The sequence below is a fragment of the Polypterus senegalus genome, chromosome 9, assembly GCF_016835505.1.
Source record: "Polypterus senegalus isolate Bchr_013 chromosome 9, ASM1683550v1, whole genome shotgun sequence".
NCBI lineage: Eukaryota > Metazoa > Chordata > Cladistia > Polypteriformes > Polypteridae > Polypterus > Polypterus senegalus.
This window is the reverse complement of record NC_053162.1, coordinates 68,829,710-68,973,888: the sequence shown is the minus strand read 5'-3', so window position 1 is coordinate 68,973,888 and position 144,179 is coordinate 68,829,710. Positions and strand designations below refer to the sequence as shown.

At 39.4% G+C, this 144,179-nt stretch overlaps 2 protein-coding genes across 6 annotated transcripts; both read right to left on the bottom strand.

Moving 5' to 3' along the window:
- Positions 1-3,142: 3,142 nt before the first annotated feature.
- On the bottom strand, positions 3,143-4,322 carry LOC120534864. Its single transcript, XM_039762378.1, has 2 exons — positions 3,786-4,322; positions 3,143-3,536 (listed from the first exon to the last, which is right to left on the bottom strand). The coding sequence occupies exons 1-2, from the start codon at positions 4,274-4,276 to the stop codon at positions 3,143-3,145; spliced, it is 885 nt and encodes a 294-aa protein (XP_039618312.1). The 5' UTR covers positions 4,277-4,322.
- A 19,665-nt stretch (positions 4,323-23,987) lies between these two features.
- On the bottom strand, positions 23,988-143,969 carry LOC120535385 (adhesion G-protein coupled receptor G5-like). 5 transcript variants are annotated; one of them, XM_039763192.1, is made up of 15 exons: positions 143,841-143,969; positions 110,854-110,976; positions 74,705-74,798; positions 62,818-63,252; positions 58,593-58,659; positions 51,624-51,765; positions 48,849-48,974; positions 47,693-47,812; positions 45,313-45,355; positions 44,681-44,781; positions 37,279-37,394; positions 35,518-35,777; positions 32,032-32,122; positions 27,553-27,812; positions 23,988-24,513 (listed from the first exon to the last, which is right to left on the bottom strand). In XM_039763192.1, the coding sequence occupies exons 3-15, from the start codon at positions 74,760-74,762 to the stop codon at positions 24,407-24,409; spliced, it is 1,926 nt and encodes a 641-aa protein (XP_039619126.1). In that variant the 5' UTR covers positions 74,763-74,798; positions 110,854-110,976; positions 143,841-143,969; the 3' UTR covers positions 23,988-24,406. The 5 variants fall into 5 exon arrangements, with proteins under 5 accessions (XP_039619126.1, XP_039619127.1, XP_039619131.1 ...); XM_039763193.1 differs by lacking the exon at positions 143,841-143,969 and adding an exon at positions 115,415-115,557; XM_039763197.1 differs by lacking the exons at positions 110,854-110,976; positions 143,841-143,969 and adding an exon at positions 101,126-101,172.
- Positions 143,970-144,179: the final 210 nt, after the last annotated feature.

Sequence of the window (144,179 nt, the reverse complement as noted above, 5' to 3'; positions counted from 1 at the left end):
CAGCCACTTAAAAGCTCATGAAAAGTCTAGAAACAGAAGACTGGAATGAGCCTTGATACCAGTCCATGAGGTTATACAATAACGGGTTGGATAATGGATGGATGGATGGAGGATGAAGTTATAACGGTGTCCTTTGTCCTTCTTTTAACCTGGTAGGCAAACTCAAATGGATTTAATAAACCATAAGGCTTCTCTGTCAGTCTCCTCTTTATATGTTATTCGTAACCAGCTATGTCAGAGCCACTGCTCTGGAATCATTTAAGGTTTTAGGGTTCTTGGTTTTAGCTGCTGGAATTACTGTAGATGTTTCCAGACCTTTGGAATCTTTTGCTGTTCCATTGACAGCCTAAAAATAAAGTAGAGAAATGGAACTGAACTGTTCTGCACAAGATGTCAAGAATCTTCCACTAAGATGTTCTGTTCTAAGACTTTTTATTTTACTTATGTTCTCTGTATTGTTTTTAACAAAAATATCTCTCCCTTATTTGAAACTGTTTGCTTCCTCAAGCATTGCACTTGCTCATTGCTGTGGGATACAAAATGTTTAAATTTTGGACTATATTTATATTTTGTTCAAGACAAAAGAACAGATGAACTTACAGGACATATCAAAGCATATCCTCTTCCCGATTGTACCTCACTTTTAAAACAGCTGTTCCAACAAAGAAAGGAAGACATGCTGGTGCCTAAGGCTATCTATTAGTTTATAACCTAGGCATCTGGGACAACAAGTTGCTAAATTGGTTTACAGCCTGGGAAAGGAAGACATGCCGGTAATAATACTAAGCAACATCAAAAGTTTTATTGTTTGGGAAAACCGACAAATGAATTGATTAATCATATTGATAGCCAGCCATTTAGAATATCTAATCATCACATCTGGCAAAACCCCCTGGTAGATTTTTATAATAAATATGCCTCGTCTGAAGAGCAACATCAGAAGCAGTCGAAGATGTCAGGAGAAGAGATCAGAGCGACCTCAGAAAAGGGTGCCGGCAATGTGTGGCCATTTCCAGCTGATCGTCTAAAGAGCATCTAATGAACAACTACGAGTGCTAGATCACAAGCCACCTGCGACATTCATCTTTATCATCTTTTAACTTTTCGTAAGATTTTTCTAATAACTATATATATCCAAACTTTCCTATCCACATTTTCTTTTTTGCTTTTATCTACTGGTATTATTATTCATGTAATAAATACCACACTGCTTATAACCTTCTATACTCTGTCTTCATATTCAGAGTGACTGAAGTAATATTACTATTTAATTTAATATTGTTTTTTGTATCAGTATACTGCTGCTGGATTATGTGAATTTCCCCTTGGGATTAATAAAGTATCTATCTATCTATCTATCTATCTATCTATCTATCTATCTATCTATCTATCTATCTATCTATCTATCTATCTATCTATCTATCTATCTATCTATCTATCTATCTATCTATCTATCTATCTATCTATCTATCTATCTATCTATCTAATAAGGTAAATTTCTGTGAGCACCTGGAGTAGTGCGGATGTGCCATATGATCCTAGCTGCAAGGTTTATCGAGCTGCAGACAAAGAGATCTGTCCAGTAACAGTGCATTACAGTTTTTCTCGATTGGTTTGGCTCATTTCTTGAAACCGAGATGACATTCTCAAAACCATAAGGTCATTTGGCCAAACAGTCTTACAGTGCTGCCCAACATTATAGCTCACTAGCAAAACAAATATCTTACCCCAAACTCTTCGTCCATGCTTCAAAAGCAGATTCCTTTCCCATATAAAAGGTCAGTACAGTCAGAATAGCACAGATCCTTCTCAATTGCCTTGGCACATGTGCATTCATTTAGTGCTTTTGTCAGAATACCCCGGATGGTTTAGCACAACACCATGGATCCCCTGCAAAAGCTCATATCTCTCCCAAAAGAGTTTATCCATGTGTCAAAACTAAATATCCTTCCCAAATAAATAGTCAATGCCCCCAAAATGCATTATACCTTTGGCATTGTTTAAGCACTGCAAGTCAAAATGCTTAGACGTTTTGTCACTGAGGCACAGGTCTAGCAACAGAATACCACTATGAATAAAACCAAAAGATTTTACAGTAAAATCAGCCTCCAATAAACCACTCATACTCAAGGAAACTGTAAACATTTTTATTCGTACAAAGAAATGTTAACATTAGAGAACATACTGTGAAAAGAAAACATATACAGGATTCTGTAAATGTGAACAGTTATAAACACAAACAAAAAAACCAAAAAAACTCTAGCCCACCATACTGTAAATAAAGTCTCAGAACTATAGTACAGTAATATTTTCAGTGGTCGCCATTGTCACTCTCTCTTCCTGGCCACCATCCTCATCCTCCTGGCCATCGACGCTGCTCTCTGTCAGGCCATAAATTCTCATCCACATCGCAACGGATATTTTCTCGTGCGATGCAGCGAGGGAAGAAACGGCGTGAATGTCTCAACCATCCCCTACATTGATCCCCTGTGATGTCCTCACATGCAGCATCCATTGCATGCAGCAGGGCCCTCTGGTCTTGAGCCTGATGCTCATACACCCTCCACCTCCAAGCTGAAAAACTCCTCAATTGGATTCAGGAAAGGAGAGTAAGGTGGAAGAAACTCCATTAGCATCCGGGGATGGGTGGTGAACCAGGTTCTGATGCGTGGGCCGCGGTGGAAGTTCACATTATCCCACACAATGACATAATGTGGTAGCTGAGGTCCTTCTACACCTCTCTCATTTTCTGGGATCAGATCAGTATAAAGGTGGTCCAAAAAATTGAGGAGCTTTTGTGTATTGTAGGGCCCTAAACTGGGAATGTGTGTGGCCACACCTCTTTCTGATATAGCGGCACACATTGTTATATTTGCTCCTCGCTGGCCTGGGACATCCACAGTGGCTCGGTGGCCAATGATGTTACGGCCACGCCTTCGACCTTTGGCCAGGTTGAAGCCAGCTTCATCAACAAACACTAGGATGTGAGGGGTTTCGTTGCCTTCTAATGCCATAATTCTCTACAATAGAATAGAAATAAATCTAATCAGTCAAGTAGAGACAGATACTGCAGGGAGGATCTAAAGTACTGTACAAACAGGGAGTGGGAAACTGAAGACAATTTCTAGGAAAAATGCTCTAGTCACACAAAGCTGGATTCTGAAGGTGAAAAGGATAACGCAAAACAAAAACAGTGGTAACCATGTCTTACTGTAATAGTGTTACAATGATAGACAACCAGTAGTTGACTTACATGCACATACTGGTACCGCAGCCCTTTCACTCTGTCAGAGTTTCTCTCAAATGGTACCCTGTAAATCTGTTTCATGGTCATCTGATGTTTCTTCAATACCCGGTCTATTGTGGAGATGCTGATAGAGTTTATATTTTGGAACATTACATTGTCTAGCAGGATTGCATTACGAATCTGTCTCAGTGTGATGGCATTATTTGCAATGACCATGTTGCATATTTCTTGTTCTTGTTGTTCATTTAGAAGTTTTCTTCTGCCACCCACTTGAGGCTGTCGTCCAATCCTAGACATACAAGTCAAAGGTCAACACTGTAAATTTGTTACAAAATGAGTTACCAATGTAATTGTACTGCTGTCTTATGGTACTAGAAGTGTGATGCACTGCACAGTGACTGGAATACTATTCACAGTATTTTCTCCATTTTTGTCTTTGTCATTTTTATAGTATCATATAACATCACATGACGATATTACAGTACTCTAGGCCTACACACACACCAACACTGAATAGTTCAATAGCATAGTTCTGTACCTGTTTTCCCTGCGAAAGGTTTGGATGATGGAGGAGACTGTAGACCGAGGCACATTAGGCTGCACTCGGCGACCTGCCTCTGCCATTGTGAGGCGATGGTTTATGACGTGGTCAATAAGGGTGGCCCGGATTTCATCTGGGACATCATGGTGCCTCCGTGCTCCTCGGCCTCTTCCCCCTATTCCTCCACGCATTCTCACTCCTCCTCTTCCTCTTCTTCTTCCTCCTCTTCCTCGAGCAGGAAGTTGCTGTTGTACTGGGCGAGGTGCTTCCATGTTCACACTGCAAATGAAACTGGCCCCGCGCCAAGCTCTGTCTATATACTTTTGGCAGCAGTCATAATCATAGACAACACCTGTCAGGTATCTGAACAACCTGTTTGATTGGTCATCTGAGATGTGGGAAACTGCTCCTTCGTTAGTTCTAATTTCACCTGATTGATTGTCAAGTACTGTCATAACTTTATCAAATGTTCCAAGATATTCTTTCATGGTATTATATCTTTGACTAATTTTGACAGTTGAACAGACAATTGTGCATATGATGACTTACACAATGAAACCATGCTGATATGTTTTGGAGTGAGTGACCATTTCACTGAAAAATCAACTAATCAGTTTAGATCGGCAAGATCTATTTATTTGGAAAATGTGCTAAATGTGGGCTCATTGTGCTAACTGTAGCTACTTGTACATAATCATTTGAAAAGAAGCACAGAGTCACTTGAGACATGTACTAAAGCATTTGCAATTTGATTAAACCAATGAAAAATGACATTCTGTTGTGAACAATTGCAAGGTGGTTTGGAGATTTGTCCATGTTATTTTGAGAATGTCATCTCGGTTTCAGGAAATGAGCCAAACCAATCGAGAAAAACTGTAAAGTAAAACATTCACTGGTTGACAAATGGCCTATAGCCAGGGATGTTGAGTCTTTGTATGTTTTAATATATTCTTGGAAACCAAAGGTAACATATAGGTCTTAGATTTATGTAAGACATTGCACGTTGTTCAAGCCTATGAGAAGTAAGTCTCTTGGAGTAATAGGGAAAGTGGACTGTGCATGTGTTATTCATACAGTACTCGTATGTGTTAAAGTGCTAGGGAATAACGTACATGTGTCTTTCATATGATACTTTTGTGGTAAGGATCTGTGTGTAAGCGTATATCTATGTATATGTGTGTTAATCTTAAAGTGCAACAGTAGACCAACCCGGTAACAAACTTGACGAGTACACTTACTCTTAAGTAAAACAGGTAAATGGTAAGTTGAGGGAAATACCACAATAATACACTCAGTTAAACCAAACTGCTCAAATCTCAAATAGTATTCATTAAACCCATTAACTAAATCAGTGTTGGAGTTAAAGCCTCCTATAAAACCTATTTTTGACTGATGCTGGTCAGCTAAGGTTTTAATGCCTGACCACACCAAGCTCAACTTTTGTGTGGACAATTTCCACATCGTTTTATCCTCAAAATTAAGTTCAAGTTTAAGTTTCAAACCCCACTGAGCTGATTGTGCCTTTTGGTCCTTCCCTTCTCTCTCATTTACAGTATTTTAAAACATTGTACTAACAAAGAAACTTCATGATGCATATACACAGTGTCATTGACCGAGGGAACACACACGTCCAAAAAAGAAATATTGGGGTCTCAACCAGGCCCCTTTTAATATTGGTGCCAGCAAGTCAAAATAAACAGGCAAACAATGGCGGAAACAAGAGCAAAAAGCAATAGGTATGCTGTACAGCTCTAGAAACAAAACTAATGTTGCTTTGCAGAGTGCTCAAGTTAGGTAGGAGCTCCATCCAGCTGTCTGCTCTTTTCCAAATACAACTCCACCTTCCGGGAGCATCTTGGTCTAACTTGGACCGGAACGGGTGGAATCAGTTGCCCTCATTGGGCATCATCTCAGAGCTGTGGATGAAAAAAAAGATGATACTGTCAGAGACAGCACCCTCTCATGTCCTAGGGTGGTAGTGCTTACCTCTGATGAGCCCAGAAGTTGACCCTCTGATGCACATGCCTGACATCGGGTTTAAATGGAAGCACATTAGCTGGAGATCTGATGGTTCCTTTGTCAGTTGCACCTTATTATTAACTGGTTAATGCCAAAACAGGCAACAATTAAACCTTAATACAGCTGTTTAAAGCTAAAAATAGGCAATTGAGGGTTTTGAATTGTAACAAACGAGTTAACTAAAACTCAACCCCCAAATATGCATATTGCTTTATTAGTAAATAAATGGGTTCTAATTAAAATTTTTGTTAAAACAAAAACCTGCAGCCACAGTGCCATGATCCAGGACTGGTGTTGAATATCCCTGGTCAAACTACTCTGCTTGTGGACAGCCTGTTTCAGAAGCTTTGATCAAAACAGTAAACGTAAAACACTTTTATCTTGTCAACAGTGCTTCTCCAGTTTATTTGGGAAAAGTCTGGTGTTTGAGTTAGAGACTGTCTGGTCATTCTATCCTAAGACTATAGTGTAATGCTGTCCCTTCCCCCAGCAGGAACGAGAAAAAGGCCTTTGGGATTGCAGACTGTCAGAGGCTGGACAAAATAAGCAGTAAAGGAAAGGAAGTGGAGCTCTGGGGACAAGCTGAGCAGTATGGGAGATTCAGGAGGATAGTGGAGGTAAAATAGTGAGACAGAGAGAAGAAAACAGTGCAAGCTAGAGCAGTGAATGAGGCTGTAGGAGCTTGGGAGTTTCTTGTTTTTATGGTGTACCCAGAATCTTAACACCAGGCTGCCTTGATTTAATAAAGAAAGGTGCCCCAGCACCCACCAAAAGCTTGCCTGGTGTCCTGTGTGGTCCTTTGAGGATCTGTACAGTAGTATGAGTTAGACACTTAGATAGCATAAACAGGAATATACAGCTCTGAGTGAAGTCCCAGAGAGTTCATTTACAGGTCATGAAAGTTCATCTCCGCAGAAGTTTTAAATAAAACAGATTGCAGCTTGCTTTTAATATGGTTCCTGTGCCCACTACATAACAGTGTGTATATATATATATATATATATATATATATATATATATATATATATATATATATATATAGAGTGGAGATCAGCCCGACTACAGACAGACACCAGGACACACAAGTGCAAAAGTGCACACTTTTTATTTTCTTCACAGCACACACAGTGTACAAACCACCAAAAATGCTCAAATACTGCTCAGTCCTTTTCTTCTTCTCTTTCCTTTGCCACCTCCACTCCTCTCCCGCAAACTCTGTCCTCTGCCTCCCGACTCCTCTGCCTCCGGGATCCTTGAGTGTGCCCTGTTCAAGGTTGGTTTCTGTTTACTGTAGCATCATTAATAGGCTTCAGCTCCCCTGGAGCATGAATAAGAAAACCATATTTGGAAATGTTATGTTCAGTGAAAGTAAAAGAAGTCTATTTGTACAGTGTGGAACGAGCCCTGGACACAGACAGGCAGACATGTTTAAATGTACCACCAAACATTTATTTACACTACTATTTACAGTTAATAAAGTGCACACAATACCCCCAAGACTCCCCAAAGTCCAGGCCTCACACTCAATGCCTTAAGTCTTCAGGCCTCCTCCACTCCTCTCCACCAAGCTCTGTCCTTCTCCTCACCCAAGTCCAGCCATTGTATGAAGGGAGGAGGCCCCTTTTATAATCACCCGGACATGCTCCAGGTGTTTCCCTGCAATCTTCCACCGACACACCCCAGTGTGGCAGAAGTGTCAGCTGCATCCCCGGAAGCACTCCGGGTGTCCCTGCTCCTCTTCCCCCCAGCATTTCTGGGTGTGGCAAAGGTGCTGAGGTCCAGGGCTCTCCAGGCATTGGGGCAGCCTCTGGTGGTGAACACAGGCCCCTACAGGGCTGAGCTTCAAAGCTTTCTACCCGTGGTCCCCAAAGCAGCCAGGGTGGTTGCCCCCTCATGCTCTGGAGGAGGCGCAAGCCCTCCTCCGTTCCTCCTGGGTGTCCCGGCTGGGTACCACCCCCTGCCGCGTGCCACAACAAATAAGAGGAGAACACTGTTCATGGAGTAAAGTCATCAGTGCAGTCCCTCATGAGTTTGTCCTTGAACCAGTTCTTTTTCTGATTTATATCAATGACATTGATATACCTGGTTTAGTTATTAAAAAAGAAATTCACAGATGACACTAAAATTGGAGGGATGGCGGACATTGAAGAGGTAGCAAAAAATTCAAAAAAGACCTGGACAGCCTTCAGATCTGGGAGGGCACCTGAAAAATGCTGTTTATTGTAGAAAAGTGCAAAAGGAACCTGAAGGAGACCAAAATGGACATGAGGGAAAACATGCAGACTTCACACAGGGAGGGCCAGGGGCATGAACTTCAGTCTCCTTACTGTGAGACAGCAGCACTACCACTGTACAACCCCTTACTATTCCATACCTTGGAATTTTTTATGCAGTGTTTAGTTGTTTTTATCAATTTAATTATTACATCTATACATATACACATATATGCATACATATATATATCTACATATATACACATACATATACACACACACATAAATACATACACACATACATACATACACACACATATATACACACAAATACATATATATATATACATACATACACACACATATATAAACATATATATACATATACATACATATCTACATATATACACACACAGCTATTTCGTATCAGTGCAATTATTATGAAGATTTCTAATTTATTAACTTTCTAGCAAAATACCCACGCTTCGCAGCGGAGAAGTAGTGTGTTAAAGAAGTTATGAAAAAGAAAAGGAAACATTTAAAAAAAAAACGTAACATGATTGTCAATGTAATTGTTTTGTCACTGTCATCAAGGATTTGATTATCATTATTTCTTTCAATCAGGTTCGTATTTGGAGGATGTGTTGTGTTCAAGTTACATTCCGTGTTTGTCAACCATTGTAACGATAACAGGTTTCATTCATCAAAGTGTTCACTACCCAAATCGATACTCGTGAATCTAAGATGTTTAACAGGCATTCCTGGTATTAAGTTGTGGATTTGCCTGCCACCCACGAATATTTAGCGCAGCGTGTCTATGAACGTAATTTAAACTTAAGCTTTACACCTTGCTTTCCTATTGATATGTCTACAAAGGCTTGAACGTAATTTAAACTTAAGCTTTACACCTTGCTTTCCTATTGATTGTCTACAGATTCAGAGGGTTGTTCGTTTCCTACTGCATCAATAAACAGCTCGTCTTCCTCTTTATCTGAGACATCACACACTGCATGCACGGGTTTACCGCTCGGAGTACATGCATCGAAGGTTCTCAGCTGTGCTTGTGCTATGTCGTGTGATCTTGCAATGTCCACGGCTTTATTTAATGTTAGCTAAGACCCGGCACTTAAAAGTTTCTCTCGCACTTTCGCTGAGTTTGTGCCAAACACTAGTCTATCCCTGACCATCTCATCTTCGTTTGCATAAGCACAATCCTTCACCCGCGAATATTTTGCGGCATCGTGTCTATTGGACAGGTGCTGACGGACGGCCTTATATGAGCAGGCACTCATTTACGTGGGAGGCGTGATGATGAGAGATGCAACTCCGCCTCACACGGCGACCGAGCTGCAGGCTATGGCCGTATATATGTACGTAAGTAGGCTCCAGTTATGACCGTTATGCGTAGAATTTCGAAATGAAACCTGCTTAAGTTTTGTAAGTAAGCTGTAAGGAATGAGCCTGCCAGATTTCAGCCTTCTACCTATACGGGAAGTTGGAGAATTAGTGATGAGTGAGTCAGTCAGACAGTTAGTGAGGGCTTTGCCTTTTATTAGTATAGATAAGAGGAGGAGGTTGACAGCATGCACTGATACAACACGTTGCTGCACCCACCACTCGATGAACCTCAGGATCCCAAATCAGGACCCGAATACAGTCATGTACTGTTTGTATAAGAAAAAGACAGCCCTGAACATAAAAACAATACCAATAAAATGTAAATAATTGTGCAGTTTTAGCCAATGTAAAAGCAAAACTCTTATTTATACTTCTACATCCAAAACCTAAAATCCACCAAAAATACTAATTCACTGCACTGCTTACCCTGTTACACCATTAAAAAGTAGAAAACTATGGGGTAAATGATGGTACTGGCCAACATTACAAAACCATCATGGGGCCAATGAGGGACGTGCCAAACTTGTACTGCCAATGTTGGGCTATGTTGGATCACTAAGGGTACTTTGCTTTGGGGCCCCTTGTAGCAGCCCCCATACTGGCCCAGTGCAGTGTTTAATCGGGTTTTCCCCAGCCCACACTGCCCGTGGTTTGCCCACACTTACCACTGGGTGCATGTTTGCTGTGGTCTTTTGTAGCAGCCCTCATATTGGCCCAGTGCAGTGTTTAATCGGGTTTTCCCCAGCTCACCCTGCCCATGGTCAGCCCACAGTGGACCACTTTGTGCACATTTGCTGGGTAGGGTTAGAAGCCAGCTATGTTATGGCGTGTTATGTTACCTTTATAAATGGAGCCTACAGCAAAAAAATGGTTTGTTGTTTTTTTAACGTTCATTTCACTGGGACCAAGTGATCTAAGTAAACATTTGAGTTTGATATTCCAGTATCACGTTTTTGTCTTTGTTATTCTAAAAACAGCAAATACATACTTTTAGTTCTTACTCACTAGGTTTATATTGTCAAATATGAAGAAACAGCACAAATGTTTTGTGTCTTTAAGAGAGTTTCTTGAAAGCTTATATTTCCCTAATTGTGCACCCTATTAGTGAAACACTTTAGAAATTGTGGAATGTGTCTTTCTTTGTTTGGTTAATAACATATCACATTGATATGGCACAGACCATACATGGCTGCTGCATGGATTAAAATAATATATATATATATTATATTTTCTATCATTTAGCTTATAATATCATATATTTTTTTGCAGTACATGGCCCTTAGCCAAAGGTGCTTGTAACTTTCTACTTTTGTATGTGAAATGAATGTTTTTCCAAAAAGTCTGAAGACAGGTTGAATCCTTTTTTTGTGATTTTACTCCTCAGAGCATGCCTTACTATTTAACCTTATCGCTGAGCTAACTCATAGCTAATATGTTGCTTTTAAGTACAGAGGATATGATACTACATGGAAACTAAAAATGACTAAATAAAATAGTGAGTATGTGCCCCGTCAGTGGAAAGCAGTTTTAAAAATGTGGTTAAATGTTGGGCAATCTTTAGGACTTGGGTGCTTGTGACTCAAGCCATTTTGAAATCAAACATGATGATCTGGTAAACCAAATCTTTTAGAATTATTATAAACTGAAACTGGCTTTAAGAAACATTACGCCACATGCTCTTTTACATTCAGGCGTGGTGTTATTAGTTGGATTAAGTGAATTTAGTAAATGAGCAGATGAATGGATTTACTTCTCATTTTTTGTGGCACTTTGACTTATTTCTGACAGCCTCATAAATGCTTAGTTGAATCAACTGTGTAATAAGATGCTACTGTCTGTGTGCATCCGGTTTATGTCTGAGTAATCTGACTGGTCAGTTTTCCTTTTGGTTGACCCCTCTGAGCAATCTGTTTGCCCCCCTTCATTTTGGCCTGATTGATCAGTTTGGTTTTGGCTGTTCCCACTGAGCAATCTAATTGGTCAGTTTCTTTTCTCAGTGATAGGGGTGATGACGTGATACTTTAGGGGTGCAGAGTTTAATTTCTGATTGTGACCATTTTTTCATCTGTACAAAAAGCAGTCAAAATAGAGCATTTCAATAAGAATAAAACAAGTAACATACCACGTGATGTTAATTTGCCAAATACTAAGGAGGCCTACCTTGTGTCACCTTCAAAGTTGGGAAGTATTTGCAAGAATTCAAATGACGTTTTCACAATGGGTAATGGTGGCCCTTCTACCATTGATGGTAGTCAAAAAGTGGATAAGAGTTGAGCATCGCACCTTACAATGGACAGAGTCTGAGAAACTGGCTTTATTGGAACGTGATGGAGATTGGAACCACTGAGCCAGAGAGGTTGAGACATGCAAGGATACGGAGGAAAAGCATAGGAGAGATGCTGATGGCACACACACAGCAGGACAGGATACCAAACAGAGGTGTTGAACAAATGTGGCAGGTACACACAGGGCACGAGAGGATGAGGCATGTGATGATACCGAGGAGAGAACACAGAGAAACTCTATTTTTAAATTTATTCTATTACCTGTCTTTGAAATGTAAGTGGAGCTAATTATTAATAAGGCTTTAGAAATGATCCATCCATCCATCCATTACCTGAGTCTCAATTCAAGGTTGAAAGGTGTCGGAGTTACAGTTAGGTCCATAAATATTTGGACGGAGACAACTTTTTTCTAATTTTGGTTCTGTACATTACCTCAATGAATTTTAAATGAAACAACTCAGATGCAGTTGAAGTGCAGACTTTCAGCTTTAATTCAGTGGGTTGAACAAAACAATTGCATAAAAATATGAGGCAACTAAAGCATTTTTTTAACACAATCCCTTCATTTCAGGGGCTCAAAAGTAATTGGACAATCGACTCAAAGGCTAATTCAACATGCAGTCAAAGGAGCTCTCCATGCAGGTGAAAGAAGCCATCCTTAAGCTGCGTAAACAGAAAAAACCCATCAGAGAAAATTGCTGCAATATTACGAGTGGCAAAATCTACAGTTTGGTACATCCTGAGAAAGCAAGCAAGTACTGGTGAACTCGGCAACGCATAAAGAACTGGACGTCCACGGAAGACAACAGTGGTGGATGATCGCAGAATCATTTCCATGGTGAAGAGAAACCCCTTCACAATAACATGATTGTCAATGTAATTGTTTTGTCACTGTCATCAAGGTTTGATTATCATTATTTCTTTCAATCAGGTTCGTATTTGGAGGATGTGTTGTGTTCAAGTTACATTCCGTGTTTGTCAACCATTGTACGATAACAGGTTTCATTCATCGAGTGATCACTACCCAAATCGATACTCGTGAATCTAAGATGTTAACAGGCATTCCTGGTATTAAGTTGTGGATTTGCCTGCGAATTTTTAAAGCGGCAGCGTGTCTATGAACGTAATTTAAACTTAAGCTTTACACCTTGCTTTCCTATTGATATGTCTACAAAGGCTTTTTCAGATTCAGGGGGTTGTTCGTTTCCTACTTCATCAATAAACAGCTCGTCTTCCTCTTTATGTGAGACATCACACACTCATGCAGGTTTACGCTCGGATACATGCATCGAAGGTTCTCAGCTGTGTTTGTGCTATGTCGTGTGATCTTACGATGTCCATGGCTTTATTTAATGTTAGCTAAGACCCGGCACTTAAAGTTTCTCTCGCACTTCTGAGTTTGTGCCAAACACTAGTCTATCCCTGACCATCTCATCTTAGTTTGCATAAGCACAATCCTTCACCCGCAATATTTTGCGGCCGGCGTCTATTGGGCAGGTGCTGACGGACGGGCCTTATGAGCAGGCACTCATTTACGTGGGAGGCGTGATGATGAGAGTGCAACTCCGCCTCACACGCTGACCGAGCTGCAGGCTATAGGCGTATATATGCGTAAGTAGGCTCCAGTTATGACCGTTATGTGTAGAATTTGAAATGAAACCTGCCCAACTTTTGTAAGTAAGCTGTAAGGAATGAGCCTGCCAAATTTCAGCCTTCTACCTCCCGGAAGTTGTAGAATTAGTGATGAGTGAGTCAGTCAGACAGTTGGTGAGGGCTTTGCCTTTTATTAGTATAGATAAGAGGAGGAGGTTGACAGCATGCACTGATACAACACGTTGTTGCACTCACCACTCGATGAACCTCAGGATCCCAAATCAGGACCGAATACAGTCATATACTGTTTGTATAAGAAAAAGACAGCCCTGAACATAAAACAATACCAATAAAATGTAAATAATTGTACAGTTTTAGCCAATGTAAAAGCAAAACTCTTATTTATACTTCTACATCCAAAACCTAAAATCCACAAAATACTAATTCACTGCACTGCTTACCCTGTTACACCATTAAAAAGTAGAAAACTAGGGGGTAAATGATGGCACTGAACATTACAAAACCATCATGGGGCCAATGAGGGGCGTGCCAAACTTGTACTGCCAATGTTGGGCTATGTTGAATCACTAAGGGTACTTTGCTTTGGGGCCCTTGTAGCAGCCCCCATACTGGGCCAGTGCAGTGTTTAATCTGGTTTTCCCCAGCCCACACTGCCCGTGGTTTTGACACTACCACTGGATGCATTTTGCTGTGGTCTTTGTAGCACCCCTCATATTGGCCCAGTGCAGTGTTTAATGGGTTTTCCCAGCTCACCATGCCCAGGTCAGCCCACAGTGGACCACTTTGTGCGCATTTGCTGGGTAGGGTTAGAAGCCAGCTATGTTATGGCGTGTTATGTTACCTTTATAAATGGAGCCTACAGCAAAAAAATGGTTTGTTGTTTTTTTAACGTTCATTTCACTGGGACCAAGTGATCTAAGTAAACATTTGAGTTTGGTATTCCAGTATCACGTTTTTGTCTTTGTTATTCTAAAAACAGCAAATACATACTTTTAGTTTGTACTCACTAGGTTTATATTGTCAAATATGAAGAAACAGCAGAAATGTTTTGTGTCTTTAAGAGTTTCTTGAAAGCTTATATTTCCCTAATTGTACCCTATTGGTGAAACACTTTAGAATTGTGGAATGTGTCTTTCTTTGTTTGGTTAATAACATATCACATTGATATGGCACAGACCATACATGGCTGCTGCATGGATTAAAATAATGTATATATATATTATATTTTCTATCATTTAGCTTATAATATCATATATTTTTTGCAGTACATGGCCCATTAGTCAAAGGTGCTTGTAACTTTCTACTTTTGTATGTGAAATGAATGTTTTCCAAAAGTCTAGAGACAGGTTGAATCCTTTTTTGTGATTTTACTCCTCAGAGCATGCCTTACTATTTAACCTTAATGCTGAGCTAACTCATAGCTAATATGTTGCTTTTAAGTACAGAGGATATGATACTACATGGAAACTAAAATGACTAAATAAAATAGTGAGTATGCCCGTCAGTGGAAAGCAGTTTTAAAAAAGTGGTTAAATGTTGGGCAATCTTTGGGGCTTGGGTCTTGTGACTCAAGCCATTTTGAAATCAAACATGATGATCTGGTAAACCAAATCTTTTAGAATTATTATAAACTGAAACTGGTTTTGAAAATATCACCTACACGTATGAATTTGTCTAAGCTTCATTTTGCCCTTCCAATGACAGCAGATAGCAATAAGGTATTAAATGGATCAGTAATTAATGTTAGCTGCCAATGCAGTTCATTAAGAGTTGAAGTTAATCTGTGCTAATTGCTATTCTAGCATGTCAAAGTTGTGTGATGCTTGTTTTATAATTCATCCAATAAATATCTAGTATGTAAGAGAGCTGCGTGTATGCAAGTAAAATGTACAAACACACCCTCAATGTAGCAACACTCGGAGCACTTCACATGCTGACTGACGTTAGCAGCCTTTACCAATGTGTAGTGGTCCTGGGGTTTATGGTGGTAATAAATAATCCTCAGCCATGTGTGTCAAGTAGGTACTGTGACAAATTTTGATTTCTAGACACAAGTGCAAGTGCTTTTACATGCTTTTTGGGTTTTTTTTTGCTTTGCGCCCTCCCACACCATAAGCTATCATCTAGGGGTGAGAAGCGAAAGGTTTATATTCGTCAAAAATTTCAATCTCCGGTTTCAACAGATCTCGACATTTTAGGCTCCCTTGATGCCGAGAATATCTATCTCGATGATGAATGTGTGTCAGTGTGTCACAGTTTCTTGAAGACGGTCTAGAGCTAAAAGATGGAAAAATGCCCAACTCGAACCTTAAGCCTGTTGTGAGATGACAATGTGCTGATTCATTTTTGAGCCAAATCGTGCAAGAAAAAGACACACTGTAGAGGAACCCTCAAATACCGTAATTCTGCGATTAATTACAAATTGTTCTCTTCAATTGATATCGTAATGATCTATTTTATAATCAGGGAGATCAGCATCAGAGCCGTAAATATTTCCTGAAATGTTATAGAATAGATAGTTTGGGTAACTTGGTTCATAGGGCACAAAGCCCACTGATGCTCATGTCCATATTTTTTCTCTTCTGCATCCCTGTCTGGTGTTTACTTGAAACTATCTCTCTACTTGTTAATGGAAAACGTTCACAACAAGTGACTGTCAACGACATTCACAAAAATAGTGATAACCCCAACAGAGTCAAGCCGTGGACCTCCATAGGTCCACTCCGTTGAGAAGGTTGTTGCTGTACATTATACATCAGTGATGTTATGTGATATTCCCGGTTACACTATGATTAAGATTAGGGTTGTGGGACGAGTTATCTGACTCAAATCAAGTAAACCAAGCAACAAAAGTGTGCATTCCAATTGGCTGTCCAGCGGAGCTTCTGAACCGTAGAGTTCTGTGAACTGTGTGTGGGAAGGGGGTGGGACCTTCCATAGACAGTTATGTGCCTGTCCTAATCATGTCCAAAGAATTGAACTGACCACATGTGGACTCCAAACGAGGTGCGGAAACATCTCACTGGTGATCAGTAGAATGAGATGCCAAATTTCAAGTGTCATAACATAAGGTCTGAAAACTTGTGCCAGTTTGAGATTTCAGTTTTTTTATTCTTAATAAATTTGTGGAAATTCTCACAAGCAATGCTACTTAAACAAGTAGAGATGCTAAACAAGATGGATCTGTAAGACATGCAGGCCAAGGAAAGGACAAGTTACCCTAAACAAGCTATCTTCAGTCACATACACTAACATTATTATTAGGGCGGAGTAGTGGCTCTGAGGCTAAGGATCTGTGCTGGTATCCAGAAGGTTGTCGGTTCGAATGCCTGTCACTGCCAAAAGAGATCCTGCTCTGCTGGGCCCTTGAGCAAGACCCTTAACCTGTAATTGCCCCAGGGATGCTGTACAATGGCTGACCCTGTGCTGTGACCCCAAGGGGTATGTGAAAAACTAACAAATTCCTAATACAAGAAATTGTATAAGGTGAAATAAAGAAGAAAAAAAAAATGATGACAACATATTATGAGTTCATTGTTAGTTCCCACATTCTCTTAATGGCATAACGGTATGAGGATGCATGAGAAAAGCTAAGTCTGTCCCAAACTGAGGTTCTTTCTTGAAGGTCAAATTTGTATTGCTAAAGACTTAGGCCTGTAGAATCCCACAGATTTGACTCTATTGTGCAAATCCAGCCCAAGCTCCATTCATTTGTTACTGTTGTGGACTGGGACCCGGACACAGGCAGATGGACAACATATTTCCACCACACACCGTTTATTTACAAGAACTATTTACACGTTTTTGTGCACTCACACACCCCAGTGCCTCCAGCAACGATTCCCCCAATGTCCAGGCCACACTCTTCCAGTGCCTTTCTCTTGGCCGCCTCCCGTCCTCTCTCCAGCTCTGTCCTCTTCCACCCGACATCCACTGCTGACTGGAGGCGGCTATATATGGGAACCCAGATGGGCTCCAGCTGCTTCCCGGCAATTAGTCATGGCCACACCCCAGTGTGGCGGAAGTGCCGGCTGCGCACCCGGAAGCCATCCGGGTGTCCCCTGTTCTCTTCCCCCCAGCACTTCCTGGTGTGGCGGAAGTGCTGGGCTCCAGGGTTCCTCAGGCACCTGGGCGCCTGGCGGTGGCCATGGGCCCCTATAAGGTTGGGCTTCCAAGCCCTCTACCCTACCCCCAATACAACCAGGGCGATCGCCCTCTTGCGGTCTGGAGGAGGCACAAACCCTCCTCTGGTCCTCCTGGGCGTCCCGGCCGGGCTCCAGCCCCGACCGGGTCCCACACAGGGTAACTCCGGCATCGGGGCGCCGCCTGGCGGTGGCCACGGGTCCCTACAGGGCTGGGCTTCCAAGCCCTGTACCCGAGGCCCCCAACATAACCAGGACGGGCGCCTCGCGGTCTGGAGGAGGCACAAGCCCTCCTCTGGTCCTCCTGGGCGTCCCGGCCGGGGACCACACTGTGTAGGTCTAAACCGTTTTTATCTTCTTCAGTGCAGTATGTTTTTTGTAAGACTGTTTTGTATTATAACATCGTATCGTATTTATATACTTACTATAAGTAATCATTTATTATTCATAAAACCATTTTGTTCCTGATTTTATTTATGTATTTAGATGGATAGATACTTTATTAATCCCAAGGGGAAATTCACAAAATAAAAAAATTTAAATACATCTTCTTTGAAAACTGAACACTGACAGGAGTTATACAATTAAGTTTCATTGAAAAGCATAATTCAAAAGTGAAACTGATTTAATGTAGGTCTTATGCAATGGCCCAGAAACAAATGGGGAAAAATAATTATGTTTTTCGGCTCGGTGTTTCCTGAAATTCGGCTTCGGCGCATCACTTCTGCGAGGGTTTGGTGAGGAGTCCTGTAAGGAATGTCAGATCTGTTTGAAGAGGTCAAGTCCTGAAGGGTTACTTTTCACACTCTGTTATATTCGGTTTTTCTTTAAATGTATTATGGCATTCTGATAAAGTCTGCTTAAATGAACAACTCTTTTGTAATGATGTCTGTATGGATTACAGCTAAAGGGATCATTGTTCTATAAAGATGAAGTAGCCCTCCAACCTGACGAAATAATCCCTTTCAGGCTGGAAGAGCACGATGTGAAACACTTCAGAAGAAGACAGTTTACACAGATGATCTCACTTCCTCCTTTTGGAAGGGAATTTTTTAATGGTTGCATATCCAGTTACTAAAAAAGGAAATCTACCAAATCTACCAAGTTGATTTTAATAGAACAACTTTTTCCACAAGCTAGTAGCTTTGTCCCGATTAAAAAAAATTAAAAATTAAGAAAACCATTTTTTTTGGTTACCACAGACATCAAAATGCACGCCTGGCATATCATTCAGGTGTTTTTGAGGGCTGTGTAGGCACTGTAGCACTCACTCACTCACGCGCCTGCCTTGGGGTGTACATAACATTCGCTTAGCTAGCGAACGAGAGAACAATTGAATTCAACTTTGTTTGATATTTAAAATAAATTGTTACTTACTGTAGGTCTTAGTAGGTCTTACTGTAGGTCATGAGTTTGAGTCCGGATATTCTCTTAAGTGTATGCCACATTTAAAAGTTTGATTGCAATTCAGATTGTGGATCATGTTATGATTTTTTGGAAAGATTGCCCACCTCTAATTTGACTAATCAAGTTTTCAAATTTATGTAGGATTCATTAACCCTTTGACGAGCTACTTGGAAAGGGGTGGCGCGCGAGCGACGTGTTGAAGACTCCTGTTCTAGAACCTTCCCAGTCCATTTTAGGGTTTCGGGTGTTAATACGGCCATGGTTTCTCCTCTTGCTTGGGTTTGATTCATTGTTTTAGGTCCTTTTTGTTCATTTTTGTATCATTTATTTGGTTAACATTACTTACTTTTTAAAGTATTTGCTTTGTGTTCTATGCCAGCGTTTTGTGGGCTGTCCCCCAAAGGGTTGGACCACCTGCCCATCACCACCAGGAACTGCCCTCAGCCCTTAAGATAAGGGTTTCCCACAATTCCTCATAGTTCATTTACCTTAAGACTGGTAACCGAGGCTATGGGGAGACAAATGGAGTAGTCGGGAAGGCTGTTAAAGGAGAGCTGGTGTGCTGATTGTTTGGCCGATTTAAGGTCAGCAGCTACTGTGTTCTTATTTAAAACTGAACTGCGTTAGCAAAGATTGAATCCCATGTTAGGAAAGTGCATGCCTTTATTTTGGAACCAAAGACTGTGTGAAAAGTATAAAAACTCCGGCAACTGCACTGAAAATTTAAGCTCACCTAGAGATGGATGGAAGACATTGCTCCTGCCTGTGCCTAGGACTGTGGCCCCCCGCACCTTCAAAATGAATAAAGCCAGCTGCCAGGAACCCCACCACTGTAGCGTGCTTTGCCAGGAGCTTTCTTTGACTTCATTTTGTTTTACACTCTAGTAAATAATTAAAGAGGCTACATGTATCCTTTCTTCAGTGTTATTTATTCTTCTTCATCTTAGAATTACCACTGTAGCACTATGGAGGGATATAACTGTTTATTTCATTAAATATATTGTAGAGGGCAGCACGCTAGGATTAGCTCAACCCTTTTATCCATCCAGGAGGCCAATGCAATGGAGAGATCGGTTGTGCTCCATAACAAGGCGGTATTGTTCCCCCAACCCACTAGATGGCAGCCATTCGGGCACCTGCAGGGAATACTGGGAACTGTAGTCCAGTGGAGCCATGAGGGTGAGCTGCAGGGGGTTACACTCCCTACTTTACTTTTACTGTATGACCTGGAAGTGATTCTAGCGGGCATTTATTCCCCTTGCACTGGAGGTACTCCCAGGTCTTCAATAAAAAGAAGCGCACTGCCTTGTCCAAGTAAGTCAGAGTCACAACAACACCCACCTGGGAGGAGTGGAGGAATAAAAGAGAGTGAAGAGGAGAGGAGAAGAGATAATTTGTAGCTTCTCAACATATATGAAACCTTTTTGTAAGGTATTGCTGTTAGTAAATCTTTTTATTTATACTGAGACTTGTGTCATTGTGAGGGTTTGAGGTGTTGTAGTGCCACGTCTAGGTCAAGCTTTATATATATGGAATATCTAGACAGTGTAATGTCACACATGCGTGTCAGAGGGACACCTTCATGACTCATCCAAGGTATGCAATACTCTACTGGGTCAAGAGGGGGCACTACTGCTAACAGTTTTGCCTTTTTTCTCATCCGTAACAGCAAGAAGATGTCCATTGAGAGCAACTAACTCCGCCCCTTCGAGCATGAGACCTATAAGAATTCAATACCCCCAAATGTTGGCATCTCATTTGGACCTGCACAACTTCGAGGATGGAACTCTGACACTTTGACCCACACATAACAGCTACTTTAGATAATGCCGGAAAGGTTATGTGGGTTCTATTTTGTGCCTGTGAGTGCCTATTTAGTTTGAAATTCAAACTGGGCAACCCGTATTTCTTCCATTCATTCAAATATCGTATGAAGTTGATGAGTTTACTCGTGTTTGTTTCTGCTGTGATTTTGTGATTTTTGACTTGTTTTGATTTCTGGATTTGATTTTTGGACTTTGTTCTTCTTGGACTGCCTTCGTCTCTTCATGCAACTCCTTTTGCCTTATGTGCTCCACGGAGCTTTAAGAAGATAGCCTTTAATTTTATAAAGATCTTGTGTTTGCCCTTATATCTAGCCAAGCTTCGACAGTAAATCCACAACCCCAGTGAGCATTTTGGAGAACTGAGGGACTCGTTTTGTGTAATGGTGGGAGTCAACGGTTATCTCACCAGGACTGGGTGAAAGGCCGAAAACAGACCTGGATGGGACTCTGGTCCTTCAGAGGAGCCACCCTCACTAACACACGTACATAAACACACACACACACACATACACACAATACAAAAAGATTTGTAATTAATTCTCTGTCTGCTTGAGCATGTCAGGCCATTGTAATTTCCATGAAATGAGACTTGTTCGCCTTTCACTTCAGTTATTCCCTAACATTTGCTGTAACTGAATAGGTTTACATTATTAGAGCGAGTGACCATAATGGATACCTCCGTGAATGTGGCACTCTAATGGTAAATTACAGGGTGACCAGGTTTTCAAAATCCCAAACTTAGACATTTGTGTAGCATGTATGGCCTCACATGAAGCCCATGCGCATAATGCTTGCTTGATCTCATTGTTATCAGAGAAGGATCAGGACGGGAAAAAAAAATCAAAACACTTTCACAAATGAACTTTGTTATTTGGATAGCCTGTTATGTGTTCTTAAGTTATTTATCAGGATACAAAGCCTGAAATTGGGACTATCACCGGGACGTCTGGTCACCTTAGCAAATTAGAGTGAAATATTTCAGTGAAAGAGTGAATCGTTATAATCTGTAGGTAATGGAACCATGAAATTGTCTTGCAGTTAATACAGAGTAAGTATTTATTTTATGATTAATGGCGTACACACCAAAAGGTACTTAATTCATATCTGTTTTATTTTCCTTGCTTGCATTTTATACTTTTATGGTAAGGAACGTCATTTAATTTACATATAATGAATTAAAGCATCAGGAGAGGTGAAACGCAGATGTACTACTTCTCTTCTGTTTGTGCTCAAGCAAGTAGGAACTATGAAGACTTTATAAAGCAGAAACAACTTACTGATGGGGAGGTTTCCACGCATGCCTGGCTCAACTTTCAGATACAGAATTGCCCACCCAAAAGCACAAGCAGCTCGCAGCATGGAGTAACTTTCCAACCGCTCATGCAGTCTGCCGGTGTTTCATTAGCTTTTACTGGACATCTGTAATGGCTATCGGAGGTGAAAAAGAGGAAAATATGCAAGTTGGTGTAACTACTGTCAAGGTAAAATTGAAACAGTAAAGTAATACGTAGTCAAAGTCGCACAGAATGTTTCTTTTAAGATGCACAAGTTTGTGGATTTGGCAGTGTTTTTCACAGGGAGATTTTGAAAATTATAGAACACAATCTGTTGGAGATATCCCATTGAAAATTAAACTGCCTTGACAAATTTTCGTGAAGAATAAGTGTGCCACATTTCATCAAAATCGCTCCACTGAGTTGTTTTGTGCTGCCAGATAGACAGACATAGCGAACGCAATAGATGCTTCGTGCATTTTATGCAAACACATCTAATAAAAAGGCAGCTATTCAGTTTTTTAACAATCAAGTAATCAAATGCACAGTATGAGCCCTTGGCCTTCCATCATGGGGGACCAGAGAAGAGTTAAAGATTCTTAAGATGTAAAGTCGTTTCATTACATCAGCAAAAAATGTTAAAAATATTCATATAAACAAGGGGTGGGCAGCATTGGTCCACAGTGGCTGCAGAATTTTGTTCCAATCCAGTTTCTTAATGAGAAGTCAATCATTGCTGATTATTGCTCAAGTTACATTTGTTCTGCTTCATTTTAGTGATCTCGCTTGTTAAGGTTCCCTACCCTTAATTCGACTGCATTCTCTGTTTTTAATGGCTCCTTATTAGCAATACGCTGCAAATGACAAAGGAGCCATCAGTTTTCCATCTAACTTGTTTCCATTTACATCTGTGTGGATCCATCATACACTGTTTGGTTTGATAAAACAGTTAAGAGAAAAAAGTGACAGACTGAAAATTTTCAGTTTTAGGCTTCAAATCATTTAGATGATAGCCTTGGAAAGGAGCAAAATCTACGATATAAGAACCTAACATTGCAGACTAACAAGTGTCACGCACATGCGAGTAGGAGGACGTTGTATGGACCAAGTGAGGATAATTCCTCGCCAGGCCAGTGAGTCGTGGGGTGCACTAAACCTTCTTCTGTTGTCTCTGCAGACCAGCCGTGGGAAAATCTCTCTGGCTCATCACTGAAGATGTCACTTCTGGTTTCCGGTGCTTAGGAGAACGTCACTTCCCTGCTGTGACATCAAAAGAAGGTCACTTCCGGTTCCCCTACGTCACTTATGGTCTTTACATTCAAAACCACCATCTTTACAAACTCAGTTCAGTTCACGTTTGGACTCCTTCAAAGACACTTCTGTCTCATTTCAAAACCCATTGCAGCCAGAGATAATACATGGGTGGCTGCCCCAAACCTTTTTAAGTGTGTCGAGTCTGATCTTTTCACACAAGCCGTAAAATTAAATAAGGTCTGAGACTGGCAAGGATTGGTTTCGAATTAAGCAATTGGGCTGTAATAAAAAATCTGCAGCCACTGCGGCCCCTTCAGGACCGACGTTGCCCACCCCTGATATAAACTTTTCTTTCAATAGACACAGAGGTATTATATTATGTCACAGTGTTCACAGTTAGTGTACATAGTCCTCATTATTTAGAAGATGATTTTTTGATTGCTGTGTTCATTCCTTTCTTTTACAGACGATGTTTGTGCCTGACTGTCACAGCACTGGTAAACTAAATCTAGTTATTTGGAACATAAAAGTGTGAACTGAAATGAATTAATTTTTTTGTCAATCACGTACAACATTTATGCATAGTTCTCAGTCCATTTCTTGTGATGGAGGAATCCTACCATCACCTTAGTATAGAAAAGCTGAAAATAAACCTGCAATTTTAAGGGTTTTAAAATCGTTCTACACTTAAAGCCTGATGTCATTTTGTGACACTGCTGTCCCAAGGTTTTTATCGTATTAAAAGAAAGACAGTTCATATACAGAGCTTTTCATTATAAAACTTTAAATCTTTATTAATTACACACATTTAATCCAACTTTACAGAGCACAAATGTACAAAAAAACATAAAAATGCAATTTACTCAACAGCCAGAAGTACAGGAAAAGAAAATAATTGCACGTTTTAAATACACATGTAGTTTACAAAACAGCTGATGAATTACAATAAATATAAAAACTTTTCATTTTACAGATGGAATGGGAACATGTCAAACAAAACCAGCAACTCTGAGATCTGTCAAAAGTGCTTGAGCATCTCCATCTACTGGCTGAAATATGAAATTTACTTTTTATAGTAAATTCGGTTGAACACAATAACACATGTGATTTATGTATCTGTATGTATCCAATTCCAAGAAGAAAGTGCAATGCTACAGCAGACGTACACCTCGCTGTCTTCAAATGATTATGAGCTTAAAGGCTTTCCCTCTGTTGTTGAAGATGTAGAAGTCCCATACCTGGATGTCCTTGTCGTCTTTACCACAAAGCAATAGCGTAAGAAAAGGAAGAAACCTGTTAAAGAATTGGGAAATAAAAAGAGAAGTGAACCCCTAGTTTAAAATGTCATATGTAGGACTTGTTTGTTTACTAAGATCCCATGAAGGATTCATGGTGGTGAGTGACCATTGCCTCTTTTCCATCCTACATCTTATTATTTGTTGGGTATACCTTAAGGCATTTATTTATTAAACAGGTAACGTGATAGTGAGTGCCTACAATTCAGTGAGCACCGCTCTTACCTCATTGAGCCTTTCCTGTATGAGTGTCATTATTCTAATAGCCAGCTTACAAAGACTCGTGTGGTAAGTGCACAGGCATGCAAAACGCTATTTAGTTTTGGCCATTTGTCATCCAGACTTGAACTCTAGAAATGCCACTACCTTTCAACCGTAGAAAAGATAATTGACTTACTTCACTGGACAGAATAACAGGATTCAACGTGGCTAACACAATTACAAAGGTTTCTCTAATAACCTTAGGGCACTGGACTAATGGTGGCTGGAAATGGGGCTTTGCTTCTTCTTCCTTTTTGTCTACTCCCGTTAGGGGTTGCCACAACAGGTCATCTTCTTCCATGTCTTTCTGTCCTCTGCATCTTGTTCTGTTACATCCACTACCTGCATGTCCTCTCTCACCACATCCATAAACCTTCTCTTAGGCCTTCCTCTTTTCCTCTTGCCTGGCAGCTCTATCTTTAACATCCTTCTCTCAATATACCCAGCATCTCTCCTCTGCACATGTCCAAACCAACGCAATCTCGCCTGTCTCAACAACCGTCCAACTTGAGCTGACCCTCTAATGCACTCATTTCTAATCCTGTCCATCCTCGTCACACCCAGTGCAAATGGCCACTGTCCTATGTAAATAGTAAATTGCAAATCAACCACTTGCCACATCAGCAATGTCTTGGCTATACTTTTACAACCAAACATTTGAATGGTAGAATCCCCTAAATACCAATAGGGACTCTTCTATGTTGGGCCCTTGAGCAAGGCCCTTAACCTGCAATTGCTAAGCACTTTGAATAGTGAGAAAAGCGCTATATAAATGCAAAGAATTATTATTAATATTACTGTATAAGCAATTATCCTTATTTTATATCATGTTTAATGATAAATGCATATTATTCAAATTCTTGACCAGAAGGTTTTGCAGCTCAGGACTAAGTTGTGAATGGACGCAGGTTGGTTGGGAGTGGGTGGTCAAAGGGCAGACAAACCTGTGAGGAAATTGCTTCTTGTAAAGTAAAATAAATAAACTTTAACCAATATTCTAATCAATGAAGTGCATGCAGTCAGACTATCAGAGCAGGGTAGCAGATGCATGTCTTGCTGTTCTGTGAATATCTGTCAAATATGCTATGTGGATAGCTGTCATATTGTTTATTATTTTTTTTTGTTATGCTGGGTTTATAACTCTTAATTTGTGACAATCAACGTTTATAGCATGACACCAAGCCGCTGCAGATGATTCAAAATGCAGCGGCATGTCTGGTGTTCAATCAGCCATAGCAGCGTCATGTCACTCCTGTTTTCAGATCACTACACTGGCTTCCTGTAGCAGCAGGTATTAAGTTCAAGTCCTTGATGCTCACCTACAGAGTGGTCACCAATATATATGGAGGCACTTCTGAGGCTTCTATGCTCCTTCTGTGCCAAATGGTGTATGGTGATGCCATCATCAGTCCCGACTCTTTTCACGCGTAGCTCCTAACTGGTGGAATGGGCTGCCTGCCATTACCGCCGCCAGGATTTAATTCAGGGGGGTGCACATGGGCGCCGGCAGGGGGGTGCAAGTAGGTGCACGTGCAATTCCTGCAACAACCTGCAGTATTGAAAGATCTTTTAGCACATTACGGCGCGTCAAAACTTGGAACCGATCTACAATGAGTGACGATAGATTAAGTGGATTATGTATGCTTAGTGTACACAAAAAAAGAATAAATAATTGTCCAAAATTTATCGACAAAGTTGTAGACAAGTTTGGACAACAAAAAAGAAGGCTTGAAATGCTCTTTTAGAAACAAAGTGAATGATTGTTTATGTATAGTTGTAAAATGTAAATGTCTAATTGTAATTTAAAAATTTAAAATAAAAACTATTTTTTCGCGTTTTTTCTTATTATTGAAAGATTTATTTTTTTTCTCCATTTCCTTTTTTTTCAAAAGCTAGGGGGGTGCACGTGCACCTACTTGCACCCCCCTGCCGGCGCCCATGCTGCCTGCCTCCATTTGAAATCCGGACTCCCTTTAAAAAGCGTGTGAAGACTTTTGTTTGGTGAATTTCTGTCTTATCCAATACTAACTGCACATTTTTTTAACATAGGAATTATAACTAGCTTGTATTTTGTTTTGAACACTGAAGCAAATAAGTCTAGCAGCTTCATCCACAGAGGAAGGAAGGCGAAGTGGGAGCCTCAACAAAGTGTCATTCATTATTGAATTTGTTAATTAAATAACCTCATATCTTCATATATTACAGAACTGTACCTTCTTCTTAAGACTCTAGGGGTATTATATCCAAAATGATTTTTTTTTATTTAAAAAGCCCAGGCTCACAGGCCTGCTTCTAAAGGTCCTTCCTTTAGTAATATTTATGTTTTATTGTTTATTGTTTTTGGTTTTTCTTTTTATTCTATATTATATTTATTTATAATATATTTAATATATTATAATATATTTAATATATTATAATATATTTATTATTATTATTATTTAATATATTTATATTTATTCTATATTATTATAATATATTCTATATTATTTATAAAGCACTTTGGCTGCAGCATTACTATGTTGTTTTAAATGTGCTATATAAATAAATTGACATTGACATTAATATGTAAGAATTATGCGACAGTAATTTCTATCATGTTCTTGCTCAGTACACTCCAACAATGTGCCGTGACTCTATTGTCAGCCTTATCCTATGTGGTACACGTGTACTGCATTTTACATGTTCAGTGCCTGACTATTTATAAGTTAAACCAGTAGCAAAAATTCCAATTCTTATGGCAGTACTACAGACCCAGCTGTAATATCTCCCTGCTTACCTTGTAGAGAATTCAAGATAGTGAAGACATACTGCGCAATTTTTGTCAATCCTCCAAAACTGAAGAAGGCAATGCCCCATGAAGTTCCCAACAATACAGTAAGTCCCAAAACTGACCAAATCTTTGCAGCTTTTCTAAATGGACTTCCGGTTCCCAGGTGATAAATTGTGGTACACAGCATAATTAGGTTTAGAGTGAAAATCAAGCTGAAATACCCCACGTTTGTAATGTAATGGGCCAACTGAATTTTCATCCAGCACCTGTAAAACCATAAAGCACAAACACAAAAATCAGTTTAAGTATAAACCAAATATCATTCGTGGAAAACATACTTACTGGAGCTGAAACTGAATAACAAAAGAAGGGTTCAAAATATATATCACATTTAACATGAATAAATTCAGTGCGGCACTTTCATAATGGAAAGTTAAAATTAGTAATAGTAGTAATTAGTAATTCTGCCCAGTATCAAGTAATCTGCTCATTCTGGCCAGTCTGCCTGTTAGAAGCTACACAGTACTCATGAATATCCCTTCAACACAGATTCTAAATCTCCATCAAGCACTTCTTGATAAAAAAGGAAGAAATGCGAGCTGTAGTTGGCCACAGACCCTCCACAACCTACAACTAACAAGAGGACATCAATTAAAGCAATTTCTTCATCCCTAAATTGGAATCGGCTATCATTGCTGGGCTTTGTTTTTAACCACATTATATTGTAAAATGGCATTAAAAACTTATTTTATATACTCTACTAATACATGTAATTCTATTCTATTTACTATAGCTCAATGTTACAGAGATATTTAATACATAAAAAACTGTTAACTCTTTGATGAAATGACTACAAAAATAAAACAACTTTTAAAAGCCTCTGAACACACCTGAATTTTATGCCAAATGAAGATTTATTATAAAGAGCTCTTGTTTTGAGTTATTAAGACTGTGATTCTGAAGATAAAAATGTAGTTAATAGTTGAATGGTAAACTTGGCACCATTAGGAGTCTGTTTAAATGCTTAACATACAGGTGTATCTCAATAAATTAGAATATCAAAAAGTGAAAGTCATATATAGATTTATTATACACAGAGTGATTTATTTCTTTTCATTTTGATGATTAGGGTCTATAGGGGGTGGCATGGTGGTGCAGTGGTAGCGCTGCTGCCTCGCAGTTAGGAGACCCGGGTTCGCTTCCCGGGTCCTCCCTGTGTGGAGTTTGCATGCTCTCTCCGTGTCTGTGTGGGTTTCCTCTGGGTACTCCGGTTTCCTCCCACAGTCCAAACACATGCGATTCAAAATTGTCCCTAGTGTGTGCTTGGTGTGTGTGTACTCTGCGGTGGGCTGGCGCCCTTCCCAGGGTTTGTTTCCTGCCTTGCGCCCTGTGTTGGCTGGGATTGGCTCTAGCAGATCCCCGTGACCCTGTAGTTAGGATTTAACGGGTTGGATAATGGATGGATGGTCTACAGGTAATGAAAACTCAAAATTCAGTATCTCAGAAAATTTGAATATTGTGAAAAAGTTCAAAATTGTAGACTCATGGTGTCCCACTCCATTCAGTTAATTAGCTCAAAACACATCCAAAGGTGACCTGAGCCTTTAAATGGTCTTTCAATCCGGTTCAGTAGGCCACACAATCATGGGGAAGATTTCCGACTTGACAGTTGTCCAGAAGACAGTCTTTGACACCCTCTACAAGGAGGGGAAGCCACAAAAGGTCATTGCTAAAGAAGCTGGCTGTTCACAGAGTGCTGTATCCAAGCATATGAATGGAAAGTTGAATGGAAGGGAAAAATGAGCAAAAAAGGTGCACAAGCAACAGGGATAACCACAGCCTTGAGAGGATTGTGAAACACAGCCCATTCAGGAACTTGGGGAAGATTCACAAAAAGTGGACTGCGGCCAGAGTCAGTGCTTCAAGAGCCACCACTCACAGACATGTGTATCCGGGACATGGGCTACAACTGTCACATTCATTGTGTCAAGCCACTCTTGAACCAGAAACAACCTCAGAAGCATCTTACCTGGGCTATGGAGAAAATGAACTGGACTGTAGCTCAGAGGTCCAACTCCTAAATTTGGCATTTCATTTGGAAATAAAAGTCCCAGAGTCTGGAGGAAGAGCGGAGAGGCACAGAATCCAAGTTGCTTGAGGTCCAGTGTGAAGTTTCCACAGTCAGTGATGATTTGGGGAGCCATGTCAACTGCTGGTCCTCTGTGTTTTATCAAGTCCAAAGTCAGTGTAGCCATCTAACAGGAAATTTTAGAGCACTTCATGCGTCCCTCAGCTGACAAGCTTTATGGAGATGCTGATTTCATTTTCCAGCAGGACTTGGTACCTGCCAACACCGCCAAAAGTACCAATACCTGGTTTAATGACCATGATATCACTGTGCTTGATTGGCCAGTAAACTCACCTGACCTAAACCCCATAGAGAATCTATGGAGTATTGTCAAGAGGAAGATGAGAGACACCAGACCCAACAATGCAGACGAGTTGAAGGCCGCTATCAAAGCACCCTGGGCTTCCATAACACGTCAACAGTGCCAAAGGCTGATCAACTCCATGCCACGCTGCATTGATGCAGTAACTCATGCAAAAGGAGCCCCAACCAAGTATTGAATGCGTATGTGGACATACTTTTCTGTAGGCCAACATTTCTGTATTAAAAATCATTTATTGTTCTTATGTAATATTCTAATTTTCTGAGATACTGAATTTTGAATTTTCATTAGCTATAAGCCATAATCAGCAAAATGAAAAGAAATAAACACTTGAAATATATCACTCTGTGTGTAATGAATCTATATAATATATGAGTTTCACTTTTTGAACTGAATTACAGAAATAAATGATCTTTTCGATCTTTATTTAGATGCACCTCTATTTGGACTACTAACCCATTTGTTGATTTCTCAGAATAGTAAAATGTAAATTTTCAGTTATACAAAATAAAGACAGGTACATGAAGGTTTTACATTAACAGTAAAAAGTTAATTGTTTTGCACTATAGACTTACTGGGTGACTGTGTAAATGTTTACATACACGTGCTATTCAAAGCCTGTCTGGAACTTATTTTTCTTACCTGAAAAATCTTTTTTTTTTTTGTTTTGTTTTTCATTTTTGCGGCTATTCCTTGCTATTCAAAAATACTCAAGACAACCTTCTGGGGCTTTTGGAGACCAAAGAGGCTAATGGTTAGTTTTTTGTTTTTGTGTGTTTTTAACATTATTAGAAAGAAATGATGTTCTGCCAGAGTGTCATTTTGTTTTTCTTGTGGGTGCTGCTATTTTGGGGCATTTGTTAACCGGCTTTCTGCGACTGCTAGACAGAACAACCAGGAGTGTGTGATGCCATTATGGCTATGGTATAAATGCCAGTGTTGTGCATTTCCAATATTATGTATATTGTATAAAAATACTTTGTAGTGGTTCAAATGCTGAATCAGGATTAACAAATACCGTATTTACATGTTTCTTTTAACTTTGATTTTTGAATGACATTTTTGGTACTTGATTTATTGTCTTTTTGGTATTAAACCTCTGCCTGCCCTTTGTTAGTCCTTGTTTCTTTTCAACTTCAATTTTTCACCATTCAATTACTATTGTCATTGTTGCTGATCAGAACACAGTCCCGTACTCACAGTTCTTACTGCATATGTAAGACTGATGTGTTGATCCTCACATTCACATTAAATCTAACTACAGTTGCAAGCCTGTTCTTGAAACCTCAAAAACAAAATTAAACTAAATGATTGCTTGCAAATTTATCACAGTAACTGAATAATTTCAATGTCTTCTGTGTATAATGACTCCTGTCTTGTTGCTTCTCTGCCATTTTGACTAAACATGGAGGCATTTCTTCAAAAACAAGGTACTTTAATAATAACTGAACAAAGTAAATACCTGGGGTTTCACCCACAGAACTGTTGTGCAGAGTTTTAAAATTAAACTTCATATTCTAAATTAGTAGCTTATTCTGCTCTGTTCCCTGAGCAACATTTTCCATCTCGGCTCTTATGTAAAATCCAAGTAAGGAAGTACATTCAGAAGTAAACAGCAGATAAACAGAGTGGGCTTTTCTTTCTTAGGCACACACAGGCAGTTCTGAACAAGTGCAAATCCATGATTGTAGACGGCAGCAGCAGAACAGCACTGATCCACTGCATTTAATTACTCATTTACAGCTTACTGGATAGTCATGCATAGCTGAAATGGGAGCTATGGAGGAAATGCAAAGTATACTCGAATTTGTGAAAAAAAAATAGTAATGCTTTAAGCATTTTGATTCATTTAGGATTTCTTATTTTCATCCCATGTTTCCAGCTCTATTTTGTGATTTGTTTGAGGATCATATAGTGACAAGCTTTCTCTGTGCACAATATGTAGACTGCATGCTATGTTTAACATATTCTATGTTTCTTCAAGGGAATTTATTCTCCAACTTCTATCTTTAATTAATAACATTAGTATACTTACATTGTTACTTTTGTATTCTGTCCAGTTTGGATCTCATACCAGCCATAAACATTAGTGGACACACTTATGACCACTGCAATCAATGGAAGCACTAAAAAAACAAAAAGGTATACAGTTGTACAGTACAGTTTAATCACATTTACAGAAATAAATGGAGTGGAATGCACATGTTTGAGAATACTTTTGTCTTTGTAGTCGCCCTAATCAAAGTCGATACTGGCTTACGCTATGTGCCAGGATCAGGCAATGGAGCTGTTACATAGCCTTGTTGAACAAGTAAAATGAGAAAGTGACATGTTTTTTGGAATACTGCAGCGTTAGTTTTCATTTTATGCACACACTTAACCGGGGTGAATGAATGCAGTGGCGTAGTGTAGTGGGGGCGGCACTTTTAGGGGGCGGCAAAGAATTACTGTATATTTTAGTCTTTTAAACTGAAATACCTAAATAAGGGGACGGCAAAATTTTCCTCCGCCCCGGGCGGCTGACACGTACGCTACGCCACTGGATGGATGTCTTTAATTACACTCCTTACTCAACTGTGCCTGTTGTTCTGTATTTCCTCAATGTCGAGACCTATTTCAGTTTTTTTCCTTCCACAAAATTTGATAAAGATGTGCAACGTGGCCTTGATTATCTGGGAAAAGATTGGTGTTCAGTATATTTGAGCTACTTAATCTGATATTCTGCAGCTATGTCACTTTTTATAAGCAGCACTAGAAGGGAGATGTTTTAGTAAGGGCAAAATTGCACATGACACCATTATGAAGTGCGGCACAGTGGGATGAATTGTGATTTACAACAATGTCTGTAATTATAATTGGTTAAATAGGAATAAGAGACTGGTATTTATGCAGTGAAAAGGCATAACATAAATATGTGCTAAACCAGAATGCAAATGGCACAGTGGCTGGCACAAATGACTCCCTGATATGGTGTCCTGGGTTTGAACTCCAAATTCTTCCACTGTCTGTGTTGGGTTTTCCTCCCTTCAAGCACTCCAGTTTTCCACCAGATTCTCTCTCTGTGGCTCTGTGTGTGCTAGAAAATTTGAAATTCCAATTTGGATGTGTGGTGAGTGTACATGGATTAACCAGGTTTGGGAATGTTAGGTTATGTTAGCAGGGAATAGGCCTAAAGACATAACAGAGAAGTGTCTGGAGGCTTTTTAAATTCACAAATCATGATATACTCAAAAGATATTCTTATATATGTAATTACTTTAGTTCAAAAATTTTAAGTTTCCTTCAAATAAAAGCCAGGAGACGCTGTTACCCTTAAGAAAGTTTGAACTGTAAAATGACAGCAATTGAATGAAATGACTGTTTACTATTAGACTTCTTAACTAATTATTTCTCTCTGATATTTCTTTTTCATGTTTATCTAAGATAGTGAAAAATCACACATAACTATAGCTACAGGTGGCTGCAAAATAAAAACTGTAAATCTACTGTAGATCAAAGGAGTAAAGAATACTTAAAATATGGTCAATTAAGGAAGTTACTACACAATATTCACCAAAACGATGGACTACAGTACAGTACATCACTCATTTGTTGTAATTAAACATGCAAAGCTGCTTGACACAGACATCCATTTTTTATTCTATTGTTTCTGTATTGTTTTTGATTAGGTATTTCTCTTAAAGAATATTTACAATTGATTTGGTTAGGAGAGTTTCCTAAATGGTTCAAAAGTACCTTAATAAATTGCTCAGCATTCACCCTTCTCTGTGATGGACTGGCACCCTGGCCAGGGATTGTCTCTGTTTTGCACCCTATGCTTATTGGGATAGACTCCAGCCCCCTATGACCCTGCTCAGAATTAAGCCGTCTTAGCAAATGGTATGGTAGTTTGATGCTCTAGATTAGCTACACTATCTATGTCAAAAAACTTGAAGATGAGGCTGATTATTTGTTTGTTTCAATTCTTTTACAAGCTGTGTCTAAAAATGGACTTTTTATAGTCTTAAAAGACTATTTACATTGGGTTTTACAACATGATTCTCTTCCAAATGCCTTTTCTGTTATCATTAGATGCTGAATGTTAAATGAGCTGAATATTTCTGATATTGTTGCATGTATTATTATTATTATTATAATAATAATAATAATAATAATAGACTATTCATATAAAATGTGATTTGTGATTGATTCAATCAATCAATCAATCAACATTTATTTATATAGCACATATTCATACAAAAAAAATGTAGCTCAAAGTGCTTTACAAAATGAATAGAGAAACAGAAGACACAATAAAAAATAAACATAAGTCAACATTAATTAACATAGAATAAGAGTAAGGTCTGATGGCCAGGGTGGACAGAAAAACAAAAAAAACTCCAAAGGCTGGAGAAAAAAATAAAATCTGTAGGGGTTCCAGACCAAGAGACCGCCCAGTCCCCTCTGGGCAAACAGAGCATTGATTGGAGCAAACAATACCTGTTTCCTAGGTTAACATTTGACAGGGTTCATTAGCATCACAGCAGTGGTCTGTCACAACCTTTTCCTTTGGTCATATGATGGTCACTGACACTGGCTGACTACATTTATAGAAATGACTTGATAACCTCATTGGTCACACTGGTGGAGATGAGATCTCTCTTTTGATGAAAAGCACAGTCAAATGTTTGTCCAAATTTGGAGTCTCCATGTGAAAAGGGACCAGAATTTTAAAGCTGACAACAGTGATTGAGTAGAAGTATCCTTCACACTTTGCACCCTTCTTTTGATATTCAATGACAAACTTAAGCAGAGCTTTCAAATTGTTGGAATTAAGAGGTTATGGCATTTTACTCACTGAAAAATATGAGATTTGTACGTTCGATCTCTACTACAAATGCATCACGTGGCCCTGATAAATTCAGTTCAACTGATGCCTAGCAGGATGTGATTTTGTTTTGTAAAATGCATACTATAGTGCCTTTGTGATATGATGTGGGACCGTGACAATCATATTTCTGCTAGCACTGAATCAGCTGCAGACATAAACAGCCACCTAAACTGAAACAGTTTCTAATTAGTCTTCTTGATTAATTATAGATTTGTTCAAATAACAGACCTCCTTGCCAGCAAAACTTTGATTAATTTGTGTCAGGATTCAGGATGAAGAAGTTTGGCAAATTTTAAAATTGTTTCATCTATCTATCTATCTATCTATCTATCTATCTATCTATCTATCTATCTATCTATCTATCTATCTAACATAACAAAATGACAGAATAAAAACTTGATAATAAATGACTACATTTTAGAGAGGTGCAATATTTTTAGGCTGAGCCTTTTCAGTTACTATTACAATTAATGTATAAAAATACCACTTTATTTTTTTGTAAAAATCCCACAGTGTATGCATGAGATTAAACGATTAACTTAGAACTTAACTGGATTTAGCTGAGCATGTATGAGCAAGTATGGACTGAACTAGGAAGCAAAAATCCAAATTACACATTTTTCTTGCTGTACTTTTTTTAAAAATACATACCCCAGCCAGAGGCCCAGAGATATCTCAAGTAATATGGGCCTTCATTCCTGAACACAACACACAATTTCTTGTAAAGGTGAAATCCTTCAATTCCCATCCACGTGAAAGTGCAGAGCAGGCAATAGTGTAAAAGGGCAGCCAAAAATATACATAGTTGCTCACTGTCAGAGTTGACAAGGACATTGATGATGAAACTGGTATTGAGCATAAACAGGGCGCAGGTCAAGTTCTTGTTGATGAATCTTTCTGTACTTCTGCCCCTAAAGCATTTAGAAAACAGGAAATTTTAGAAAACGTTGCCTTTGTAAAACAAAATTCAGTTTCTGGCAACTTGTTAACTTCTTAGCATATTTTTACGTTCAATTTAAACCCAAATTCTTCTCTGGATGTTGTTTTTGTCAAGTTTAAAGCTAACCTGTTGGATACCTTTTTTAATGTATATTGTAAACTTATTGCTAAAAATACCTTTATTGTCAAAAAATACATGTCAATAGCATTCAATAAATGTTATCTGAAAACATCTGGCATTTTGCACTGACCCAACAGCAAAAGTGGCATCTCGCTCTTAATACATATGGTGTGATTGACAGTGAAGAGCAGACAAAGTTTCAGAATGGCATGGAAGGTGTTGTCAGTAGGAGAGTATATCGGTACTACTGGGAACTGTAAGAGCAGTCAACGCCCCAGGTTTCCACTGCTAACAGGTGCAACGGGCATGACATTAGAAGGATCAATGATGGTCATTGCAATTAGAAGAAGCAAATGTGTCCAGAGTGTGATGGACGGCTGCGGCCTTTTCCCAGTCAGGAGGCCAATATATTGGCAGAAGCCAGGGAGCAGACATGCACAGGACACTGCCTTCTCTGGAGTGCTAGATGGCAGCTCTCCTGGGTTGCAGCGGCACCTTGGATTCCCGCAGTGCTCCAAGGGAGTTGTAGTTTGGCACAGCCCTGTTGGGTTCCGTGGGGGCTTCCAGGGGGAGCTACAGAACCCTACTTGGAAATTCCGTCACACCTGGGACTGATTCCAGACCTTCCTAAGGAGCCACCTGGAATACTCCTGGGTGCGGCTTAAAAGGAGGGGCTCACTTCACTCGGAGAGCCAGAGACGGGTGGAAGGGGGCAAAGCTAGCCAGAGGAGGAGTGGAGGAGGAACACGGAAGAGAAAGGGAAAAAAGAAGAACTGTGCATTGGTGCTTAGACTGTTATTGAACTGTGCTGTTGTAGGGAGTGAGGGAAAAGTGCTTCTCCACTATAATAAACGTGTGCTGTGTAGCAAAACGTTTGCCTACGTCTGCCCAAGTCAGGGTTTGGATGGCTGGAATGCCCTCTGGTGGCCACAAGAGATAGTTACTACCAAGGTCTTATTTCATTTGCAGAGGCATTGGCAGTCTAGGGGGCAGTTCTAGTTATGTGGGCCTTTCAGTAGAAATGGGATGATAAAGGTGTAGTAAAACCAGTGGTACAGGTGTGGTCTGGTAAGTCTTAGAATCTGGAGAGGCCCCTTTAGTTGATGCCTGAAGAAATGAAAAAGGCCGCTCTACCCTAGGTCTTCATACTTTGAACGGGATGTATGAAATTGAAAACTACATATACTGTAACTTTGGGGAAGAAAAGAGGTCACAACTGAGGCAGTGAAGGTATGGGGGAAGAAGGCAAGATAGTACAAGCAGAAATTGGAATGTCATTCAGTCAGAAGTGACCAATAGTTAATACTTCTCTGACTGGTCTGCTGATGTGAAAGTCAAAAAAATGTACTTACCTTTGCCAACAGATGAGGAAAAAAGTAAGTAAGCAGCAAAATGCTGAAATGAAGCAGCCACATAAAGTGATGTACGTGAGGATCTTTAAATCTGCCACAGGCTTGTTGGATATTTGCTAAAATAAATGAAAAAGACAGTTCTGATTACATAGGATAAAAGAATATTCTTTTGCTAAATAAAAATAAAACACATAATAATACATTCATCTTATATCATTTCCGTGAATATTGCTGGTTTCAATATTTAACTGCTGTTTTACAATCAATAAGACACCAGCTCACCATTACATAGCAGAAAACTCACCATCCCACTAAAATTGATGGAGAAAGTTGACATTTTAAAACCATCTACAATAAACTGGAAATATAGTCAGTCTAGTGGATTGAAAATTCCTGATCTCTGTCATTTGGTAGTGCCCAAACATCTCCCCACCAAACCCCCATCTACCTATACCTATTCTCCCCTCCTTATTTGCTATATACATTGCATTGAGTTCCTGTAAGGCTAATCATTTTCCTCTGATGATGATTCCTTGTAGGAATAAAGCCTTTTTTAAGATAAGTGATTCATTTGTTCCCTCTGTAGATTTCCAACTGCAAATATGAAAACCGTATCACAGTCCTTTACCTTCATAATCTTCATATATAGAAATATCTTTACCATTGTACCCGTCAATTCTTTATCACTACATCCTCAGACCCTTAGGAAAAAGACACCTATCACTAGGCTGACCAGACTTTCATAGTCCCAAAATGGGACGCAATTTAAAAATCAAGCAATGAAGTATCAGGTGAATAAATACTTTAGACGTGTATTAAATCAAAAAGTGGTATTCTCCCTTAAAGAGACGTATGCGAATTGTTAGACGTATATTAAATCAAAGGTGGGTTTTTTTGTGAATTTAGTTTTGCGCACGTCTATTGAAATGACCATCCTGTTAAAAACAGGATATTTTGTCATATTCCAGTTATTACACTGGAACACAAAGCATAAAAACGGGACTGTCCCAGAAGAAATGAGATGTCTGGTCACTCTACCCATTACTGACATAACTATTTTGTTACTTCCTACCAGAATTCCATGCCTATCCATTATCCACACACCCACACATACACCCCTGTTAAAAATAGGGTGTCAGAAATCCCTGGGACTTTTGGGCTTCTGCTCTATGGTCTCCAGGACCCACCCCAAGGTGACCCTGCCTTTCCATACTGACTGTCCTGTTGCCTGTGTGGGTCTACATACATTATGGAGGATGTGAGTATAGGACTTTCAATGCCATGTACCAGCTTGGTGAAGTCCTTGCTATTAGCAACCTATCAAGAACCTCCTCAAAATATATAGAAAGAACAGTTGTGTTAGAAGGAGCAGAGACACACATGTATGCACTATCCACAATGGAAGTCAACATTTTTAATTATTTCAAATGTAAAATGGGAAAATTACATTCTGAGCCGTTCTGTTGCATATTATCCACTAGGAAAGATATTATGCTGATGCACTTTATTTGGAAGCTTTTCTGTGCCAGTTACTGATGGTCTGAAAAATCTGTTTTTTTTGATGACAGTCTTTCTCAAAGCATATTCACAAAAATATTATACTTTAACCAACATTGAGTTTGCTCTGTCACTATTGTTATACACAAGTGGCCTAACCCAGTCAGTGGAATCTGAACCTTTTACTTAATGCAGCTCCTGACAGCGTGAGCTGGTGTGTGTCAGATAATCAGAAATTCACTGTGACGATGCCGGTTTCGCTTCATGCTCCCATCTGCCTCTTGAACCCCACACTGTCGCTCGGGGTCAGTTGTCCTCCCATCTTCCTTCTCGCATTCAAAGCCATCCCTCGGATCCCTAGGGCAGACTTTACCCCGATCATACCCACTCTTCTAAAAACCTCAGTGGAAGCAATCCTGTCCCATCTGTGCCGATCACTTGCTTTCTCTTTCACGGCTGACTGGCTTGTCCACTCTCACAAATACTGCTCTCTCACTCTGTTTTTTTTTCTGTCTTCCCCCCTCCGCACTCGCGCTTCTCCTATTTATCATGGGGACGCGGCTCAGGTATGGCGATTAGCTGTCCCCAGCATCAGTTACAGATGTGGACGATTCCTAACCTGTACACATAAGCAAGGAAACACCTGCAGCATGTCATGTCTGAGAACCGCTCCGGCCACACTACCGTGCCCCCTCTTTAAACTGCGAGTGCTGAGATTATTTATTTAAAAACTGGGGAACCTATTCTGTTGGGTACTACAGGTACTAATCATAAAATTAGAATATCATGACAAAGTTGATTTATTTCAGTAATTCCATTCAAAAAGTGAAACTTGTATACTAGATTCATTCATTACACACAGACTGATGTATTTCAAATGTTTATTTCTTTTAATTTTGATGATTATAACTGACAACTAATGAAAGTCCCAAATTCAGTATCTCAGAAAATTAGAATATCGACCAATGCAAAAAAAGGATTTTTAGAAATGTTGGCCAACTGAAAGGTATGAACATGAAAAGTATGAGCATGTACAGCACTCAATATTTAGTTCGGGCTCCTTTGGCCTGGATTACTGCAGCAATGCAGCGTGGCATGGAGTCGATCAGTCTGTGGCACTGCCCAGGTGTTATGAGAGCCCATGTTGCTCTGATAGTGGCCTTCAGCTCTTCTGAATTGTTGGGTTTGGCATATTGCATCTTCTTCTTCACAATACCCCATAGATTTTCTATGGGGTTAAGGTCAGGCGAGTTTGCTGGCCAATCAAAAACAGGGATACCATGGTCCTTAAACCAGGTACTGGTAGCTTTGGCACTTTGTGCAGGTGCCAGGTCCTGTTGGAAAATGAAATCTGCATCTCCATAAAGTTCGTCAGCAGCAGGAAGCATGAAGTGCTCTAAAACTTCCTGGTAGATGGCTGCGTTGACCTTGGACCTCAGAAAACACAATGGACCAACACCAGCAGATGACATGGCAGCCCAAACCATCACTGACTGTGGAAACTTTACACTGGACCTCAAGCGACGTGGATTCTGTGCCTCTCCTCTCTTCCTCCAGACTCTGGGACCTTGATTTCCAAAGGAAATGCAAAATTTACTTTCATCAGAGAACATAACTCGGCAGCAGTCCAGTCCTTTTTATCTTTAGCCCAGGCAAGACGCTTCTGACGCTGTCTCTTGTCCAAGAGTGGCTTGACACAAGGAATGCGACAGCTGAAACCCATGTCTTGCATACGTCTGTGCGTGTGGTTCTTGAAGCACTGACTCCAGCTGCAGTCCACTCTTTGTGAATCTCCCCCACAGTTTTGAATGGGTTTTGTTTCACAATCCTCTCCAGGGTGCGGTTATCCCTACTGCTTGCACACTTTTTTCTACCACATCTTGTCCTTCCTTCGCCTCTCTATTAATGTGCTTGGACACAGAGCTCTGTGAACAGCCAGCCTCTTTAGCAATGACCTTTTGTGTCTTGCCCTACTTGTGCAAGGTGTCAATGGTCGTCTTTTGGACAACTGTCAAGTCAGCAGTCTTCCCCATGATTGTGTAGCCTACAGAACTAGACTGAGAGACCATTTAAAGGCTTTTGCAGGTGTTTTGAGTTAATTAGCTGATTAGAGTGTGGCACCAGGTGTCTTCAATATTGAACCTTTTCACAATATTCAAATTTTCCGAGATACTGAATTTGGGACTTTCATTAGTTGTCAGTTATAATCATCAAACTTAAAAGAAATAAACATTTGAAATACATCAGTCTGTGTGTAATGAATGAATCTAATATACAAGTTTCACTTTTTGAATGGAATTACTGAAATAAATCAACTAATTTTATGATCAGCACCTGTATGTGCCAGATAAAAAAAATCTGCTCTCAATTAGCATTAATCTCCATTTGATTCCCGTCTACTCTCTGGTTGCAGATTTAGGGGCCATTATTGACTGCGCAAATTCTTTTGAAAGCCATATTGCCACAATTTGTAGAACTTCTGTTTCTAAGTTAAGAAACATAACTTAGACTATATTGATCCATGCAGGGTGCTGAAAAATGAGTTATTTAACCCTGTCTTAACTACTGCAATTCTCTTTTTGCTGGCCTTCCCTAAAACCATCCAGAGACTGCAATATGTTTGAAGACAGTGCTGTATGCGTACCAAGAAATACATTAACATATCCTGGTACTCAGAGTTGGCACCAAAACAAATATAGCCAGGTGGCACTAGATTTTTCCAAGGGTGGGGCGGAGATTGCAGCTGTGTAAATACAATACAAATAAAATGTACAGTAATATTGATTTACAACAAATATGCCAGATGCTGCAAAGACAACATAGATGAAAGCAAACAGAACCTCAGCACAGTTCATACAGGTTCACACTGTGCAGCGTTTGTGTTGATCAAACAAACAAGGCATGCATACAGAAAACTAACACAAAGTACTGCGCAACTAGAGATCTTGAAATAAAATAAAAAATAAAATTTAAAAAGCACCATAAATCAGTATTAACTTGTGAGCTGCGATTAAACTTGACATATGAAGGTTTGTGGCATATAATGGCAGGCATTCTATATGATGAGTGGTGCAGCTTTAAGAGCTCCAGCACAAACTGTTTTACCTGTGCAACACCTTGTACTGTGGGTGACTTTGAATATCAGGAGAATGCACTTGTGGCGGAGCTGTTACAATATATTGCAGGATGATTTGCTATTAAAATTAGTTTTGCGTTAAAAGAGTGAATCGTGTTTTAAAATCTTTTACAGTTTGGATGCAGGGACATGTCTTTCACAAATGGCAAAACTTAAAGCTAATCACATTTTAACATACAGGTAAACCAGTTCTTTCTTTTTGTTATGTGCCCAGCACTAAATTGAATTCCTACATTTTTTTCCCCACAGTGACTGTACAAAATGGAAAAACTCACAATTTGTACTGCTGCAGTGACAATTTTGTAGGCATCTGGAAAACGTGAATTGGGAACACCTGACAGAAAACTAAGATGATGCCAAATCTTAGACAATTGGTTTCAAGGAAACATATCACATTTTCAATAAATACAAATTTTTATTCATTTTGATTTTATTAAGTACAGTAAAACCTCTTGTCTAAAATTTGTATTCATTTTCATTTTATTAAGTACAGTAAAACCTCTTATGCGTCACTCAATTAACGTCAATCTCTGTTAACCGTCAGGGAAAGAAAAAATGTGGATGCCAGCACCTACAGTACTACTACTGCCGTGTGGTACACTGCAAGCTCTGCATACTTGAACAGCTCTCCCTTCTGCTAGCATGTAGTGTTCTTCCCCAGCACCACGTGTCAGACTGCATTTCGAAACCACAGTGCTAGTAACGTACCTTTAGTTTTAGTATCATTTTGTAACTTTTCTCTTTTATTATAAGTAATCCTAATCTCTTTTATTATAATTAATACATTGTTATGGCTGATAAATGTAAGCATGTAGTGTTGTAATTGTCACAAAAAATGAAATTATTAAATGTTTACAAAACGGCAAAAGTGCTTCAAGTATTACTTCAGTTTACGGAGTAGGAAGAACAACGGTGAACGATATAAAGTGTGATACCGACAAAGTTGAAAAACGTGATGAAAATGGAAACCACTGATGGTAATGTTTATGTATTAATGTTAATGTTCTCCTGTATTGTAATTTTCTTTTTAAATTCTGTTATATTATATTTTGTTAATATATTGCGACGTGTAGGAAGCTTGTGATGTGCCATTTGGGGAGCAGAAAGGCTGGAATGAATTCTGTAAGTAATGGACTGGATGAAGTGTTCTGTTTAGGGCAGATGCACCTTTTGAGATGAGTGACTTGAGAAGCTAGGAGTAAAAAGAAGGTGTGGCGGAAGGGAGTTTTGATTAGGGAGTCCAGAGACAATAAGCAGGAGTGTTTGCAGTATAGAGAAAAAAGGAACGCGAATGGCGGGAGATAAACAAATATGGTTGGAAAAGCTTTCTTTTATTGTTTTGGAAGCGTAAAACTGCAGAGCCTCTGAGTTGTGATTCCTTATTACACTGGTTGTTACAATATTATACAGTATGAATTAATTATTTTTTTTAATACTATATTACATTTTGTTTTGTAAATAAATATGACTATTTACTAATCTACAATATATAATTTTTAAAGTAGCTGTTCTGTTATTCATCTTTTTACTTATTCGTCACAGCTTCGGTCCCAACCCCGATGTATAATTGAGGTTTTACTGTAGTTTTTTTTATCATGTTAAACACAAGCATTAACAACGTCTATACATATCTAATCAATTATTTGAAAAATTTGTTGGGGGGCAGATTTGTCTAGATGGGGAGGCCTGGCCCACCGGTAACATCAACCCTGCCAGCACTCATAAAACCCCCATTTTGTCACCCCTTCACTGATTGGCTTTAAAGGGGAGGATCCAATTCAAGATCTTCCTCCTCTTCCTTGTCTACAAATGTGTTGTTTCTCCTGCTTATCTCCAGGATCTGCTCAATGTACTGTACGTATACCCACTGACTTTCTTAGGTCAAGGTCTTCTAATCTTTCTGTTGTGGCACAGACAATGCTGCACATTATGGGTGACTGTGCTTTTTTTGTGCTGGTCCACCATTATGGAACAGTCTTCCACAATCTGTTTGGTCTTCAGCATCATTGGCTGTTTTTAAAAAGAAACTTAAAGGACTCAACTTTTTCAGTGTGCATTTGGTAATCCTTAATGACTCATTTTTATCCATGCTGTTTGTTTCTATTTGTTTTTTATGTTTGTTTTTTGTTTATATTTTTTACTTTTATGTTTTCTTTTATAATAGCTTTTAATTATTTTGTGAGACAGCTAGAGATGACTGTTATTTAATGTGCTTTATTATTAACAATATTTACTTTTATTATTATAGATCCAAAATTCAAAAAGGACAAAAATACAAAAATCAAGAGTCCAAAATTTAGGCTGTCAAAATTCCTAAATCCAAATCCTATATAGCAAAGCCATAAATATATAAAAAAACCCCAAGTAAAAACAATCTTGAGGATTAAACCTTAGACAAACCTATACAGTACATTTATACAGAAAACAAAAGAGAAATACCGAATGCTTGTCATTTTTGGGAAAATCTGTCAAAGGGGCCAGCAGAAAAATACTACAAGGCATAGCTAGAAAGCCTGCTTTTTGAATAACCAGTTTTCAGTTACTTTATCAGCCAGCCACTCATTCTAAACAAATATCAAATCTGAAGTCCACTATAGTGTGATTCCATGACTGCAAATTGAATAAAACAGTCAAATAATTTACAGAATCAATATGTTGCCCTTCACTTATATCATATGGATCTCTAATTGCGTGTAATTATTTCTAGAGTACACTATTAACCCTAGACGTCTTTTTGTAAATGTAGCATTTTAAAAAAGGAACACTCACCAAAAGTACAGCAAAATAGGTTAGGTGATTGCAGTGACACTCGGTCGAGCTCTCTTTCTGAAAAGTTACGCAGCCTTTGTTATTCCAAAACATTTCATTATCTGAAACAGTAAGACAAATCGGTTATTGTCACCAGAACATTATGCATTCTAGCATGATCAGAGACTCAGCCTAACTGTACTGTATTCTACGATGTCTACCTTGCTTACGCTTTCTGTGCACAAAGGATCTCATGATATATGCGTTCACACATCTGGCTTTTATCAATACTTTATTTTAGACTGATGTGTAAAGGAATGAATCACTTCTAAGAAATGTTTACAGAGTTGCCTGAAATAGATTTACTGCCATACATTTTCTGGGACCTGACTTTGACCTCTAGTCACTGTAAGTATGGAGTTTGCATGTTTTCCCTAGAAATAAATTGAAAACCACAGGTCCTATGTAAATCTGGGTACCCTTTAATAGACTGGCTTCTGAAACACACTTTTTTGACAATATAATGACCTTTGTTGAATATTAATCTTTCGATTAGTAAACAAACTGAGAAGTCAAATGGAAATACTGTGCTCATTTTAAAACTTTTTCATATTGTGCACTTTTGGTGCTTTACTGTATATTGTATAACCAACCTTTGCTCTTTATATCCCAGAATACACATTGGGTTGTCTTATTCTGCAAGGTAAGAAAAAATAAAGTCATATTTTTAGGTGATGATTCGCTTTCTTTCTCCCAGATATACTCTCTTGTAAATACAGTATGGCCAAAGTAGTTTAAAGGATGCAAGAACCACAAATATCCCTAATAAAGTACAAACATGTAAGTGCAATTTCAAATTTTAGTAGATGCTTACCCCAATATCATAAAAAAATTAGTATACTTTCACATTTTTAATAAATGTTAAAAGGAAGCCAAGAGTATAGAAGCTTTAGAGTAAAGGGTATCTGAAGGCTTGCTATAATTTAGTTAACTCTTTTAGGGTTGATGTCAACTTTTGTCAAAATTCAGGAGTAGAGGACAGTAATTGGCTATAAACTGCAACAAAACTCACCCTTACACTTTAGTTTGACTCTCTTTGCTAGAAGGAAAGTTACATAGCTCTGTTGATTTCAACCTCGATTCCCTAAGCGTGCATGAGTAGCGAAGAGCAAGCAACCTCTAAAATGGCACCAACATCAGGCGAGAGACCAAAGTGAATGTGCAAAGCAAAATACTCCGTGGACGTTTTATGTCATTTTTGTTGAATAGGACTCTGACTTGTCAAACTCCGAGTTTGATGCAAGTGATCTGGAGATGGAGATCAAAAACAAAGGTGAGGTACCAGCATCATCTGATCGGTCCCTAGGTGATTGTGGTGCTGAACACTTTAATGTAGCTGATGTGCCTACAGCAGTGTTTGCCTGGGAGGACCACCACTTATGATGACAAGAGGTACAAACCAGATTGCGTCAGACTGTGACCGCCACCATCACCCACCTGCTGGGTGAAAATAGGAAGGCAGCTGCCCACCATGCATTCCTTCTGACCATCGAGGTGCCCCCAATGCAGCCACTGCCACCAGAGGTGCCCAACATGTGCCAACAGCAGCCACAGCACATAGCAACTGACATTTTATGTTGACTTATGTGTGAAACCACTGCTTTGTGTGCTTTTCAGAAAACTGAGTTCTTTGGAAAAAATATTCAGCCCTCAAAGAGCTAAACCCACATTCCCACAGTTTAGGGACTCAGTTAACTGATTTGAAAGTTGGAGCACTTCATATTTTTTAGTTACTTCATTAAAGAGTCCATTATCACATTTTTGTTTAATGACTGTTTGTTTAACAATGAATCATATTAAAAAATAGCAACACAAGAACGCAATTACATGTGTTAGGAGAGCACAGTATATTAAAAATATGCTTTTTAACAGTACCTTTTATTATCATGTAGTTAGAAACATAGCCAAAATAGGCTTGTGGTGGCTCAGTAGCTTACATAGACATACTGTAGATATAATGTCCTATTGTTAGTTGTTGTTTATGAATGGTTTGTAACTAACAGTAGGAACGATACATACATTTCTTAAAACATAACTTTCTTAAAAGAAGTGACCAATGGAGAGTTAACATCTCTGCTGATGTTTTGAAGCTCAAATTGTTAGTTGCTTCAGGACTTGATGGACAGAAGGTCTGGAGCTTTGCAAATCAAATGAAATGATTATAATGTGCAGATAAAGCACCTGTGAGGTTGTTTTTCATATAACATAATTAATAAGTGTGAATAGTTTTTCACGGGCGGCACGGTGGCGCAGTGGTAGCTGGGTTCGCTTCCCGGGTCCTCCCTGCGTGGAGTTTGCATGTTCTCCCCGTGGGTTTCCTCCAGGCGCTCCGGTTTCCTCCCACAATCCAAAGACATGCAGGTTAGGTAGATTGCCGATTCTAAATTGGCCCTAGTGTGTGTTTGTGTGTGTCCTGCGGTGGGTTGGCACCCTGCCTGGGATTGGTTCCTGCCTTGTGCCCTGTGTTGGCTGGGATTGGCTCCAGCAGACCCCCGTGACCCTGTATTTGGATTCAGCGGGTTTGAAAATGGATGGATGGATAGTTTTTCACTTTATGTTTCCCTCTTAAATTCTTGTCTTTTCTAATTGAATGGCTAACATACTGTATGTCAAGCGGCAGGAGAAGGGAGTTGCTGTACGAGTGGCCAGTGCACGTGAACCTCCTCCAGTGTTTTAACTATCTTGTGTTAGAGATCAGTTTTGCTGTCAGGAGTGGCTGTCAGATGAGTAAAAATTGAAAATATACCAAAGTTGGAGTAACATCTCATATTTTAAATTTGAAAGAGTAAAGTAACTCGTAATTAAACTTACACAGAATGTTTCTCTGTTTTAACATACGTTCAAAAATGCACTAATACTTTTCAAAGGCAGATTCTGAAATTTCAAACACTGATGACCTTTCTAATATCCTTGAAGAAAATGTGTGATAAATTATTACAGCTTTTGTGCAATAAATAAGTGCCAAGTACTTACTGTAAAAGGGGTTTTGTGTTGGAAAGTAATAATTACTGGATCTTTCAGATTAGAAATAACTTCATTTTCAACACTGATTCCAACAACATCCTCATTTAATATATCACTTCTTTTCTTGTCCTGCAAAAAAGAATAGGATTATTGTAGGTTTGCAAGTTTCACTGTTCATATTCAAAGTTTAAGGAAACAGGTACAGCATATGATGCAGTGTTTCAAAGAGGACAAGCTCCGAACCTGATGCTAGACTACTCAAAACGAAGGTTACAGTACTGTTTGTCTTCTTCTTTCTGATTAAGCCTAGAGATCACTTTGTCCATTTGTCCAATTTGCCTTTTTTTGGTTTAAGTAATATGACATTTTAACAAATTATGCATTAAGATCAACTCCCAAACCTCAAATAATCTAATACAGGCTAGCACAATTATGATACTAACTTTGGGAGTTGCATGTTTTACTTAAATAAGAAAGCTGTAAGATGTCTGTCAATAACAAATGTCCATTCACAAAAACTATACACTCTTTGTATGGCGCAATTTACAAACTGGGGCGGCACGGTGGAGCAGTGGTAGCGCTGCTGCCTCGCAGTTAGGAGGCCCGGGTTCACTTCCCAGATCCTCCCTGCGTGAAGTTTGCATGTTGTCTGCGTGGGTTTCGCTCCAGTTTCCTCCCACAGTCCAAAGACATACAGGTTAGGTGCATTGGCCTGTTGTGTGGGTGTGCGTGCCTTGCACCTGGGATTGGCTCCAGCAGACCCCATGACCCTGTAGTTAGGATATGGTATGATGGATGGATGGAGTTTACAGACTGAAGGGTAAAAATACTGTAAATAAATCATTTTTCACTTAGACCCCATGCCTGGGCTTGTTATCTGTAACTGATTTCACTTTTGCTTCTTGCTTGAAAACAGCTGTTGTATGTTATATTAGGTACCTTTAAACAAAGGACAGTGTTTATCATAGCTTTTATTTATTTACTATTTACATAGTATTCATTTTATTAAGTCTCTTTTGATAAAGTATCCCAAATCAGAATGAAGGAATTTTAAAATCGTATGACAATCACAAAATTAAACTGCTCCTTAAATTCCTACTCTGATACATTTTATGCACAAAATAAAATCTGAAAGTGTAAATAATATAAAAATCCAACTCATTACCTTAAAAAGTTCAGATGATTTGAAGAAGGTGCATACTACTTTGGCTGTGGTCCGTTTTTTAGGATTCAATTTTTCCACAATTGAAGGAGGAATGTGCACAGAAGGCCACTGGTCCGTGCTCGGACTCTAATGGATTAAAGTATAATAATTAGCAGAGTTTATCACCGTTTACATTACTGCACCAGTTTTTACTTTAGTTACCTATATTTTGCTGTGAAACAAGTTTTTTTTAGGGTCAGAAATGATTCTTTCAAAAATGTACAAGCTACTCAGCTAATCATTGATGTGTATGATCTCTCACACCAGTTCAGTGTTTTGTTTAAAAAAATAAAATAAAATTGACACTTGTGGCAGATTTAGACATTCACAATAAATCCTAGGAGGAAAAAAATGTATACAAAAAATGATTTGTTACTTACACAAATAAAAAGCAAGGGGTAAAATAAACTTGCTGTACTACTGGGACTCAATATAATGATGCAGCCCTTGTTTGTTTGTTTTTTTTTGGTACCCTTTATTAATCTTCAAGGGTTTCTCTTTATTTTTGTAGCTTTTCCAAACTCATCTCTATTTAAATATATAAAATCCAACGTGCCTGTCTGTCTGTCTGTCCACTTTTCACAAGAGAACTACTTAAAGGATTTAGATCGGGTTGTTTTCTATAGTTTGCTTGAACAGTCCGGTTGATTTTGCATCTTCTCTCATTGTACAAAGTATTATAGTTTGGTTGCGGCACAGATTTATTTGCTCCATTCAAATCGCTCTACCACTCGCCACGTGTTGGAGCGTACCTTGCCTCTGCTTAGCTAGCGATGGTTGTTGTTCAGCAGACATTATCACCTACAGATTGTTCAAAGAGTAACATTTGACGTTTTCGAGAGAGAGAGATCACACCTACGTGTGTTTTAAAGGATAGCTGCTCATTGGTAGAGATATCACGGGCACGTGCTCTTCTCCCCACGCGGCGGACGCTCTCCCGTCAGAGCTGAACACGATCAGATACAGTGCCAACATTTGACGTTGGAGCGTACCTACCTTCTGCTTGGCCAGAGATACCTTGCCAACATTTTACATTTTTGGCAAAGAGATCACAGCTACATTCTCACCCCTGATAGCAAAACCTAAAATATTGTACGTCAAGAGGCCCTCAGATATGAAATCTATCAATATAAATTCTTCTTGATACAAATTATTACTTTTTTTGTTTATTGATTTTTAAAGTTTGTCCTGTTTAACTACTATGCGGATTTGCGGGGGACAGCTAGTTTGTAGTATTTTTATATAATATATATGTAGTTTTACCCCAGTCTCTTACATTGTGTCTACAGGGGCAAAAACAAGTTTGCAATGAAGATTCTCTGGTGCTGCAAAGTTACCTGTGAGGAACATAAAGCCTTTACTTGTATCAGTTATTTCAGTGCGCCATTTAATTTTGATCCTGGCTCAAGTATGGTCTTAGCTTATTTATTCTTTGTGTTGTTTATCAAGTATTATTTTGTAGATGTTGTTATTAGTCTGGGGCAGCACGCTGGTGCAGTGGTAGTGCTGCCGCCTCGCAGTTAGGAGACCCGGGTTCATTTCCCGAGTCCTCCCTGTGTGGAGTTTGCATGGGTTTCCTCCTACAGTCCGAAGACGTGCAGGTTAGGTGCACTGGCGATTCTAAGTTGTCCCGTGTGTGTGGGCTGGCACCCTGCCCAGGGTTTGTTTCCTGCCTTGCACCTTGGGATTGGCTCCAGGAGACCCCAGTAGTTGGGAATTAGCGGGATGGATGTTATTAGTCTGTTGTTGGTTTTGTTCTGCTTGTATTTAATCCAAAAAGGTCTTCACTTTTACAAAAAAAATATCTTCAGTTGAAATGAATATTTTATAATTACAAGACATTTTATAAAATGAAGCTAGAATACGACTAACAGTTTTGACAAACTTTTCAGTAAACATTTGCTAATAATTATATAAAATATTAGGTCGAGGACTGATTCAGTAGAAAGCACCTCAGTCCCACAGGTCAGCACAGCAAAAAATGAAATCTAAGCAAGTCAAAAGCTTTTATATCACACCATTAAATCTTGTTTTCCTTACTGTAAGAATTATTGACTTATCAAAAAATGTGTATGATTTTGTGTTTTGATTTTTTTTAAATGTATATTTTATTTTTTTCTCCAGCCGTCTGGAGTTTTTTTTGTTTTTTTTCTGTCCCCCCTGGTGATTGGACGTTACTCTTATTCGATGTTAATTAATGTCGATTTATTTTGTTTTCTTATTGTGTCTTTTATTTTTCTATTCTTTATTATGTAAAGCACTTTGAGCTACTGTTTGTATGAAAATGTGCTATATAAATAAATGTTGTTATTATTTACCTTACTTAGAGAAACTTAGCCAACTAAATTTTGCTTATTGCTTTGACAGACTTTTATGCTAACTAAAAGCAAAGCAAATCCCATTCCAAGTTTTTTTGTCTAGTTTTTGCATATTCATTTTTTGCAGTGAGGGGATCTGCACCCCATATTTGTCTGGGTGGAGTTTTCATTTTCTTCTTGTGTTGGCATGAGTTTTCTCTAGCTACTCCAACAACACATGTACAGTATTTGCAGTTAAAAACCAGCCCATTATAAGCGAGTGTGAGTAGGTGCACTCATCCAGAGTTTGGTTCCTGCATTGGATTCAATATATGATGGACAGGCCTTGGATCATGTTCCCTGCCACCCTGTACTAGAAAAAAGTGGGTTCAAACTTGGATGGAGGGATAAATCAGTTAAAGAAAAGGATGATGCTCACCCTGGGTGTCACGTTTTTATTTGATATTTCTTCTAAGTCTTTCACTTTGAAGACTGTTGTGTAAGCACATGGCAGATCAAACCGATTCACCTTTGCTGAAAGGTTGGCCTTCATCAATTTGTCATCTAGTCCATAGGAAATTCTAAAAAGATAAAATAACAACCCCAATTAATGAATCTGTTTTACTCCCATTAACATATAATTCTACTGAAATTATCAAGAAAACTGAGCTTTTTATTTTGTTAGATAATACATTGTAAAAACAATGCACTGAGACACTAAATGAGTAAACCACGCAACAAAAAGTTAGAAATGGGACTGTGTTATAAAACATACTTTGAGATAGCACCATATATATGCTATTAAAAATATCCAAAAATGTAAATAATTGTGCTTTTGTCATTTTATTCTTGCATTTTCAACAAGCTCCCAGAATGCAAGTTGCTGATTAAGGGTAATATAATTTACGATTATATAATAATTACAATACTGTATTGCTAATTAGCTACTTGACAGACAGATATACTGCATTTTACATTTTTCTATCCTCTACCAAGTCCTCAAATCTTCTGGGCCTGAAACCACCTTCAGTGCAGTCAATGCTGGTCAAAGCATGTATCAGCCAACCTCAACCTACAAGTTACATTCGCACATTACATGTTTTACTTTTTTGTACTGTTGTGGGAATTAACAAAATGTAGCTGTTTGCTCTTGTATTCATTCTTTAAAAGCTTAGTTCACTGCCACCTACTGGCTGACTGGTGATATTGTATTGAATGAGGGCTACCCAATGGAAATTACAAAAATAAAACAGACTTAGCAGTAGTTTAGTATGGAGGAATATTTCGGACAAAATGAAATAAATAAATAAATGCGTAAATAAATAAAAGTACTGTGAAATGAGAGCATAAATAAATAAATGTGTCACGAAATGACAGCCTTAATAAATAAATATGTCATGAAATGAGAGCATAAATAAATAAATGTGTCACGAAATATGTTTTTCGTTGCTTATTTATTTATTTCATTTTGTCCGTAACATTCCTGCAAACCGTCATGAAATACGGCTTGAAATAAAACTGTCACTTTCACTCGTCAAAGTTGAGAGGGTGGGCTCTAACACGCCCTCTAGTTACTGATTGGTGAATCGATAGCACAAGAATTAATTAGAAAAATGCTTACTACTGCCGATGAAATGGATTCTGCCGAAGATATTACGTATTTCAGAGAAAAACTGAAGATTTATCGGAAGAAATTACAATGTTGGCGCCCTTTTAGAACTGAGTATTTGACCCTTGTTTTACGAGTAGAAAGTCAGTTGCATATTCGCAGCTACTTTTTCAAACAACTGTACAGCTCTGATCAGTGGTAAAGTTGTTCAGTTCAAAATATTAGGTGGAGCTGCTTTGGGCATTCCATGTCAAAGTACCCAAACTAATACAGCCGTTGCAGCTTACCGTATATCAAACTGGCTCATTCGCCTTGTGATCGTCTTCTCCGATACACCATACAGATCTGCAATCTGTTGTACTTTTAAACCGCATAACAGAAGGTGTCCTATTGACTCAGCTGGAATGTCAAAGGATGGACGTCCAGAGCAGGGTACTGCATCACCTGAACTGGAGTGTAGTAGAGTCTGTTCCACCTGTTCTTCGATAATTTCAAAAACAGTTTCATCTATATCGGAGTCTAAAAGGGCTGCCAACATTGTAATTTCTTCCGATAAATCTTCAATTCTCTCTCTGAAATACGTAATATCTTCGGCAGAATCCATTTCATCGGCAGTAGTAAGCATTTTTCTAATTAATTCTTGTGCTATCGATTCACCAATCAGTAACTAGAGGGCGTGTTAGAGCCCACCCTCTCAACTTTGACGAGTGAAAGTGACAGTTTTATTTCAAGCCGTATTTCATGACGGTTTGCAGGAATGTTACGGACAAAATGAAATAAATAAATAAGCAACGAAAAACATATTTCGTGACACATTTATTTATTTATGCTCTCATTTCATGACATATTTATTTATTAAGGCTGTCATTTCATGACACATTTATTTATTTATGCTCACATTTCACAGTACTTTTATTTATTTACGCATTTATTTATTTATTTATTTAATTTTGTCCGAAATATTCCTCCATAGTTTAGGGCTGTTCAAGATTTTGGTTTTACATCCATGTACTGAAAATGTATTTTGTAGCACAACATCTGGAGTATTGCAAAAATGTGCAGAACTAAAGAGGAGCAAGTACAAAATTGTGTTCCGAGATCTATTCCATTTCAAACTGCATTAATTAGGATGACATTTTATTTAGAGTTTTGTCATGAATATGACACATGGTGTCACATGCATCATAGCACAAAACAGTTTTTTTTGAAGCCGCTGACTCATATAGAATAGAATCGTCTAAGACTACCAGGTTTGATTAAAGTGGCAGACACTGATGTTGTGTCCTCAGGCACAGTTTTGCTTTTTCTTAGATCACTGGAATCACTGCTCAGCACATATTTTTAGAGTAGCACATTCCTTGTTGTTCTACTCTGTAACGTGCATGCCAATAGTGCTTAAGTTAATTTATATTAACAGTTAATTTCTTCTGTATCTGGTTATGCCTTTCATTCCCTGGTTGACATACAAGGGCCTTAAACAAAGCCAATCCACATTTAAATTGTATTGCTTTTACTACCCTTTAACAATATCACTTCTGCTCAGCATTACAACCGGTTTCAGAGAAATACTTTTACTTCATGCAAGGTATGACACATTTCCCTGCTTAACTGACTGAAGACTAATTGAAGACTGACATCTCACGGTTCTCTAACCACAAACCTCAAATTACATATTATGCTGCTTTTAAGATATTTCCATTACATTTGTAGCATAAATGGTTACAATTACTAAAGAAAAAGTTTCAGTGCTTAATGTGGCATATCAGTATGTGTGCTTCTTTTATAAATGTAAAAAAGATTGATTTACTATGTAACTTAATATTAAAGAAATAAATGTGAAATGCAGCTGTACACTGTAATTTAAAATAATAGTCGATTTTCCTCAAAGTCCACAATCCCTAGATAGAGTAGTGATTTTCAATCGTATATCTTTTTTAATGTCTCTTCCTTTGTCATGATGCTCTTAAAAGTATACATTTTAACTACTGATATTCTGTTTCATAAATAACCTGTTTTGCACACATATACAGTATGTGTATACAAGTGAGGTAAGGTAGATTAGACTACCACTTAGTGGACAGGTCAGGTCAGGTTGGGGAGCATGCACTGATACTGTGCCTTGCCACATCCACCACACGGCGAAACAGCTCAGGATCCAGATTGGCAACCTCCAAGGCAGACACGTGGCCCAGTCTCACACTCTGGAAATAACCATCTACTTGCCGCAGCCAGTTGTTACATGGGCATCTCCTTGGCCTGGTCCAGTCAATAATGAGGACTCATGCCACGTGGCTGTAATGCCGTAACTGATGCTTCCTCACAATGCAGGTAATGTGCCTCATTCAGGACTCCGTGAGGAACTGCTCATTTGACACAAATTCAAACCAGCGGTACCCAAGGATTCTCCATAGAGACACAGTACTAAAGGAGTTGAGATTTCGTCTCCGGTCACTGGATAGCATCCATGTCTTGCAACCGTATAGCAAGACAGGACACTACGTGGACACTTTAACCCAATTGTAAATATGGTGATCAATGTACATACAACACAAAGAGCGCTTCTCTAATTTACAAACCCTTGTCTTTCTCTCTCTCTCTCTGTAGTCCTGCACAACTAATAATTTTCAGGAAAAGCTTTGCAGTAGCAGACATTGTAAAATTTTGCTTTATATACCATATAGGATGTTACATATTTTTGTTTCATCAATAATATACATTTAATCTGTGGCACATTCCTTATGATACTTGGCAAGGTGATTGCTCACTTAAAATATCAGAAGCCTAAATTAAATTTAACACACTAAGAAAACATAGTTGTTACAATATCATCAACATCTGCAGAAAATAAAAATTCCTGTGCATACTAAACAGAAAGCCAAGTGATTGCACTGGCTTCAACCACTAGAGAAAGTAAGAGGTGACCAAGAACATTATTCAGCAGAAGCGTGCCAAGGAAACGTTACGGCGGCTCCTTTATACCAACAGCAATACGTCTGCATAATTCCTCCCTATGACTGTGAATAACAAAGGCAGACATTTTCTTTCTTTTTAATTTTCTTCCTTTGTCGTCATTCTGTTGTGTGTTCAGATCACATTGTGTGTGTATATCCATCTATCTATCTTCTGTAAAAGGCAAAATCTCTCCCTGGGGACAAATAAAGTTCTATGTATCAAATGAACAATATATTACGTAAGATTACGTGTTTTATAAACAGAACTTGTTGGAAGACTATAATATTAAATAATGTAACAGATATTGTATCATCATGTAGTATTGCCAAGTATACACACACTGACTGCAATGAAATGACACCCTGTTCAGGGGATGTTTCCTGCCTTGCACCCAAGGATAGACTTCAGCCATCTACTGCCCTGAATTGGATTATGCAGATTTGTAAATGAAGATGATGTTCGTAATGAACTGGAACTCTAGTGCAGTAGGTCTTTTAAAATCACATTTTATCTTGAGTTGTTTTATTACTTTTTATTGCTTTGTGGCCCCCTCCCCACCATAACCTATCATCTATGGTGGAGGTGTGAAAGTTTTAGATTTGTCAAAAAAGTTTGATCTCCTGTTTTCGACAGATCTCTACATTTTAGGGTCCCCTGATACCAAAAACATCGATATCTCGATGATGGGTGAGTGTCTGTATTTAGAGGTCCCCTGATACCAAAAACATCGATATCTCGATGATGGGTGAGTGTCTGTATTTAGAGGTCCCCTGATACCAAAAACATCGATATCTCGATGATGGGTGAGTGTCTGTATTTAGAGCTACTGTATAGTATAGAGCTAAAATGAGTGGATGGAAAAATACCTTGAAACTTAAGCCTGTTATGAGATGACGATATGCTGATTAGTTTTTGAGCAAAATCGTGCACTGTAGAGGAAACCCCAAATACCATAATTCTGCAATTAATTATGAATTCTTCTTGTCGATTGCTATCGTAGTGACCTATTTTATGATCAGAAATATAGCATCAGAGCAGTAAATAATTACTGAAATGTTATAGAATAATTCGTGTAACTTGGTTCCTTGGTTCATGTCATTGTTTAGAAATATAAATGCACCAGAAAGCTGTTCATCTCTTTGATGTAAACACCAACAATAAAGTGTGCAAGCAAAGAATAATTTTGAAAATTACAAAGATGCAAAATGTTATTCAATGTTGGTTCAAACTCCAGACTCCTCTCAGCAGGGTCTGCCTTATGTATTGTTGATGACAGTTCAGAATTGACTTAAATCTTGCAGTACAAACTTATCTACAAGCTTAATCAAGCTGAGTTTGCCATATGGCAGTATTAACCAGTCTACACATGCATTGTTACTTGATATACACCAATTATAATGTGCTACTTTCAAATTATAAAATGCGCATCCTTATCTAGATCAGACAACACATTTGATTAAAATGGACCAAGAGGATGCTTGGCAGACAGCTCAGTTTCACTTGCGTTTGTTCTAATTTTACACACAGCCATCCATACGTACAATATACACTGCTCAGCTGAAGACATGCTGGTCTGTGGTATTGCATTCGCTCAGCTAAACAACACAAAGTCACTATCAGCACAAACACTATAAAATATGTAGCATAAGTAAAGGGAAGCCATGTGGTTTAGCTGAGTATTGCTTTTCATATAAAGGTACTAAGAATTAAATAATATGAGTAACAAAATTATAATTATAAAATAGGAAGATGAATTTGGGATAAACAATTACATGTCATACTAAACCACTATGAAGAGTTGCCCAGTCTGAAAGAAGCGGTAAAGGTGTGCAAGCGGCACTAGTGTTGTATAAAATAGGAGAACCTTCTAACATACGACAAAATCAAGGAAAACTCTGCATGGCAGTGTGGAAAGGTGGGCCACGCCAAGGAGGTGAAAAGCCCAACAGAAGGGTTTCCTTGTTTGAGGGCACCACTGCAGACGATATGCAGGAAAACTGGGAACATGGGTGAAAAGCAAGACCACCAGGAGCTGTTCAATTTTATGACATCTGATATGTGATTGAACTTCATCCTTGAATAGAAGGCGTGTGACTGGGAGTTCCTTAACTATACTGAAGTGTTGCATGAGGTCACTAAACAAATTATAAAGGTTAGGAGCACGCGCTGAAACAGCGCATTGCAGCACCCACCACATGACAAATCAACTCAGGATACCAGATTAGGACCTGAGTTCAGCCATGCAATGGGTGACACCTCAGCACCACACTAGTTCAGATGGAGTTGAACCAGTGGGAGGTTTTATATGGCGGTGGAGTGTCAATTCTGCCACCAACCCCCAGGTTTTTCCCTGCAGGTTGAAGGGCCTACATGCAGGGCTGGATACAGATTAATGTCATACGCAGGACGGAGCAATTGCAGGTTAAGGGCCCAACGCATTTACAGGATTCGAACCGGCAACCTTCCGATTGTCAGTGCAAATCCCTAGCCCCAGAGCCACCACTCCAACTAAGCAAATTATAAAAAAACAAGACAAAATAAAAGGTGAAAACAGTGTTTAGTTGCTGGCAATCTAAGTTAATGTTTGGAAATTTTAATGACATTAGATAAGATTACTAGTTCAGTCACCATATTGTGTGACCTTATAAAGTATCTTAAACTTCCTGTGTATTACCTATAAAAATTAGTTGTGCGTGGACAGTTTATTTGGACAAAAGTGACTGGATGCCAAATACTATACATAAATTATACATGTAAAAATTGCCTGAACATACTGCATTTCATTACTTTACATGTGAATGTTTTTTGTGTCAAAATCAAAGCTTTTTAAAAGAGAACAGTACTTACTGGTATCCTTTTTCCAGATCTGACTTTGGTTTTTCCTGACTATACGGATTTTCACACATTGTTTTGGCTACAATGAAATAATACAAAATTAGATACAACTCTAGAACTTTAAGTTGAGTTCCAGCTCTTCTGCTAATGTGCAATTACACGTAAGCTACTTCACATAGTAGTCAAATAAACACATCATAGTATTTTATACAATAGGTATGTATCACATTTCCGTTGGCTTATATTAAAAATGATTTCTACACTCACTTTGAATTATTACAACTTTTCAATGTTGGGTATTTGCATAGGAAAGTATTTTTTGTATTAATACACCAAACAATTGGCAAGCATACAGCATAGTGAAACTACATTGTTCACAAATGCAAGGTACTTTGATTAACACGGTGTTTTATTCTGAAGCTTATTCAGGTTTCTCAAATTTTCTTGTTACGAACACAGAATTTGGGCTTACTGATGGGCCAAACACAAGACAGATATGAGTAAAAATCAAGCAAGTTCTCCTAAAGGGGTAGGGGGCTGTTACCAATAGGTGTTCTTCAGGTACTTCTGCTTCAAGTAATGAATGGAGATCACCGTCTCTTGTCTCTTGCAGTGTGTAGTGGTCACTCCATTCTGTAAAGCACTTTCACCAGAAGAGCTGCATCAGTAGGACTGGACATTACAGGGTTGAATGGGGATTTTACCTGATATAGATATTTGCAACTCCCCCTACCATTTTGGCAGGTCACCAAAACACAAGATTGTACAGTGGGGCTACAAAGTTTGCAAGCCCTTTAGAATTTTCTTTATTTCTTCATAACTATGGTCTAAAATGTGATCAAATTTTTACCTCAGTCCTAAAATTAGAAAAAGAGATCACAACTGAAAAAAATACACAAAAGCATTATACTTGTTAATTTATTTATTCAGCAAAATGATCCAATGTTAAATATTTGTGTGAGGAAAACGTATGTGGATGTTTAGGATTATTAGTTCTTTTGAAGAAGAAATTGGAGTCAGTTGTTCCAATCAATGGGATGACATCCGTTTTGAGAGTGGGAGGGTCTATTTAAAGACCATAAATCTGTGTCTTCACTGTCAAAGTCTCATCTTCACCGAACAGGTTTGTAGAGCATTGTGTCGTGCCTCAATCTGAGGAGATTTCTGGGGACCTCAGGAAAAAAGGTTCTTTATGCACACCAGATTGGAAAAGGTTGCAAAGCTATTTGTCATTAGTCCTCTGTAAGGCAAATTGTGTGCAAAGGGAGGAAATTTAAAGCTATTTTTACTCTTCCCCAGGAGTAGCTGACCAACAAGGACCACTGCAAGTGCAAGGTATGTAATATTCAAGGAGGTCAAAAATAACACCACGGTAAAGTCTAAGGGTCTCGTCTTGCATTGGCTAATGTCAATGTCCATGAGTCCAGCATCAGAAGAACATTGATCAACAATGCCAAGCATGGCAGAGTTGAAAGGAGAAAGCCAATATTTTCCATAAACAGCACTGCTGCCTGTCTAAAGTTTGTTAAAAACCACATGTATATGCCAGAAGAATACTGGAAATATATTCTGTGGAGAGAGAGGAGTCCAAAACGTCAGCAAATCTTTCAGGTTATGTGATAGCTCCCTCCCCAGACCAAACCCCCAGCTGTCAGACTCCTCAACACAATGCAGTCCCCATAATCTTCCACCCTACCCTAACATCTTAGATCACAACCTCTCACTCCATATTACGTACAAATCACTTGATCATGTCAAAAGATCAGTCACTGCACTGATCTGTTCAACTTGCATTTAAATGGGTGTCTGTGTAATTTTATTGACATATTGCTATTTAACAGTATGCTGCATGGTGGTTGTCTGTTTGTGCAAGTTGTCTTGTCTCATTTGCTCTATATGTACACTGTGAGCCCTGAGCTTCATCATTTTGTATCTCTGTATGCTTATATTTGGTTGAGATGACAATAAAGTTGACATTGAAGTAAAACTTTTGGCATAAATGCAAAGCTTTATGTTTGGGGAAACCACAAAAAATACATTTTAGCATAAGAACTTGAAACATGGTAGCAGCAGTATCATGGTTTGAGCCTGTCGTACTGCCTCTAAACCAGGACAGCTTGCTAATACTAATGAAACTATGAATTCTGAATTGTACTAACAAATTCTACAGGAAGAAGTCAAGGTATTCATATGTGAACTAAAGTTCAAGAGAAACTGAGTGATGCAGCAAGACCACAACCCTAAACACACAAGTCATTCTATCAAAGAATGGTTAAAGCAGAAGACATTTCATATCTTGGAGTCCTGATCTTAATCTTATGCAAATGTCATGGAAGCAACTAGTTCATGCAAGGAATCCCACTAACATCTCTGGGCTAAAACTGAAGCAGTTCTGTAAGGAGTAAGGGCTGAAATTCGTCAAGCTGATGTTCAATCACTGATCAACAGCTTCTGTAAATGTTTTTGCTGCACAAGGTGGGTCATGCCAGTACTGAAAGCAAAGATTCACATGCAAATATTAACATTTGATAATTTTCCTCAATAAATAAATTAACAAGTGTAATTAATGTTAATTGTTTAATTGGGTTATGCATATCTAGGTTTAGAACTTGAGTAAAAATCTGATCCCATATTAGATCATATTTATGCAGAAGTATAGAAAATTCTAATGGGTTCATAAACATTTTAGCACCAGTATAATAGTTGTCAGAAGGTCCAAGAGAGGCTGCTTGGTGTTTATTGTTTAGTACTGTATGTTTACTTCCTTATTTTTCCATCTTCCCCTTGTTTTTCCAAGACTATTTACAGCATTTATATATTTTTTATGATGCCGACCTTGTTTTTTGGTCAAGGTAGCACATTTTATAATAGAACTTTATTTGCCCAGGTTTGATCAAATTTTATTATACATTTAAATTAACTGAGTTTAGGTTTATCACAAGAGCCAGTTTCTGTAGCCGAGGCTGGGATGAGAATCAGCACCTCCAAGTCCGAGACCATGGTCCTCAGCCGGAAAAGGGTGGAGTGCCCTCTAAGGGTTGGGGGCGAGATCCTGCCCCAAGTGGAGGAGTTCAAGTATCTCGGCGTCTTGTTCACGAGTGAGGGAAGAATGGATCATGAGTTTGACAGGCGGATCGGTACGGCGTCCACAGTGATGCAGGCTCATGTTATGGAGAAAAAAGAGCTGAGCCATAAGGTGAAGCTCTCAATTTACCAGTCGATCTACATTCCTATCCTCACCTATGGTCATGAGCTATGGGTAGTGACCGAAAGAACGAGATCGCTAATACAAGCGGCTGAAATGAGTTTCCTCCAGGGTGTCTGGGCTTTCCCTCAAAGATAGGGTGAGGAGCTCGGTCATCCGGGAGGGGCTCAGAGTAGAGCCGCTGCTCCTCCGCATGGAGAGGAGTCAGATGAGGTGGCTCGGGCATCTGATCAGGATGCCTCCTGGATGCCTCCCTGGTGAGGTGTTCCAGGCACGTCCAACCGGGAGGAGGCCCCGGGGAAGACCCAGGACACGCTGGAGGGACTATGTCTCCCGCCTAACCTGGGAACGCCTTGGGGTTCTCACAGAAGTGCTGGAAGAAGTGGCCGGGGAGAGGGAAGTCTGAGCCTCTCTGCTTAAGCTGCTACCCCCGCGACCCGACCTCGGATAAGCGGAAGAGGATGGAGGTTTATCACATGTACACATTCGCCTTAATCATATGTTATTTGTAAAGGAATAATTAACCCAAAAATAATATTTTTAATGCAAGTTACCCCAAGTGCTTTTGGAGTCATGGTTAAGAAAAAATTCTATAGTTTTCATGCAGAACAGTGATAAAAAGTTTCTTCAATTCAAACGTTTCAGCACATCTGCGTGCGTTCCATTTTATGTTATGAGAGCATTTTCTTGAAGTGACTTGGTTGACAACATTTTATAGGAAATACACGTTCTTAGGACTTTGTAAATAAGCCACTGGGTGACTTTACAAGTAGATTATGTGGCATGAGTAATTTGATATTTTTTTAATAGTTTTGATGTTGTGTTTTGTTGTCCAGCATTTGTCACCATAGACTTACATTACATCTACATGCAAATATAACATTTTTTAAGCCACCACTACAAACTACTTGGGGTAAATAGCATATAAAAATATTATTTTCTGATAAAAGTATTCCTTTAAAGTGATTTTTTTCTTAATTTAGTATTTTAACATTTACTGGTAATATGTTTAGAATTTTTAGTGTTCCTTACCACAATCATCAGTTTCTCCAGAGAATTTGTGATATCCTTGTGGTTTGGTTGTTATTAAATCTCCTTGAATGCTGGCATTTTTAATTCCATTAGCACTTTCAATTCCTCCTTCACTGTGTGATAAACCTGTGCAGCAGGTTTGTTGTGGTGATGAAGGTTCACAGATATGATAAATATGGCTGTCGTAATCAATCCAGAGATAATCCAGAAATCCATCCCAGTGGATGCAGAACATGATTTTCCGACTGGTGTCATTTGGCAGTTTAATGTGGGAAGAATTTTGACAGCTGACAGTTATTTTACCAGTTATAGAAAGGGTGCTCTCATTGCTAGAGAAGGTAATGTATTCACATCCTGGACTCACATCAAAATTCATACTCTGTTCTCCAGTGTGGTTCCGAAAACCACAAAATTTGAAGGCAGTTTCTGATTCACCTAAAAATAAACAAAATACACGTTTCAAATAAAGAGTCATAAGCAGATGAACACCTGATTATCATGCCTGATGGGAAATCATTTCAAATCAAGTTTACTGTAATGTATACATAGTAAAATAAAATTTACACTTGCATGTCTCCTCAGAATAGCTGACAAAAATACAAAACAAAATAAATAAATCAAAAATATACTTGACGAGCAATATATATTGTGATGGATGGCCGGGGTTCTTGCCTGGACGGGACGCCCTTTAAAGGAGAAGACCGGGAGAATTGGCATACTACCAGGAATACCTCCCCTGGGACACAATAGGGCAGCCCCCTTGGTTTACATTGGGGCCACGGAATTGGAGCTTAGAAGTTCAACCTGGTGCGGGTCCGTGGCCACCGCCAGGGGGCACCTGGACAGCCCCAGAGTCTGGACATGCAGCACTTCCACCACAACCGGAAGTACCGCCAGAAGAGGAGCGGGGTTCTGGTGCAGCACTTCTGCCACACCCGGAAATGCTGCTGGATGTTAATCAAGGGGCACCTGGAGCACTTCCGGGTACACTATAAAGGAGGCCGACTCACTCCATTCCTGAGCCAGAGTCGGGAGGCAGAAGACAAGGTGGCGAGTGAGGAGTGGAGGTGGCAGAAGAAAGAATTAAGCGAAGTTGGATATTGGAGCATGGTATTGTGTGCAGGACAGTTTAATTAAATAAAAGTGCGTGTTCTGGACATTCTGCGTCTGTGTGTCTGTCTGTAGCCAGGCTTTTACAATATATATAACCGTTCGTAAGTATTGTTATGTACACTGTTAGGATACAATATTTGAATTCTTATGAATGACGTGGCCAGCAACCTTATGACATTTGGGTAGAAGCTATCCCTGAAATTACTGGTGTGAATGCCAATGGTCTTGTGCCATTTGCCAGAAGAGAAGAGTGAAAAAAGATGTTGTGCAAGATGACCGAGTTCTTTAATCATACCACATGCCTTTCTCATTTTCACACAAACAGATCAGACCACAATCTCTAAGACAAATGTGCAACAATTTAGAACATCCGATAAGAGACACACTTTATATGTAATCAGTGCAGGGCTGCATCAGCATGCTCCAGCAATGAAAAAAAATGTAAAGGTTATATCCATGCTGAAAATTAGGGGTTCAAGACACAATGCACAACTGAAAAGGAAAGAATAAGTAACATGCATTGGAGAGGAAGGAGGGTAGAAAGCCAGGGCAGATGAAAGAGTTGACAGTACAGTAGGTATGAAAATGCTGCCATTAGAGAAGATGACGGGAGAGATTAAAAAGCATCCGTATATATGAAGATGTATTTTTTCAGTTCTTAATGACCAACTAACTTTTTCATTTCTCCCTTTATCTTTTCTAATGGCAGCTACTTTCACCTCTTCTCCCTTCATCTGCCCTGGCATTGTTTCCTCCTTCACCTCAAATATGTTACTATTCTTGTTCTTACATTTACTGTACATCTGCACACCTGATGAAGGCCATACAGCCAAAAAGTTATGTCTTTAACCTTCTTTCATTTTCAGCACAGGAATAACTTTAAATCTTTTTGTACTTTATATGCATCTTGTATTGCAAGACCTGTATTATGGGAAGGGTTGAATTGGAAAGAATCTCAATTTACATAATTACGATGGAATTAAAAGTAAAGTAGAAGACATTTAATTAACTGTGCCGGTCACAGGCAAAGGAGAAACCCCTCCAAAAGCTAAGCCATAAACTCATCTTCTTTACAATCATTTTAGATGAAGCATTGGAGATTTCTTTGCGACATAAATGTCAAGAAGTTAATTGACTAAGTGTCTAAAACTCTTGATTTTGCATACTCACATTTCATAATGTCACAATGAACGAGTCAAAAAGGCATTGTTAAATGTAATTAGGAGCCCACTGAAACATATTCAGAATTCCCAGGCCAAACAAACGAGAGAGTTTACTGTTTAACACAGTTGTGTGAGGAATGAGAACACTGCATACCTCATTGTACTGTACATGATGTCGATATTTGTAACTCTGCCTCTTAAAACCTGCAGATATAATAACCAGTTTGAGCAGAGTTTGCATAAACCATGCAGACCTGAATGTGGCTGATAAATTCATGCACAGTGATTAGACAGGCTGAGAGAGTTTACATGAGAGTTTATCATCAGAATAGATACTATACCAATAACAGACTATACCAGTTAGCTGGGGTGAGGGCATCGACAGAGATGTACTGACTCACCCCTTCAAGTGATCTTGTCTTGGGACTACTCGTAAAATGGAACTCCAAAACCAGTTCACTTCAGAGCAACACTAAATAAATAAATATGCCTGGCTAGGGGTGTTTGTTTTGTGTGAGGAAGTACCTCCAACAGCACAACTGATTGGATTTGAGCTTACAATGGCCTCACAGAACAGACAGCTTTCCGCCATGAAACAAAGTGGCAGATTTTGAAAAAATTAAGAGACTTCAAGATGAGATGTAAACAAAGAAACCTAGCCAAGTTTGAAACAAAAATATAAGAGTGATCTGCAGTAAAACCCAAAATCCGAAACCAAGACATGTAGTATGAAATTCAAAGCAATGAAGTTGTTTCCCAAAAGATCACTAAATAAATACACATAATAAAAATTTTGAGGTTCCATCCATTATCTCGGATAACCAGGAAGTGCATCCATGAATACATTTATCATGGAAATGTGAACATCTGTTGTAAATAACAATGGTGTTGTCAAGAGACATAAATTATTTAATAATAAGTCTTTACATTTACATAGTGCTTTTCTCACTACTCAAAGCACTTTTCATAGTGACTGGGGAGCCACTTCATCCACCTGTATAATGTGACAGCAGTCATTTTTGAACCAATACGCTCACCACACATTAGCTATTAGGTGGTGAAGTGGTGAGAAAGTGAAAGGCAATTAGAGACGGGATTATTAGGAGGACAAATTTAGCTTGGACATCAGAATACACCCTGCTTTTTATGAAGGACACCTAGGGATCTTTTATGACCACGGAGAATCAGGATCTCAGCTTAAGTCTCATCTGAAGGATGGCTCTGTGTTTACAGCACAGTGTCCCCATCACACCACTGGAATCCATGTTCAGACCACAGGGTAAGCGACCCCTGTTGGCCTCACCAACACCTCTTCCAGCAGTAATCCAAGCTTTTCCTAGATGATCACTCATCCAGTTATTGGCCTACCCTGAACATTCTTAGCTTCAAGTGGATAACCTCTTCTGAAGTGCAGGTAGCATGGTGGCTATTTCCAGTTTTATTCAATACCTTTAAAAGTGAAAGCAAATGGCACTATTGTTTTTACACAACTTAAATGTACTCTAAAAAAGAAAATACAGACCGGATAATAAAATACTGCTTTGGTACATAGGCAGGAATTAGGATGGATAGATAGATAGATAGATAGATAGATAGATAGATAGATAGATAGATAGATAGATAGATAGATAGATAGATAGATATGAAAGGCACTATATAATAGATAGATAGATAGATAGATAGATAGATAGATAGATAGATAGATAGATAGATAGATAGATAGATACTTTATTAATCCGAAGGGGAAATTCACATGCTCCAGCAGTAGCATACTGATAAAAAAACAAAACAATATTAAGTCAAAGAGTGATAAAAATGCTCGTATAACAGACAATAACTTTGTATAACGTTAACGTTTAGGTGGAATTGAAGAGTCGCATAGTGTTAGGAAGGAACGATCTCCTCAGTCTGTCAGTGGAGCAAATTAAAGAGTGATAACAATGAAAGTATAAGAGACAGACAATAATTTTGTGTAATGTTAACGTTTACTCCCCGGGTGGAATTGAAGAGTCGCATAGTGTGGGGGAGGAGCGATCTCCTCAGTCTGTCGCTGAAGCTGCTCCTCTGTCTGGAGATGATCCTGTTCAATGGATGCAGTGGACTCTCCATGATTGACAAGAGCCTGCTCAGCGCCCGTCGCTCTGCCACGGATGTCAAACTGTCCAGCTCCATACCTACAATACAGCCTGCCTTCCTCACCAGTTTGTCCAGGTGTGAGGCGTCCCTCTTCTTTATGCTGCCTCCCCAGCACACCACCGCGTAGAAGAGGGCACTCGCCACAACCGTCTGGTAGAACATCTGCAGCATCTTATTGACTATTATTATAATTGAATTGACAAGCAGCCTGAGAAACTGGGGAAACCTGATAGTGTTTTTAACTGGGTAATGTGGTATTTAGGACTTTAATGTTCCCTTCTGAAATAAAAAAAAAAGTTTTGTACTAGAATGTATAATTGTGATCTTTCACTCGCTGGTTAATTAAGCATCCTGCAGCAGACATACTAATTAAAACAAACGTATTAGGCAGTCAGTGGTCAATAAAATAATTTAATCAATGCAATCTATTACACTATATATTGTGTCACACACGTGCGCATCGGAGGCAGCTAAAGGGCTTGAGTGAAGGCAGTTCGGAGGCATGCCGGGGTGTGGCAGAGTGCACTGACTCTTTTCTCCTTGCCTGTAGACCATCCCCGGGGGATTTCACCTGGATCTCCTGACATCACTTCCGGGACTGAGCCAATGGAACTCGGCCACACCAGCTCCAGTCCCTCTGATGTCACCTCCGGCTACTGAGCCAATGGTGGAAGACCACGTGCCAGATCCATCGACCTCACTTCCTGTCTCCCCTTTAAAACCTGCCCCTTTCCTTTGTTTCCTCAGTCTTGTTTTGGACTCGGTTGTATGCACTTCAGTGCTCTGTATTTTTACAAGAAAAACGACTTTGCAGCCAGGATACCACAATATACGGGTGGCTGCCCCAACTCTTTATCTGTCCATGTCTCGTTCTTGTGACAGTGGCGTAGCCGGCAGGATGGAGAAGTCCCAGAGGAGAAGGGGACAGGACCTGCAATATACCCAGGTGGGAGCGTACCGGGGCCGAGTCTTCAGGCGGGAGGGTGCCCCGCGGTCCGGCGTGACCCGGTGCGGGCTCCGCTCCCAGCACTCATAACTAGGCCATCTGGAGAGGCCAGGGAGTGTGCGGGTGGGGCTCACAGAATGGGCTGCCCTGGAGGGAGGCAAAGGGACTCAGTATGCTCTCTGGGGAGAGTGCCTGCCTCCCTCGAAACCAAAGCCCCATTTACCACCTAGGGGTGCCCCAGACTGGCAGGTGAATAAAATAAAAAAATGGAGGTTGGACCCTGAGCGGCCGACCAACAGACAAGCCTGGTCCTTATGGGCAATGGTAGGGCATTGGCTACGGCCATTTGAAAACACGCCCTACCAAATAATAGAGCAGGTAGCTTGCTATCTGCTCCTGGAAGCGCTTCCCCGTGGCTTCACCCAGCCGGTTTGGGGCGGCAGTTTAAGAACATGTCTGAGCTCATAGAGCTTATGGAGACGCAGAGGCGGCCTCACACTCTGGGGAGCAGAACCGTCCTCATGTCAAACCCAGCGAGTGCGTTCCAAGACCTAGCCCCTCCCTGTACAATCCGGAGCTGCAGGCGTCCAGCGGTGCGGGCGCAAACCGCTTGGGGCAAGGAGGAATGCAGGTGGAGGCGAGGAGGGTTGGTGTGCTCTGCTAATCCGTTGGCGGTCCCACATACTGGCGTGGTGATCGCCAGCGGACACAAGACCACAGGTTTGTTCGACTCCGGCAGCAACATTTCCATTGTTGCCCGCCGCTTTGTGCAACCGCAACAGTGGCTAAAATTTAAGACCGGTATAACCTGTGTCCACGGAGACATCCGCTGGTACAGGTCCGCCGCTTGTGTCATCAGTTACGGAGGGTCAGTTCGTAAACTCACCGTAGCGGTCCTACCTGATCCTCCACACCCGGTGATACTAGGGCGGACTGGTCTAAAATCAAAGCGGTGAGACACATACCACTCCGGGGTTAATTTGGGCCTCGTTATGGGCGGAGATAACCCGTCTCAAGCTGCCTCCACGCCGTGTAATCAGCCGGCAGAGAGAGAAGCGGTCGCCCTGACTGGCGTGGCAACTCCGGGCGTCGCGGGCTAACCGTCATCCACCAGCGCGGCGGGCGGGAAGAAACCACGCCCATTGAGGTCGGCGCTGACCCTCTCTCCGTGTTGCGGTTCCAATTTAAAAGCGCCGGCTTCTTTTAGGAGGGAGCAATGGAATGATGACTCCCTGAAGTTTGTAAAAAATGCAGTGGTCCTTGTCAATGGCCAGCGCACTAATCAGTCGATGCCACAGGGCCCCTACTTTGTGCTAGATAATGACCTCCTTTACCGTGTAGCAATGCATGGCGGGCAGGAGGCGAGGCTGCTGCTGGTGCAGCGTACCTTCCGGCGGCAGGTCTGCGAGCTAGCACACGCCCACCTCCTAGGTGGCCACCTGGGCACCGAAAAAACTCTGGAGCGGATCAAGCTCCGTTTCTACTGGCCAGGAATTAATGAGGAGGTTAGCCGCTTTTGCGCTTCCTGCCGGAGTGTCAACTGCGACAAATTCCTAGGAGGGACCGTGCTCCTCTCGTTCCTATTCCACTGATTGACGTTCCCTTCCACAGAATCGGGTCGACCTGGTGGGACCCTGGAGCCCTCAGCCGAGGACACAAGTACATTTTAGTCCTCGTGGATTACGCTACGATACCCGAAGCTGTTCCGTTGCGCTCAGCTACCTCTAAAGCCATCGCGGGAATTACTAGGGGTATTGGCGCGTGGGGATCCCCAAAGAAGTCTTGACAGACCAGGGGACCCCTTCACCTCGGAAGCGTTCAAGGAGACTGCCAGATTACTGAAAATAAAGCATTTAAAGACCTCGGTGTATCATCCTCAAACCGGCGGATTAGTAGAGAGGTTTAATCAAACTCTCAAGCAAATGCTGCGTAAGGTGGTCAGCGAGGATGGAAGGAACTGGGATCAGCTCCTCCCCCTCGTCCTTTTTGCCTATCGGGAAGTCCCACAAGCCTCCACGGGGTTCTCCCCTTTTGAACTACTGTGCAGGCGACAACCTCGGGGCATATTAGATATTTTGAAAGAAGGCTGGGAAGAGGAGGCTCTTCCCTCCACAAACATACTGGAGTATATCGCGCAGTTCTGCGATAGATTTGGAAAGATTCGCCTGTCCTTAAAAGTCACATGGAGGAGCTCAAGCAGCACAGGCCGGTACTACAACCGCGCACGTCTCTTGGGAGTTCCGCCTGGGAGATCGGGTCATGGTCCTAGTGCCTACCTCCCACTCTAAATTGCTTGCCCACTGGCAGGGCCCCTCCGAAGTTAAGGAGAGGAAGGGACTGGTGACTATTTGGTGAGTCAACCCAATGTCGGCCAAAGGAGCGGGTTTATCATGTGAACCTGCTGAAACCGTGGAAGGACAGGGACCCGATCCCTCCTCCGGCCAGCCCGCTCACTCTTCGCTCACACACGACCTTAACCGGCACGGACTTAAGTCCCAGACAGCGGCAGGAGCTGGAAACAGTTATCCGGACCGTTGGAGGTAGTCAGTGAGAACCCGGAAGGACCTCTCTGATTGAGCACAACATCGTGACAGAGCCCGGGGTTGTTGTCCGAGAACGCCCGTATCGTCTTCCCGAGGCAAAAAAGGCTGAAGTGGAGCTTGAGATCAAGCGCATGCTGGAGCTAGGTGTGATTGAGGAAAGTTATAGTCCCTGGTCCAGCCCCATTGTGCTCGTCGGTAAGCCTGGCGGAAGTTGGAGGTTCTGCAATGACTTCCGTCGGCAATCAAGTCTCCCAATTTGATGCTTATCCAATGCCACGCGTGGGCGACCTCCTCGAGAGGCTTGGACAGGCTCAATACCTGACCACACTTGACATGACGAAAGGGTACTGGCAGGTTCCTTTAACGGACTCCGAAGGTAAAACGCGTTTAGTACCCCTAGCGGACACTGGCAGTATCGTGTCCTTCCATTTGGGTTACGGGGCTCCAGCAACCTTTCAGCGTCTGGTGGACAAAGTGCTTGACCTCATAACTCATACAGTGCTGCCTACCTGGATGGCGTGGTCATCTATTCCAGCACATGGAAGGAACACCTACAGCATGTCCAAGCGGTATTACGGACACTTGGTGAGGCGGGCTCGGATTAATCCCAGGAAATGCTTCTTGGATTAAGCGAGGCCAAATATTTAGGCTACCTGGTGGGTGGGTACCGTAAGGCCACAGTGCTCCAAAATTGATGCCATTCTGAAATGGCCCGTCCATGAACCAAGCGGCAGGTCCAAGCCTTTCGGCTTAGCGGGTACTACCGCCGGTTTGTACCCGGTTTTGGAGAGCGGCGCCCTTGACTGATTTAACAAAGAAGAGGGCCCGAACATTGTGGCATGGACTGAAAAACAGGCTGCATTTGGTGACTTAAAGCAGGCCCTTACGTCCACACCTGTTTTGATGGCACCTAACTTTTCTTTGCCTTTCATCCTCCAGGCGGACGCGGACACAGGCCTGGGCGCCGTGCTGAGCCAAAGCGTCGATGGTGTGGAGCACCCCATCATGTTCCTGAGCGGAAACTGTTGGACGGGAGACCAGGTATGCTGCGGTGGAGAGGGAGGCTCTGGCGATTAAATGGGCGATTACTCAGCTGAGGTACTACCTGTTGGGCCGGGAATTCACCCTTGTCACGGACCATGCACCCCTACAGTGGATGGCCCTCCACAAGGAGTGAATCCAGCGGGTCACCCGGTGGTTTCTTGACCTGCAGCCGTACAAGTTTTCGCTCGTTCGCGTCGGCGCTCTCCGCCAGCGCTGATGCCCTTCTCGGGTTCACGACCTCTCGGTTAGGTCGCCCGACCCGTCGGGTCTGGGCTAAGGGGGGGGCCTTGTCACACTGCGTGCGCATGGGAGGCAGCTAAAGGGCTTGAGTGAAGGCAGTTGGAGGCATGCGGGGTGTGGCAGAGTGCACTGACTCTTTTCTCCTTGCCTGTAGACCATCCCCGGGGATTTCACCTGGATCTCCTGACATCACTTCCGGGACTGAGCCAATGGAACTCGGCCACACCAGCTCCAGTCCCTCTGATGTCACCTCCGGCTACGAGCCAATGGTGGAAGACCACGTGCCAGATCCATACGACCTCACTTCCTGTCTCCCCTTTAAAACCTGCCCCTTTCCTTTGTTTCCTCAGTCTTGTTTTGGACTCGGTTGTATGCACTTCAGTGCTCTGTATTTTTACAAGAAAAACGACTTTGCAGCCAGGATACCACAATATACGGGTGGCTGCCCCAACTCTTTATCTGTCCATGTCTCGTTCTTGTGACAATTGCTTGTAATAAACAGCTCTATCCTGTCTTTACTGCACATTTAACTCAGGCTTCTCATGGCAATGTCTAAGTTCAGCCAGGAGAATTTGAAGAATACCCATAACCTGTTATGTTGCTCCTGAGCCAAAACTGAAATCTTCCTGTGGTCATGACTCGTAAGATTTTGGAGGGTGGACAACACAGTTTTACATTAGAGAGCTGCCTAATTACAAAGAGAATCAACAGATATCTCAGTATTTAGGGGTAACTATTACAGGGAGGCACATCTCCCAGTATTTTATGTGCCCCAGTAGTGTTTACTCTAAAGGCATTAGATTATTAGAAAGGAGGTGGAGAACCGTCACTAAGCTGTTTACCCGAACCATGCCGCAGCAATTCACATGGAGTTCTATGGTCACTCTTAAAGACCAAGAGACTAGTCCTTCATAAAGATCGGGATTTAGAATGCAGAAAGACCTAAGGCTGCCATGGTAAGCTCTGCAGGGCAGGCTACAGGACTTTCTGATGGAAGTAGTCCTAGAAAATGCTCTGTGAGTTCCTAAAAATCGACATATATAAACCCTCTTTGAGTTTGAAGTCAGAAGGAGTGTTACCTGCTTTGCCCTGGAAACTGGATTACCATACCCTAGGTTTAAGAATATTATCTCTCCCACAGACTAGTCACTATAACACATTACCAACAACACACAAAAAAACATAATTTATTAAGCAGTATATACAAGAAAACAATCAGACATTTGTCAGCACAAGTGGCTACTGAAAAACTTTATGATCTCTGGAGTGTTATTGGTAACATTTGAGAGGCTGGAGGAGAGAGAAAAATGTGCATGATGGCTGAAGTGTTAATAATGCTGTATGCCATTGGAGTATGCTGTCAATGTTCTGAATAGAATGCAGCTATGTGCCAGCAATGTTCTGTCCTGAATTCACCACTATCTGCACTGCTGTCTAGTCATAGGTTGAACAGTTGCTATATTTAGCTTTCGTTGGAGGTCTAAGGAAGTAAAGAAGAGCCTTCTTGACTTTAGTTGAGATGTTCTGTGCACATTTCAGGTAGAAACAGATGGTAAACCCAAAATGTAAAGCAGTGGACTCTCTTCAAATAATTTCCTCTGTTATAGTTGGCACTGCAGCCTGCCTCCTACTTCCTGAAATCTTCTTGGTTTTCCGGAAACTAAGGAAGAAAGAGATTGTTGTGCTGGCGCCACTGTGTTACAAGGCAGAGTCCTTCTCATCATTGTTTGTGATCAGGCTTATGATGGTAATTTCCTCAGTAAAATTATTGACGGATTCTGTGTGTGTGTTTTTAGCCATATAATCATAAGTAAACGAGAAGCACAGCAAGGGGTTCACCTCACCACCCTATGGCGTGAATGTGTTAATCTGAAGGAATTGACATTGGTAATCTGCCATTGCTGGGGTCTCTCAGTTAGGAAGTCCAAAATCCAGAGGGTGGCACTAATACTAAGTCCCAAGTCTAATGATCAGTTTTAATGGAAGAACTGTTAACTTCTAGGCCCCTATGTGTAATGATGAGTTTTTAATGGTAAAGCAGTGCTAAATGATAAGATATAGTCTATTAGACAGGACTCTGGCATAACAGTTTTTATTATCCAGGTATGCCAGGATACCATGAAGTGTGATGGATACTGCATATTTTGCAGATCAATTGTGCTGATATGCAAAGTGGAGATGGTGCATACTATCCAGAATATAAAATGTCAGCCTCTGAAAGCATTTCAACACACTGAGACAGTCATGTTGGGACGCATAGTCTCTCAGTGGGATATTAAAGATATCATTGAAAAACAGCTTATAACTGGGCACTACGATAAATATATCCTGAAACTGCATCCAGACCAGTTGGACGTTGACTCATTTAATAATCCTCCTTATGTCATCCACAATACACACAGAAGGATGAATCATAAGTGCTGCAGACATTCTCGTGAAAGGCAGTTTTAGTTATTGTGATCAAAGCATTCACAGAAAGCATTTACGGTAAGAATCTAGAAATGTTGCCAAGAATTTCAAGTGTTGAATTTTGAAGCATTGATTCCCCAACTTTGTAAGTTATAAAATCTTTTGTGCAACAAGATGGAGAAAATTAGCAGCTCAGAAAGAAACCTATGATTTAAGTGCAACTCAGCAATGAACACAGCATTTTAGTTCTGCTTTAGCAAAGTGAAAAACAGCAAATCTAAAATAGAGCTTACCTTTGTTTGTGATTAAAAGCACTAGCAGGAGGGGGCATATCCAATTCAGCAAGACCATTTTTAAGTTGTGTACTGATCAGTCAGGGCATACAATCTTAAATAGAAAAAAATATTTTATTCTTTAAATAAGACATTAACAATTCTCAACAAGTAGAACATCACACTAGTAAGCAAAGTACTACAATTTAACTGCCGTATTTTCTTCATTCTCAGATTATACACTTCTTTTCTGCCACTAAACAAAAGATTGAATTTGAAATGTATATTTTAACTTAAGAGGGCAAAGCACTTATAAGAATTCCCACAGAAATATATTTTGACTGCATGTAGAGTAATTACACCAATTGACCTGAACTGAAATTACAAAAAACAGAATCCTCTCTCCCTGTTTCAGTAGGACTGTAATCTTATAAAATACAATAGGTTAAGGTGTGTGTTGAGTTGTATGTCACTTCTAGTTCTGCCCTTTAAAGCCTCCTGTTCAGTTGTGGACTTCAACCTATGCACATCAGTGTCATTTTCATACCGTTTTTCAGCCAGGGATATTATACGTGTGGCTGCCCCAAACCTTTTATGAGTGTGTCAAGTCTGTTTATTTCACAAAGGATATTGATGGGTAGTATAGCTGATAAACAGTTTGACGGTGTGAGTGTAAATACTTGGGTGCCCTTCCAAAACACATTAGAGAAAGATCCCCTGGATTGTATCATGGTAGAACTGGCAGTGAGGCCCTGTTGAAATATGAATGGTGTATAAATCTGACCTGTATATTTTGATGGTTTAGGTTTTTAGAAGATAGAACAGTACATTTCACAAGTGAATTCCATGAAATGTGAGGAGTACAAGGAAGATCTCATTACCAAATTAATGAAATTGGTAAGGACTGGTAGGAATCCCTGAGTAACAACGCATGCAGAGCTATTTCACATAATTTTCAGTAGATATTTATTAGAATTTTGTGATGAACTGATGCAATAAGTGAACTTGGGATGTAAATGTGGACAATGTGTTTACTCTGAACTTTTTTTGAAGTATAGACTGTTCATTGGATGGTTTAAAATTTTAGAACACTCACATACGCTCTGATTTCCTTTCACACACGCTTACCTAAAACACCAAGACAGGACTAAATGATGTTAATGTCTGCTAAGATGATGTTTGTGTGTAAGTTCTGCACCACTGTGACCAGGGCCTTTATAGCTCCCCATTAGCTCAATGTCAGTAAGATATCTGGGTGCCAGTATGCTCAGGACCTGCAACAAAATCTGGAGATCAGCTGTGACCTTGCTAAAACTACAAAAAGACCCCCAGTAACCAGCAGAAAAGGTCTTAAAATAGCTGCACCCAAGGAATAACACCACACCATGACAACTGGGTGTGATTATAACCCGTAGCTGGTGTAGACCCTGAACCATCTTGCCCTGGTTGTCTGAGGTATTATACATGCTGAAGGCTGCATATTGGGCAATAGGGCTGCACTGTGACCAACTAGCCCCTTACAACCAGAGGGGACAAATGGCTCTGCCAGACAACATGACATCCATCACTTCTAAAGAGCAAACACCTGTTTCTTCTACTCACATCTCTAGCACCACAACTGCCTTAGGAACTAAAGACCACCCTGATGTCTTAGGGAGTTTGTGTCCCGATGTGGGGCCCTGAGGATATTTACTGGGACAGCTGACTGCTCAAAGGTCAAGCTGTGCAAAAGTGAAGTCTGTAACACAAGTGGGGAGAGCGGCAATGACAGCAACTTCAACTTTAACTTTATTGTCATATGTATTCAGTACAATGAAAATCTTATTGTACAAGTCATCCAGCAATAGGCAAGAATCCACAACAACAAATGAAAACACTTAGGTGAAAAAGGTATGCAAAACAAACAGAAGTATGAGTGCACGTGCAAATAAATAAATGATTCAATGTCAGAGCTGCAGGTATATGGCCTCAAGATGGCCTCCCATCCTCCAGACACTGAGGGGAAGGGCAGTGGACGGGTTCTGTTTACAAGCCTAATGGCATACGAGAGAAAACTGTCCTTTAGCCTTGATATTCTAGCTGCTATGCTAGGACATCACTGAAGGCAGAAAGAGTGTAATGGCCTGAGCTGGTGCACAATTTTAGTTTAAGCAAAAGAAGATTAAGAGGTGACATGACTGGAGTGTTTAAAATTATGAAAGGAATTAGTACAGTGGATCAACACTGTTATTTTGTAATGTGTTTGTCAAGAACATGTGGACACAGTTGGAAACTTGTTAAGGGTAAGTTTGGCACAAACTTTAGGAAGATTTTCTTTACACAAAGAATGATAGACACTTGGAATAAGCTACCAAATAGTGTGGTGGACAGTAAGACTTTAGCGACTTTCAGAACTACTATTTGGAAGAATTAGGTGGATAGGATTTGTTGGGCTGAATGGCCTGTTCTCGTCTAGACTGTTCTAATGTTCCAGTTGGGCATCTTTTCTATAGGATGCCTGTCTGATTTCCTCCTACATCCAAATAAACATGCACACAAGTTTTTTTTAGGTTAACTGGCATCTCTAAAATTAATTTCTGCATCTGATTGTACTGTGCAATGAATTGGCATCTTATCCAGGATGGTTTCTGCCTTGTACACAATGCTTCTGTGACAGGTTTGACATCTCTGCTGCTGGGTTTAAAATCACAGTGTGCTCTGATATGTTCCTGGCACCAAGTCACTATGTGGCCCTAAGCAATACATTCAAAAAGCCTGGGCTCCGATTTTAAAACTAGAGGTAAACAACTGTAACGAATACAGTAGCCTTGGATAAAGGCTTCAGAAAAACGTACAATAATAGGGGTCTAGAATTTGGCAAGAATAATTATTGACATTAATATAAAAAACCTTAAGGGAAGCCAACAAATATTATCAAGAACTGAGATTTTATTTTGCAAACAAAGTTAATATGGCTTATCAATAAAAACAAGGATAGTGCCATTTTATTAGTTACATCTTTTTTCACGTGTCACTGCAGCATGTTAATATTGAAGTAAATGCTGTGAGGCATTGTAAAGGATAAGTTCAACATTTTTAAAGGTGAAGTTATTTCTTCACAAACATGCCATGCCACATTGTGTTCCAGCGTTCAGTGATTTTTATAGATTAAAAAAAATATCTAGTCCAAAGTGGCATTTTATACTGGGGTTAATGGGACACGTGTATAGCTGGAAAATAAAAGGCTTAAAATGTACTGAATATGTTAATTGTTCAAGCCAAGACAGTTGTTGTGTATTGATTCATGCCTTGCAATTACACACACATTGTGACACAGCTTATACTGTACATGTCACTCCCCAGAGGATTGGTTTTCTCCAAATTAGATTAAATCACAGTAGACTCTTGGTGCCTGGTGGTGGGCTTTGTTTTGATTTACTTCTGTATTTATGTGCAGACTTACACAAGTCAGTAAGCGTATGCTTACCTCGAGAAAAACAGCATTCAGAATATGTGGTAAAAATCCTTATTTCTGGATCCATTTTGTTGTGACAAATATGCACTGGAAACATCGAAGACATGTCTCCTTTTATTGAAACTAAAAGAGGACATATTTAGTAAATGTTAGACTTCTGTTTTCCAGTGGTGCTTTGTGCCCCATCGCCTCTAATTTCTAATTCTAATTTATAGAACATGGTGGACTTTATGATGAAATAACTTGGACTTGAACAATACTGAACTTATCCTTTAATGGCACACTAATATGTGTATAGCTATGTTTGAGAGCAGCCCTAGCTTTCTAAACATGGTGGCCTTTGTTCACTCAGTGTTATGTGAATTGTTAGTTTAATACATTAAAATAACACACAAGGAGAAAATGTCCATGCAGGGATGTGAACACTGATCTCCTTGTTGTGAATTTTGAAGCTAACAGACAAAATTCTAAATATACAGTAGTTTTCATACTGTATTTTGAAATACTGGTATCAGCTTTGAGTTCAAAATTTAAAAACTTAAAAATATTTTGGAAATTGATACAAAATTTTAACAACCTGATAATGAGTTCAAGTCTTCAGTTCAAGTCTACAACGCTTTCAGTGCTGAGATTTATATCCCCGTACGACTTTTAGGCTTAGTTCCTGTTTGCTGCCATTTCATCGATAATTTATACATTTGCCAATTTAAATCTATGCATAGAAATATTAGTATATTCGGTGTATATGCATATACATAACGCTACCTAAATAAATTAGTTGATTAAAATATGATATTCAGAATAAATATTTGAAGGTATGGCATGAATAAGGGGAGCTCCCAGTGCAATGATTAATCAGATATCCTCTTTAGGAATACGTTTTACAGAAATTATTCGTTCAAATAATTCGTTTTTAAAGTAATTTAAGTTATTAGAGGTAGTCTGTCGTAATTATGAAATAACGTACCATTTCCGAATGTATTACTCGGTTATGCACAGATCTACTCATTTACTATGAACAATTTAAAACTGAAAACGTCTCGCCACCTACCACGTTGGGAACTGCTTCTGCCTTTCTCGGTACACTTGCTTTCTCAAAGTGACCAGCCTTCATGCTATTCAAGAAAGACGTCGACACCGTTAACGTGTCGTACCTTCAGTCTTCAATGCACCACAAATCCAGTCCAGCATATCACAGAAAAGGAGGTTTTCGAGCGCAACATCCATCACGATGGACTTAACAAAACTTTCTCAAACCGGCCATGATCAATCTGTCATTCTCTCAGCATTGAATAAGTAACTGGCTTTCACAGGGTATGCGAATAAGTGCTCAACTCCAGCCTCGCAGTCTCTTGGCACTCGTTTTCTTCCCACCCATCCCAAAGACAGACAGGTTGGGTTAAGTTAGCTACTCTGAACTTGCGGCGCCAGGCTGTGAGGATGTGTCTGAGTGAATGTCCTGCAAAGGTCTGGCGCCCCCTCCAGGGATGATGGGTAGTTACAATACCTTTGTAGCTTCCTAGTGTATCTGTAATGCATGGAGCAAATAACGAAAACCTGTGTGATTTACATTACATTCGGATCTGTATTCTCCTTACTTAAAAGGCCACACTGCACACTGAAGGGTAGCACTGCATTTTAAAATTTAAGGTAAACTGTATTATCCCATATTTCCATACTGAGGAAGGCAGGCTCTGTTGTAGGCACTGAGCTGGACAGTTTAACATCCGTGGCAGAGCGACGTTGCGCTGAGCAGACTCCTGTCAATCATGGAGAATCCACTGAATCCAACTGAACAGTGTCATCTCCAGACAGAGGAGCAGCTTCAGGGACAGACTGCTGTCACTGTCCTGCTCCACTGACAGACTGAGGAGATCGTTCCTTCCTAACACTATGCGACTCTTCAATTCCACCTAAACGTTAACATTATACAAAGTTATTGTCTGTTATACGAGCATTTTTATCACTCTTTGATTTAATATTGTTTTGTTTTTTTATCAGTATGCTGCTGCTGGAGTATGTGAATTGCCCCTTGGGATTAATAAAGTATCTATCTATCTATCTATCTATCTATCTATCTATCTATCTATCTATCTATCTATCTATCTATCTATCTATCTATCTATCTATCTATCTATCTAGCTATCTATCTATCTATCTTGTATATATTGCAGAACATAAAGCATGGTGTTGTATTTGTTGGCTGTTGTTTATATTGCATTGTTGTCTGTAACTGTTCTATGGGGTATATGCAAATAAGAATTTAATTCCACTATGTACAAATGATAATAAATGTGAACTTGAACTATGATGTATGCCAACTGCTGGACACACTCATAGTGAGAAAAGTGCTATATAAATGTAAAGAATTGTTATTATACACACAGTCACACATTATTATGCATAGAAGGGAAATTTATTTGACTGGGTGAGTTACAACTCCAATTCAAAAAACATTGGGACAATATGAAAAAATACTAATAAAAACAAAAATGAGTACTTTGTAAACTCTGTTCACCATAATTGTAAACCGTAATATAGCAATGCATTATTTGATGTTTTACCTTGTGAATTTAATAGTTGGTTTTTTTTTTTATGAAAATATACACTCACGTCAACCCAGATGGTTGAAACATGCTTCAAAATGTTGAGACAGTTGAGTATTTACCACTGTGTAACTTAAATAACACATATTAAGAATTTAGGCACTGAAGATAGAAGTTGGTTAAGTTTAGCAACTGGAACCTTCCTCCACTTATCCATTATGCAGGTCGTTGGCTGTACAATTGTACGGAGTTTTTGCTGGTGTCACTTGTGTTTCATAATGTGGCACACATTCTTAATCAGAGACAGCTCAGGCAGGCCGGCCAGTCTCGTACCCGTGCTCTCTGCTTACACAGCCATGCCCTTGTAACCTGGGCAGAATGCGGTATGATGTTGTTCTACTGGAAAATACAGGGGCGCCCCTGGAAAAGACAGCGTCTTCATGCAGCATATGTTGCTCTGAATTTGTACATGTCTTTTTGCATAATTGGTGTCTAAACAGGTGGGCAACTGACTTTAGGCTGGAGAACACAATGTAAGGTTTTTCCCAACAGTGCCTGACATGTTGACATGTCGGACCACAAAATAAGATTCCACTGTGCTACTTTCCATCTATGATGAGATGGTGGACAGTGTTGATTTATGGCTTCTACTTTGCATACAGTAAAGCCTTAGCTCTATTGATTGACAAAGGTTTTTGAAAGTATTTCCGAGCATGTGTCATAATATCCATTAGAAACACATGACATTTAAGACAGCATTGTCTGTCCCACAAATTGTGAAGTGTTTTTTGGCCTTGTCCTTTATGCACCCACATTTGACCAGATTCCTTCAATCTTTTAATTATATTGTGCATTGCAGAAGGTAAAATGTCTAAAATCTTGCCAGTTTGTTGCTCTTAAAGTGCTAGATTATGTTGACATATCTGTTGACAAATTGAGGTGCCTCAACTCATCCTTGCTCTTGAAGGACTAGGCCTTTTTTGGAGGCTCCTTATATGCTATGACACAGTTGCCTCACCTGTATTACATCCATCCATTCATTATCCAACCCGCTATATCCTAACTACAGGGTCACGGGGGACAGCTGGAGCCAATCCCAGCCAACACAGGGCACAAGGCAGGAAACAAACACACACAGAGGACAATTTAGATATATGTATGTCTTTGGACTGTGGGAGGAAACCAGAGCACCCGGAGGAAACTCACAGAGACACGGGGAGAACACAGGGATAACCAGGGAAGTGAACCCAGGTCTCCTAACTGAGAGGCAGTAGCAGCACTACCCACTGCGCCACCATGTCGCCTGCCTGTTTTACATCACCTTGTTATTTCAAATTGTCATATTGACACAGCAGAGTTAAACCTTGCTGATTACAATTAAAAAAAGTTTACAATCCCAGAATAACTTCTAAATTTCTACATTGTTCTATCAAATTTTTCATCACCACATGTAGTGATCTACATTACATCTATTTCCTGTACCCATTTTGTACAGTTCATTGTTGTGAGTCAGAACCTATCAGAACCTTACATTACGTGCAAGGAAGGAGCCAACCCTGGAGCGGCATCCAGAGTAGTGCTAAAATGTACAAACCAGATGTTGATTTGATTTGATGTTAAAAAAGATATTGTTTAGCGTTTCTAACAGGACATCCACAGCTTCCTAAACTGGCATAATTGTTTGCACCAAAAGGTCTGCAGTCTCCAGGAACAAGCCTTTTAATATGTAAAATAAAACAGCAAACTTGAATTGGATTAGATGGGTTTGTGAATGTTATAGTGGTATTATGAAATATGTCAGATTATCTTAACTAGTATGACTCTTCAATTCCACCCAGGGGGGGTGGGGGGTAAATGTTAACATTATACAAAGTTATTGTCTGTTATACCTGGACTCTTTAATTTAATATTGTTTTTTGTATCAATATGCTGCTGCTGGATTATGTGAATTTCTTCTTGGGATTAATGAAGTATCTATCTATCTATCTATCTATCTATCTATCTATCTATCTATCTATCTATCTATCTATCTATCTATCTATCTATCTATCTATCTATCTATCTATCTATCTATCTATCTATCTATCTATCTATTATCAGAGGTGGCTGGGGTGGCGACCTGACCGGGACGCCCAGGAGGACCGGAGGAGGGCTTGCGTTTTCCCCAGACCACGACCACCCTGGTTCCTTTGGGGGCCATGGGTACAGAGCTTAGAAGCTCCACCCTGTAGGGGCCCGTGGTCACTGTCAGGGGGCGCCCCCATGCCTTTGGAGCTCTGGACCTCAGCACTTCTGGCACACCAGGAAGTGCTGGGGGGAAGAGGAGCAGGGACACCCGGAGTGCTTCCGGGGATACAGCTGGCACTTCCGCCACATGGGGGCGTGTCAATGGGAGGTTGCCAGGAAGCACCTGGAGCACATCTGGGTGTGGATAAAAGGGGCCGCCTCCTTTCAATCAGGGCAAGAGTCAGGAGCGGAGTGGACTGAGCTTGCTGGAGGAGGCAAGGGGGCACCCTGAAGAGGAGAGTGAAGGCATTGTGTGGCCAGGACTTTGGGGACTTGTGGGGTTTGTATGGCACTTTGTGACTGTATATACTGTAATAGTGTAAATAAACGTGTTTGTGGGTGACATGAACATGTCTGCCTGCCTGTGTCCGGGCCAGCCTCCACACTATCTATCTATCTATCTATCTATCTATCTATCTATCTATCTATCTATCTATCTATCTATCTATCTATCTATCTATCTATCTATCTATCTATCTATCTATCTATCTATCAGAGCTAAATGTATGTTTTTGAATCTGTTGATGCTCAATATATGTAATAAACTTCATTGGACTATTTTTCATAGGCACTCAGGTTTCACCAAAGATCAGGGAGTATGTTATTATCTGCTGATATCTTCTTTCCAGCATCTGAAAAAAGTGAACTAACCGGACCTCAAATTCTAATGTGGTTTTACATCTTATTTAACATCTAGTCCATGAATCTTACCAGGTTTGAGGTGTTTACTGTGATTGCCCAGCATCAGGAATTATTACTTTATCTATAGTAGCTAGAATGTTTCATATTTTGCTGATATTATTGTTTTTTTTTAAATAAAATAATTGATTTCAAACCTGTAATCTAATTTATTCAGATCATTTATGAAATCAAGTTCATTTTCAATAGTCATGAAGTGATGCAGCCAGGAGCAGTAGTAGAATCACTGCTTGGTTTACTTTGCATTGTAAAAAAAACACAATTCCAGCTTGTCATTTAATATAAACTTTAGTATTAGATAGATAGATAGATAGATAGATAGATAGATAGATAGATAGATAGATAGATAGATAGATAGATAGATAGATAGATAGATAGATAGATAGATAGATACTTTATTAATCCCCAACTTGGAAATTCACATACTCCAGCAGCAGCAGCATACTGATAAAAACAATAAAAACAATATTAATTAAAGAGTGATAAAAATGCAGTGCAAGTTAAAAAATGCAAGGTGGAGAGTGTGAGGCAGGTGTAACAGTCTATTATCTTGTATAATGTTAAAGTTTACCCCCGGTAGAATTGAAGAGTCGCATAGTGTTGGGGAGGAACTAAACTAATCTAATACTAAAGTTTACATCAAATAACATTTTTAGTAGAGTTTCTACTCGTCTTATGCACAATTTACTTCTTTTTTGCTGGCTCCACATTTAAGAGACATTTTTGAATCTAAATGTTTTTTTAGTTCAGAAAATCAATAGGGTTTATTGTTTCGATAAATGTCTTTTCTTACATGAAATCTTAAGAGAAACACAAAGAGCTGCCGTTGACTCAAATAAAATACACTGTGTATGTTGTTTAATTATGAAATGGAGCCCAAAACAGTATTTAACATTGTACCTGACCCATTGTATTCTGTGTTTGGCAAGCTCAGCCATTTTGTTAGCTTTTTTTGAAAATGGCTTCATGCTTTTGATGGCGGTTCTGTGTTATCTTTTAGTCGCATTTTCTTCTTTTGTGTTTTTGTAATTTTTCAGAACTAGTTTTTATCAGAGTTGGACTTTAGTAATCTGCCGGGTTAGGCTTTGGTTAATTAGGCAGATTCAATCGTGAATAACTGGGTGGATGTACAACATTATTTGTTAAAAAATGAGATACATTTCAGGCCTGTTGTCAGTTTTTGACACTGCTTTTAGATTCTGATTAAAATAGAGAATTATACTTTGTATCACTTTTAAATAAACTTTGAATTATTTTTTAAAATCTAGTTGAATATATTACTGTGTTTAAAAAAGTATGCAATTAAGATGTCTCTGCAGTTTCTTTTAAAATATAGTCCTGGGCAACATTGAAAATATCTGTTCAGTCTGATTAATGAATACTTGAATTAATCAATTAACATTTGAATGAATACATTGTAGATGAATAGTTTAAATAAATGTGCAAGTTTAATAAATACATTTTCAAGTGTGTTCTGTAATGCATACAAGTTTCATGTTATTACATACAAATCGATAATTATATTACAAAACAGTGCCACAGAGTAATGTAACTGAAGCTATTTGCTCATGTCAGCCTGGTCCATAATGGGACATTACTGTTGACTGTGCCGCCTTTATCCATGAAATGGCTATGCAATATATGACTTATACAGTTGTTAACTGCCTAGACAGAACATGTCGTTGAATAAGAACAAACAGCAAAGAAATGGGAGGGTCCTGTCTTGAGTACTTTGAGTGAAACAGTGATGTGTACTTGACTCAATTAAAGGAAAGCAGTCTATGAAGAGTTTGAAAAGTTTAGCGTGCTGAAAAAAAATCAGCCAAGTTATGTTGCCCAAAAAACTTTAAAATTGTCTCTGTGGAATGCTGCTGTCTGGTCACCTCGTTCAATCAAACGCAAAATGAGAGAAACTGCACACGTACTTATTGAGTAAATGTCTAGCAAGTTAAGTTGTTTGAGTTACCTCCCTTCATATGGTATGTGAAGTACTTGATCCAATTTTTTTAAATGTTTAGTACTGCCAAAGTAAATGGCCTAACTTGTAACTAAACCTGAAATGAAATGTCAGGTAAAATCAGTGTATACATAATAACGAATACAAAAAATGGAACTGAAATAGCCTTACTTTTAGACATGCACTGTTTCCTGGGATGCTGCCAGGCCCTTTGGGCAGATAACACACCAGCAGGTTGTGGACTCCTTCAGTGTGCTTAGACTCATTCAGGACTAGAAGTTGACATCCCTTTCACACACAGCCCATGGATGTTGTCAGGCTTATTTGCTATAGACAGGCCCTATTAGGTCTTGTAATCCTTCAGACCCCTTGAACGTTCTCAGTTCTGGAAGCTGTTGAAAGTGACTTTGCTTGTCTGGCTAAAGTAAAGATTGTTTTTCCTGGAATGCCATACATAGTTAGTGTTGCGCAGCTGTAGAATGTGAATTCCCCACTATACTTAGGGTAACCAGTTTATCGCTCATTTAGTTTGCACTGTGCTCCACTTTGGTATTTCATTCATATATAAAAGTAAGTGCTAGTATGAACTGATGACATAATTTGCATGACTTAATACACCATATTAATTCCTTAACTATGTGACACTATGATGTTTGTTATTGACATTGCTGAGTTAAAGATGAGTAATCTGTCATGTAGGAATCACGTCCAATTAAATAAGCAGATCCATGGTCAGTTCTAAGCTTTTCCTGTAGTAGGCTACATATACTGTATACACACACACTCAAAGCCGTTCATGTCATAGATGCAGTTTTTTCACAATCATAAATGAATGTAACTGAGAGCATTCAGCCAGACTGAGAGAGAGAGTTGCTGCTCAGGAAAGCTAAACAAATCACCCCTAAGCAATTCCTAGTGGGTCACAATGCTCACTTTCATTTTTCACACAAGATTAAATATAATTAGGCAGGTTGAATATGGAGCTGTCCACACCCTAGATGCCCAGGGTCCTCATAACACATGTGTAGAATTGTGCAACCTTTTTAGAAAGTAATTGATTAACTGAAAATTCAAGAGGAAGTGTAATCATTAGCTAAATCTATAATGGGTCCCTTCAGGAAGCTTTACCTCAGAAAAGGAGGCGTATTTTCAGATAAGCAGCATTTAATGACCTTCATGATTTCAGATAAGCAGTGAAATCTAACTGGAAAGTGGCCTAGATTATGATCACAAAGCTACCAGTTCACATCTCAAAACTGAGTGGGGTCGTGTTGTGACACTGGGAGAGTCCATTAATGGGACTGTCTTCAAGGGTTATAGTTGTGTTTTTTGTAAGTAGTGCTGTTATCATATAGTGCTTTATGTTTGCCATCAAGATATTACAACATATACAATTTAGGAAGACTGAATAGAAACCTTTCAAGGCAAATATCTATTTTTCCTTTAGATAATGCTTCTCATGGGATGTTCACTGTATGTTCTCAGTAAAGTCTCCCATAATTATTTTTACACTTCGGTGTTTATTTAGATTTTTTATTGAATGTATCAGGTTTGATTTGTACAGACTATGTATGTATGATTGAACATTTTACAAAGATTTGTGTACATAGAGCCCACCCAGCCACCCAAGTGACCCTGGCTTGGATTAAGCGGGTTAAAAAATGACATGTCATGGCGGAACTTACACACACAGTGCTTGCTGTGTAAATGCTAGAAACAGGACTGTTATATGAAGGTTTGGTTTCAGTTTAGTATTGGGAATGCTTTATTCAGATTTGTATTAAAAAGAGTGATTTGCATCAAAAAGTTGGGGTTTTCACTGATTTCAAACAGGCTAATTATGCTTGCTTTGCTTTTAGAAACTGCATAAGAGAATATCAAGCTCTGTAACTACAAGAAGAAACACTCTGTGCACTGTATTTTGACTCACTAGCAGTGTTGCTTTATGTATTGCATGCAGTAAATGTAAAGTATTACACATAAGAAGTAAAAATGTTAGGTTTGAATACACAATGGGAGGTCGGAAAATTGAGAGTAGACCTTATGAGAAGGATTTAGGAGTCATAGTGGACTCTAAGCTATTGACTTCCAGACGGTGTTCAGAAGCCCTTAAGAAGGCTAACAGAATGTTAGGTTATATGACCATCATCATCAAATCTTTCCGTGAGAACCCTAAATACAAAGAGGACTGCTTCATTTATGTTAGGTAGAATGCCCAGAGAGGACTGGGCGGTCTCATGGTCTGGAATCCCTGCAGATTAAATTTTTTTTCTCCAGCTGTCTGGAGTTTTTTTGTTGTTTTTTCTGTCCACCCTGGCCATCGGACCTTACTTATTCTATGTTAATTAATGTTGACTTATTTTGTTTTCTTACTGTGTCTTTTATTTTTCTATTCTTCATTTTGTTAAGCACTTTGAGCTACATTTTATTGTATGAAAATGTGCTATATAAATAAATGTTGTTATTGTTGTATACAGCACGATCTGTGGAGTACAAGTCCAAGGAGTTTCTGCTCAACCTTTATAATGCACTGGTGAGGCCTCATCTGGAGTACTGTGTGCAGTTTTGGTCTCCAGGCTACAAAAAGGACATAGCAGCACAGAAAAGGTCCAGAGAAGAGCGACTAGGCTGATTTCAGGGCTACAGAGGTTGAATTATGAGGAAAGATTAAAAAAGCTGAGCCTTTAAAGTTTAAGCAAAAGAAGATTAAGAGGTGACATGACTGAAGTGTTTAAAATTATGAAGCGAATTAGTACAGTGGATCGAGACTGTTATTTTAAAATGAGTTCATCAAGAACACGGGGACACAGTTGGAAACTTTTAAGGGTAAAGTTCGCAATAACATTAGGAACTTTTTCTTTACACAAAGAACGATAGACACTTGGAATAAGCTACCAAGTAGTGTGGTAGACAGTAAGACGTTAGGGACTTTCAAATCTCGACTTGATGTTTTTTTAGAAGAAATACGTGGATAGGACTGGCGAGGTTTGTTGGGCTGAATGGCCTGTTCTTGTCTAGAGTATTCTAATGTTCTAATGTGTTTGCTGTCAGATGTAGAATTTTTGGCTTTCAATAACAGCAAGATAATTCAGATGTTAAAATGAATTAAGTAATCGATGTTATATTTCCTCGTGTTTATAATATATGCAACATAATACACAAATTATGCATAACCTTATTTAGCTTAGTTGCTGTTTTCATGTTTCAGATTCAGCGCCTATACATGTGAAAGTGCTTGATAATATCAACAAAATAAAATTACAGAATGACAAGAGGTCCTACGAAGAGAGCAGGTCAGTCATACAGAGCTGGGTTGAGGAAAGCCTGTGCATTGTTGGTCCAAAGCCATGAGGAAGAAAAGGAAGGCCATGATCATGGAGGAGGTCAGCAGAACAAGCCAGCTACCTAGTGAAAGCAGTGTGCCAAGGCCACTTGGAGGCCCAGACTCTGTCGGAAACCACCATAATCAGAGGGTTTAGAATCTGGAAACCCCACTAGCATGGCTCATCTTCTTTATAAGGGCAACCTACAATGACCTACCATACCCCTGGAACCTCTCCTGGTGGTTTGGAAGTGAAGACAACAGTGCTGTCTGTAATAACATCAATGCAATGCTCCAAAACATTCTTTCAGGATGCAAGGTTGTGCTCACACAGAGACTTGTTTATTCATGGCTTAACCAGGCCAAGGCTAATTTTCATGAGAGTGGCAGGATGGGGATGAATAGCACTTCAGATGCTGCAAAACCCAAATACTTACCATTCATCATGTCAGGTGGAAATGTGCCACAGATTGCAGCCATATAAACAACATCCTCCTCCCTAACAAGGCATGGGAAATTTTCTCAGAATTTGGCAGGCAGCTGGTTTTTCCAACCAAGATCATGACAGCCACCCTCACACCAGACATTGTAAAATGGTTGACAACTGCAAAGAACAATACCTTAGGAGGAAGAGATCTCAGTGGTACACAAGTGGAAAAAGATTCAAGTACTCGGATCTGGTAGCGGAGTTCCAAAAGGATGGTTGGAACGCAACCATCCACCATGTGGACATTTTCTCAGCACAGCAACTATCCAGCTATGCAGCTGGTCTAACCAGGTCAAAATTATGAAGGGCTGCTAGAAAGCTAGAAGAATAGGAGGAGAAAGCAAGCTACTGGTTGGGGCTATGGAAGAAGTAAAGTGTTTTTAGGTCAACACCCAATTAAGGGCAGAGGCAAGGAGTGGCAGGGAGATGTCCCTATTGAGTTACTGCTCCACCGCCAGGATATATACTAGGCAAGGGGGGAAACGTTAGTGAGCCATGGTTTCTACCTAATGAGAGCCATGGTTTCTACCTATTGACCCTGCAACTGACCCATGAGCGGGAATGCCTAAAGAGTAGCAAGATATAACATATGTGATGAACTGGTAATCCTAAAAATGTAGAAGCCATTTTTTGTGCTTGGTCTTAAGCTAGTCTGTGGATAGACAGACTCATGTTTGTGCACTAATAATCCCTTACATGATTATTAATATGGTCTTTATTCTTAGCTTAAACTGAAGTCTGCAGGTGGTGGTTGGGGAATGGTTGCCTTGGGATGAGGCAGTATATGTGCTGGTCTTTTTCTGACTCCTGGAGGCCTCCCACCTTTCCTCTATGCCTGAACTTGATTCTAAAACCAAAAAACATGGTTTAAAGTATAGATTTTACAAAAGTCCCAATGGGATAGCACATTTTCTATGCTGAACTCCACTCTAAAGTTAATAATGAGACACCTCCTTGAAAGATAATTTCTATTTTTCAACAATTTCACGATTTTGAGTTTAAGCTTCTGAAAGCAGAAGCTCATTTTGGAACAGAATAATCAGGTCCTCCTACCTTCTCTGCAGCTCCTTCTAGAGGCCTCACACCCTTTTGCTATGTCTGGGACTCCAATACACAACATTGCTTATTTAAGATGCCAATGCACTATACCTAACGTCTAAGCATCAGATCCGTTTCTAATTACTTGTGCATTTTAAAGAGAAGAAGAATCTAAAAATCACTTAGAAGAATAATTTAGTGCTATGATGTTCTGCTCCATTACTTTGATTTTGATTTATGGTATTATATTTTGGTTTTCACCAGAATTTGTGCTTCTTTTGATTCCCCAAATCCTGCCAGTATACTGACCACAGTTCTGACTGTTTTTAGGTAGTTCTTGGAATTACTGGTATTTTTCCTTGCTCTGTTTTCCCCTGAATACTTGTGATTCATTACTGTTTCTACACCACATTCATGTAAAACTAACCCTTAATTGTAGAACACTGGAATTTGGAAGTGATTTTCATGTTCATGTACTAACCAAGCATGAATGTAACAGTATTCTGTGCAAGCTTAGCAGGTTTTTAACAGTCCCACTCTTCCACTCTTATGTCTGCAATTCTCCTCTAGTTGATTTTATTAGTGTCAAAGTTGGCAGTGGCAAGGGAAATGAAAAAAAGCTTGTTAGCCACTTCACTGTAGAATTATGGTTATATGCCTTTGCAAAAACCTCCATTCAAGCTGCTCTTGTATTTCAGAATTTTTAGTGATTTTTTTTTTGGATTAGCTTTTTTTATTTTGCTGTTTAGGATACCCTGCGGTGGGCTGGCACCCTGCCTGGGGTTTGTTTCCTGCCTTGCGCCCTGTGTTAGCTGGGATTGGCTCCAGCAGACCCCCGTGACCCTGTAGTTAGGATATAGTGGGTTGGGTAATGGATGGATGGATGTTTAGGATTCCTTTGACTATTACTGTTATGATTTGTTTTCATTATGCATTGTTTACAACTTTGTTTTGCATTTTTTATTGGACGTTTTGGTTCATTTAAGGCAGGGGTCCTCAATCACGGTCCTTGAGGGCCGCAGTGGCTGCAGGTTTTTGCTCCAACCCAATTGCTTAATAAGAAGCCCTTATTGGTTAAGTAGCACTTCTGCTTCACTTTAGTTGTCTCGCTCGATTTTGAACCCTTATTGCTTATTTTAGTCTTAAACATATTACTGTATGTATTCTTGGTTTTTAATTGCTCCTAAATAGCAATAACATGAAAATGACAAAAGAGACCAGCATTTCTCTATTTCACTTGTTACCACTTACACCTCTGTGCATTTATCATGCACTATTGGGTTTAATTAAATACTTGGAAGGAAAGTGAAGAGAAAAAAGTGAAGGACTGAGAATTACTCATCCATTTTAGCCTTCAAATCATTTGGACGATATCCTTAGAAAGGGAAAAAATATCTAGAATATGAGAATGACCTGATATGGCAGAGTTAAAGCACTAACAAGTCATGAAATGAAATTATTGGCAACAATTGCATTCTGATTAAGCCACCAGGTTAGAGCAAAAACCTGCAGCCACTGCAGCCCTCCAGGACTGTGATTGAGGACCCCTGATTTAAGGGTTTTGAAGGTTGTTAAATCTTATTGTGATAATAGTTTATTCAAAGATGTCATATTTTAACCTCTTTTACACAATGCAATTTTTCTTTTCCAAGGGCACAACCATTTTTTCTCGGTTATGTAATGTTCCTAGCCATGTTACTATGCAGAACATCTAGAGGTTGTGACCCGTGATGTCAGGAGATAAAAGGTATACAGTAAGACCGTATCAAAGAGAGAGACACACACACACACACACGTCTCTGTGGCCACAACAAACCTGTGAGCACCTGACGATAGTAGCACGGTGTTATGCTGGCTCATTAGTATCCGTCCTGTTTTGTTCAGTCTTGGTGTGGTCTTAGCAAGGGGCTAGAATGTCTTTAACCCAGTGTATGGAATTCATTGCTTAGGCTAAATGCTACCTGGAAAGGGGCCTCTCATTGAATTGCCTTTCCCAAGGTTTCTTCCATTTTTTTCCCTACAAGGGTTTTTTTTGGGAGCTTTTCCTTGTCTTCTTTGAGAGTCAAGGCTGAGGGGCTGTCAAAAGGCAGGGTCTGTTAATGCCCATTGCGGCACTTCTTGTGTGATTTTTGGGCTATATTAAAATAAATTGTATTGTATTGTATGTCCAATGAACTCCACATTGGCTTATTAATTATCAAATCATTGCTGAAATGGAGTGCTACTATAGCTGTGCTTCCTTCTGATCATCCTACTAGTTAAATAAAAAAAAACTCAATACTCAAATACAAATGAAAAATGCATATGTGGCACTTTTATGCAGGCTATTGGAAAAATGTCACCTAAACAATTAATCTGAATTTATGGTTCAACAGAAAACCTGTCACATGTCTGCTCTTTCCATTGTCTGACCACAAGCGACCTATGTGTGCAGTTTCATGGTTGAGGTTGTTGTCACTAGATGAGTGTTTTTGCATTTAAGTTCTGTGGTAATTCAAAGTATATCGCAAAAAATGATGCTGACACTTTAGAATAACTTTAGTGCTTTCAGTAGTAAAAGCATTATACAGTACATGTTTGCAATAATTTCAACATTATAGTTTAGGTACTGCAAAAAGATCTACAACTAATGAAAAAATTATTAGTAAAAATGTAAAGATACTATATATACTGTAATGTTTGTTAATAACTTATTAATGAAAATAATTTAAAGTGCTATTAATATATGAATTAGCCTTTAATGACATTTTCTGAATGTACATAAGATATGTTAATAAGTATATAATAAGTGGTAATGACTTATTAAAGCAATGTATTACAAATTGTTACCAAAATTATTATTTAAAATGAAAAACCAGTGTCATGCTGTATGATCAGAAGCCACGGGGCAACAGTAATGAATGGAATTTCATGTGGGTACCATTAAGAAACAGTTAGCAAAATTATTAAATTGTCACAAACAATTTTTGTTATTTATGTCTTGATGATTCTGCAGAACTGTTAGGAGAATAGTTTTTGTTAATAGTTGCATATTCCGACCTTTGGAAAAATGCAGTTTTCTCTTAACACTTAACCTTTTTGCTTTTGGCCCCTGTTGAAGCCTGTTATATAATAAACTTTGTGATCTCTGTTCTCCATTAAATCATAAGGTTATTTTTTTTTTCTCAGCCTCACTCTACAAACAGCACAAGGTCAGCACCAAATAAAAGAATGGGTGGAGTATTCCTTTAATCTTTTCCTTTTATTTTGAATATAGATCAGTATTCCCGTGCTTCCTTGAGGCAAAATGTCAAGTCACAAAGGAAATAATCACTAAATATTACACTTATATCTAGTCACAGTTTGTTCAAGTAATTATTTAGTTACAATTACTTTTAGGAAAAAAAATCCCCAGTCAAAGGCAAGTAAAAATCAAGTTCTATGTTATCACATTATCAAATCTAGCAATCTGTAATCCCATATCAGTATTTTAATGATCTAGATCAAGAGTTCCCAAAGTGGTCGATATTGACCCCCTGGGGTCGATTTGAACTTTTTAGTGGTCGATAGCTTCAATAAAAAAGTCTGGGGTTCAACGACAGCAAAAATAGACCCCCTTACTACTGCTATTTGTTTGTTGCTTCAAAATATCTATGATTCCAATAGGTACCTAATTAAGAAGTAAAATAATTAAAAAAAACATGTTTTTGATAAAAACACATTACATACCAAGCTTGCAAATGAAAAGGTAAAATGTGTCATTAAAAGAGTCACACGTAAGAATGCATGACAATACATGTAGCACAAACATGTCTGTGCATTGTGTTATCAAACGTATCAATCAAATGAGGATATGAAAAACCGTTGCATGTCCGCACTTGCTCACGGTGAGACGACACAACGGATATTCTATATTAGCAGAATCTATCAGTCTTGTACGGTCATGCTTTCATAAAACACTCTAAATTGGTTCGTTTGATGTGACATGTACTTATTTGTGATTTGAACTTTGAATATAATTATTTATTGAGGAGCAGTACTACGAAAAAGAAAATCTGAGGACACAGTTTATTTATTCGAGTTTGAACAAAAATCTTCTGTTTCAAGTAAGTACATATTTTATTGTTTTTTTTTTATCACAGGTCCTGTTGAAATTGTTTGTTAATAAAAGTTTTTATTTCTTCAGATAATAATATGACTGAACCAAAAAAGAAATGCAGACAATACACTTTGGACTATTTGTACTTATTTTGAATTTACATATTAATTTCATAAATGTCAAAAATGTAAAAAAAACTCTGCTCGTATTTTTTTGCTTTAATTTTCGTTAGTGCAGGTTTCAGTATTAAATGTTGCACAAGATAATGCCATATTCCGTAGTCTTTTTAAATCATTAATTACAAGTGATTAAAATGAAAAGTTTGATATCTAGTGAAATATTTAATATTAAATACTGTACAAATGTATTAATTTGAGTAAGAAAAGTAAATGACTAGGGGGTCGACGGTTTTAAAAGTTTTTGGTAAAGGGGTCTGCGGCCAAAAACAGTTTAGGGACTCTTGGTCTAGGTGGAGCAACTACACTTTACACTGGTCTATGGATTATCGCTGTGTCTCTTAATTATTTTAAGTAGTTACAGAGTAATGGGTTTCATGGGAGCACAGTGGTGAGTGGTAAGGGAGTTTGAATGGTCTTCTTTTGTCTCCTTGTCTTCTCCTTCCATTTCCGCCCATATCCCCAAAGCATGAAGGCTAGGTTAACCTTGAAATTATTCCAGGGTTAGTGATTGTCTGTTGGTGTGTGAGTACCTATACCCTGTAGTAGATTGGCACACTGGCTAGGACTAATTCCTGCAGTGCACCCAATTTTATTAGGATAGGTTCTGACCTTTTACATGACACTTGGCATGTTTTAAACATGGGTGAGTAGAATGTTATAGTGGATATTATTGTGACTCATTGTTTAGCTTTGCTACTCCACAGTTGTACATTTGACTCCAAGCCTGGTGACCTTACCGTGTGTGTTTTCTCCACCTATTCCAGTTTTCTTACACTTACGCTTCAGGCCCCTTCTACACTGTAATGTCTATAATTCATAAGATAGACTCCTCCCAGTCTAATATATAAAGCTCAAAATTCTATGTGTGAGTGTATATGTGTGTATGTATGTATGTATGTATGTCCAGTGGACAAATCCACACTGTTAGATCAGTCTCTACTAACATTTCCCTCATTTGATCAAAAGAAGACCGTAGACTATGTCCCCACAAGGTCTTTTTGCTACAATTAGGACAAAACAATGAAACACCAGAACAGACTGAAGCTGGAGAAGCAGACAAACGTGGGGCAGAGCTTAAAATGACTTAACTGTGTAACACCAAGTGCTGCTTCTAGTTTACAGTATAGTAGAAATAATTAACCAGTACAAACAGTATTTTGTATTGTTTTCTTTATGATTCTCAAAACTTTGTTTTTTAGTGTTTTTTATCCAGCCACATACAAGTAAAATAGGCAAAATCATAAACAAATTATGCTGAGAATTGAGAAATTACTTGATTTTGAAATGACCAAGCAGTAATAAAGAAACAAATCTACTTCAATTGAGAATACTTACTTCTCTGTTATTTATTCTTTTTTAGTCTATTCTCACTTCATTCTACATATTTTTAGACTAACTACAGTATATTATTAGATATTTAGTTGCAAATCTTATCATCTTATTGTTATAAACTAAGGAAGACATACTGTAAGCAACTTATTCATAGTAACCAGAGGTTGTCTTCATTATTATGAGATAAAGCTAATCACAAACACATTTTGTTGTCTTTTGCTTTTTGTTACAGCAATTATGGATTCAAATTAATTTTCTAAATTCTTTGTTATGTCAACGTATTTGTGTGCATTTGTGATATACTGCATCCTGCATGACCCTATGGACTGGATATTATTTGGTGTTCAAAGAAAGCAGATTGTGCTTTCTTGGGGATATTCGACACTGTGGCGTAGCAATGGATTGTGCAGATTGTGCAAAGCACAAGGGCCTACGAGCTTGGGCGGCCCACTCGGGGCCGTATAGATTAAAAAAAATGAAATAACTTAAATCACTTACACAGTTCATTGCGTTAATAATTCACAGTTTCAGTGCCATGTTTGCACCATCGCCAGGCAAGTCCAATCCATGATGATATTATGTATTTGGCAGGCATACAATTTACACAAATTTAGACTTTGGGAGTTCGCAGGCTTGGAGCCTAATCAGAGGCACAACACATCCTAGTCCGCCTTACAGAGACGTGCACATTCCCAAATCTGGCGACCTTTGGCATGCCATAGCAGATGTGAACGGAAGAAGTTTCCATGGACGTCACATGAATAATGTAAAAATACATTATTATCGAGAATGAATTATTAACAGTTATACTAGACAGGAGGGACCCACCTCAGGGCGCTGCATAGAGGCCTTCAGCAAGCTTGCTATGCTACTGATTCAACACATTGCAACTCATTCTTTTTGTAGGAAGGCTTCTTTAGGTTAGCATAAATCCATTTTGCTCTAGTGATTTTGTCTTTCTGTGAAATGATGCCTTATCATTAGAACTGGCCTGCAATGGACACTTTCCAACGACACAACAGCACACAACAGTAAATAGATGTCGAACACAACTACAGCAAACAGAAATATAAGATATGCCAAGTGGGATCTGCACTATCCCAGTAAATCGTGCAAATTCCAGCTAATGTCTTAAAACAAAAGACTTGAATATGCAAAAAAAAATGAAAATGAATTAACAAATTAAATCTCATAAAATTGTAACCTAAACATGTGTATAGTAAAAAGATGACAACTAGAACAGTTTGTACAGAGTGAACATGACAGACTGTAAAGGGTGAAAACACAAACCCAGACATTCACACTTGCACTCACATATATGCTGTATGAGTATACTTTACTAAATGAGACTTTTTTTAACTCACTTTATTTTTGTCTAAGATTTTTAACTTCACCACAGCAAAGCTCCAAATAAGAGTAATACTGAGAACTCCTGTTTTTATTATTTTGTACAGTAGTTGTTTTACAGGCAGAGTGATGTGGTCTATTCTAGCTGAGGGAGACTTAAAGAGGAATTTTCTTTAAATATGTTCTGATGTTGACAGTAATACATGTATACAGTCCATACAACTATGAATCAGTTGCTTGAAATTAGTTCCTTAATAAATTCATTCAGAACAAGCATTGGCAATGTCAGTGAATTCACTGTATTATCAGGAATGTGAGTGCCATGTGAGGGCCAACAACCCTACAATGTGGGATTTTATTAGTTAGTTTTAACATTTATCAGATAAATAAGGTGTGCTTGTATTTAGGGCTCAAGTATGTAGAATGGTATCCCACTTACAGAACATGACATGAAGTACAAATGAAAGGATGGAAAGAGAAGATATGATTTTGCCAAGAAGGTCAGCACTAGATAGATAGATAGATAGATAGATAGATAGATAGATAGATAGATAGATAGATAGATAGATAGATAGATAGATAGATAGATAGATAGATAGATAGATAGATACTTTATTAATCCCCAACTTGGAAATTCACATACTCCAGCAGCAGCAGCATACTGATAAAAACAATAAAAACAATATTAATTAAAGAGTGATAAAAATGCAGTGCAAGTTAAAAAATGCAAGGTGGAGAGTGTGAGGCAGGTGTAACAGTCTATAATCTTGTACAATGTTAACGTTTACCCCCAGTAGAATTGAAGAGTAGCATAGTGTCGGGGAGGAACGATCTTGTCAGTCTGTCAGTGGAGCAGGATGGTGACAGCAGTCTGTCGCTGAAGCTGCTCCTCTGTCTGGAGATGACATTGTTCAGTGGATGCAGTGGATTCTCCATGACTGACAGAAGCCTGCTCAGTGCCCGTTGCACTGCCACTACAGCACCCAAATTTACATGACAACGATGGGAAACATCAACCAGGATTCTTATTTTATACTAGCTTTATATCTGGAGTCAAGCTGAGCTACACAATGCAGGTATACCCAAAAGAGATAACTGGGTAGTTACATTTTCAAAAATGAAATTCTTGTTCTGAATGGTAAGGTGGTAGAATGTCTAATGTTGCTGTTGGACAGATCCAGAGATCTACTCTTTATCCACAGCCAATTCAACGTCTGTAAGGAATTTGCATGAAAGTGTTCTCTAGTAGACTGGCATTCCATCATTATTTGGTTCCTGCCTTGCACTCGATGCTGCTCTTAAGCCTCCCTACAACCTTGCAATGGATAAGTCTGTTTTCTTGATGCACATGGTTCCTTTCTTGTGTCTGTCAAAGTCAAATTAGCCCATGACCCCAATCAGCAAGTTTAAGAAATCAGGTATATTTTTTGTTCATATTATGTACATTCAGTACAGTTTACAAATCAAGTATGGCATCCTGTGCATTTTACATTTATTGAATAGGTTGTCTCTCCTGAAGGTTTCTTTTTATTGTGCTTTGCCATATTCTGAGATGGAAAAAAATTCTACAGTGCTGAAGCATTTTGTATTAGAAGTGTATTTTCAGTCGCAGATAGATTCTGTTTTTGCTATGGTTTCTTCCCCAAGAATGAAAGAGGAAATGTAACTTTATATGTGGCTGCAAAGTGCAGCATGGTTCTCTTTAACTTAACCACCAAAACATACGAGGAGAATACAACAAGAGAGAACAACAGAGGAGTTTAGCGTATGGTTACACGATATGTTTGCTAAGGCAGCTTATTATAGGAAAAAAAAATACTTACTACTGCAAAAAATGTAGATACATTTCATACTGTTACTACTACTGTCTTTTGCCCAGCACTGCTGGAATAAGCTGTTATGTTATGTTATGTTATGTTATGTTATGTTATGTTATGTTATGTTATAACATGGTGAATTGTTGTCTTCCTAGTTGCCTTGTAGCCAGCATAGTTATATGATAAATAAGACGTGATGATTTTAAAAGTAGCCTCAAGTTATTAAAAATCAAATGGTCTTATTATTATTTTACATTTTAAAATGCTTGGTGTTTTTTTCACAATTTGGAATGTAGAAGACCACAATATATCAATGTGCTGGTGATCTGAACTGACAACAGTGGACAATGCGGCTTTATATCACCCCTTGTGTGTAGAAATGTTTATATTCAGTACATTATTATTAACAAAGTAAAACACAAGATTTGTAGATTTGTGGTAATTTTTTGGTCCCTTAGTATCATATATCCATCCATTATCCAACTCACTATATCCTAACTACAGGGTCATGGGGGGTCTGCTGGAGCCAATCCCAGCCAACATAGGGCACAAGACAGGAAACAAACCCTGAGCAGGGTGCTAGCCCACCACAGGGCGCGCACACACACACACCAAGCACACACTAGGGACAATTTAGAATCGCCAATGCACCTAACCTGCATGTCTTTGGACTGTGGGTGGGAAAACTGGAGCACCCGGAGAAAACCCACGCAGACACATGGAGAACATGCAAACTCCACGCAGGGAGGACCCGGGAAGCGAACCCAGGTCTCTTAACTGTGAGGCAGCAGCGCTACCCACTGCACCACTGTGCCACCCTAGTATCATATATATATATATAAATAAAATACTTTGGTTTTTTCTTTTCTGTTTTCTTATGAGAGACTGAATTCATTGAAAGTATTCAGCCTTATGGCCCTTAACCATCCCCAACTTTTATGAGCTTGTCTGTTATACATTTTATTTATTGTAACTATGATGTAACATTAATCTACCCATTTTCTAAATCCACTTAATCCAATTCCAGGAGGAATGTGGCTGTTTATCCATAGGGGGCCCATGTCTGCTATGCCAAGCAAAATGAAAATTATATGTACAAATTGTTTAAAAATAAATGCAGCCCTTCTTACAGAATAAGAAACATTACTTGTTCGCAAGGAGAGTTTTAATTTTGCATGAGCAAACATCTGGAGATAATGTACAAATAGCAATCAATTTTAATTTATACAGTATAGTGTCCTTCATAGAATGTACAATTACAAGGAGCTATACAAATCAAAAGAGAAAAAAACTTCATTTCATATGTTGGCATGCATTAACATATGGCATTAATCCCATTTAGAATGTTAAGATTTTAATTAGAGAAAAGTGGAGCAGAAAGTGGCAAATTTTTCTATCATCCAAAAAAAGCTGCATCTTAAAGTTAACCCTACTTAGAAAGAGCAGTCTGCTTGACTAAGGATGGGGAGACATGCATATGCGTATTTTCATGCAAAGAAATACAGTTCCCAAAAAAAGCCTGCAAAAAGAAAGTAACATATCTTCAACTTGTCGGTTCCTCCACTCTCTCTCTGTTGTTTCAAATTATTTTATTAACACAAATAACTTCACAATGCGTGTACAAATAAATGCATATTAGCTGAAGAGCTGGTGCTTCCTTTGTCTTTTGTACCTCATTATTAACTGACTGCTGGTTAACAAAACAGGCAACATTTATATCTTAATGCTACTGTTTAAAAGTAATACATGCAATTAAGGTTTCAGAATCATAACAAATGAGTTAGCTAAAACTAAGACCAAAAACTATTGCTTTAGTAGTAAATAATTGGTTAAAAAAAGATATATATATCTATCTACAGTAGGTCTGAAACACAATCTGATTCTTCCTGTGGTCACCTACCAGGTAGCGCTTATGGTTGGTTGGCCAGTCCGCAAACATCCGCCACACTGTCTCAGTTGCAAGAAGCAGATCATAAATATGTCATACAGTACCTGCCAAATAATACAAAGAGTACATGACACGTGTTTCACTCTACTTGGGGCTCGTCAGGTGTATGCAGGTGGTGCCACACGCCTGAGTCGCTGCCTTAGGCGCTGACGTCTGAGGTTTGTTCCTTGAAAGGGGAAACAAAAGTACGTGCACCTGACAAGCCCTAAGTAGGGCAAAACACATGTTGTGTTCTTCTTGTATTATTTGGCAGGTACCATATAACATATATTCAGCATTTGTTCTATGTTTCTGTATTTGTAGGACTCCTTGGAAAACTATACACTGGTGTTGTGTAAAATTAAGTTAGTTACTCCGGTTACTTCATATAGCTTGAGATAATTTGGTTGCAAAGAACAAATCCAGTACACACCAGGCCAGATGTAGTTATTGAATCCTCATCAGTAACCTTTTTTTAGGGAATACAATACCCAGAAGATCATTGAGTCCCTTCCTCCAGTCCAAGTAATAAAATGTGTAAAAATGAGCTCAGATGCCACTGACTGTCACTAATCAAAGCTGGCAGTTACCTTAGATCATTAAGAGCAGGACTGACCAATGTATCAAAATGAATGGCCACAGAGATCACTGACTTGTATTTTACTGACAGAGACAGAAATTTTGAATGCTTATACTTCCTCTTACATTTTTGGTTTCACCTTTTTCTAGGTCTAGCCTGTGGAGTGTCTTTTGTTTCCTTTTCTTTGTATTTAAAATGCCATTTGCTAAACTAGCTGAATGCTGGTGGTGTTTTTTGACAATGTTAGCTTAATTACTTTAATGTCCAATCATAGTTCTCTTGCATGCTTCAACAAAAATGTGATATTTTTAAAGGCTGTAAAGACAGAATAGCATGCAAGAAAATAATATATCTCTAATAACATCTTCTTCAGAAGTTAGAATATTATCAGAGAAAAAACAATATAAAAAAATGGATACTTCACTCTTTCTGTTCCTGAGCTGTAGAATTTCTTAATGCTACGTTTAAAAAGACAACAAAATTAACTTGGTTGTGGCTTTTCTCTGCTCTAACTCATTATTCATTGGAATATTCTCATGATTTTACAAAGCATTAATGTGCCAATGAGAAATGACAAATAATTATTATTATATATTGATGTGTTGATTTACCTGTAAGAACAAGCATTCAATATTTTTAACATGGAAAAACATTTAAAAATATAGAGACTAGGTGCCTAAACCTAGAAATGTGTGTATGCACAAAAAAATCAACATGCATAAAACTGTGCATACACCACATTCCACTCACTTCCCATTTATATATCCCAATGAAAGTAAAATTTAACGCACATGCTCACACCTACAACCCCGCCCCAACTTCTCCCAGAATTTTGCATATTTGAATATGCAAAACAATATAAATAGCTTTTTCCGTTCAGTGTTTTGTTAAAGGACAATGGCAAAATCACATGGAAAAAAGAAGAATTTCAGCGAATGTGAAGTGGAGGCAAGGATAAACTTACTATTTGTTGGCTTACGCAGTGGTATAAGCAACAAAAGGAAGTTGATGGATTGATAACAGTGTGGTGGAGACACTCGAAAGTTCACGTTCAGAAAGTCACACAGTGCTCAAAATAAAAAAAGAGGTAGTCAGATATCAAAGTCACAGCCCACCATCTGTTCATTCTGTTTCAGACAATATTACAAAAGCTGGCCCTTGTGCTGAGGATGCAACTCTAGGCGCTGATGGTCCTGCTGTGCCCAGCACATCTTCAGACTTTGGGTGCTCACACACATCTGCCTCGGAAACCGCTAGGTGACCACCTGGTTGTGTGCTGACAGACTCTGTTCTGGAGTCACAAAATGCAATAGTGGATGCCATAAGAGATGTGGCCAATGAACTAAAGAATATAAGGGCTGTACTATGTGATATTGACCATAAATTAAATTAATTGGTTAAAAACTAAGTGCTGCATCTGATTACCTGTCTTCACATTCTGCTAATTATATTCAAATGAAGTTGTAATGCTGTGCGAATTGGCTGATCATTTGGTGAGTCCGGGTCAGGTTCATCATAATTCATGTCCTTAGGTACTGGCAAGCCACAATTGTGTGCCACATTATGCAGCACGCTACATGCTTGCACAATGAGACATACGTTCTGTGGACTACGGAGCAGCACATTAATAGAGTTGATGCTTTCTGTTTACATAAGCAAATTCATTCTCTGAAGGCACCTTTATAGTGAAGCATCAGTGCCGAGAGCAGCAATGGATAGATTCTCTGCTCTTTTTACATGGCTCTTTGAGGTCACTCGCTATCCTTAAAAGAACTACTTGCCTTTTGCTGCACTAGTTGGAAAAAGCATTTGCAGATACTGTATGTTGTGTTGCCATTTTACAGACTCTTCTGCTATAGATGATGCTTTGTAATGCCAGCTCATTCTTTTGGTGATTTAACCCTGGCTGATATAACTTGTCCAGTGCAGTTGCATTAGCAATGTGTGTGCAGCTGACCACTCAGATTACATTTGGAAAACCGAATGTTGCTGTGAATTGCATTTTGATGTTTGCCTGTTCAGCCACAGTGTAAAGAATTCTTATATACAGTGGAACCTTGGTTCACGAACGTCTCGGTAAACGTACAAATCGGTTTACGACCAAAAAGTTCACCAAACTTTTGCCTTGGTTTATGACCACACACTCGGTATACGAACAAGCCAGTTTCCCATTTCGGTTTGTGCATGTTCAGTCTCTCCCTGTGCATTTCTTGTGCAGCGAGCGAGCAAGAGAGAGAGCGCGACACACACACAGGCGCACGAGAGAGAGACACACACACACACAGGTGCGCGAGAGAGACACACACACACAGGCGCGCGAGAGAGAGGCACACACAGGTGCTCCAGGCTCGGGAAAGAGAGACACACACAGGCGCGCGAGAGAGACACACGTACACACAAAAGAGAGAGCGAGCGAGAGAGGGAGGGCTGGACGCATAAGGTAGAAAAGGCTTGTTTTAGTTTTCAGTTCTGTTTACAGCTATCGGTTCATAGCGTGCATTGTGGCAATGTTACTTTTCTTGGTGGTTTATTAAATAACGGATTTTTCAAATGTTCATTTTTTTCCCTGTGCTTAAAACTCATTAAAAAAAGTGTTTTTAGCAAGCGGTTCCTAGCACTATAGCGCAAACTATTGCAGTGTTAATTTTCTCTGTTGTTCAAGGTTTTCTCAGTGTTATTCAATGTTTTTACATTTAGTTTACTTTTACACTGTGCATTCTATGGTATAATTAACTATATTTGTGCTTAAAAACTAAAAATATATATATTTACATACAGTTCATACGGACTGTAACAGATTAATTGTATTTACATACAATCCTATGGGGGAAATTGCTTCGGTTCACGACCAAATCGGTTTACAACCAGAGTTTTGGAACGAATTATGGTCGTGAACCAAGGTTCCACTGTATCTGGATGACAAGTAGATAATACCATCCTGTACAGCTGGCATGGCGCGACTCAGTGATGTTTGTGAAATACTTGATCAGTTAGCAGGTTCATGTTGAAAAGATTCTGTGGCTAAAAACCTGAGAGTAGACAGAACTTGCATCCGATCAAGTAGAGCATAATTCCTCAAAGCCTGCCTTTATAAAGCCTGCACCAGATCAGCCCTCAGCTCCAAGAGGATAGTTCTTGGAAATTGAAATCAACTTAGGAGTCAGTTATCATTATCTATAAATAAGCACTCTCTTCTAATTGTTCCATTTGCGATGTCTTCTAGCAACGTCAATGTGACTATGGTAGATGGAATAGTTTGGCCATTCCATGCACCATTATATTGTTACAGAATGATTACAATCAAGTGAATTACATTTGTAAACAATATGCAATTAATTTTGGTGTATTTGACAAACCCCATATCTTGGATGCGAATATGAAAAAGAAAGAGAAATGACACAGAAACAGTAGCACTGCTTTGATGCTGGCTGCAACCCATTTGCAAAACTGAGCAGAAAAGTGTGTACATATGGTGTGAAGCAGCTGTGAAAATGCGTGTGGCTTTACAGCAAGTTTAGTTTTTATAAATCTCAGAGTGAGTGTGGAAACAGCCGTCCACAACATTTTGTGCCTTTGCACCGTTTATACTTGAGGATTTAGAGATTTTGCTAGTCAATAACAGTGCAGTAACTATTCTTTAGAAAATCTACTACACATGTATTTTGTCAGTGTTGGCAATAGTTGTATGTACACCAGGGGTGACAGAGGTCTTAAGTTAAAGATTATTTATTTTCTGACTCATTCATTTGTTTCTCCAGGACCATATTGTCTAGAATGTAACCTATTTTTTGACCTTTAATCAATCACAGCTAGACATTTCTGCTTTGTATTGGTTTGCTAAAATGACATAATAACAAATCATTAAAGTTCTGTTCTTCATCTTTCTCTTAATCCTTTCCCACATCTATATGGTGTTGAAGTGTCTGATCACCCATTTCCATACAGCTCAGTCCTGCACCTCCTTCTCAGTCAAACCCTTTTCTTTCAGATCTTCTTCTGCTTTATCTATTCACCTGCACTTTGGCCTCACTTGCTTTCTCTTCCCCTTTACTTCATTTTCCTTTACTGTTTTATCCGAATATTGATTGTCTCTCCTCATCATGTGCATACCATTTCAGCCTACTTTCCTGTTCTTTCTTAGATATCTTGCCCTTTTTTGTTGTACCTCTGATAGTCTGCTTTCTTATTCTTACATTTATTGTAACCCCACACATCCATCTTAACAGCTTCCATGCTCCAAACTTGTGACCCCACTGCAAGCTATGCTGCAGATAATGTCCTGAATAAGCTCTATCCCCCGGTACTTCCACTATCGAGGCGTCCAAGCAGGGCAAGGGCCCTGGCTGTCCACCACACAATAGATATATCAAACATCATTAATTGAATTATAAATATGTGATAAAGAATACATATTAACTAAATAAATAACTTAATAATTTAATGTAGGAGAGCTGAGAAAATCTAGACCATTTTCTTGTTTAAGATGCAGATGACTTGTGGGAAAAAGCTCCTCCATAATCTCTCTGAATTGGACTTTAGGCAGCAGTAGTGCTGGCCTGACCACAGTACAGAAAAGAGGCCGTTGTTGTGATGGCTGGTATCTTTGATAATTTTCTTTGCCATGGTCCTACATGGCTGTCCTGGTAGTTTGAGAGTCCACGTTCATCGATGTGTTTAGTTGATCCTGCCACTCTCTGCTGAGCTTCATCGCCCTGCCCTGTAGCACACTGAGCTACATAAAGCACTTTGAGCTACATTATTTTGTATGAAAATGTGCTATATAAATAAATGTTGTTGCTGCGCTTTTGCTGTGTGTTCCCAAACCAGGTAGTAATACTTCTTGTAAGGATGCTTCCGATGGTAGATTTATAGAAGCTCTTTAGTAACTGGGAAAGCAACCTGAAAACCCTGAGGCATCTGAGGTGGTAAAGACATTATTGTGCCTTCTTTTCCAAGATGTCCGTGTGTTTCGAACAGTTTAGGTTCTCTGTGATGTGTACACCAAGGTATCTGAAACTGTCCATCCTCTCCCACCTATACTGTTAAATCTGAGGGGGAGACGTGCCTCTGCTGTTTTCTGCCAAAATCCACAATCATCTCCTTTGTCTTGCTGACATTCAGGAGTAGACTAGTGTCCTGATACCAGTGTGACAAATGCTGCACTTCATCCAGGTAAGCCTGCTCATTGTTTTTAGATATCAAGCCTACTACAGCTATGATTTGATTAAAGTGATATAGCAATATAAAAAACATTTTTAGTGGTGAAAAGTACCAGAAGGAAGTGGCTTAAATGTGCTGCTTAGCTTTGCTCTGAACAGATATCTTATAATTGTACTGTGCAAGTATTTTGCATTTGTGTGAAACTTGGACTAACTTTGCTGTATGTTGTATTTATTAAAGAAAATATCACATCATGTAGAACTTGAAAACTAATTTTTTGCAACTCAAGTATAAAACAATGGCTCAATATGAGTCATTCTTTCATTATTTTATGTTTACCGGCATTTGTTTGTTTCTTCTTATAATTTATCAGTTGCTAAAATGTTCTTTGAAAACTCTTGGCTATACGGTAACATGCACAGTATTTCCTTTGAATAATTACTGCTATTCATGCACTACATTCTTGTAAAGCACAGCTCAAAACTTATCATAAGCAGTTTTATCTGTAGTTGAACTTATTGTTATTGATACTGTCAGGCTAACATGTATTAATGGCCCTAGGCATCTCTAGAATTTCACCCATGATAATCAAAGTTCTGTGCTCTTTGCCACTGAGTGTGTGCTGCTGGATGGAGGCAAAGGGAATATGACACATGGATGAGATCTGAGGCTCTATCAGCATATTACAGTGAAAGATATGGAGATACAAGGCTCACTGCTCGAAGCCACTCTCAACTTTCAAAGCTTATTATATTAGTAAAGTTCGGGATAATCCAAAAGAGAAACGGGGAATGCATTATGGTGAAATGGGCCAAGACTTAAGTGAAATCAGAAGGGTCTGGCAAAGTCACTGTAAAAATTCAAATCAAAGGAACATCAAGTCCGAGTAAAAATAAACTAGTGACACTGACCCACGAAGAAGCATTGGTGTTTGTAGCTAGTAGTGAAAAATAATCAATAATTAAATAGATTTGCTGACATATACACTATACTCTATATTTCCACTACAGGGGCTTAGCTTGTGATAATAATACACAATTTACCAAAAGTTAAGACATTTTAAGAAATGGAAAGCAAGACTTAAAGAAGAATGTGGAAATACGAATAAACAAAGAGCAGAAAAAAGAAGTATACCTAGTTCAAAGTCAAACTGAAATGCAAAGTTGTAGCTCCTAGAAAGACTTCCATCCATCTATCTATTATCCAACCTGCTATATACTAACTACAGGGTCAGGGGGGTCTGCTGGAGCCAATCCTAGCCAACACGGGGTGCAAGGCAGGAAACAAACCCTGGGCGTGGCACCAGCCTACCACAGCCTAGAAAGACTTTAAGTCACTCATCCAAAAACTTTTAATGTCACAGATAGCGTGCCACAATCTTAAATATTTTTGGGTTCATAACACCACAATACTGTCTCACAAGAGACAATAAGAAAAAATGAAAAGGTCAGAGAGATAAGCGTTAGACAATACAAAGGTCAAAAACGTTGCTCACGCCAATGTTTCGTAAGAGCCTGTGATGGACAGCCGGCGTTTCAGTCTGGCCGGGACGTCCCTGAACAGAAAGAAGGAGGAAGAGCAGGCTTTTTAGGACACTACCTCCCCCCGGGACACTAGATGGCAGCTCCCCCGGATGGAAATGGTTCCCCGGATTCCCTCAGGGCATCATGGGACATGGAGTCTGTTTCCTCAGCCCTGTTGGGTGCCGTGGGTGCCTCCAGGGGGAGCTCACAAGGAACCTGGGGACTCCTACTGTTTTTACGACCCGGAAGTACTTTGGAGGCACAAGGACGGAAGCCCACAGTACTTCCGGGGTACTTGAGGAGGATGATGTGGCGTATGACCTGGAGAAGGAATACTTCCGGGTTATGAACTTTTTAAAGGACTTTGAGAAACCCAGCAAGGAGAGCCGGAGTTGGAAGGTTGGATGACAAAGCTGCTGGGAGTGGAGGATTGTGTTTATTGTGTTTATTGATTATTGAATCATGAATTGTGGAGTGTGCGGTGCTTTGTGCACTTTATTTAAGAAAAATTAAAGAAATTATTCTTGGTGCTTTTAAACGTGTGTCCTGGATGTCTGTCTGGTGGGTTTCACGGGGCAACAGCGCCCCTAGCGTCCACAAGCCAAAACACAAAACAAAAATCAGTTACCATGAAGACAATAAGTAAAAGGCTTTATGAAAATCATAAAGGAACGGGTATTTTTATGCACATAACTCCTTCGTGTAAACCTTCCCTGGTAGCCAGAACCCTTTTCATGACAAAAGAATCAGTGCTGAAAGAAACCGAAGATGGTGTTCTGGCAAGACACTACACAAAATTAACCAAATTTACTTTCTTTTTTTTAATCATTGTATTCATAATCCCCAAGGTCACCAAGCCCGTAAATAGGCATATAGAATGTTTCAGATAATGCAGAGAGAGCTGCAAAAAATTATGAAACTAACTGACTATAACAGCTACATGCCACATTTTCCATCCATCACGTGGTAGCAACAGGTGCCTTTGCTTACAAACATACGGCAGCAGATATTCAAAAACACATCAAACACAATAACCACAATGAAACAAATATGCAATGGAGGCATTGATAAAAAATAACCACAGCATCAAAATGAAAACAAAAGTAGAAAATATGCAAAATTCCATTCTGCACCTTCTAAACTTCCTGTTTGGACATTTTTTTAAACAAAGTTATAAAATAGTTCCCACATCCAGACTCAAGACTCACTATCAACAACATGAGAGCAATTGAAGCTGATAAAGAAAAAAGCCAACAGGAGTCTTCTCGTGAAGACTAAGAGAATAACCCTTTTTTACCTTCCTTTATTAAAGTGGAGCAAAAACTGGTGTTCTGAGGATGTGCTGCTTGCGTAATTTCAGATGGTGATGGCGTTCAGAGCGTTTACTAACCTCTTCTTTGGCACTCAAGATGTCTTGGTCCAAAGCAGAAATAGAGACTTTTCACTGACACACACCTCTCATAGACAACAATAGTCAACAATAATACAACTGCTCTGTTTTTACGTTTGTCCGATATGTAAAACAATTTGTTTCACTAGAATTTGAATCTCGCACAGAGATTCAGTTCTAGAAAACACAAAAGTACTCCAGTCAAAAAATCTGTAAAGTATAATTTAAATTGCATGACAGTGTCTCCTGGTGTGTTCTTACAGTGTGTTTTCTCTCCATTTAATTTTAGTGCTGGGTTTTTATATTTCATACTATTTCATAATTAATTCTACTGTCTGTGTAAAATTCTTTGATAAAGTTTGAGTGAAAGAAATCACCATGGATGGGGCAACCAATTGTATACCAAATACTTTTCTCAGCATATTAACATTGCAATGTGAAACCGAAGCGTTTTCTTTGTGAAATCGTATTCTCATAAGATTCACGCAGCACATGAGTAGACACAATCAATAAAATGCTCTTTGGTACTGTGCAATACAGGTGGTCTACCACAAGATGTGTATAGAACATTAAAAATCCTAGACAAAACATTACAATGTTAGCCATGGAAATGCACTATGGAGGCAAAAAAAAAACCAAATGTAAACCTGATGTCTGCTGCCACAATTAAAAAGCAAATGGGCAAACACAGACTTCTGGTATCCATTCCACCCAAAGCAAAAAAAAAAAAAAAAGTAAATATTAGGATGGTTATGCCACAGATAATCTCATAGCACATTTTTTCATTGTCAAAGAGCTTTTAGTTACATTTTCACATTGCTCTTATACATGAAAAAAGTAATGACACTTTATAACTCATACAAATGTTTATCTTAATCTCTCAAAGTGAGGTGACCTTGACATATACTGTAACTGGAATAGTACTACAGAATTTAAAGTGTAAAAGAAGTTGACCCTTTTTGACATCTTAATGTTAGTATTTATTGGCTGTAGCAAATTACACATGTTAATAATTTTAAAGTTTCTAGAAAAAGTCCATTTTGCATACCTTGTAAACACACTCTCCTCTTTCCTGTTGTCCTTATACGCCGCTTGTTGGCACAATGTTTTTTTACCTCAGATTTGTTTTTACTTCTGAATGTAGTCAAGAAAGGCTCAGCCCCTGGTGACCCTGTATTGCAAAAAGAAGATTATGACAATGAATAGGTTAAAAATCCAAGAAACATATAGAATTGTTCAGCCTATCAACATAAGACCCATAAAGTACTCTAATAAGTAGAATCAACCAAATGGATTACCTTAAATTTGAATACTAGCATCTACTATATAACAAAATATTAAGTATGTGTGTCCAGTACCTCTGAGCAGTCTGATTGGCTAGTTTGGCTTGGTTGTGATTGGTCAGTTTAGCTTTGGTGATGCGACAGAAGAGGAAGTACTAGTGTGAGATGCAGGAGTAAAGACGTATGAGGCATGCTGAGAGAGTCCCCTTCAGAGAAGGCAAGTATAAAACCAGACGAGAGGCGAGAAAGGTGCCTGGAAAATAATGACAGAGTTGGAGAAGCAGGCTTTATGGAAACACACTTGAAAATGGGAGCACCACTTAGGAGATAGTCACGCACATAAATACCAAGGAAAGGCGCTGAACGTACACACATGGCAAGAGATAACAAATATTTTTTTTAATTGTTCAATTCCATGAGACAAACAGAGAAAAGATTTTGCGGATCCATCCCATATATTGTAACCACAACTGCTTCAATTAAAAAAAAGCTCCAGAGTAGCGTCTGGAATGGAGACCAAAATGGGACTGGCTAGCAAGGTGAGGTGGTTGGGTTTTATAGGCGGTGGGCAGGAAGATGTAGGTCCAGGAGGGAGTTGGCGGAAGTGAAGTCAACAGGAGGGCATGGACAGGAAGGGAGTGTGGGAGCTGGAAGTGATTTAGCTGGGATTCCTTTCTGGCAATCTGTGGGAGAGGGAGAAGAGACATTAGCACACTTCATTAACCCCTGACTCCACCTTTTACTCTCAGTTAAGTCCTTAGACTGCCTGCCAAGCACACGTGTGTGACTGTGTCTTCAAAATGTAGCATGGCTAGTATGGAAATAAAAATGGCTATGTATTGTATGGAACCTCTTTATTTGTCCCAGTCTATTGCAGACACACTTATTTGAAACCATCTCTGCTTCTTTTTACATGTTTACAAATTGTTCATAAGCAATTCTTTTGCTCATTAACCATCTATTCCTATAAATAAATGCAGTCCTAAGCTTCTTGTGCATTACATTAAGTTTTATTTTCTGCTGTTTTTTTAAATACTCCAATGCAGGTACACTATGGTAATTATCACAAGTTTTGCTAGGTAAAGGTATCTACTAAATAATGATACGATAATAATCGGAGGGTTGGCGTCCTGCCCGGGATTGGTTCCTGCCTTGCGCCCTGTGTTGGCTGGCATTGGCTCCAGCAGACCCCCGTGACCCTGTGTTCGGATTCAACGGGTTGGGCAATGGATGGCTAATAATAATAATGTAATGTTTTTCCTATTAATATCCTACCTTAACGTGTACAAAACTTAAATGACAGTCCAAAAAATATTTCATGGGGTAACAATACTGAAGAAATGTACAGCCTCAATGACATTACTGTACTGCTGCCCAATGACACAACTATATTAGAAATAAAAGTCAATATTTAAAGTTTCAAAAAATGATTTTTTACAAATTCCCAGTGACCAATATTTTTTTACATTTCTCATTAATATCTGTATGAATGTAATAGCCACATATACTTCCAAAAATGGCGATGAACACCCTAGGAGTGATCTACTTCTAAAGTTTAGCTAAGCGCTTTATGTGGCATTGCTTCAGTACAGCTACGAATCTACGTGAGCCTCGTAATGAAGGACTGTTGATTAATGACTTTGTCAGAAAAGGTTGGCGTTTGAGGATTGAGGAATCCTTTTGAAAACATTAACGGTTTTACAGTATATATTTACTGTACCTGACTCTGGATAAGAAATCACGTGCTGCTGCATACTGTCATATGGGAAGGATGCTCCCTTTTAAAATCTCTTCTTTGAAGCTGACATGTTTTTTAACATAACCTATACTATATTCCTGCATTATGCCATCATGCACTATTCAAAGACATATCATAGGCTGCTGCTACATGTGTGATAGTTGAAAGCACTAAAAGAGTTCACAAATCTAAAAGTATGTCCCCCAGATAAGGGGACCAGGAATGTATTAAATTCTTTTTATTTCATATAGAACCTTTTATGGAGAATTCCAGCCAAAAGTGTTTTATAGCTATTACACAATTCATTATTAAAGACATATACATTTAGGCGTGTCAAGGTAAACTGAATTTCTCATTGTCACTTCATAAAACAGGAGGAATTATAGCCTGAAACTGTTCTCTAAACTTCAAACCAAAACACTAAGCCACAGCACTAAGAGAAAACCAAAGACAGGAACAGAAATGCACCTCGTGCAGCATGGGCAGAGATCTAAGATACAGTAACAACAAAAAAAAAAAAATGACAAAAAATTCTTTTACATTCTTTAGGCAACATTAAGATTGGATTTTTCTTGTTTGCTTTCCACTACCGCCAAGGCTTTCTATTCACTCCGTGCCACAGCCATAAGAAGTTTCTTTTACCCTGAGGCCTCACGACAGCACTACAGACTCACCATTGAGCCGCTTTTCATGCACTTCAGATCACTCTGCTGCCTGTAAACAAAGGTTTGTGCGTGTGAATGGGGTTTTTAAAGAAAAAAAAAAAAGCTTTGGTTGAAGAATAAACAATTAATGTGCCACCAGAGTCCCACACGAGTGGACAAAAAACAACGCTAGGTTGTGAATATAGTAGTCTAGCTACATCGTCCTGGCTGCAGAGTATGAATTCTTTTGTTTGTAACAAGTAAGCATTAGCTTGTCAAACTGAGATGTAAAATACCAACATAATGCAACACATTCTTGTGGGTTTAATTTCATATTAATTATATATATTTTAAATCAGTGAAAGTTGCTTGTTAAATAGGAATAAAGACAATGTAAATGTGAATAGTGTGCTAATAGATTTAAAACTGGTGTGGATTTTAATAATGGCTCATTAAACATTTACAATCTCTTTGAATACAAGTAATGTCTGTGTAACAAAATGTAGCTGACTAGTTTTCTAATAAAGTTTCCTCAATTGTCAGTCATTTTGTACTGTTTACATACACTGTCGATGGTTAACTGATTCTAATAGTGGTTTACTAAATAACATTCAACTCAAGAACTTTATTTATCTCCAGGTGGAAATTAGATTTTTTACGCAAGCTCATTTAATGAATGAATAAATAAACACACACCAGAATGACTGAAAAGAAAGAAAACCTCTGGCTTGACAGTTACAGTCAAAGTGCGGCATTGTGCCAGCTTATTGGCATTGTTATAAAGGAGCCCCAGTAGAGTTTCCTGACACACTGCTGCTGAATAATTTGTTGGCTGTTGGTATGTCAGGAAGGTGATGTGCAGCAGTGGTCATAATGGCGCTCCGTTTTGTGTTCACTCTCAATTCTGGGAAGCTTGCTGTTTTTCTTAGCCAGCCCTGTGGTTGGCTCTGAAGCTGCTCGTTTGAGTGATGCAATGGAAGCTCATACTGCTAGTGGCTCATCAACAGTAATCGAGTGCCTGCTCTGCTTTGTCCCAGATGGTGATGCTTACAGTTCCAGTATCCAGTGATCCACGCCCTGATAAGTGGGTTAAAAATGAATTGTTTTAACCCTAAGAATGTGTAAGTAATATCTTCAGTATTTTGGTCATTGAATGTTATAACTTCCCATTTGGATTAGTACAGTTTATCTATCCATCCATCCATTATCCAAACCGCTATATCCTAACTACAGGGTCACAGGGGTCTGCTGGAGCTAATCCCAGCCAACACAGGGCACAAGGCAGGAAACAAACCCCAGGGAAGGCATCAGCCCACCCACACAATTTAGAATCGCCAATGAACCTCACCTGCATGTCTTTGGACTGTGGGAGGGAACCAGAGTACCCGAGGAGAACATGCAAACTCCATGCAGGGGGGACCCAGGAAGCGAACCCAGGTCTCCTAACTGCGAGGCAGCAGCGCTACCCACTGCACCACCATGCCACCCACAGTTTCTCTAATCTCTTCTAATCTAATCTAAAAACCGTTTTCCTTATTGTTAAGATAGCTGATTAAGCAATACTGTTGAATATTCAAACATTTAAAGGAGGCAGATAACTAAACTGGTTTCAGACCAGTTACTCAAGAAAGGCAAAAAGAAAACTTAGAGCAATGTGTGGGATTATTATAATACAGATACATAAAAACTAGAAGCAAAGAAATATATTAGTTGCTTATATTTGTCTGTTTCATGTTGACTGATGTTGAACAAATTTTAAAAATAACTTATTTCCTGCTAATAAATCCCATATCGATGTTAGCGAGGCACCAACTGTGCTTTTAAAATTACTTCTCCGTTTTAAGCACTCAGCACTAATTTAGAGTCAGATACACTTTAATATAGCAAAAAAGAAAAAAGAAAACCAAGGAAAGACAGATAAACAACATCAGGCCAGTAACTTACATAACAATATCCCAAGCAATGTCCTGCTGTTCTGCTGTGTAATTTGCCTTCATGTAGATAACTGAATTGGTCCTTCTATTTAGTGAATAATTCCTTTTTTCTGAGCATGTAATATGCTCTTTACTTTGCATTGGTTATTCTCCAAATGTAAACTATAACTGGTGGCCTTTAGCCAGTGTCTATTTTCAGCTTCACATCTGAAAGCATATGCCTAGGCTTACTGGTTATCAAGTAAGAGATTTAAAGGTGCAGAAGTTCTTTCAAAAACAAAGTCCTTTTCATAGTAATTGAAGTACCTGGCATGTTAGTCATTATGTTAATAAGATTCTGGAATTTAATTATTTGTTATGTAAAAAAAAAAATAAAAAAATGCTAAAAAGACTAAAGTGACTTTTTATATTATTTCAGACTGACACTGATTTTGTTTTCTATGAAAAGAAAAACCCTAAAATGGCACTTCTTTGCATGACTTTAAGTACAGAGCATTGGTCATTTTTGATTAGTTAGTCTTTTGTTTCTCTTAACAGGTACAAGTAAACAACAATACATTTTATTTAATATGATGCCTTTCAATAGAAACAACAAGCCAAGCAGCTTTCAAAATGCAGAGTTATCATGCACTTGTACACAGATACTCGTACACCATGAGAACAAGCAGGTAAGACTGAATCAGCAGCCAGCCCTTTATAATCCATTGGCAAAGCTACTAGAGCCACATATGTCTAAAGAATTTGCTGCATGTTTTAATAAAAATGATCTTCAATTATTTTAGTTTAGAATATTTAATTAATGTTTTAGCAATTGAAGTAGTGGTAGCAGGGAGTTATGATAACTGTGTCAACAAGTTTAGAAACTTCTACTGCTCTGTTGGGTTTTGTGGTCCACCTTTAGGGTTGTGCAACATGACATGGATTAAGTGAGTTTGCAAATGGCTGGATTATCTTCTTAGGTGTCAGTAGTTAACATTTGAAGTTGAAGAGTTACAAGTGCTTGTATTGGTCTAAATTGCCGTTACATATGCATGTATGACTTTTACAGCTCAATACAACTCTTTAACGGGGTTGAAAAAGACGCACTACATACTGAGCGATACTAGTGCGCAACAAGCCACCAGCTGGGGAAAAAGCACACATGCATCCTGGGATCAAAGTGAGTTTTGCGTGAGGTCTGGAGGAGCACAGAGATTACAGTTTTGTTCCATACAGTCTGATCGTGTCAAATTTGGGACACTGGCCTTTTTAATTATTCCTTTTTAATATGGAAGCAAACGGGAATCAGCTCACTCATGTTTAACATCTCAGTAGTGGTTGTAGTTGCAGTAGTTTAGTCACATGTGCTGAGCACAACAAAATTCTTAAATTTTTTATTATGTTGTAAGGTTCAGTTGATCACTTTTTAGTTCAGGACATTTGCTTCTTGGATTCAGTATGGTCAGTTCTATGAAAAGGATGTGCTTATTCAGGAATTGTATGGTAATCATTTTTGCTTCCTTTGTACTGTCCACCTCTCGCTAAACAATTTAGTGGAGCCACTATTGGATTGAAACACATAAATACAATTAGGTGAATTATATCTCTCTATTATAAATGAAAAACTTGGGACGAGACTGCGACGAGATGTGATCATTTGAAGAGAGATCTTTTAAAGTGAGACAGAGACACTTTCACGTCCCGCGAGATGGTCAAGTCCCGTGATACACATGCAGAGCCGGTTAGAGATAATGGAAGTAGGAAAATTCGAAAGTCTCAAAAAAATGAGAGTAAAGATCACATTAGTGCAAACAAACAGAAAATATTACTCTGTGAAATAATGGAACAGCAAAAAGAAATCGCATAGTGTTTGGGGATGTCTGGAGGACAAGAGAGACAAGACAGTGAGACAAAAGGACAGCTGATGTACAAGCTTTTAAAACTTCGAAGCGCCGCACGAAATTCAGCTGATCAAGCAAAGAGGAGGCAAAAAGAACAACTGTTATTTGTTTCCCACTGTATCACTGTTTAAGAGGGGTTTCGGAGGAGCGACCGCATCTCTTTGGGTTAAGTTCATCCCCTCTCTTCACAATGGCGCATAGCACTGACGAGAGAAAGGGGGGTGGGGTTGAGAGGAAGGGGTAAGTGAGCGAAGTGCAGATCACATGGCACGGCAGCAGCAGCAAGCCAGCAGCTGATCAAGCAAAGAGGAGGTAAAAAAATGGAATTTGTTTCCCATTGTATCACTGTTTAAGAGGGGTTTTCGGAGGAGCGGCTGCGTCTCCTTGGGGTGCGTTAAGACCGCTCTTCACAATGGCGTGTAATGATTTAAGGGGTTAGCAAGTGAAGCGAGCATATATAATAGTATATAATATAATCTACTTCTCTGCCATTTAGTGTTGCCAGATTGTTGCTTAAAGCTCCTCCAAAACCACACAAAATGCATGCAACTAAAGACATGTGATGTTATGTGAAGTACGGTATAAGGAAAAGAAAAGGATAATATTTTTTTAACAAATTTAACACTGCTTGGGCAAAGGTACATAAAGACTCTCAAAAGTCTTTGGCTGAGCAAGGATGTAAACTTAGTCTCCAGAAATCATGAGGTCAGTTCAATAAACACCATCCTGAAAAAAGCAAACCCACTGCAGTAAATTTATACATACCAAATTCCCCTTCTCCCACATTCACACAACATGTCTACATATGTGACTGCTCTGCTCATCCTGTCAATTTTATTTTCCTGTATGTGTTCTCAGAATAGAGAATATCCTAAAGATTCAGGAGTCAGAGTCAATCTACTGCAGCTGTTAGGGAATGGTGCCTGCTGGAGGTCCAGGGTCCTCCATATAGGAGATGATCAGTCATTCTGTGGAGAAGATTGTGGCCATACAAGATGTCTGGCATTTGTGTTGGTCGTGGAAATAATGACAGCCAGGACAACCAGGAGTCAGCAAGCAATCCCTAAGGGCTTTATAAAGTGACTGCTGTCTTGAGCCATATGGCTGATAATGTATGAGATCGGTGACACACACTGAGGAGTGAATAGGCCAGGTACTATAGTGAAGTATAGAATGAAATGGATAACATTGATAACATTTTAGCTGAACTGTAAAGCCAGAGGAATGTACAGAATTTAGAGGCAATTCAAATCAGATGTCAAGAAAAAATGGTTAGTTGTGATTTGAAAAAGTACCACTATTACAGAGTGACTACAATAATCTATGAATCGAGTAATATCCTCTAGTCATAAAATAAAAAAAAAAACATATTTGTGCATGTTGTCTGTATCTGTATACAGTGTTACAAGACTTACAGGTGACTATCATGGCTAAATGACACCACACATTTAGCCAAGTAAGCATTTTGACTAACGTCTGAAAGAGTGCTGAATTCATGATGTGGCAAACTCATAAAGGCAGCATTACAAACAGGAAAAGTCCATTTCAGCTGCTGTTCAGTTTGCAGTTACGTGTGTGATAACAGGGATCATTCCTAAACCCAGCATTTCCAATATGTCATTCAACTCAATGTATTGTTATACAGCTTTCCTTACTAAAGGCAGTGAAAGTAGAAACTGTAGAAATCCAAGCAGCATTAGTATACCTAAGCAAACCCACTATTTACATAAACAGTAATACTAGGGTGTTAGCCTTTTAGTTAGCCAATAAAAGATGTCATTTTGCTTAGCTTTTCTCTACATAATCAGTAATACGCAGCACCCTGAGGTGCTTGTGCTAATCTCTGGAGACTTTAACCATGTAATGCTGGATAAAATATTACCTGCCTTCTCCCAGTATATGGACTGTAACGCCTGGGGAAATAGGACTATTGACCTACTGTATGCAAACATTAAAGACGCATATAGCGCCACCCTGCTGCCTGCGCTTGGGAAAGCAGATCATAACCTGGTTCTGCTCCAGCCTCACTACAAACCAAGAGTGAAGGCGCTACCTACAACTACATGATCATTCAGGAAGTGGTCCCCTGAGGCAGAGCAGGCTCTGAGAGACTGCTTTGGAACTACAGACTGGGATGTACTGCAGGGGTCACATAGTGAGAACATTGAAGAAGCTGTTGAATGCACAACTGATTACATCAACTTCTGTATGGACATTGTAGTTCCAGTAAGAACAGTACGCTGCTATGCTAACAACAAGCCATGGATTACAAGTGACATCAAGGGCCTTTTGAACCAGAAGAAAAGGGCTTTTAAAGGTGGTGATAAGCATGAGCTCAAGCGCGTGCAGAAGGAACTCCGAGTCCAGCTCAGGGCGGCGAAGGAGCAGTACAGGAGAAAGCTGGAGCAGAAGTTGCAGAAGAACAGCATGAAGGAAGTGTGGGTTGGGATGAAGATCATCACTGGCTTCAGCTCGAAGCGGGGTGCCGCCATCGAGACAGACGTGGAGAGAGCAAACCAAATGAACAACTTCTTTAATAGGTTTGACCACCCTAACCCACTCTCACCTCGGAGTACTGCATCCTCCAACCATCCTTCTGCTGATACCAGCATAGGTGAGACATCCCCACCCACAATTACAGCAGCACAGGTGAGCAGAGAGCTGAGGAGACTTTGTGCCAGCAAAGCAGCAGGTCCAGATGGAGTATCGCCACGACTGCTGAAGGCCTGTGCGTTGGAAGTGGGGAGTCCTCTACAGCGCATCTTCAACCTGAGTCTGGAACAGGGGAGAGTCCCGAGGTTGTGGACATCTTGTATCACCCCAGTCCCAAAGGTATCATGTCCTAGTGAGCTGAATGACTTCGGGCCTGTTGCTCTGACGTCACATGTGATGAAGACCATGGCGCGGCTGCTGTTTCACCACCTGAGGCCACAGGTCCGCCATGCCCTCAACCCTCTGCAGTTCGCATACCAGGAGAAGGTGGGAGCGGAGGATGCCATCTTCTATATGCTACACCGATCCCTCTCCCACTTGGACAGAGGCAGTGGTGCTGTAAGAATTATGTTTTTGGACTTCTCTAGCGCCTTCAACACCATCCAACCTCTGCTCCTTAAGGACAAGCTGACTGAGATGGGAGTAAACTCACATCTGGTGGCATGGATCGTGGACTATCTTACAGACAGACCTCAGTATGTGCGTCTCGGGAACTGCAGGTCTGACATTGTGGTCAGCAACACAGGAGTGCCGCAGGGGACTGTACTTTCTCCGGTCCTGTTCAGCCTATATACATCAGACTTCCAATACGACTCGGAGTCCTGCCACGTGCAAAAGTTCGCTGACGACACTGCTATTGTGGGCTGCATCAGAGGTGGGCAGGAGGAGGAGTATTGGAAGCTAATCAAAGACTTTGTTAAATGGTGCCACTCAAACCACTTACACCTGAACACCAGCAAGACCAATGAACTGGTGGTGGATTTTAGGAGGCCCTGGCCCCTCATGGACCCCGTGATCATCAGAGGAGACTGTGTGCAAAGGGTACAGACCTATAAATACCTGAGAATGCAGCTGGACGATAAATTAGACTGGACTGCCAATACTGATGCCCTGTGTAAGAAAGGTCAGAGCCGACTATACTTTCTTAGAAGGTTGGTGTCCTTCAACATCTGCAATAAGATGCTGCAGATGTTCTACCAGACGGTTGGGGCGAGTGACCTCTTCTACGCGGTGGTGTGCTGGGGAGGCAGCATAAAGATGAAGGATGCATCACGCCTGGACAAACTTGTTAAGATAAGGCAGGCTCTATTTCAGGAGTAAAGCTGGACAGTTTAACATCTGTAGCAGAGCGACGGGCATTAACCAAACTCCTGTCAATCATAAAGAATCCACTGCACCCACTGAACAGTGTCATCTCCAGGCAGAGGAGTAACTTCAGCGACAGACTTTTGTCACTGTCCTGCTCCACTGACAGACTGAGGAGATCGTTCATCCTCCTCACAAAGCGACTCTTCAATTCCACCCGGGGGAGTAAATGCTAACATTATTCAAAGTTATTGTCTGCTTTTAAATGCATTTTTATTACTCTTTAATTTATTTTTTTTTTTGTATCAGTATACTACTGCTGGATTATGTGAATTTCTCGTTGGGGATTAATAAAGTATCTATCTATCTATCTATCTATCTATCTATCTATCTATCTATCTATCTATCTATCTATCTATCTATCTATCTAATAAAGAGATCCTAAAAGTGTGTCTTGATTGCTCTCAGAAGAAATATTTGTAAAAAAAATTGTGAATGAAAACTAAATTCGACTAATGAGACATCAGTCTTCAACTGGGCGCGGGCACTGGAAGATTCTAGAGACACATCTCAGCCTAACCTGCAGATGTTTGGCGTGTGGGAGGAAACATATGTGGGAGCAGGAGAATGCATCAATTGCAAAAAAAAAGTGTCTAGGGGTGGCATTTGAACCCAAAACTCTGGAACTGTTAGGCCAGAGCAGTAACCAGGGTGCCACCACAGCACACCATAATATGGTAATACAATTGATGCTGTGTCCACCACTATTCATGCCATCCACCCATCCACTCTGAGACATCATTCCATGTCCAATCTCTGCTGTCACATCAACAAGATAGTAACTAAATGGAGGAAATCCAATGGTAAGAATAAGGTGTTTCAAGGCTCTCCTGTTGGCATTTGTGCAATTTCCAGCATATTAATTAACACAGACGCATTATCTTGCAAAATTAAAAAGCAGAGGTATTAATAACCTGAAATATCTGCATCATGCTCTTGTAGCAGTAGATGTATTTATCTTTCTAAACAAAATTCTGATGTGCATTGAAAATACGCAGTGTAGGATGTAGAGTAAGCTGATGGAATCGTTCACACAGTGTGGCTGAATAAAGAGTCAAACAAAGAGTGAAAATTATAGTCAGAAAATGACTAAGTGTGAATTTCAAATACAGTTTTTGCACATAAGTATATGCCATATGGACTGAATGGCTGAAGATTATGAAAGCCCCTTGGTAGATGATGCTGTCATATGTTTAAAAAAACTCTGTTACTAAACTCTGGATACTTTTTTAAGCACCTTGTATTAGTCATCTTTGTGAGGGTGCTGCATGAGGTTAACTTTTAGACAATTTAAAAGAGAAGATATAGATTATACTAAAATAAAAACAGAAAGGTCATTAGAATTAAACTAAGTAATGTCCCCAAACCAGCATTATTTTGACATGATTAAACTATTTTGTATTCTGTCTTTCAGATATAAGCATATGGGCTACCTCTAAAGTACATGTTGGTGTGTTTTCTTTCTGCTGTACTATATCCTGATAAGGGCATTCATATTAAATTATTACGGTTTTTCTGTCTGTTGCTTTATAGACAGTGGGAAATGTTTATCATATTTATATGACAGGCAGTTTTAGAGGTAATTTGTAAGCACTTTATAAAAATGCAAATGAAAACATTCAAATTCTAACATTTTGCATATGTTCTCTAAACCCCACACTACTTCTTTTTGACATTTTTATTCTTTACTTCTTAGCAATCAATATTTTTTTTTTATTTTCCAAACCTGCCTATTGAACCATATGGTCATTAGCAGCCAGAGCTCTTTATAACAGCACTATGTGAACAGTAGGAACGAAACCAGTTTGGGATAAAAGTCAGTGACTGAGCAAATTCACACACACTGGAGAATGAAACCCACATGGACACAGGATGGCCATTTGAGCTCCACACAGAACATGCGATTTGACCCCAAGACTCTTTCATAATTTACAAACAGCTTTATATATTACATGGCATGCTATTACAATCAAATGATATTAAAGATATGAATATTTAAATGTATGACATAAAGCTAATAGCATAATCCTTCGGAGAACACAGGTAAGCATGAAGAATGTTATGGTTACACATTGAGAATGAAAAGCAAGAGAAAATCAATTAAGTACAACAGAGGAGGTGCTGTGATGGAGAAGGTGAGGGTCAAGTTCACTCCCTAAATCGCTCTTGAATTTTAATTATTTGCTCCCATGCTGTTTTGTTAAATACCCAGTGAAATACCCAGAGTGAATTGGAAAAAAAAATAAATTAATCAAATATGTACTCAAAGGGATATCAGCTGTTAAATGTGCTATTTGGAAATTGAATAAAATATGTCTTTTTGTGATTAGGCTTGGCCATACCAGTTAGATTTTAAGGCAGCATTAATTATACCACGTTAGTCTTCTAGTTTTTGATTTGTTTGAGTACTGTTCATCTCCTGTTTAATTGGTTAGGTTAAAGCTTTTTATTTGTTTTTAATATTGAAATCAGGGTTTCACTTGATGAAAGGTTTTCCATTGTAATGAACAGCTGGATGCCCAAAGAATGAAAGGATCGGGAAATGTCCTGTGGACACTGCCTCCCTGAAAGCGCTAGATGGCAGCTTCCCTGGACTGTAGCAGTTCCCGCAGGGCACAGTGGGACATGGAGTACGACAACGCAGCCCTGTTAGGTACTGTGGGTTCCACCAGGGAACACTGCAAGAGGACCAGAGGAGTCATGCCTCATCCATAGCCCAGAAGTTTTCCCAAGTCATGAGGACGGAAGCTCTGAAGTACTTCCTGGCTGAAGAAAAAAGCAAGTTCTCCATCTGACCAGGAAGTGCTAGCAAGTCACGTGGATGGAAGGACAGAAGCACTTCCGGGTCAAGGACTACATAAAGGACTGCTGTGAACCCAGCAAGCGAGCCAGAGTCGGGAGGTAGCAGACAACACTTGCTGGGAGGTATGGAGGAGATATATAGAGAGTGTTGATTATTGTGTATATTTGCCTGTTTATTGTGGCTGTGGTGCTTTGGGCACTGTTTTCAAGAAATCAAAGTATTAAAATACTTCTTAGTGCTTTTAAGCTGTGTCCTGTGCATCTGTCTGTTGGGTTAAAAAGGGGCAACATTGTCACTTAGCGTTCACACCATATAGAGTGTGTAATTGTCAGATAATAGCTACCAGCACTGTGACCATTCGAGGGCCCCACCAGAGAGATACAGAACCTTCAAAAGTCCTGACAAAGTAAAAGCAGACCTTCACAAATAAAAAGGTCCGTCTTGCCAGGTTACTGATGACGTGTACTAGACCCTTGAGAGCAGTTACAGTAAGTGCCCGGGGCGATTATCTCAGGGGAACATAAGAGACCGAATGGCAAAGATTTTTGTTGCCCCAAAGGGAGTTTTAGTCAGATAGCTATGGGGCTTTTACATGTGTGCGGTGACCCAAATGTGGGCTCAGGCCGGTGGTATGAAGGTTCCTCGTATCATCCATTCATGTGAGATTGAAGCAGGGAGTGAAGTTAGAGGCAATAGCTCAACTCATGGAAGAAGAAATACCTTAATAATAGTGAAACAGAGAAACGGGGTCAGTAATGGGAAGTGCCTATTTTGGTGCGTTTAGGTTGGGACAGCCTTACAACTAGCGAGGAATACATGCAGTGTCTCGATGAGGCAGTCCTAGAGGAGTACTAGATATATATTTTGCTTTTATTTGTATTTTTGTGTTACTCTTTGTGGTATACTCCTTTTGCACTTTTTTATGTCTTAGGCTTCCTTGGCGTTTTTTCAATTTGGGCAGTGCTCATTATTTTTGCCCCGATTTTGCGGTGTCTACAGTAGGTCTTTACAGATTTGCCCTTTTTTGTATTTGCAGGCGTGATATTATTAACACGATCCATCCACACGTCTGTCTTCAAACCTGCTTATGCAATTCAGGATCACAGAGATGTGGCAGTGACTATCATAGCAGTACTGAATACAAGCCAGGGACCATACTTTGATGGGGTGTCCGGTCATTGTAAGGCACACTTACGGTACACATTGGTTCAATTTGTATGTGCCAGTTAAACTAGTATGCATGTTTTTGGGATGTGGGAGGTAAAAACTGCAAAATATGAAATTTGCTGAATGGTAAATATGTAGCATTCTGTGAGCTAGACTGGTTTATTAAATTACAATTCAAACATTGCATTATATGCAGAAGTTGGAAACATTTATTTTTAAAAACCATTATTTAATTATGTCATTACGAAAATAATGGAGGTTAGCCATCTCAAAGTAACCTTCTCATTCAAAAGCATGAGTTTATTTTTGTTAAAAACATGAAAATGTGTATCTGTTTGCACTGCCGTTACTACAATTTTACTGTCACCCTTCCCATGGTCTCTTTGTCTTACTTCCATTTGGCACAAGGTACCATGGCATATGAACCAGTTCTGCCAGAGATTGTAAAAGCTTGGCTGTCAGGACTCTGGACTCTGTGCTGCCTCCCTCCCTCCCCTAAGATCAGCTCCTAATATTTTATTCATGTCTGGTACATTTGTTACTACTGTGTTTTTATTATTAGTTGTTGTTATTTATTTATTACCATGCATTTCAATGTACTACCTATTATTTATTTATTTACCTTTGTAGAGTATAGTATAGTTCCTTACCTGTCTTGTATTTGTCCTGTGCTTATGTACACGTGGCACTGTGGGCATGGGAACCTTATTCCTTGCCGCTGTTTGCTATGATATTGGGTATGAATGGTATAACAATCAAGCCACTTGACTTGATTTGATCTGCTGATGACATTTAATGGTATAACACTGTGCCCTTTTTGTCCGATGTGCCTCTTGTATTTGCTAAATTTGATGTCCATTCCAATGCGCATGCAGTTATATTTTATTTGTTGAATTTACAAAATGTTTCCTTTTTGATCAAATGCTTTATGATATTTTGATCCAGTCTTACACAATTAAATTATTAGAATTATTAGGACACTCTCTGTCTCATATATGTTGTTTTATGGCCTATTATATATTTAGTTTGTTGCAGTTGAATGTTTTTGGATTATCTGCTTAGGAGTCAGAAAGGTTCAGAATTAGTAATGTCTACAAGTACCTTGTTATAAAAAGAGGAGGTGGATATAAAATTACATTTTCTGACAACAGCGCCCTTTTTTGCTTCCCCCGCAGTATTTTCACAACAGCAAAATCAATTTGGCAGGCATTCGTGTTGAAAGCCACAAGTTAATCTTCTTAGATAATATGAATAAAGCACTTCTTAAATGACAATGTTGTTTATCGGGTACTGAGGGAAGTCATAATGGTGTCATGTGAATATGTGTAATAATTACTGTGAGAACAGAGCATAATGAGGCTGGAGCTTGGTGGGTTTTTTTGATGCTAAGAAAAAAAAAATCAAAAGTGAAAACATGATCCGAAAAGTGGTTCATATTAATTAAAATAAGTTCAGACCACTTCTAGTTATAAACTTTAGATAGTAGGGTTGAAGTCAGTATGAGCTTGTTTTAGTGATAATAGATAGGGTCATTAAAGAAAAACACTCTAGATGGGATACCAGTCCGTCACTGAACACACACCCACAGAGAATGGTGGATCAATTTAGTATTTCCAATTAATTTTATATTATGTCTCTGCAGAGAAGTGATAAAGACCAGAGTCTCCAGTACCAGTTAACTGAATGCTGTTATTGTCTCTTTAATGTTTCTTTAACTATTCAGTGCTCCTGTTTTAGTGCAAGTCAAATATGCTACGCCTCTGTGTTGCTCTGGGGCCACTACTTCCATCCTACAATTTGTGACAATAATGACTCAGCACAACATCCATCCATCCATTATCCAACCCGCTATATCCTAACTACAGGGTCACGGGGGTCTGCTGGAGCCAGTCCCAGCCAACAAAGGGCACAAGGCATGAAACAAACCCCGAGCAGGGCGCCAGCCCACCGCGGGGCACACACACTCACATCAAGCACACACTAGGGACAATTTAGAATCGTTCCTGGTGCACCTAAACTGCATGTCTTTGGACTGTGGGAGGAAACCGGAGCACCCAGAGGAAAAACAACACGCACACACGGGGAGAACATGAAAACTCCACGCAGGGAGGGACCGCGAGGCGAACCTGGGTCTCTTAACTGCGAAGCAGCAGCAGCAGCGCTACCACTGCACCACCGTGCCACCCTCAGACATCATTTTGTCCAAAACTCTATTCAATTCCTTATACAGTATAGAGTCTGTATATACTGTATTATACATGGATATACTGTATATTTTATCTAAAATGATATTAAGGAAAACAGTTTGCTTCGTTTGGAATGGGAAGTCTTCAAATTGTATGACATCTACAATATATGCACTGGTATCAAATAAAACATAAATCAGTAGGGAGAGGTGCTAAGAATTTCACAATGTGCTGCCATGAAAGTGAACTTGCACTTATGGTAAGGGTAAGGGTAAGGGTAAGGAGAAGTTGAAAATGCAGCTCACATGCTCTGAAAGTCACCTTGTCAACTATGCTTAAGTAAATAATACATATACAGTACATTTATCGGTTTAAATACTATCCAGCATTACCTCATTGGTTGTCAAATAGCAAAGCCAACCCACGAGGCAGTACTGTTAAGGAGCACAGTGTCATGCAGATATAATTAAGAAAAATAAAGTCTCATAAAACCTGTTCATATATGTTTAAAGATGGACCATGAAAGAAGAGCACATTATACTTGTATCCACACGGGCTTAGGTCAGATCTTTGGTTTCCTCTCACATCTCAAAGATATCCATTGTAGGTTGATTGGTGATTCTAAGTTGGCTCAGTGTGAATGAGTGTGTGTGTGAGTGTGTGTGTGTGCATAACCACCTCATGCTGCTGGGACAGATTCTAGTTCATGATGACCCCTTATAGTTCAAAAAAGGGATAGATGTTGTGAACCACCAGGATGCATACAGCCGCCCTAACCTGACACAGACAGACAGAGATACAAGTGTTGCGCAGCACACATTTTTATTTCCATGGGGAAGCGCTTTTCTCTCGCTCCCCCCCAGAAACACAGTCCAAAGCACCAAGCACAAAACACGCTCTTCTTCTCTCCCTTTCTCTCTCCTCCACTACTCCTCCACGAAGCTTCATCCTCTTCCACCCGACTCTGGCTCCCTGAATGAAGTCAGGTGACCCTGGGAGTGTTCCAGGTGGCTCATTAAGCAGACCTAGAATCACTCCCAGGTGTGGTGAGAGCCCAAAGTAGGCCGCTGCAGCTCCCCATGGCGGCCCCCGACGGAACCCAACAGGGCTGTGACAAACTCCAACTCCCAGCGTGCTCTGCGGGAATCCATGGTGCCACAGCCATTCAGGAGGGCTGCCCTGTAACATCCCATGGGTGGCAGTGCCTTGCAGATGCCCTCTCACCCGGTCCTCCCATCACAATGTAAAGATTTGATTAACATAATAGAGACCATTAAAGGGAACTTTTCCATAGGATTTGACTACCTTTGACAGTTTCGATTCAAAATGCAACAATTTAAATTATTCTGGCAAAAATATACATAAGGGGCGGTACGATGGCGCAGTGGGTAGCGCTGCTGCCTCACAGTTAGGAGACCTGGGTTCGCTTCATCAGGTCCTCCCTGTGTGGAGTTTGCATGTTCTCCCCGTGTCTGCGTGGGTTTCCTCCCACAGTCTAAAGACATGCAGGTTAGGTGTATTGGCGATCCTAAATTGTCTCTAGTGTGTGCTTGGTGTGTGAGTGTGTGTATGCCCTGCGGTGGGCTGGCACCCTGCCCGGGGCTTGTTTCCTGCCTTGCGCCCTGTGTTGGCTGGGATTGGCTCCAGCAGACCCCCGTGACCGTGTAGTTAAGATATAGCGGGTTGGATAATGGATGGATGGATATACATAAGCCCTACTATGGGATGAATTTCTTTCCTGGTTAAAGTGTCCCAGCCATCATTACTAATATAGTCTATGATATCCTGCAAGCCTATAATGGCCTTTATCAGCCTGCTGTTCCACCTCATCCCAAAGACTCCTGAACTGTGTGAGTTAGTGGTGAATGTGTGACCCGCTTGAGATAATATGTGATTTGTGACTTGGTATATTATCCTGCTGGAAGTATTCATCTGAAAAAGAAAGACATCAAGGTGATGGTACTGCACACTACATTTTTTTGGTGTTGACTGTGCTGTTCTCTGTAAACTCAACAGAATGCAGGGGATAAAATCTGATTCTGAGATGATGGAACCCCCAACAATCATACCACAGTCAAAGTAACGCAGATGACACATCTTGCTCATCTATTTTTTAATTAAACGATGGCTAAAACTCTTGAAGGAGCAGGTATGTTGTGTTGCTGAGCAGCTGTACATGAAGTGGTTACTTAATTTCACAACTTATCCAAAACCTTCTGCTACTTATAACCTGTTCAGTTTAACCACGGAAGTTATAACTGCTCATTACGTATTATGAGTCCCACTCCTGAAATATAACGTGGAAGAATAATTAGTACTCTCCTCCTAGTCTTCCTCCTCCTCCCTTTCCCACAGTAGGTTAATATATAAAATTATAACAACTGCATGGATGATTAGTTTAATTTAGTATAACACATAAGGTGCAGTGGGTAGCGCTGCTGCCTCGCAGTTAGGAGACCTGGGTTCGCTTCCTGGGTCCTCCCAGCGTGGAGTTTGCATGTTCTCCCCGTGTCTGCGTTGGTTTCCAAAGACATTCAGGTTAGGTGCATTGGCCATTCTCAATTGTCCCTAATGTGCACCCTGCCCGGGGTTTGTTTCGTGCTCTGTGCTGGCTGAGATTGGCTCCAGCAGACCCCTGTAGTTAGAATATAGTGGCTTGGATAATACGTATGTGACTTGGGGATTTTTCCTGATTCTCCATTTTTTCTTCTACATGCAAACAAAAAAAATCAGTTTGAATGGAGATGTAAGCTGATCTGGTGGAAGTGTTGCGGTTGGACAGGTTGTTTCCAGTTTTTCTTCAGCCCTTGTCCTCTTAAATTAAACAAAGCAGGCCCAGAAACTTGATAGCAGGAATGGAGATCAATGTGCATGATTCACACATTGAGTTTCGCTGTGGTAAAATATCAGTTTATTTTTATACACTTTTCTTTTTTCATTTGGTAAAAACAGCAGACCTCTGGTGTATAAAACGAGACAGAGGTATTGAGCTTCATAACCTCTTTACCGTATGTGGTCCATGTGGTGAACTGCATGTGGTTCATGTTAAAATATATTGCAATGAAGGGATTCGTCCTGATTGGGAATCCATATAGATACATGCACACATAAACCAACAGTTTACCGTCAATTTTTGCTTTAATTAGGGGCTATGAACCAATGGTGCTTGTCCATATATCATTTGTGCTATTTGGTCTTTTCATTGTTCTGCCCTATTTAAATCATTGCTTCATCAAAACAGAAGAACACTGAGGTCTACCAATTGGCATATATGTGTGTTTAGTCTGTCTAGTTTATAGGCAATTTGTTTTACGCTCTCAGCCTTCAGAGAGTATCTTTTCATGGGAGGTCCAATCTAACTTTAGCATAGGCAGGTCTGTAATTCCGCTGCTTCTCTGTAGAGGTCAACATATTCATTTCAAACACTTATTTCTACTTCTAAATATGACAAGCTGTATTTATTTTCTTTTCCTCTCCCTGTTCAGCTAGTGATGAGCACATGTGCAGTTGGTTATAATCACCACTGTCAGTATGGAAGTCTAAACACATGTCAGATACAAGTGTCGCTGCAATTGCTATTCACCAAGTATTGCATTATTGTGACATGTTTCTAAATATTTTAGTAAAGTTGGCCCACTTAATTTGCATTTCTAGTCCCTTTAGTGCATAGAGTTGGTTAGAGTCAAATACATTATTCTGCCTGCTCAAGATTATTAGCACTCTCCAAATCTTTATAACTTTGCTCTTGCAAAACCGTTCCACTTGGATGGAATTTCCTGGGAACTGCATCCTCCTCTTGTATATTATGGCAGACAGCTGACATTATGGTGCAGTAGTTATTGCTGCAGCCTAACCCAGCCACAGAGGATGCACAAACCATTGGGTTCTTCATGCCGGTCCCAAGCCTGGATAAATGGGGAGGGTTACGTCAGGAAGGGCAAAATTTTGCCAAATCGATATGCGGACAACAATTTTTTAGATGATCCGCTGTGGCAACCCCTAACGGGAGCAGCCAAAAGAAGAAGAAGTTATTGCTGCAGCCTAATGAATCCAGCATTTGGGGTTTGAATCCTGGGCTTGAATGTGATGACCAGTTATTGTTTGTGTGGAGTTTCCACATTCCCCATGTGTCTGTGTGTTTTTTCTTCCTCCTGCACCTGAAAAAAGTGTTTATCAGGTTAACTGACAATTATAAAGGTGCTGAATGTTAGGGTTAGGTTGTTCCATATTTAGCTATGAAATAAACTGGTGCCATGCCCAAGGACCAATGTATGCCAGTGCTATCAGGATAGCTTCTGATTCTCTACTGCTCTCAACTAGACTCAAAACCATTTGAGATTATTAGGTTAGGCTATTTTGCAGAGGTTCAGGGTCACTGTCATGATCTGAGTTGTATTTTCATTTTTTTGCAGTCATGTCTTGGTCATTAAAAAGACGAAGGTGCTTGGGAGGTCAAGGAACACAACTGGTTTCTCTATTTTTTATTTAGTGACATTTTAATAGGATTAAAAAATTAATACATTTTGCTGTGGCTCCATTTTCTTTTGTGATCTGGATGTCACCATTGTGTGTATCCCTTGGGTCTGATTGCTAAGCAGGTATTAGACAAAGTGAACTGGGCCTGCGTGGCACATCACCGAATCAAAGGTATGAAGGGTAGCGTTATGAACGTTCTGACTGTCCGAGTTAGTGGCTACAATGAAAAAAATAATAACATTCGAATTAGTGTTTTAATCTGCTTTTTGGCAACAAACTATTTTGTTAATTCATTTTAATGTTTATGCTGTTTTGGCTCTGATTGTGCAAAATTATTTTGTTTTTTAACTGCTCGGCTTCATTCTTTAAATTATGATTTTGGTTTCACGTCGTGAGTTTCTTTATTAGGCTAATGTTTTCTTGGTATACCTACTAATAAAACTGCAATCCATTTCCAGATTCCTGAGCCTGTTTCCATTCTTATGTACGTAAATACAGTACAGTCACACACTGTGTAATTCATTCTCAGTGCTTTGTGTTTTGGAAAGTGGCATTGTTGCCTTTATCCAAATTCTTATTCTGCAAATGAAACAGTTTGAGTTTGCCTTTGATTTTTAGAAATCAAAATCCTTCATTAATATGCTCCGGAAGTAGAGGGGAACAATGTTATAACCAAATATGAATTATATTTGTTCAGTTTTCTTTTTAATTTGTCTGAAATTGAAAAAGTAAAGGATCCATCCATCCATCCATTTTCTAACCCGCTGAATTCAAATACAGGGTCACGGGGGTCTGCTGGAGCCAATCCCAGCCAACACAGGGCACAAGGCAGGAACCAATCCCGGGCGGGGTGCCAACCCACCGCAGAAAAGTAAAGGATTCTTTGATAAAAAATAACTTATCCACTGGAGCTGCGATCTTTGAAAAATACATTACTCTTTAATGTGTCATATAGTCTCTATCCAAAATGAAACCACTGGTGTCAGTAAGAGACACATTTCAATTCAGATTTCACGTATTAAATGTTTATTTGAAATTAACACTTGCTTCGAATGTTTCTGTTTATAGTCTGTAGGAAAGAGTAATAATAATTATGAGGTAAATAATATGCACTTTATTGGTATTGAAAGGTATAGAAATAGAATTTTATGATGCCAGTTATTTACTAATACAGACTAAGGGGAAGTCCATATTATTTCCTGCAAGCTTTATCTTTTTTTACTAAATTTTGGTTTCTGAATAGGAAATCGTGGTGTTTTGTGCCACTTTGTACTATCACAGCTTTGCCAGGAATGCTTCTTTATTTAACCTGTGAAACAGCAGCTTGTCTGTCTGCGTGTTTTGATTACTTTCCATTTTTTTTTTTACTCAGGGCTGACTGATTAACCGAGTTTCTGAATCATTGCCTGGGGCTGCCAACGATTTAATCTAAATAAAAGAGAAGTGCATGCATTTTCAAGTAGAACATTAGGACATTGATATCCAGCTCACTACAAGATGAAAACTACTGCCTGTGCTGGACTTAAATACTCCTTTGATCAAAGCATTCATTTCACTCCAGATCAGGCTTTACACAAAACCTCCTGCATTCACCCAGAAAGTCAAACCTTTTCAACAGTCTGAAACATAGCGTCCTTAATAAAACAGGGGCAGCACGGTGGCACAGTGGTAGTGCTGCTGCCTCGCAGTAAGGAGACCTCGGTTCGCTTCCCGGGTCCTCCCTGCGTGGAGTTTGCATGTTCTCCCCGTGTCTGTGTGGGTTTCCACCGGGTGCTCCGGTTTCCTCCCACAGTCCAAAGACATGCAGGTTAGGTGCATTGGCGATTCTAAATTGCCCCTAGTGTGTGCTTGGTGTTTGGGTGTGTGTGTGCTCTGAGGTGGGCTAGCGCCCTGCCCAGGATTTGTTCCTGCCTTGCATCCTGTGATGGCTGGGATTGGCTCCAGCAGACCCCTGTGACCCTGTGTTAGGATATAGTGGATTGGAAAATGACTGACTGAGTTAATAAAATGAATACTCTAAAGCTATTGTTCGCTTACTAGGAGGGAGGAATCAGCAGAAATCCATTTTTCCAGACTGTAGTAACTATATAATAAGCTGGCCAGGGAAATACATTAAACTGTCAGTAAATATTAAAATTCCAGAAAGTGGAAGCAAAAAAGTAAATGCTGAATATGTCATGCATTCCACACACAGACACTGAATTGTATCAGAATTCCATACAGTACAGTACAGATTGTTTTTATCATTCACAAACATGATCAATGAATGCCATAATCACAAGAGCCCCTAATATGATACTGTTATGTCAGATGACAATGGAGAATAAGGAAACAAACAAAAAAAAAATGTCTTTTTGGCAGACCTTAGCTTAGTTAACCTCCTACAAATGCTCTGGACTCTAATGTAAAGTAAAGTACAATTAGGAAATGGATGCACTTCACCAGGCCAACTTAATGACAGTAATGTGTTTAAAATCCATACATCTTTAAGAAGCTTTTGCCAACAAGACAACGGGTATTATAGGAATTGCAGTAACTAATTAAAACTCTAACCTACACCACTCGAGCCCTGCTTAGCCCCATTCTTCTTTTCGTCCACCTCACCTGTTAAACTCTCACTTTGGCTGTATTGCCAAACAGCACAGAGCTAGAAGAGCCTCCTCTGGAGAAGATGGCACTTAAGTTGCTGGGCACAGACTCGGTCACCACAGCACTGTTTCTCTAAATATAGTTAGAATTAATTATAAGATCAATAATAGGCATAGAATATTTGTCATAATTATCACTAAAGCACTAGAAAATCAAATCATATGCAGCATTAGAGCAGTATTTATATACTAGGGGGCTTTGCCCTCTGCTCTCTTCGCTCGCCAACCCCCTGCGCTACGCACCAGCCACTTCGCATCTATGCCGTTCGCATATGTGGATATCACTTTCACCAAACAAAAAATCTTTTAATTCTCCTGGATAGGCCTCTTCATTGGGAAGAACCACTACTTTTCCCTGATGGCAACACAAATTATGTAAAGTAATGTTTAAATTAAAGTTTAAACTAGCCAAGTCTACAATAACTCCGGCTCACCTTAAAACCGTTCGCACCTCTCCGCCAGCGTCTTTTGTCTTCTAAATGTGCCGATTAAAGCCAAACAATATCTACATACTTCTGTCATATCACCGATGTCCATATATTCAATCTCTTTTTGCTGTTCCATTATTTCACTGATTTAGCACTGATGCGATCTTTACTATCAGATTTTGAGACTTTCGAATTACAGTATAGTACTTTCATTATCTCTGATCTTCTCTGCTTGTGTATCACGCCAACGTTTTTGAACCTCTTTGCAACGTTCTACTTTGTCTTCAACTCTTTCTCTTTTATTTCCGAACCCGCTTGGAGCTGAGAGCACAGTAACTGTGTCTGACAACAGCTTTCACGTGAATGAGAAGTGATTGGACCGTGGACATAGTTGTAAATGTTTGAGAGGAGGGCGCGACTTGTCAAAATCTCTTGGCAAAAAGTCTTGTCTCACGGGACCTAAAATGATCTCTCGTGGGAGTTGAAATTATCTCCAAGAAAGTCTCGTCCCAGGATTTCCTTTTATAATAGAGAGACATAAAATCAAAAACAGGCAGCATAGCGACACCACGGTGACTAGGTTCACATCTCTAAAGTCCTTGGTTTAAATACTGGCCTTGGCACCATCACCATGAGCATCACACAATTTCTCTTTGCCCACATGGGTTTTCTTGAAGTACCTCAGTTCCTGTATCCCTAAGACATGCAGGTTAGGTTTGATTAATGAATTTAAATTGTCCCTGTATGAAGGAGTGAGGGGGTGAGGCTATGAGACCCCTGGAATTGCAATGCAGCAGCATTAACCAGTCTGTCACTTTTACTACATTTTCCATTTCATCCATTTTCTGAATCCACTTATCCAGGGCAGGAATGGCAGCTGGTGCCTATCCCAGTAACCATTGGGTGTAAGACAGGAACAACACCTAGACGGGGTGCCACACACTGTCTCCCCAAAGTATAAAATGATCTTCATAGGTGAAGGTTTTAGAAATATACACCATGTCATTATTTTATTAGGCACATTTCTCACATAAATTACTGCTGTGTCTGACGTGTCATCAGACGTGCAGACTACTACAAGAAGGCAGGTACAAGCAGATTGTGTGCATGTGTTTAGTTCAAAGGAAGATGTGGATATGTTTGTATCAGGATTATTATATTTGTTGGCTTCTAATACAATAGAAATGTCACAAGTCCACCACCCTAAAAGCGTCCACCACTGGAACTTCTATTGTTGTAAAAAGAGGGTTCTTTAGTTAGTGACTTGCTAACAGGATGGCTCCCTCTCCCCTTCCTTCTCTCTTTTCCTTCAACTAAACCAGGTCTATCATTCTTTAGCCAACCTCACTCCCTAATTGTGAACTTTCTGAGATTGTGACTGCAGGTGACTTCTAAACCTCATTCTGTGGTTAAGACCAGTAGAACATAAAGGCATCTAGAGGCCCCAGGGATCTGCACCCAAACCATCGAATGATTCCTATGTTGCTTAAACTTACCAGGTATGGTAGCATGCAGACTATCTGGCACCCTTTGTGTGTGCTGGGCTGTCTGCCCGTCTCAGACTGCTGCAGGTATATTGAATATTCTCAATTTCTCACCCTCAGAAACACTATGCTAGGTTGGTGTGAAAGATACTAAAGATTGTCTGCATTTCGCACATTATTGTGCATCCTTGGTACCTGACACCAGATAGAAAGAGGTGTGAGGCATACTGTAGCCCTCTTGAATTTGGTAGTAGTAACACGGTCATTTTCAAAGCACCAGTTTAAACAACAAAATGAAAGCTCCTGTATTTCCTTCATTGGAAGAATTTCAAAGCCCTTAGGCTCTTCACAGTTTTCAGCGCTTAGCATAACAACCAAAAATAATGTCAGAAATGATGAAACTGTCTGGGGAAAAAACAAAGCCTGACAAAAATAGTTAAGTCACTGATGTGTGTGTCCAAAACCAGAATGAAATGATTGCATTATTAAAAAATTATAAAAGGGAAACACTGCAAAGGTGGAAAGTAACACAGGAAGTATCAAGATGTAAGTAAAAAGTACAAATTAAAAAGGGTCTTTCCCTCACAGGCTTAAAGCACTTTGAGCTACATTTATTTGTATGAAAATGTGCTATATAAATGAATGTTGTTGTTGTTGTATATTAAGGTTTACTCCATACTAGAAGGTGTGTGGGTTGCTTACTTGCCAACACAAAAATGCATCATGCCAACGCTTTTGGCATTCTTACACTTTTTAACGCTTCAGCAACAGTACTACCCTGCCAGCTAACCTTAGCTGTTTCCGTCATCTCATGTTTATCCATCAGGCGGTTTATTTACAGGACACCTACAATGTCATTTCCAGGGTTGTGGGTTCCAAATTAAGTCCCGGGCACAGTGCCTGCTGCCAGCTCCTGGAATCTCTGTGTCCCTTTTTTTCTCTAAATTAAATTTCAAAGATGAGGCATCCACCATTGCTGAGGGATGTGGGTGTACTGCAGCAGTATCACCAGATGAAATCTGCAACTCTGTAGCCGTTTAGTATAAACAAATTACTTGGAAACCACAATGTTGCATTTAACATTCGGTTCAAGAAGATTTCTGCAGTTACCAAAAAAATTGCTACATCAGGTGGGAGTCAGATTGTTCTGTGCAGAGATTACGAATCTACCATTCAGAGCATCCTGGGTGTTACCCAAATCTCCAACACCCATTACGCTGCAATACCCAAGGGGGTCTGCTCAGCAATATGTATATGCGCACTTGCTGAAATGTATGGGTTACTTTACAATAAAATATCCAATGTGGAGCTCATTTCATTGAGTCATTGGGTTATTCTGACCTTGTCTGTATATTATTGAGCGGCTTTGGGTTAAGTCTCTGACCGTACTTGAGTGACCCAGCCAAAGCCCAAACGTAAATCCCATAGAACATCTCTGGAAAGACCTGAAGACGGCAGCTTACAGATGCTTCCCATCCAATCCTACAGAGCTGCCAGGAGGAATGGGATAAACTGCCCAAACCCATGAGTGCAAAGCTTGTACGAGACTTGAAGCTGTGCTCGCTGCACAGTGGGGTTCACAAAGTGCTGAGTTAAGAGTCTGAAGACTTAAATGAATGATAGATTTCAGTTTTTGTTTAAATAGATTTGCAAACTTTTCTGAAAACATTTTCACTGGTCTTTCATAACATTGTCAAGGTGATGTTACCGGTCATACAACAACATTTATTTATATAGCACATTTTCATACAAACAGTAGCTCAAAGTGCTTTACATATTAAAGAATAGAAAAAAGAAAGACACAATTATAAAACAAAATAAATCAACATTAATTAACATCGAATAAGAGTAAGGTTCAATGGCCAGGGGGGACATAGTAACATGCCGAATTGTAATGTAATGATAAACAAAATAGTGTTAAAAACATGATCATCAAGGTGGTTAAAAAAATTAAATAAAATAAAATAAACAAAAAGGTTTGTGCATTTAGATGTGTTAAGTGAAACATCTCTTATATTGCTCTGTGTGATGTTGACCTCATCTGGAGTGGCTTCTTCTGCCATTCTCGCTCCTAAATAACCGTATGTTGACGTCTTGGTACTACTGAATACAGTACACTTGCAGTAGGTATAATGAGTTAATCAGTGCAGGACAAAGGCAGCATTAGTTGTGCAGGATCTGCACCTTTGTAATACAAAATTCTTAAAAGATAAAGTCAGTATACTATATGGTCAAAACAGCAGCCAAGGAAATAAACAAATAAAGCACATTCTGGGCCAAAGAAAGAGAAGAAAGACAACAAATTCCACAGTCAACAGTCTGGTAGCAAAGGTCAGGGGCACTGAAGATGTAAATTCAACAAGGCCTGAAAAACTCAAGACACAAAGGGGCACAAAGAGCAAAATCACATTTGGAACTAAAATGGCAATTTAAACAGGTCACCGGGGAATGACAAGACAGGCCAGGCAAGAGGTTTGTTAACTGACAGACATACATGTAAGTTCAAGGAAATTTCTTTTCCCGAACCAGTTTTTGATATTTGCATTTTTGAAGTTGAACATTTTTCTAGAACCATTTTCACTTTGTCATTTGTCGAATGTAGACTGATGGTCAAAAATGGCAAATTTATCCATTTAACATAAAATATACAACACGGTAAAGTGTGCCAAAGGGGTCTGAATAATTTCTGAATCCACTGTACTTACAGTTATTTTTTTAATTTTGCATCAATAGGGACAGATAGATAGATAGATAGATAGATAGATAAGGCACTATATGATAGATAGATAGATAGATAGATAGATAGATAGATAGATAGATAGATAGATAGATAGATAGATAGATAGAGGCACTATATGATAGATAGATAGATAGATAGATAGATAGATAGATAGATAGATAGATAGATAGATAGATAGATAGATAAGGCACTATATGATAGATAGATAGATAGATAGATAGATAGATAGATAGATAGATAGATAGATAGATAGATAGATAGATAGATAGATACTTTATTAATCCCAAGGGGAAATTCACATAATCCAGCAGCAGCATACTGATAAAAAACAACATTAAATTAAAGAGTGATAAAAATGCAGGTATAACAGACAATAACTTTGTATAATGTTAACGTTTACCCCCCAGGTGGAATTGAAGAGTCGCATAGTGTGAGGGAGGAACATATGAGTATATTAGTATATCATTTCTTTCTAATTGGAACCAAGAATATAAATCAAAAAGTGAAATAGTCCTGAAAAAAATGAATAGGTGGCAGCAGACAAGCTCTCTTTGGGTCACATCTTAACTGAATGGCAGAATTGTGTTTTCTCAGATGATAACATGCCTTGTGTGCCCTATGTGCATAAATGCCAAAATAACATACGGGATTAACTCACTTAGAGACTTGTGCATAGATAACGTCTTCACATCCTACAATTACACTCCAAATTTTACTTTCCATCAACACAATTCTTTTACTAACTCCAAATTAGAAACGTTTGCTAATCAGAATCTGTCCAGTTTTCCTCACCTCCAACCTACTTTCTATTCCACAAGAAATAATGACCAGCTTTAAATATGATCACAGTTCATTGCAGGAAGGTTAAAACATATAATTCTTTGTATGTATTTTACTTTTTAATAATAGGTTTTAGACATTTAGAAGAGACAGCATGGTAATACAGTGCCCCATGAATCTAATGTCCTAAGTTTGAGTCCTGCATCTGGACATTGTCTTTGTCGAGCCTGCACATTTTCTGCATGTCCGTTTGAGTATTCTGATTTTTAACAGATGTATGTTAGATTAATGTGACTCTAAATTTGCCAGTGTGAGCGTGTCTGTTAGAGAGTGGGCCCTGTGACGGACTGGCATATTGGCTAGGGTTGGATCCTACCTTACACTCAGTACTGCTGGAATACTTTCCTCATCCCTGTAACACTAGATATAAATTTAGGGGCAAGATGGCACTTGGAGAAGTGCTTGGGTTATTAATTCCTAACATTATATTTCTTGTGCTGTTTATTCCCTAGTATTAAAATTTCCTGTTATACTATTTATAATACATTAATCTACTTTCTGTACCATCCACAATCTGTAATTCAGCTTGACTGTGAAATTGTTGTTGCTGTTGCCTCATAACTTTAAATGGTTGCGTTTGATTTTCAGTCCAGCTACTGTGTGTGGGGCATTTTCATGTTCTTCTGGTATATGGAAGGGTTTACTCTGGTTTCCAGCTGCCTCTGTTTTTGTAAGTGATATAATCCATTGGCTTTATAACCTTATAATGTCATTGTAAAGGTTGCATGTTAGATCGGCTGACCACATTATTCCAGAATCAATGCATCAACGCATTGTTTTTATTTTCCAATTTTCTGCTACAGTATCAGACTGCACAGACGTATCTTTTGCTCGCACATATGACAGCACCATTGAACTACAAGGAACCCTTGCACAGACAGTCAGGTCATACTGTATCGACTACGAATATCAGAGCTCTGTAGATAATGTGTTACATACGTCAACACCAACAACAGCAACAAAGAAAAGGAAGCAGGCCTCCACATTGGATGGGAACTATTATCCTCAGACTTTAATTTCATAACTAAACCTGTTACTTTTGCAACCTAACATTTAAACCAGTCAGTAGTGTTACTGGCAGTGGCGCTATAATTAAAAAAAAAGCAATTTGAAAATGCTAATAGGTGGAGGTGTTAGCATAGTTGTTCTCCGTACAAGTGCTGTATTGTTCACTTGAAGATAACTTTCATAGCCTGCATACAAACAGTAGCTAAAGCAAACTATCTACAGTAGCTAGCAAGCATTTTGAAATAGGCTTGAGCCCCACAGTCACAGGACATTGGACTGCTCACTTCTTGTCCTTTAGAACAGACGTGATCAAACGTAATGCCCCAATGCAATGTCAAGTCTCATGTTTACTACAATGTGAACAATGCAATTTCTGCATAAAACTCTGTGGTGGTTTCCTCCCACAATCCAAAGAAATACAGGTTAGGTGGATTGGCGATTCTAAATTGGCCCTAGTGTGTGCTTGGGGTGTGTGTGCCCTGCGGTGGATTGGCGCCTTGCCCGGGATTGGTTCCTGCCTTGTGCCCTGTGTTGGCTGGGATTGGCTCCAGCAGACCCCCGTGACCCTGTGTTCGGATTCAGCGGGTTAGAAAATGGATGTATGGATGGATGGACTAAAATAACTAATTAAGGTTTTCTAGGTAAGACACCTCATTAGGAACTGATACATACCAGTCTTCCGGGACATATAGGATAGCTGGTCCCCCTAATGTTAAATTGCATGTTGGGTTAGTTGACATTAAATTAGGCAAATGTGAGAGAGTTCTGTAGTTGACTGGTATACCAACATCTAGTGCTGGTTACACATAAATTTTATTTGGACTAGGTTCATTTACCACATGTATGAATAAATATTTCAATTGTTTAACATTAATTGAAGCACTTTATATGATAAATCAGCCTAAAACTTACTAGACGAAAACTGTTTGGACTATTTAGAAGATCCATTCTTTTTATACCACCTACATTGAGAAAAGAAGCCAGACATTAAAATAAGCAAGGCAGAAACATCCACCCATCCATCCATTTTCCAGCCCGCTGAATCCGAACACAGGGTCACGGGGGTCTGCTGAAGCCAATCCCAACCAATACAGGGCACAAGGCAGGAACCAATCCCGGGCAAGGCGCCAACCCACCGCAGGGCACACACACCCCAAGCACACGCTAGCGACAATTTAGAATCGTCAGTCCACCTAACCTGTATTTCTTTGGATTGTGGGAGGAAACCGGACCACCCAGAGGAAACCCACGCAGACACGGGGAGAACATGCAAACTCCACACAGACCCGGGTCTCTTTAGGCAGAAACACTTCTTGTAAATAAATTGCAGAATGCATAGGACATAGTCAGTAAAGTCAATTCACAATCATAATTACGTCAACAGTCTGTGTATAAACCGTGGGAGCAAATCCATGTTGAGACCCTGCAGAGTCCACTCTGAAAACACAGAAGCTTCAAAATCAGTCTGAAACTGAACTGCTAAAAGTATCACTATTTCCTCCAGTACCATTCATAATGTAATATTATATATTTAGAGTGTATTTGATTTGTTTAATTCTGCAAACTCTTAGCCTACTGCACAGGGTTGCTGATCTTGCACTTGCTAACTGCTCATTAACTGACTTTTATTTTCAGCATGAAGCTCCTCTGCAAGGAACAGGCAATTCATTGTAGAATAAAGAAGCAGAGATACTGAATGGTGCCCTTTCACTTCTTTTGTGAGTAGGATTCCTGTGAGAAATTCCAGTTGAATAGGTCCTCCTCATCTCTGTCAATGCCTTTGAGACAGCCCTGGCAACGCTTAGCACTCATTGTGTCACCTTTGGTTCGGAGCTTACAACCATTCTGTGAGCTGACATCATTCTCACTCGGCACAGATTACACACACAACTAACGTGTGCCTGGTACATACACTGCATTCTATTCACTTCCAGAGTGCACTGACAGTAGTGGAGGCTATGGCATTGTCATGAACGGGAGGAAAACCAAATAGTTGGCACCTGTTATTCTCCTTGGAATGCTTTTCAAATCCATTTGCTATGCCATTCTCGAGTGTGCCATGAGTCCTAGCAGTAGGTGTGATAGGGTTTGTAAAAAATTAACTGGATTCTTTATTTTTTAAAGGAAACAACCGGCTGTCTTTAATTGCAGAGGTTGAGAGCTGAGTGTTTATATTATATACAAAAAAGATATGAAATAACTGTCTGTTTTTGGCTGTGATCGCAAAGGCGTCAACAGATGACATTTTTACTATGCAGATATAAATAATTAATAAAATCATTGTGTCTGAAAGCCTCATTGTTTTGCCCTGAAGGTTTGTCTTTCTTTCTTTCTTTCTTTCTTTCTTTCTTTCTTTCTTTCTTTCTTTCTTTCTTAATCCACTAAAAGATCAAAGGCTTATTTTCTTTGGTTTCCCAATGTCAAAGAGCACACGTAATGTCTGCTGTTTGGTTAATATAAATGGTTAATAATTTATGAAACAAGCTGCAAATAGGACTTTCACTGTATGAATGAATGAATGCTCTGTTTATTGTGTTACAAAACATGGTTAATGTGTTAATTTTTTTCTACTGTTCCTTTCCTTTTATTTAGTTTTCAACCCTTTGACGTCTAGATTGCATTATTTGGAAGGTACTGTATAAGACAAATGCCTATAATATTTAAGCACTTTACTCTGTTTACCAATTTCTAATTTCTTTTGTGACAGGTCATAAAAGTACTTTATTGATTCAATATTCAGTAAAGGCATACATGTTTTAGCCTTGATTATCTGGAAAACAATACTAAAATTCTGTTTAGTTATACTTAGCTAGAGAACTACATAGAGAGAATAGAAAACAAAGAGTCTTTTCATGAACCATGAATTGTAGTGGTCCACAGCGAGCTGTGGCAAAAATCCGAGGCCAGATTTATCCTACCTTGAGAAGAGTCTGCTATTTTGTCAGATTTCTCAGTTTGTTTCCCATATATTAATATTCCTGCTTGGTTTGAGAGATGTCAGTTGTCCATGTGGTTTTGAAAAAGTGAGAATCGCAGCTGCTTGTACTTCAGTGTATGAATGGCCTCTTTCTGATGCCTCCCTACACCCACATCTTTTGCATAAGGAGTGGCCATAGGCACCCAATTGGCAATGAGCTCAAAAAAAAAAAAAGTCCCCGGCACAGTGTGAAGCTTTTGATAAGGAGGCACCTTTCAACTGAAAATCCTTTCTCAAATCCTGTGGTAACAGATACAGTTTGGTAACAAAGGTAGCTTCA

What these genes read in the sequence shown, in the direction of transcription:
- LOC120534864 (XM_039762378.1), bottom strand. Translation starts at nt 4,276, where the DNA reads ATGAAAGAATATCTTGGAACATTTGATAAAGTTATGACAGTACTTGAC. An exon ending in ACCTTTCGCAGGGAAAACAG is followed by an intron (nt 3,537 to 3,785) that starts GTACAGAACTAT and finishes TTGTATGTCTAG; the next exon opens with GATTGGACGACAGCCTCAAG.
- LOC120535385 (XM_039763192.1), bottom strand. Translation starts at nt 74,762, where the DNA reads ATGGTCTTGCTGAATTGGATATGCCCCCTCCTGCTAGTGCTTTTAATC. An exon ending in TGGAGAAACTGATGATTGTG is followed by an intron (nt 58,660 to 62,817) that starts GTAAGGAACACT and finishes ATTTCATTGTAG; the next exon opens with CCAAAACAATGTGTGAAAAT. An exon ending in CAGAATACAAAAGTAACAAT is followed by an intron (nt 27,813 to 32,031) that starts GTAAGTATACTA and finishes ATGGTTTTACAG; the next exon opens with GTGCTGGATGAAAATTCAGT.